Source organism: Oncorhynchus keta, chromosome 20 (assembly GCF_023373465.1).
Source record: "Oncorhynchus keta strain PuntledgeMale-10-30-2019 chromosome 20, Oket_V2, whole genome shotgun sequence".
Taxonomy (NCBI): Eukaryota; Metazoa; Chordata; class Actinopteri; order Salmoniformes; family Salmonidae; genus Oncorhynchus; species Oncorhynchus keta.
Window position 1 is genome coordinate 28,872,280 of NC_068440.1, and position 144,179 is coordinate 29,016,458.

The 144,179-nt window shown below is 45.7% G+C and overlaps 2 protein-coding genes and 1 long non-coding RNA gene across 4 annotated transcripts; 2 read left to right on the forward strand and 1 right to left on the reverse strand.

Annotated features, from left to right (window-relative positions):
- Positions 1-12,652: 12,652 nt before the first annotated feature.
- Positions 12,653-13,480, forward strand: LOC127910119 (uncharacterized). The gene is made up of 3 exons (XR_008073975.1): positions 12,653-12,774; positions 12,816-13,061; positions 13,185-13,480. It is a non-coding gene; the product is annotated as an uncharacterized LOC127910119 (long non-coding RNA).
- A 200-nt stretch (positions 13,481-13,680) lies between these two features.
- On the forward strand, positions 13,681-15,592 carry LOC118372216 (lens fiber membrane intrinsic protein-like). The gene is made up of 4 exons (XM_035758010.2): positions 13,681-13,870; positions 14,375-14,524; positions 14,736-14,870; positions 15,171-15,592. Exons 1-4 carry the CDS (start codon positions 13,696-13,698, stop codon positions 15,233-15,235), a joined length of 525 nt encoding a protein of 174 aa, XP_035613903.1. The 5' UTR covers positions 13,681-13,695; the 3' UTR covers positions 15,236-15,592.
- A 13,203-nt stretch (positions 15,593-28,795) lies between these two features.
- tinagl1 (tubulointerstitial nephritis antigen-like 1) lies at positions 28,796-91,451 on the reverse strand. Of its 2 annotated transcripts, none has more exons than XM_052472566.1 (12): positions 91,238-91,451; positions 77,025-77,335; positions 70,371-70,437; positions 56,800-56,892; positions 56,085-56,199; positions 47,669-47,795; positions 47,185-47,335; positions 46,853-47,039; positions 44,239-44,284; positions 39,002-39,125; positions 32,143-32,188; positions 28,796-31,831 (listed from the first exon to the last, which is right to left on the reverse strand). In XM_052472566.1, the coding sequence occupies exons 2-12, from the start codon at positions 77,326-77,328 to the stop codon at positions 31,664-31,666; spliced, it is 1,428 nt and encodes a 475-aa protein (XP_052328526.1). In that variant the 5' UTR covers positions 77,329-77,335; positions 91,238-91,451; the 3' UTR covers positions 28,796-31,663. The 2 variants fall into 2 exon arrangements, with proteins under 2 accessions (XP_052328526.1, XP_052328527.1); XM_052472567.1 differs by lacking the exon at positions 91,238-91,451 and adding an exon at positions 91,064-91,205.
- Between the last annotated feature and the right edge of the window lie 52,728 nt (positions 91,452-144,179).

Consider the following 144,179-nt stretch of genomic DNA (forward strand, 5'->3'; position numbering starts at 1 on the left):
GTTGTAAACGTCTATTCCGTGACAATGTGTGTTTATTATATTTGGAGCACATGTTCATATATGTTAACAGGTCTCATTTTAACACTCAGCTACAGTTGAAGTCAGAAGTTTACATATACTTAGATTGGGAGTCATTAAAACTTGTTTTTCAACCACTCCACAAATGTTTTGTTAACAAACTATAGTTTTGGCACAAGTGCATGGCACAAGTGCATGACACAAGTGCATGACACAAGTCATTTTTCCAACTATTGTTTACAGACAGATTATTTCAGTTATATTTCACTGTATCACAATTCCAGTGTGTCAGAAGTTTACATACACTAAGTAGACTGAGCCTTTAAGCCTTTAAGCTTGGAAAATTGCAGAAAATTATGTAATGGCTTTAGAAGCTTCTGATAGGCTAATTGACATCATGTGAGTCAATTGGAGGTGTACCTGTGGATGTATTTCAAGGCCTACCTTCAAACTCAGTGCCTCTTTGCTTGACATTGTGGGAAAATCTAAAGAAATCAGCCAAGACCTCAGAAAAAAATTGAATTGTAGACCTCCACAAGTCTGGTTCATCCTTGGGAGCAATTTCCAAATGCCTGAAGGTACCACGTTCATCTGTACAAACAATAGTACGCAAGTATAAACACCATGGGACCACACACCGTCATACCGCTCAGGAAGGAGACACGTTCTGTCTCCAAGAGATGAACGTACTTTGGTGCGAAAAGAGCAAAGGGACTATTTTTTTCCCCACCTTTATTTAACCAGGTAGGCTAGTTGAGAACACGTTCTAATTTGCAACTGCGACCTGGCCAAGATAAAGCAAAGCAGTGTGACACAGACAACAACACAGAGTTACACATGGAGTAAACAATAAACAAGCCAATGACACAGTAGAAAAAAGAAAGTCTATATACAGTGTGTGCAAAAGGCATGAGGAGGAAGGCAATAAATAGGCCATAGGAGCGAATAATTACAATTGAGCAGATTAACACTGGAGTCATAAATGAGCAGATGATGATGTGCAAATAGAGATACTGCTGTGCAAAAGAGCAGAAAAGTATGTTTTAAAAAAACAGTATGGGGATGAGGTAGGTAGATTGGGTGGGCTATTTACAGATGGACTATGTACAGCTGCAGCGATCGGGTTAGCTGCTCAGATAGTTGATGTTTAAAGTTGGCGAGGGAAATAAAAGTCTCCAACTTCAGCAATTTTTTTAAAATATTTTTTTATTTTTTTATTTATTTATTTATTTTGCAATTCGTTCCAGTCACTGGCAGCAGAGAACTGGAAGGAAAGGCGGCTAAATGAGGTGTTGGCTTTGGGGATGACCAGTGAGATATACCTGCTGGAACGTGTGCTACGGGTGGGTGTTGTTATCGTGACCAGTGAACTGAGATAAGGCGGAGCTTTACCTAGCATAGACTTATAGATGACCTGGAGCCAGTGGGTCTGGTGACGAATATGTAGCGAGGGCCAGCCGACTAGAGCATACAGGTCGCAGTGGTGGGTGGTATAAGGTGATTTGGTATCAAAAAGGATGGCATTATGATAGACTGCATCCAGTTTGCTGAGTAGTGTTGGAAGCTATTTTGTAGATGACATCGCCGAAGTCGAGGATCGGTCGGATAGTCAGTTTTACAAGGGTAAGTTTGGCGGCGTGAGTGAAGGAGGCTTTGTTGCGAAATAGAAAGCCGATTCTAGATTTGATTTAGGATTGGAGATGTTTAATATGAGTCTGGAAGGCAAGTTTACAGTCTAGCCAGACACCTAGGTATTTATAGTTGTCCACATATTCTAGGTCGGAACCGTCCAGGGTGGTGATGCTAGTCGGGCGGGCGGGTGTGGGCAGCGAACGGTTTAAAAGCATGCATTTGGTTTTACTAGCATTTAAGAGCAGTTGGAGGCCACGGAAGGAGTGTTGTATGGTATTTAAGCTTGTTTGGAGGTTAGTTAGTACAGTGTCCAAAAAAGGGCCAGAAGTATACAGAATGGTGTCGTCTGCGTAGAGGTGGATCAGGGAATCGCCCGCAGCAAGAGCGACATCATTGATATATACAGAGAAAATAGTTGGCCCAAGAATTTAACCCTGTGGTACCCCCATAGAGACGGCCAGAGGTCCGGACAACATGCCCTTTGATTTGTCACACTGAACTCTGTCTGCAAAGTAGTTGGTGAACCAGGCGAGGCAGTCATTAGAAAAACCAAGGCTATTGAGTCTGCCGATAAGAATACAGTGATTGACAGAGTCAAAAGCCTTGGCCAGGTCGATGAAGACGGCTGCACAGTAATGTCTTTTATCGATGGCGGTTATGATGTCGTTTAGTACCTTGAGCGTGGCTGAGGTGTATCCATGACCGGCTCGGAAGCCGGATTGCACAGCGGAGAAAGTACGGTGGGATTCGAAATGTTCAGTGATCTGTTTATTTACTTGGCTTTCGAAGACTTTAGAAAGGCAGGACAGGATGGATATAGGTCTGTAACAGTTTGGGTCTCAGGTGTCACCCCCTTTGAAGAGGGTGATGACCGCGGCAGCTTTCCAATCTTTAGGGATCTCGGACGATACGAAAGAGAGGTTGAACAGGCTGGTAATAGGGGTTGCAAAAATGGCGGCGGATAGTTTTAGAAAGAGAGGGTCCAGAATGTCTAGGCCAGCTGATTTGTACGGGTCCAGGTTTTGCAGCTCAAGCAGAACACCTGCTGTCTGGATTTGGGTGAAGGAGAAGCTGGGGAGGCTTGGGCGAGTAGCTGCAGGGGAGGCGGAGCCGTTGGCCGGGGTTGGTGTAGCCAGCAGGAGGAAGGCATGGCCAGCCGTTGAGAAATGCTTATTGACATTTTCGATTATCATGGATTTATCAGTGGTGACCGTGTCGCCTATCCTCGGTGCAGTGGGCAGCTCAGAGGAGGTGCTCTTGTTCTCCATGGACTTTAGTGTCCCAAAACTGTGAATTTCTGCTTGAAAAGCTAGCCTTTGCTTTCCTGACTGACTGCGTTTATTGGTTCCTGACTTCCCTGCATATCGTGGGGACTATTCGATGCTATTGCAGTCCACCACTGGATGTTTTTGTGCTGGTCAAGGGCAATCAGGTCTGGAGTGAACCAAGGGCTATATCTGTTCTTAGTTCTGCATTTTTTGAACGGGGCATGCTTATCTAAGATGGTGAGGAAATTACTTTTAAAGAATGACAAGGCATCCTCTACTGACGGGATGAGGTCAATATCATTCCAGGATAACCGGGCCAGGTCGATTAGAAAGGCCTGCTCACAGAAGTGTTTTAGGGAGCGTTTGACAGAGATGAGGGGTGGTCGTTTGACCGCGGACCCATAGCGGATACAGGCAATGAGGCAGTGATCGCTGAGATCCTGATTGAAAACAGCGGAGGTGTATTTGGAGGGCAAGTCAGGATAATGTCTATGAGGGTGCCCATGTTTACGAATTTAGGGATATACCCGGTGGGTTCCTTGATGATTTGTGTTGAGGTTGAGGGCATCTAGATTGTTCGACTGTCCCAGTTTAGGTCACCTAACAGAACGAACTCTGAAGCTAGATGGGGGGCAATCAATTCACAAATGGTGTCCAGGGCACAACTGGGAGCGGAGGGGGGTCGATAGTAAGCGGAAACAGTGTGAGACTTATTTCTGGAGAGGTTCAAATAAGAAGTTAAAACTGTTTGTGTATAGACCTGGAAAGTATGACAGAACATTGCAGGCTATCTCTGCAGTAGATTGCAACTCCTCCCCCTTTGGCAGTTCTATCTTGATGGAAAATGTTGTAGCTGGGTATGGAAATCTCAGAATTGAGATGGTGGCCTTCCTAAGCCAGGATTCAGACACGGCAAAGACATCAGGGTTGGCAGAGTGCGCTAAAGCAGAGTAAAACAAACTTAGGAAGGAGGCTTCTGATGTTGACATGCATGAAACCAAGGTGTAACTGACAAGTAACCTGTAAGTCTATGTTGTTTTTTGTTTGAATTGTTTACGTGTTCGCTATGCGGGGGAAATAAGACAAGCGGAACTACGTAGCTAACAACTGTTGTAATGGGGACAGTATTGTGGCAACACACCTTTGGAGGGAAGGCAATCCCGCGCTGTGTTAGCTAAGTTTTCATGTCATCAGGTGTAGTTCGTAAAAGTTTAAGCGTGTACGTTATGATGGTAACGTTATAATAATTAATGATGAAGTGTGAATTCATGCCAGGAATAATAAGTGTGAAGTTTGATTTCCTCCCTTCTGTAATAAGCAGCCAATGAGGTATTTTTCCTTTATTCATGTGTTTAATCTGATACTGTTATAGCTCCGGCTAAACTGCTTATGTATGTAAGCACTTCAGAGTTATACCAAGCTAATAAGTCACTCGTAAGATAAGAAGGTTGTAAGAGTGTGCTTAACTGTATTTTTCATTTACTTTATAGTTCTCACGGAAGGTGATAATTCTGATTAAAACTACAGAATAAAGCCGCCAGTTAAAATCAAGGAACGGTTGTGCTCGTGGTTACTGGAGGAAGCTACACAAGGTTTTTTCAATCACAGGAGTCAACAAATGAGGGAGCCTGGGGACACGAAGGGCCTGGGTTTACCTCCACATCACCCGAGGAACAGAGGAGGATTAGGATGAGGGTATGGCTAAAGGCTAGAAAAACTGGTCGCCGAGAGCGTTGGGGACAGAAAATAAAAGGAGCAGATTTCTGGGCGTGGTAGAATAGATTCAGGGCATAATGTGCAGACAGGGGTATGGTGGGGTGCGGGTACAGCGGGGGTAAGCCCAGGCACTGAGTGATGATAATCATCTCTGGATAAGCTGGTTATAATGGGTGAGGTCACCACATGTGTGGGAGGTGGGACAAAGCAGGTATCAGAGGTATAATGAGTGGAACTAGGGGCTCCATTGCAAACTAAAACAATGATAACTAACCTAAACAACAGTATACAAGTCATATTGCCATATGAGAGAGACATACAGCGAGGCATAAAGTAATCACAGGTGTTGATTTGGAGAGCTAACTAAGACAACAACGGGTGAAACAACAACAGCTAATCAGCTAAAACAACAACAAGTAAAATGGCGATGACTGGGCAGAGAGGGTCAGTTAACTACACACAGAGCCTGAGTTCGCGGCTGGGGCCGACAGATAAAAATAATAATAATCATTAAAAAATAAACCGAATGGAGTACCTTGTGAAGATGCTGGAGGAAACAGGTACAACAGTATCTATATCCACAGTAAAACGAGGCCAATATCGACATAACCTGAAAGGCCGCTCAGCAAGGAGGGAGCCACTGCTCCAAAACCGCCATAAAAAAACAGACTACGGCTTGCGACTGCACATTGGGACAAAGATCATACTTTTTGGAGAAATGTCCTCTGGTCTGATGAAACAGAAATTGAACTGTTTGGCCATAATGGCCATCGTTATGTTAGGAGGAAAAAGGGGGAGGATTGCAAGCCGAAGAACACCATCCCAACTTGAAGCACGGGGGTGGCAGCATCATGTTGTGTGTGGGGTGCTTTGCTGCAGGAGGGACTGATGCACTTCACAAAATAGATGGCATCATGAGGTAGGAAAATTATTTAGATATATTGAATCAACATCTCAAGACATCAGTCAGGGAGTTAAAGCTTGGTCGCAAATGGCTCTTCCAAATGGACAGTGACCACAAGCATACTTCCAAAGTTGTGGCACAATGTCTTAAGAACAACAAAGTCATGGTATTGGAGTGGCAATCACAAAATCCTGACCTCAATCCTATAGAAAATTTGTGGGCAGAACTGAAAGACTGTGTGCGAGCAAGGAGGCCTACAAACCTGACTCAGTTACATCAGCTCTGTCAGGAGGAATGGGCCAAAATTCACCTAACTTATTGTGGGAAGCTTGTGGAAGGCTACCCGAAACGTTTGAGCCAAGTTAAACAATTTAAAGGCAATGCTATCAAATACTAATTGAGTGTATGTACACTTCTGACCCACTGGGAATGTGATGAAAGAAATAAAAGCTGAAATAAATAATTCTCTCTGTCACGTTCTGACCTTTATTTCCTGTGTTTTGTATTTAGTTAGTATGGTCAGGGCGTGAGTTGGGTGGGCAGTCTATGTTTGTTTTTCTAGGTTTTGGGAATTTCTATGTTTCGGCCTAGTATGGTTCTCAATCAGAGGCAGGTGTCATTGGTTGTCTCTGATTGAGAATCATACTTAGGTAGCCTGGGTTTCACTGTGTGTTTGTGGGTGATTGTTCCTGTCTCTGTCTTTGCACCAGATAGGACTGTTTTGAGTTTTCACATTTCTTGTTTTTTTGTAGTCAGTTGTTCATGTGTACCTTAAAGCATTAAAAAGAACCATGGACAATTACCACGCCGCGTATTGAACGCCGCAGCCCGTCTGGTGTTCAACCTTCCCAAGTTCTCTCACGTCACCCCGCTCCTCCGCTCTCTCCACTGGCTTCCAGTTGAAGCTCGCATCCGCTACAAGACCATGGTGCTTGCCTACGGAGCTGTGAGGGGAACGGCACCTCAGTACCTCCAGGCTCTGATCAGGCCCTACACCCAAACAAGGGCACTGCGTTCATCCACCTCTGGCCTGCTCGCCTCCCTACCACTGAGGAAGTACAGTTCCCGCTCAGCCCAGTCAAAACTGTTCGCTGCTCTGGCTCCCCAATGGTGGAACACACTCCCTCACGACGCCAGGACAGCGGAGTCAATCACCACCTTCCGGAGACACCTGAAACCCCACCTCTTTAAGGAATACCTAGGATAGGATAAAGTAATCCTTCTCACCCCCCTCTTAAAAGATTTAGATGCACTATTGTAAAGTGGCTGTTCCACTGGATGTCATAAGGTGAATGCACCAATTTGTAAGTCGCTCTGGATAAGAGCGTCTGCTAAATGACTTAAATGTAAATTTAAATGTATTGGTCCTCTGATCCGTTTCGCCTCTCCTCTTCGGAAGAAGAGGAGGAAATTCATTACACTCTCTACTACTATTCTGACATTTCACATTCTTAAAATAAAGTGGTGATTCTAACTGACCTAAGACATGGAATATTTACTAGGATTAAATGTCAGGAATTGTGAAAAACTGAGTTTAAATGTATTTGGCTAAGGTGTATGTAAACCTCCGACTTCAACTGTACATACAAAATGAAAATTGCTCAAATTAGGTAATATTCACTTAGCATGTCTTTAGTCGTCAAGCTTTGATTCTCGTCGTTGTAACGTCGTTCTTCATTTGTCGAAAGAGAGTCGGACCGAAATGCAGTGTGGTGGTTACTCATGACTTTAATGGAAAAAGTGACACATGAAATAACTATACAAAATACAAAACAACAAAACCTAATTACAGCCTATATGGTGAAACTACACAGAGACGGGAACAATCACCCACGAAATACACAGTGAAACCCCGGCTACCTAAAAACGGTTCCCATTCAGAGACAACGAGAATCACCTCACTCTGATTGAGAACCGCCTCAGGCAGCCAAGTCTATACAACACCCCTACTCAGCCGCAATCCCAAATACTACAAACCCCACTACGAAAATACAATATACAGCTCGGGACTGAGGGGCAGCTCGAGACTGAGGGGCAGCCCAGAACTGAGGGGCAGCCCGGAACTGAGGGGCAGCACGGGACTGAGGGGCAGCCCGGGACTGAGGGGCAGCCCGGGACTGAGAGGAAGCCCAGTACTGAGATGAAGCTCAGGTAGGTAGTAGGCTCTGGTAGATCCTGGCTGGCTGGCGGATCTGGAAGATTCTGGTTGACTGGCAGATCTGGTAGAATCTGGTTGACTGGCAGATCTGGAAGATCATGGCTGACTGGCAGCTCTAGCTGCTCTATGCAGACTGGCAGATCTGGAAGAGACTGGTTGACTGGCAGATCTGGAAGAATCTGGTTGACTGGCAGATCTAGAAGATCATGGCTGACTGGCGGATCTAGCTGCTCTATGTAGGCTGACAGCTCCTTGCAAACTGACAGCTCTGACTGCTCCATGCAGGCTGACAGCACCCTGCAGACTGGCAGCTCCTTGCAGACTGACAACTCCTTGCAGACTGGCAGCTCTTTGCAGACTGGCAGCTCTGGCTGCTTTATGCAGGCTGACAGCTCTGGCTGCTTCATACAGACTGACAGCTCTGACTGCTCCATGCAGTCTGACAGCACCCTGCAGACTGGCAGCTCCTTGCAGACTGACAGCTCCTTGCAGACTGACAGCTCCTTGCAGACTGGCAGCTCTTTGCAGACTGACAGCTCTGGCTGCTTCATGCAGACTGACAGCTCTGGTTGCTTCATGCAGACTGACAGCACCTTGCAGACTGACAGCTCCCTGCAGACTGGCAGCTCAGGCTGCTCCAAACAGGCAGGAGGCTCCGGCAGCGCTGTAGAGGAGGAAGGCTCTGATAGCGCTGAACAGGCGGGAGACTCCGACAGCGCAGGAGGGAAGGAAGGCTCTGATAGCGCTGAACAGACAGGAGACTCCGACAGCGCAGGAGGGAAGGAAGGCTCTGGCTGTGCGGAACAGGCGAGGCGCACTGAAGGCCTGGTGCGTGGTGCTGGAACTGGTGATACTGGAGCGAGGACACACACAGGAAGCCTGGTGCAGGGAGCTGCTACCGGAGGACTGGTGTGTGGAGGTGGCTCTGGATAGACCAGACCGTGCAGGCGCACTGGAGCTCTTGAGCACCGAGCCTGCCCAACCTTACCTGGCTCGATGCCCACTCTAGCCCGGCCAATACGAAGGGCTGGTATGAACCGCACTGGGCTATGCACCCGCACTGGAAACACCGTGCACTCCATAGCATAACACAGTGTCTGCCCGGTCTCTCTAGCCCACCGGTAAGCACAGGGAGTTTGCGCAGGTCTCCTACCTGGCATAGCCATACCCCCTTTAAGCCCCCTCCCCAATAATTTTTTTGGGCTGCTTTTCGGGCTTCCATCCGAGTCGCTGTGCTGCCTCCTCATACCAGCGCCTCTCTGCTTTAGCCGCCTCTAGTTCCGATATTCTCCAGGCTGAGCCCAGGGTCCTTTTCCGTCTAATATCTCCTCCCAAGACCAGAAGTCCTTATATCGCTGCTCCTCACAATTAACAGGGAGAGTAGGCTCAGGTCTGACTCCTGACTCTGCTACTTTCTGGCCTGACCAAATATATAACGAAAACACAAAATACAAAGACCAAGGCGTGACAGTCGTCAAGCTTTGATTCTAGTCGTCAAGCTTTGATTTAGCTGTCAAGCTTTGGTTGTTTCTCATTTATTGTGTTTGCCATAGCATCATATAAAGTAGTTATAATGAGTGAGCACAACTGATCCTCAATATCAGCTCTGTAATTTACAGTTTGGACACACCTATTCATTCAAGGGCTTTTCTGAAGACATCAAAACTATGAAATAACACATATGGAATCATGTAGTAACCAAAAAAGTGTGAAACAAATAAAAATATATGTTATATTTGAGATTCTTCAAAGTAGCCACCCTTTGCCTTGATGACAGCTTTGGCTTTCTTTCAACTTGCGTCATGAGGTAGTCACCTGGAATGCATTTACATTGACAGGTTGCTTTGTTAAAAGTTAATTTGTGGAATTTATTTCCTTCTTATCAGTTGTGTTGTGACAAGGTAGGGGTGGTACAGAGAAGATATCCCTATTTGGTAAAATACCAAGTTCATATTATGGCAAGAACAGCTCAAATAAGCAAAGAAAAAATGACAGTGCATCATTACATTTCAAGAACTTTTAAAGTTTATTCAAGTGCAGTCGCAACAACCATCAATACCTATGACGAAACTGGCTCTCATGAGGACCGACACAGGAAAGGAAGACCCAGAGTTACCTCTGCTGCAGAGGATAAGTTAATTAGATTTACCAACCTTAGAAATTGCAGCCTAAATAAATGCTTCACAGAGTTCAAGTAACAGACACATCTCAACATCAACTGTTGAGAACAGGCCTTCATGGTCAAATTTCTGCAAGGAAACCATTCCTAAAGGACACTGATAAGAAGAAGAGACTTGCGTGGGCCAAGAAATACGAGCAATGGACATTAGACCAGTGGAAATCTGTCCTTTTGGTCTGATGAGTTAAAATCTGAAATCTTTGGTTCCAACCGCCCTGTTACTTTATGAGACGAAGAGTAGGTGAACGGAGGATGTGTGGTTCCCACCGTGAAGCATGGAGGAGGAGGTGTGATGGTGTGGGGGTACTTTGAAGGTGACGCTGTCTGTGATTTATTTAGAATTCAAGGCACACTTAACCAGCATGGCTACCACAGCATTCTGCAGCGATACGCCATCCAATCTGGTTTGCGCTTAATGGGAATATCATTTGTTTTCAACAGAACAATGACAAAACACCTCCAGGCTGTGTAAGGGCTATTTGACCAGGAAGGAGAGTGATGGAGTGCTGCATCAGATTACCTGGCCTCCACAATAACCCAACCTCAATCCAATTGAGATGGTTTGGGATGAGTTGGACTGCAGAGTGAATTAAAAGCAGCCAACAAGTACTCAGCATATTTGGGAACTCCTTCAAGACTGTTGGATATTCCAGGTGAATTCCAGGTGAAGTTGGTTGAGAGAATGCCAAGCGTGTGCAAAGCTGTCATCAAGACAAGGGTAGCTACTTTGAAGAATCTAAAATATATTTAGATTGGTTTAACACTTTTTTGGTTACTACATGATTCCATATGTGTTATTTCATAGTTTTGATGTATTCACAATTTTTCTACAATGTAGAAAATAGTAAAAATTAATAAAAACCCTGCAATGAGTAGTTGTGCCCAAACTTTTGACTGGTACTGTATATGATTTGAGATCATTGACACTCAGCGATTTGTACTTTGTCTTTTCGATTTTGTTGTCCACTGTCACCATGTCACACTTTTCCCCAGTGTCAGGACAAGTACTAAACTTATTCATGTTTCTATTGAAGTCTGCATCACAGTGTTTTGTCTTTGGCTATGCCGGATTAAGTGATATGACATGCTATTCTATAAAATAATTTCTCCGTAATTAATATTACCTGATTGAGCTAATCATGTAAATTTAATTAACTAGAGAGTCGGGCACCACAAAATAATATTTATAGAGCTATTATCTTCCGAATAAACTCTTAAAGACCTAGTAATATTTTACTTCAATAGCAGTCAATATTAATCGTCATCTTAATTCAGTCTCATCTGAAAGTGGTAAATTCTTTGTTATCTGCACGAACCCTGGCTCACAAGTTGAATCAGCTATGCAAAATTGCGTTTAATTATTTATTTACTAAATACCTAACTAATCACACAGAATTACACATACACATAATTAAATCATAACTTTATTACAAATGACGTCATAAAGGAAAACGTCCCTAGCGGGCAGAATAGATATGACAGCTTGTTACACAAAAGAAAAGGGTCTGGGTTTGAGTGAAAGAGCGGGAAGACTGAGGAAAAATGGGAAGAAGCTGTGCTATCGTAAATACAATATCTTATACATTCTAAATTACCACCCATTTGGAAAAGGAAAATACAATAAATATTTACTCTGAGCTGCGCTTCGGTAGGTTGGTGGTAGATGGGAGGCCGTGTTGCCCAAGAGTCCTTTGAAGATAGTCTCTGGTTGTCATTTGGATACGTTGTAGTAACGTCGTTGGGTGATAGACGGGATACTCTGTCTGTTCCTTCCTAGCCCACGTTTGTATCTGCTGTTGCTAACTCAACGGCTAGGAGGTATCACTTCTGTAGTGAATAAGAGTTCAAAGTTCATACCATTCGCAACCAAAGCTCACGCTGATGTTAGCTTCGTTCTGTAGTTATTATCTGAACCATTCTGACATCGGACCGTCGTCCTCATGTCCTCAGAACAGGAGGTTATATTGTCGTCAAGGGCTTATATAGGAAGGGAGAGGAGGGCGTGCTTGAAAAGTTTTATAGCCCATGTCCCTTCACAGGGGTGGGCCACTGATTGAGCAGAGCCCTATTTTATGAAAACCCAAATCTCACATTTCATATTCAAACATTTAAATTGAACAACAATTCCATGTGAATCCGATAACTCTGATGTGTAGACTTTCCACTGTTTAGTTTATGTCATCTTATCATTGATGAGAATGTCTCAGATGACAACCGAACTGACATCATATTCATTAATATGTTCCATTTGTTGGATTACCAGAATATAGTTAATTTCCCCCCACCTTCTGATGTTCCCAGAATCTCTATGTTATTCAAGGGTTTTGCAATTGTAACCTCAGTAGGGTAGAGAGAGGAAAAAGGGGGGGGGGTATTTTTGACTGTCAAAAACCTACCCCCCAGGCCAACGTCATGACAATAGCATGGAATAATGAGTGTGTGCTATAAAGATCATATCATACAGATACAGGTTTCTAACTCCCACATCTCCTCCCCAGTTTCAGTACAGGTGTGTCTAACTCCCACATCTCCTCCCCAGTATCAGTACAGGTGTGTCTAACTCCCACAAAAGTACAGGTGTGTCTAAATCTCATCCCCAGTTTATATTATTACTTATTATTACAATACAGGTGGAATCATCTCCTCCCCAGTTTCAGTACAGGTGTGTCTAACTCCCTCAAAGTATCAGTACAGGTGTGTCTAACTCCCACATCTCCTCCCCAGTATCAGTACAGGTGTGTCTAACTCCCACATCTCCTCCCCAGTATCAGTACAGGTGTGTCTAACTCCCTCATCTCCTCCCCAGTATCAGTACAGGTGTGTCTAACTCCCTCATCTCCTCCCCAGTATCAGTACAGGTGTGTCTAACTCCCTCATCTCCTCCCCAGTATCAGTACAGGTGTGTCTAACTCCCTCATCTCATCCCCAGTATCAGTACAGGTGTGTCTAACTCCCTCATCTCCTCCCCAGTATCAGTACAGGTGTGTCTAACTCCCTCATCTCCTCCCCAGTATCAGTACAGGTGTGTCTAACTCCCTCATCTCCTCCCCAGTATCAGTACAGGTGTGTCTAACTCCCTCATCTCCTCCCCAGTATCAGTACAGGTGTGTCTAACTCCCTCATCTCCTCCCCAGTATCAGTACAGGTGTGTCTAACTCCCTCATCTCCTCCCCAGTATCAGTACAGGTGTGTCTAACTCCCTCATCTCCTCCCCAGTATCAGCACAGGTGTGTCTAACTCCCTCATCTCCTCCCCAGTATCAGTACAGGTGTGTCTAACTCTCTCATCTCCTCCCCAGTATCAGTACAGGTGTGTCTAACTCCCTCATCTCCTCCCCAGTATCAGTACAGGTGTGTCTAACTCCCTCATCTCCTCCCCAGTATCAGTACAGGTGTGTCTAACTCCCTCATCTCCTCCCCAGTATCAGTACAGGTGTGTCTAACTCCCTCATCTCCTCCCCAGTATCAGTACAGGTGTGTCTAACTCCCTCATCTCCTCCCCAGTATCAGTACAGGTGTGTCTAACTCCCTCATCTCCTCCCCAGTATCAGTACAGGTGTGTCTAACTCCCTCATCTCCTCCCCAGTATCAGTACAGGTGTGTCTAACTCCCCCATCTCCTCCCCAGTATCAGTACAGGTGTGTCTAACTCCCCCATCTCCTCCCCAGTATCAGTACAGGTGTGTCTAACTCCCTCATCTCCTCCCCAATATCAGGAGCTATGAGGTGACCATTGCAAACTGAGTGTCCATCTGTCATATAATCCAGGTGTGTTTATCCAGTATCAGGTACCACGCAGCAGCCACAGCAGCATCTCTCAGGATGCATAGCTTCATGGGCGGGGGCCTATTCTGTGCCATGGTGGGGAACATCCTACTGGTGGTCTCAATGGCAACAGACTACTGGATGCAGTACCGCCTGTCAGGCAGCTTCGCCCACCAGGGCCTGTGGAGGTACTGCATGTCGGGCAAATGTTACATGCAGACGGACAGCATCGGTGAGACCACACACCATGGAGGGGTCAGGGGATGGAAGGATATAGATTATATACAGAGGGATAGCAATGACCACTTGATTTAAATTAGATATGTTAACCGTCTGACTTGGTCTGATGGAAGGGAAGGTCTTATATTTACTGCATCCATTCACTGGCAGAAACGTAATAAATGGTTGCTTTAGTTCAGGATAGAGACCTGTTGCTGAGAATGTCGGGCCAGTAATCAAAATGTTGCTGGTTAAAATCCCTGAGCCACTAGGTGAAAAATCTGTTGATGTGCCTGTGAGCAAGGCACTTAAACCTAGTTGCTCTGGATAAGAGAGTGTGCTAAATGTTCAAATGTTGACTTGAAAATGAGGAGAAATGTTACAAAAGGGTACCACCTAGTGTCTGGGCATGGCACTACAATACCATTCATTTTCACTCTTGGCTGGAAGAAGGAATGCATTTGACAAAGGCCTCTGTTTTGTCACCCTGCACACCTCTCTCACTGTTGCCCTCTAGCGTACTGGAATGCCACCCGGGCCTTAATGATCCTGTCCGGGATGTCGTGCTTCGCGGGCATCATTGCGGGCATCCTCTCCTTTGCCCACTTCTCCACCTTCGAGAGGTTCAACCGCTCCTTCGCTGCAGGGATCATGTTTTTCATCTCCAGTGAGTCTCATCACACACACACACACACACACACACACACACACACACACACACACACACACACACACACACACACACACACACACACACACACACACACACACACACACACACACACACACACACACACACACACACACACACACACACACACACACACACTAGTTTTGTGCAGTATTTTCACCTCTTATATCCCCCTTCCTTCTCCCAGCTTTATTTGTTCTGCTGGCGATGGCCATCTACACGGGTGTGACAGTGAACTTCCTGGGCAAGCGCTTCGGTGACTGGCGTTTCTCTTGGTCTTACATATTGGGCTGGGTGGCACTGCTCATGACCTTCTTTGCAGGTAAGAACTGACACACAGGATCAATCACAGTACTCAACCAACCCAGTCCAAAAACAATCAACCCTCAAGTCTCCCAGTGTTAGCAGATCTGAAGAGACCAGATTGTTAAAAGCAATATGGTGATGGTTTTTCCATAGCCTTCCAATGGTTTAGGGGAGCCTGGCTGCATCATATTGCTGACGCCTATCTGGATCCATCAGACCTGATTGAGGGATAGTGGCTGAAGGGGAGGGTATGTCTACAGCTGGATTCTGATGCAATGTCCATTGTCCATTAACCTGTACGTGCTCTGTGTTCCAGGGATATTTTACATGTGTGCCTACAGAATGCATGAATGTAGGAGAGGGGGCGGCCCTACACGCTAGAGAGAAAGACACAGCAAGATACACAAACTGTTTTTAAAAAGAGGACCATTTTACACTGAATGAATGACCATGTTTATCCAGAGGCCAACATATGACAGAAAGCCTTTGCGACTGCATGGGCCTCCATTCCCTGATGTTTCCAATGGATTTCCTGGATAAATAAAGGTTTGATTAAAAAAAATATGCAACAGCTTTCTGCCATTCACATGAAAGGAACATTTACGAGAATGATAATGCATTTATTTATAAAGTCAATATGACTCATTTCATTATCTATGTGCAGTTAACAGGAGAATATGTTTGAAAATGGCTGACATGGCAAGGGTTATGATATCTCCGTAGTGCCTTTTTCAAAAGCATATATGCAAGATGACAACAGGCTTTTTGTATATGCAAATGTGTTGTAGTTTTGATAAGGAATATGGGCAGCAATGCTGACTTTACAATTTCTCATATTTTCAATAAAGTTCCTCTCTAAATGTTTTGTTGCCTCTAAGTTGATCCTTAATGCAAGGTCCACCTTTCAATGGCTCATTTTCCTTATTTTAAAATCCCTTTGTGATGCACACAAAGATACCACAAGATGGCGGCACTAAACCAGTTTACATGAGCAGGGCTTTGCACATAGTGCTAGATGAGTTGCTTCTGTTGCCTGGGAAATCCCATAGCCAAAGCTACCGGATGATGGTGAAAGAGGACCACACCTTGCAACAAGTAAAGATTTGTCATACATTGTGGATATTATTTTCCTTGTCTATATCTACCACAATGAATCATGTTTTTACTCACCCAGAGGCGCAGAGTTAAAGAGTGGGCCCAAGGTGGCCCCAGACACAAGCTAAAACCTGAAACCTCCAGGACATATCAAGATGCTTTTTATAGTTGAGATTAAATTTATAAATTGCTTGGCTGGGCTGATGAGACAGTGGATTGCGCAGTCAGACGGAAAATAGTAAATTTACATTTTAACATCATAGAATTACCCTGTGGTAATACTGGAATAGGCACCAGCTGGAATGGGGTTTTAACCAATCAGCATTCAGGATTAGACCCACGTCAGCCACCTGTTGTATAATCTGTAATAATGAAAGTATTGCACAACCAAGTGGAAAACAATACATCAAGGTAAAGTCCAGAAGGTTTCTCAGGGGGTTCACTAGGGCTACATGAACTGGCATGATGTCAACAGTCTGACAGGAGATAAGAATCCCACACGCTGAGTGAAGCCAGTCACCTTTATTTCACAGCTTAGTTGTTTGTGATAAAGGGCTTCCCCCGAACCCCAGTCCTCGTCCTGTGGAAACTCCTATTGTCCTTTACGGCTGTTGACGTCTTCAAGAATATTTTTTGTTTAGCAGATCTACTGAAGGAACACAGGGGGGGCACAGACAATGAGAGAAGAATGGGCTAGAATGTGAGGAAGAACAGAATGTGATGGATAATTCCTGGACCACCAGGGTGGGGTGGCAACATGTTCTTTCCAATGCTGAGTCCATAATCACAGCTTCCTCCTCGACTGAGATATTTGGCAATTGTCATCATCTGGAAGGGAATGTAACAGTAAGCGTTGAGGTAATGGGTGATTGGGCTATTCCTGAACCACAAACCATGACAGAAATGTAAATACATAGTCGCCAAATGCATACCTCTGTCCAAATTTCCTTACTTGGTGCCTTTGGCATCCTTACTTGGCCCCCTTGGTCCACACAGTGTACTGTTCTGGACAGATGTATTCAATGCCAGTAACAGTGAATCTGGACAAGCAAATATGTAATGGGTGCCGCACTGAGAAATATTTTGCTTAAAGCTTACTTTTGTTAAATTATTTTTACTGCATCATGGATACCATAGCGTCTGTCGTTTCGGCTTAACATCCTTCTCAGTGTTAAGGTCTTCATAAAACCAATAACAGTGACAGCAAAACAGGTTGTCTGCAAACAGAGGGTACATTTGGGGATAGTTCTCCACCATCACGTTGTTCTAGAGAGTCACAAGTGGATGCTATCGGTACTCTTTGACGGTATTACACATAGATTTGTTTGTGTGACTGAATGTTTGTCTGGGATTCTCTACTTGCACATTCATCTTCTGCACATCTATTCACTCCAGTATTTAATTGGTATATTGTAATAACTTCCCCACCATTGCCTAATTATTCGCCTTACCTCCCTTATCTCACCCCATTTGCACACACTGTATATATACTTTTTTTCTACTGTATTATTGACTGTATGTTTGTTTATTCCATGTGTAACTCTGTGTTGTTGTATGTGTCGAACTGCTATGCTTTAGCTTGGCCAGGTCGCAGTTGTAAATGAGAACTTGTTCTCAACTAGCCTACCTGGTTAAATAAAAGTGAAATAAAATAAATCAATAAAAATGATGGTTTGAAGGTTGTTTGCCAACCTACTGATCAAATTCCTCTTCTTTTTGTAGGCTGAACTCACTCGCACGCACGCACGCAAGCTTGAACGATGAAGCGCACGCACACAAGCACGCACCCACCAAACACGCATGGCATGCACAGAGAACCATGAGGATGTTGGAAAGGCTATGGTGATGAGCTTTCCTCATACAGCAGCATCACAACTCAGTTAAAGTACTTACAAATAAGTAAATCAAAGTTATCATATAACCACTGTGGCAACACCAAAAAGTCATTTATTTGGGTTTCACAGTGATCAGTGATTTCACAATGATCAATCAATACATTCTCAGTCTGCAGTGGAAGAATGGATTACAGGGTCAAAAACCTTGGACATAACTCCAGGAAACTTTAGCAATAAAGGCATCACATGCCGTTAGAGACCAGCCTTTCGGTCAGTCTCTGTTTGAGATATGGCTAGTCAGGCCCAGGTCTCTGTTTGAGGTATGGCTAGTCAGGCCCAGGTCTCTGTTTGAGGTATGGCTAGTCAGGCCCAGGTCTCTGTTTGAGATATGGCTAGTCAGGCCCAGGTCTCTGTTTGAGATATGGCTAGTCAGGCCCAGGTCTCTGTTTGAGGTATGGCTAGTCAGGCCCAGGTCTCTGTTTGAGGTATGGCTAGTCAGGCCCAGGTCTCTGTTTGAGGTATGGCTAGTCAGGCCCAGGTCTCTGTTTGAGGTATGGCTAGTCAGGCCCAGGTCTCTGTTTGAGGTATGGCTAGTCAGGCCCAGGTCTCTGTTTGAGGTATGGCTAGTCAGGCCCAGGTCTCTGTTTGAGGTATGGCTAGTCAGGCCCAGGTCTCTGTTTGAGGTATGGCTAGTCAGGCCCAGGTCTCTGTTTGAGGTATGGCTAGTCAGGCCCAGGTCTCTGTTTGAGGTATGGCTAGTCATGCCCAGGTCTCTGTTTGAGGTATGGCTAGTCAGGCCCAGGTCTCTGTTTGAGATATGGCTAGTCAGGCCCAGGTCTCTGTTTGAGGTATGGCTAGTCAGGCCCAGGTCTCTGTTTGAGGTATGGCTAGTCAGGCCCAGGTCTCTGTTTGAGGTATGGCTAGTCAGGCCCAGGTCTCTGTTTGAGGTATGGCTAGTCAGGCCCAGGTCTCTGTTTGAGGTATGGCTAGTCATGCCCAGGTCTCTGTTTGAGGTATGGCTAGTCAGGCCCAGGTCTCTGTTTGAGATATGGCTAGTCAGGCCCAGGTCTCTGTTTGAGGTATGGCTAGTCAGGCCCAGGTCTCTGTTTGAGGTATGGCTCGTCAGGCCCAGGTCTCTGTTTGAGGTATGGCTCGTCAGGCCCAGGTCTCTGTTTGAGGTATGGCTAGTCAGGCCCAGGTCTCTGTTTGAGGTATGGCTAGTCAGGCCCAGGTCTCTGTTTGAGGTATGGCTCGTCAGGCCCAGGTCTCTGTTTGAGGTATGGCTAGTCAGGCCCAGGTCTCTGATTGAGGTATGGCTAGTCAGGCCCAGGTCTCTGTTTGAGGTATTGCTAGTCAGGCCCAGGTCTCTGTTTGAGGTATGGCTAGTCAGACTGGGCCGATGACACCTGGTTGTGTAGAAAGTCAAAGCAGTCCATAATCCTGATTGTGTAGACCTGCAATTATTATTATTATTTAATTATTATTCTCAGTTCAAAAGAAGAGATCCTCTTTCTCCAAATGAGGGTAAGCTATAGCTTCATAGACAGATGTTCAGACAGCGTGTATACACATGGTCACATATGGATGCAGCCAGGTCACCCGCAATATAAGTCCGTATTCGACGTCCATCCATGTTTGAGGACGTCTAGAGATAATGTGGAAACCGGTCACCACGGGCAACAGTTAGCGCTGTTACCTTCAAATAGGTTTTGGTTTTGCTAGGGTGTTGTGGATGGGTGTAAGCATCTGCCTCTGATTCCAAAGGTTGAAAGTTTGAATCCAGTGATAGAAAGTCATTTTTGTTTTAAGCCTATCCCAAACCCTCACCTTAAAAAACTTTTTTTCCCCCGCCTAAAATGACATACCCAAATCTAACTGCCTGTAGGATATGCATATTCTTGATTCCATTTGAAAGGAAAAACTTTGAAGTTTGTGGAAATGTGAAATTACTGTAGGAGACTATAACACATTAGATCTGGTAAAAGACAATACAAAGAAAAAAACATGTTTTTTTTTAGTTTTTAGTTTGTTCCATTATCTTTGAAATGCAAGAGAAAGACCACAATGTATTATTCAAGTTTAGGCACAATTTAGATTTTGGCCACTAGATGGTAGCAGTGTATGTGCAAAGTTTTAGACAATGAACCATTGCATTTCTGTTCAAAATGTTGTATCAAGTCTGCCCAAATGTGCCTGGTTTATTGATACATTTTCAATTGTGCACTCTCCTCAAACAATAGCATGGTATTATTTCACTGTAATAGCTACTGTAAATTGGACAGTGCAGTTAGATTAACAAGAATTTAAGCTTTCTCTCATATCAGATATAGCTATGTCCTGGGAAATTGTCTTGTTACTTACAACCTCATGCTAATCACATTAGCGCACGTTAGCTCAACTGTCCCGTGGGGGGAGGTCACCTATCCCGTAGAGGTTTTAACGATTCAGAGTTAATGCCTAAGACTTCGGTGTTAAGGCCTAAAGTTAACCCTAACCTTACAAATTCAGAGTTAATGCCTAAACTTAACCTTAAACACTTCAAAATGTGATATTTGTGAAACATGGATGAATGTCCAATTCTGACCTGAGACTGTGAGAGACATGTACAAGCAGGTACACACACAGGCATGCAAATACACACCAGCACACACACACACACACAAACACACACACACACACACACACACACACACACACACACACACACACACACACACACACACACACACACACACACACACACACACACACACACACACACACACACACACACACACAAACAACGTAACTGACTCTCACGCAAAGTATAAGAGTTCCACAACCCTCCTGTATTTTTGTCCCTGGATTGTGTCTGTCTGGTGGTGGAGAGAGCTGACACAGCACAGTCCTATACAAATTGTCTTGTCCCTCACTCGTCAGGTCCCATGGGCCTCTCTGTGCCCCCACCCATACCCCCACCCTTACCCCACTCTCCCCCAGTGTGGCCCCCTTCTTCCCAACAGAGGAGTACCAACAGCTCCCAAAACTAAATGCCTGCTGTCCTCTGACCATTTTCTCTCTCTGACTACACTTGTTTATGAATTATATTTCCAGACACTACTAGTTACTTTTTCTTTTGCATTTCTTTTTCTTTTGCAGACTGAAGAAACTCATTCATTTCTCAACACGCCCAAAATGTTGACATGGAGATTCATAATACTGTAACCAAACGTCACTTTACATATTGTAAGTTCAAAATAATAAATAACTAGACATTATCTCTTCGCCTAGTTGGATCTGGCCCGAGAATTTCATCAACATCGCAGGCAATGTTGTCATTAGCAAGACACCTTGGAAAGAAACGTCTTGAATGACAAATCCATCCTTGCATTGCTGCTACCTCCATCTGGTCACAGGCCTCCTCCATGGCTTGGATGAGGGGTACCTCAGCCTTGAGACGGAGATCATATACCTTCCTCCGCCATGCCGAGAAAAACTCTTCTATAGGGTTGAGGAATGGAGAGTATGGTGGAAGATATAGGACGGTGAAATGTGGATGTTGCTGAAACCAGTTCTGAACCAGAGCAGAGCGGTGGAAAGACACATTGTCCCAGACAACAATGTATTGCATATGATCGATTTGATTTGCTGCTGTTATGTTGTGCAATTGGTCCAAGAATGTAAGTATGAGTGCTGTGTTGTAAGGGCCCATATGGCCACGTTGCCCTGGGACATTGACTATAGCCCTGTGGCCAATGATGCTTCTTCCCCTCCTTCGTGTTCTCGTCAGGTTGAACCCAGCCTGCTGGATCTCCTCTCCATCCATTCGTAAAACTCTCTGAAAAACAGTGTCAGGCAAAATTGTGTAGTTCAGTGTAGATCTAGTATACATATTACAGTACAGTAAAAGATTATGAGACAGTATGCAAGATTACACTGCTAAAGTGAATACATACCTCTGCATAATAATGCCACAGTCGTTTCACCCTTTCGGAATTGCGCTCGAAAGGAACTCGATAAATTTGCTTCATTTGAATATGTTTTTTTTTTAGGATGCGTGCCAGTGTTGATGTTGAGACCTGATGGATATCATTGAAAATGGCGTGGTTATTGACAATGTTAGCTTGGAGCTGCTTGAGTGTTATAGCATTGTTGGCCAAAACCATGTTTACTATCTCCCTCTCTTGCTGTTCTGTGAACATAGGAGGCCTTCCCCCTTGTCGTCCCTGACCCTCAATCCTATGTAGAAAAAAAACAGTATACAATAGTACAGTAATTTCACAGGAAAAGGTAACAGAAGTGCTGATAGTGCATAGAATACAGTACTGTAAGCAGTTACTGAAACCGTGCAGATGTTTTTGATATGATGATATTTTTTACAATACCTATTTTCCAGTCTAAATGTTCTCATCATACTTGCCACTGTATATCGGCTTAGATTTGGCTGTACTCGCAGTCCAGCCTCCCTCAGCATCAGGCCGTGTTTGACACCGTGGTCAACCAGGGTTGCGCGGATCTCATTTGTCAGATTCAGTCCTCTTTGAGGACCTTCTTGTCTTCCTCTTCCTCCTCCTTCTCGTCCTCGTTCTCCTCCTCGTTCTCCTCGTCCTCCTCGTTCTCCTCGTCTTCATCCTCATCCTCCTCCTCGTTCTCCTCGTCGTCGTTCTCCTCGTCGTCGTCGTCCTCCTCCTCGTCTTACTCTTTCTCTGACTCTTTCCATTGTGCTTGAAGACCGATGAACTCACCTGCTGCTTTTTTATAGTGCTTATACACCTGATTGGTGTGTCTACAATTAAGCAAACGAGTGTTTGCACACCTGAATACTGTGTTGAAACAATCGGTTGGACGGTGTGGTAATTTGACAGTCAGTGCTTTGGTATTGCAAGTACGTGACTTCATGATAGATTTGTGTGTGTAATGTATGTTAAGTGTGTTTAGTGTTTTGCAAATCACTGTGTGTAGAGTTTTGCAACAAGTGTGAGGTTGACAATGTGCTTATAGTTGTGCAAATATGGGCTGATGTTTTGCTTCTTGAGTGTAAGGTTTTGCTAATAGTGTACTACTCTTCATTTGAGTGTGTAAGCAATCCAAAAAAACTGTAAGATACTTTATTGTGCCTCACAAGTGAAAACTATGGTGGTGTGAACTCAGGGCACACAATACACGAGACAGAGAGATAATAATAAACATTGCACAGAAAATATATAATTTACACATCTTGCCGCATCATAAATAAAGTATATGTATCACTGAATATGAAGTGATTCATTGACTTTGAATACACAGCTTCTGACAGGGGATCTGTACATGTTTTGAGGGTGTTTTTGAAGGACAGTCTGGTATTATAAGATGTTTGGTTGGTTGAGTGAGTGAGTGAGTGAGTGAGTGAGTGAGTGAGTGAGTGAGTGGTCTTCAATGTCAGAGTAATTGTACTAGCTGAATACCATCCAAAATGGATGACAGACAAAGCTCTTGTTGATGACCAAGATGTCATAACTCATTATTTGTCCATGGAGAGTGTGTTGTACCCCTTATCCACATTCATCTTTTCATTTTAGTATCCCACAAGGATCTTCTGTCGACGGATCTTGACACCTTTGGCAGACTAAACATGGAACCCAGTGAATCGCACTCAGGAGTCACTCAAACTGAAAAATAACAGTCTTGACTTGGATCCAGCATTGGACAAATTCCACCCCCTTTCTCTGCATGACTTGGATCCAATCGCCTGCTCCTCTCATCCCATTGATCCAGACAGGCTTATCTGTCTATCACTGGTTTATCCCTATAAGGACACAGCTGTCTGGATGACTGCATGGGAAAATGGATCCATCTGGTTAGCCAACAGTTTGACAATAACCTCATACAGTAGGCCTACTGGTCAAGGTAGTGCACTATAGGGAATATGGTGCCATTTGGGTCACAGCCCTAGTGTTTTCAGTGGTTAGGGGCTGTATCTTATAGACTAACGGGATAGTACTATAACATTATTTTCAAGGATAAACTGATTTGACTTGCTCCCGAGTGGCACAGCGGTCTAAGGCACTGTATCTCAGTGCTAGAGGCGTCACTACAGATACCCTGGTTCAATTCCAGGCTGTATCACAACCGGCCGTGATTGGGAGTCCCATAGGGTGGCGTACAATTGGCCCAGCGTGTTCCGGGTTTGCCGGTGTAGGCCATCATTGTAAATAAGAATTTGTGCTTAACTGACTTGCCGAGTTAAATAAAGGTTCAATAAAAAAATACATAAAAAATTGATAGGTTATATCTATGAACAGTTATGGTGGCTTATAACGGTATTGTAAAATCTAGAATAAATGCATAATGTGGAACACCTCCCAACTCAACTCATCAATATTTAGTCAAGTGGAAAGAAGAAATGAATGTACAACAACCTGTCATTGACTCCCCTCATCCCAACCTCCACCTCCCTTCTGTCATCCATTCTTTCCCCACTGTCATGCCTCGTGAACCCATGATGCACCTCATCCCAACCCTGGCCGCACCATCCTCCCTTAATTAAATCAAATGTATTTATAAAGCCATTTTTACATCAGCAGATGTCACAAAGTGCTTACACAGAAACCCAGCCTAAAACCCCAAACAGCAAGCAATGCAGATGTACGATGTACTGTAGAAGGACAGTGGCTATATAACGTCCGTCGTTGGAAGGAGACCAAAGTGCAGCGTGGTAAGTGTTCATGATTCTTTATTTACTCAGAACACAAAACAACAAAAGAATAACGAACGTCACGTTCTGCAGGCTTCACAGAGCTAACAAAAAACAAGATCCCACAAACATCAAAAGGAGAATGACAACTTATATGTGATCCCCAATCAGAGACAATGATAAACAGCCGCCTCTGATTGGGAACCACACTCACCCCGAAAGGGTGTGGGGTGGGGGGTGGGGAATCGTCGCTGAAACAGGTCTCACCGGACTGAGGAAATGTACTGGCAGCCTAGTGAGTGGAGCTGCCACAACACTTCCTGGCTGGATACCCACTCTAGCCCGGTGAGTGTGGAGAGCTGGCACCGGACGCACTGGGCTATGACGGCGCACTGGTGGCATAGTGCGTATAGCCAGCGCAGGACTATACTGGACCATGGAGGCGCACCGGAGGTCTGCTAGCACAACTCGTCCTGGCTGGATACCCCCCATAGTGCGGGGAGCTGGAACAGGCCGCACTGGGTTGTCCTGGCGAACTGGGGATACCGTGCGTAGAGCTGGTGCAGGATAACCTGGGCCGAAGAGACGCACCGGAGGTGGCTGAATGAGTGGCTGAATGCCCACTCTAGCACGGCAACTGCGGGGAGCTTGCAGAGAGCGCACCGGGCTGTGGCTGCTCACCGAAGGCATGGTGCGCAGAACCGGAAAACACGGTAAGCACGGGGAGTTGGCTCAGGTCTACAACCTGACTCCGCCAATCTCCCCATGTGCCCGCCCCCCAATTTTTGGGGGGGCTGCCTCTCATGCTTGCTTCGTTGCCGTGACTCCCTCGCTGCTTCCACCTGTTCCCATGGGAGGCGATCCCAGGATCTCTTCCCATGTCCAGGATCCTTTGCCGTCCAGGATGTCCTCCCATGTCCAGTCCTCCTGACCACGCTGTTTGGTCCGTTTGTGGTGGGATCTTCTGTATTTTTCCTTGTTGGAACATTGCTTACATTTTGAGTAAATTCAGATTATTACTCATACCTGTGTCCTGTGACTGACTCCGCGTACCTATGAAAGGCTATGAAAAACTCCCTAGAAAGGCAGGAACCTAGGAAGAAACCTAGAGAGGAACCAGACTCTGAGAGGTGACCAGTACTTCTGGCTGTGCCAGGTGGAGATTATAAGAGTACATGGCCATTAAGGCCAGATCGTTCTTCAAGATGTTCAAAAGTTCCCACAGTAGATGACCAGCAGAGTCATACTAATCCTCATTTGCACCGTTTGCAATTAAAGTAAAGATTCTGTAGACCGCATAGCTCACACAACACACAGCTATGTGATTCTGTAGACCGCATAGCTCACACAACACACAGCTATGTGATTCTGTAGACTGCATGGCTCACACAACACACAGCTATGTGATTCTGTAGACCGCATAGCTCACACAACACACAGCTATGTGATTCTGTAGACTGCATGGCTCACACAACACACAGCTATGTGATTCTGTAGACCGCATAGCTCACACAACACACAGCTATGTGATTCTGTAGACTGCATGGCTCACACAACACACAGCTATGTGATTCTGTAGACCGCATAGCTCACACAACACACAGCTATGTGATTCTGTAGACTGCATGGCTCACACAACACACAGCTATGTGATTCTGTAGACCGCATAGCTCACACAACACACAGCTATGTGATTCTGTAGACTGCATGGCTCACACAACACACAGCTATGTGATTATGTAGACTGCATAGCTCACACAACACACAGCTATGTGATTCTGTAGACCGCATGGCTCACACAACACACAGCTATGTGATTCTGTAGACCGCATGGCTCACACAACACACAGCTATGTGATTCTGTAGACTGCATGGCTCACACAACACACAGCTATGTGATTCTGTAGACCGCATGGCTCACACAACACACAGCTATGTGATTCTGTAGACCGCATGGCTCACACAACACACAGCTATGTGATTCTGTAGACCGCATGGCTCACACAACACACAGCTATGTGATTCTGTAGACTGCATGGCTCACACAACACACAGCTATGTCTGCTCTGCCTCCTATAGCCTACACTCGTAGAAAAAAACGTTATCTTGAACCTTAAAGGGTTCTTCGGCTGTCTCAATAGGAGAAGAACCCTTTTTGGTTCCAGTAAAGAACCCGTTTTTGTTCCAGGTAGAATTCTTTTGGATTCAGGTAGAACCTTTTTGGTTCCAGGTAGACCCAATCAAATCAAATCCAATTTCATTGGTCACATACACATGTGACCAAGCAGATGTTATTGCGAGTGTAGTGAAATGCTTGTGCTTCTAGTTCCGACAGTGCTGCAATATACTAACAAGTAATCTAACAATTCCACAACAACTACCAAATACACACAAATCTAAGTAAAGGGATAGAATAAGAATATGTACATATAAATATATGGATGAGCAATGACCGAGCGGCATAGCCAAGATGGTATAAAATACAGTACAGATGTCCAGGAGGAACAAGAGAACAATGATTTAGAAGAGATGGGATGAGTAATGTAAACATCATTATTAAGGTGGCAGTAATAAAATGACTAGTGATCCATTTGTTAGTGGCCAATGATTTCAAGTCTGTATGAAAGCAGCCTCTCTGTGTTAATGATGGCTGTTTAACAGTCTGATGGCCTTGAGATAGAAGCTATTTTTCAGTCTCTCGGTCCCAGCTTTGATTCACCTGTACTGACCTCGCCTTCTGGATGGTAGCGGGGTGAACAGGCAGTGGCTTGGGTGGTTGTTGTCCTTGATGACCTTGTTGGCCTTTCTGTGACATCGTGTGCTTTAGGCATCCTGGAGGGCAGGTATTTTGCCCTCAGTAATGCGTTGTGCAAACCCCACCACCCCCTGGAGAGCCCTGTGGTTGTGGGTGGTGCAGTTGCCGTATCTGGCGGTGATACAGCCCGACAAAATGCTCTCAATTGTGCATCTGTAAAGGTTTGTGAGGGTTTTAGGTGACAAGCCAAATTTCTTCAGCCTCCCGAGGTTGAAGAGGCGCTGTTTGCCTTCTTCACCACACTGTCTGTGTGGGTGGACCATTTCAGTTTGTCCGTGATGTGTACGCCGAAGAATTTAAAACTTTTTGCTAGCCAGCACCTCACCTAAACAGGTGTTCTACTCTGCTAGCCAGCACCTCACCTAAACAGGTGTTCTACTCTGCTAGCCAGCACCTCACCTACTAAACAGGTGTTCTACTCTGCTAGCCAGCACCTCGCCTAAACAGGTGTTCTACTCTGCTAGCCAGCACCTCGCCTAAACAGGTGTTCTACTCTGCTAGCCAGCACCTCTCCTAAACAGGTGTTCTACCCTGCTAGCCAGCACCTCGCCTAAACAGGTGTTCTACTCTGCTAGCCAGAACCTCGCCTAAACAGGTGTTCTACTCTGCTAGCCAGCACCTCGCCTAAACAGGTGTTCTATCCTGCTAGCCAGCACCTCGCCTAAACAGGTGTTCTACTCTGCTAGCCAGAACCTCGCCTAAACAGGTGTTCTACTCTGCTAGCCAGCACCTCGCCTAAACAGGTGTTCTACTCTGCTAGCCAGCACCTCGCCTAAACAGGTGTTCTACTCTGCTAGCCAGCACCTCGGCTAAACAGGTGTTCTACTCTGCTAGCCAGCACCTCGCCTAAACAGGTGTTCTACTCCGCTAGCCAGCACCTCGCCTAAACAGGTGTTCTACTCTGCTAGCCAGCACCTCGCCTAAACAGGTGTTCTATCCTGCTAGCCAGCACCTCGCCTAAACAGGTGTTCTACTCTGCTAGCCAGAACCTCGCCTAAACAGGTGTTCTACTCTGCTAGCCAGAACCTCGCCTAAACAGGTGTTCTACTCTGCTAGCCAGCACCTCGCCTAAACAGGTGTTCTACTCTGCTAGCCAGCACCTCTCCTAAACAGGTGTTCTACTCCGCTAGCCAGCACCTCTCCTAAACAGGTGTTCTACCCTGCTAGCCAGCACCTCGCCTAAACAAGTGTTCTACCCTGCTAGCCAGCACCTCGCCTAAACAGGTGTGAGTTTCTTTCGCCTCCAGATTCCCCAAAAGGGTTCTACCTCGAACAAAAAGGGTTCTCCTATGGGGACATCTGAAGAATCCTTTTGGAACCCTTATCTCTAACAGTGTACCCTTCCTCCACATTGAACATTGCTTGTCCATCTGAACCTGTCGGTAATTCTGCATCTCTATCCTTTTCTCATGAGGTGACGGTTGTGATGGGGGATTAAAACTGAGGCCTACTCGAAATGTACGAAATTGTGTACAGGATTTACATTAACAATGTGAAAACTGGAAGACATATTGGAAAGGTGGCACAGTTAATAAAAAGACAACTTCTGGGAAGGCAAGCAGTTTATTGTGAAGTGAGACTGCACAGTGTGAACTGATACATGATGTGGTCTCTAAAAGGACAGTTGCCACCCCTGGAAACTTAGACATTAAAACTCATGATAGGCACAGAAATAATAGATCTGAATTGGAGACAGTATAAAAAGAGCACCTAGAGCAACATTACATAAGGCAGTTATATCAGGTTATATCAGTATATCAGAACCTGTGTGATTACTGGCTTCATTTGAGGATTGAACTACCTACCTAACACTTCTTTGGAAATACACAACCTTTGAAATGTCTCAATGAGTCTGTAGGCCTACACATGCCTATTGCTGAATACTGAAGTGTTAGTGGCATGTTGCGTCTGAGAGATTTAGGCTATAAAGAAACAGCATTTAACAGACTTTGGCAGCTGAGTCCGACCTCCTCCTCTCCCTAGAGTCAGGCACTTTGATTTTGTGTGTGTTCACCTTCAGAAGGAGTAAGTGCACCACCCAAGCACTCTTCAAAGCAGCTGGTAAAGGGAGGGGAGAGTGTGTGTGTGAGACAACCACATCTCTCAAAGCAAGTAAGAAAATAGGAGTAAAATACAACAATATTTTCAGCATTATAGTAACACAGTGTACACGGAAGGAAACAGATTAGGATTATAATACACAAACCATGGGATATTTTCAACCAGAAGTCGAAAAACAGCACTTATTTCTTTAAGGCATTTGATCAACCAAGACGTTTCCATGTTGAAGCAACATCTGAAAATGACATGGTGGTGGCCATTTTACCTTCTTCAAAGAAATGACAACTCAGATACTTCAATCAATGCCTCGTTTTTTCCAAGATATGTTTTTGTCAACCAGCTGATTAATAAACGGAATGTCTACACTCTTAGAATTAGTGGTGACTCGAGGAACACTGGAGGTACTCAATGAATCCCTGGAGTTCCTCAATATTTGCACCTTAGGTTAGTTGAGGGGTTCTTGGAGGAACCTTTCATGTTTCAATGTAGCAAAGGGTTCCTGTCGGAACCCTAGACTGGAGGTGTGGCTTGGTAGGGGTGTGGCTTTCAGATTTTCTGTTGTATTTTCATCACATGTTAAGGTTGAACAATGACAGTTCTGTAGCTTCAATGAGGCTTACAGAGGTGTACGAGTTCCTCAAGAGCCTATGCAAATCCCAATTTTGGACCTTATGTCATCAGCAATGTTAATATTATTAATATTATATTAGAATATGTAATATGCATAAATATTCAAGGAAAATTGAAATTTGCATGATGAAACTTTACATGATGAACAGGAATGACATTTACTGTAATGGGTGTCCAAAAATAACTATCTGAAAGCCATACCTCCAATAAGATACACCTCCAATCTTCTGATAGGCTGCCACCTCTACAATATATTATTAAAAATGTTCAGAATTGAACCTCATTCATCACAAAAAGGTTCTGATGTGAACCTTTACACAGGGGTTCCTCAAATAATTTTTATAATTGGTTCTTTGGTTCTAAAGGTTCTTCCAGGCTCTGTTACTTCTAAGAGTGTATACTGTCTATTATGGGAGATTTATAAATGGTTGACCCACTAAAATTATTCTTACAGAAACATTATGTTCAAGCAGTTGGAATCAGTCAAGAGCTGTCATGGTCATGAGACTGAAGTTGATTTGATATCATTGGAAGATTGACACCATCTCTTCCATAACCAGACAGGTTATGTGGTACTGAACATTTCCAGAGCTTGCTGAGAATCCATCCTGTACTATACACTTAGTATAGTCTAGGATTGTACTAAAAAGAAAAGTGTTTTTTGGTAAATGAGGGGAAATAAATTATTGGTCAAAAGGACAGTTCACTAAACTCAATCCCACCTACCACCAAGCCTTAGACCAGCACCCTTTCCAGTGTAAAATTCTGCTAGAAAACATTTTGGGGAATGTGTAGAGAGATGCGTGGCTACTGCAACTGCAGATCTGCTGACAGTAATAGGAATACATTAATCAATGATATAGCTAGCATGATTAAGAGTTAGGTCCTCAGTGATAACACTAACTAAACTGTAACACAAGTGGATTGTTAGTTTATCTCTGGTGCTTGTGTCATCTAACATTCTATCTCTCTGGTTCTCACTATCCCAATCTGTCCGTAAGGGGTTGGCTTCCAGAGAGAGAGAGTGAAAGAGAGAGAGAGAGTTCAGATCAAGCCAGTCCTTTCATCATCATAGCAGTGGAAATGGAGACTTCTGAACAGAAGCAGGAAGTAAACAGTCGATCCCAGGCCAAAGCCAAGGAGTCTGGGAAGTGTGGTCTTTGGGATAGTGAGTCCTGAGGTGATTATTGCGGTGTCCTGAAGCCGGGGAGGCTGTATGGAGGAGCCCCTCTAAGCCTGCAGGCCGTGAGTTTGTTTTGATGCCATAAACCTTGAGTTATGTTGGGGGTGGCTGGAGTTTCAATACCTACAGTGTTGGGTAAGGGGATATGGGTGTAAGGGGTAAGAGTAGTGGTTCTTGGGGTAGTTTGTTCCTCCAAGGGTCAGAGTGTGAACTCCAGGATTCTGGTTGTGTTGCTCCCCCAGAGTTTAGTACAGGGCTGGTTGAGTTGCACCCCGAGGGTAGGAAGGGGAAGTGGGTAGGGGGTGAAGGGTAGGGGGTCTGGGGCTGGTTGTGCTGATTCCCCAGGGTAGGACGGGGAAGAGGGTTCGGGATGAAAGGTAGGGGCTCTGGGGATGCTGAGGGGAAGTGGGTAGGGGGTGAAGGGTGAAGGGTAGGGGTCTGGGGCTGGTTGTGCTGCTCCCCCAGGGTAGGAAGGGGTAGAGGGTTCGGGATGAAAGGAAGGGGCTCTGGGGATGCTGAGTTCCTGGAGTGCCTGTCTCTACTTGCGTCGGCGATGTTGGTGGTGATGGTGGCTTTGCATGTCTTCCATGGTGACCCTACCCCACACGCCGATCACGAACGCCTCGATCTCACACTCATTCTCTCCACGAGCGATACGGAAGTAGCCGTTCTCCCCCCAGTTCTTCCCCCAGGAGTTGGCAGCAATCTGGGAAAAGTCATTAGAAAGAGTGGCATGGGTTAGAATGTGGATATAGTAGAGAGAGACCACAGGAGGCTGATGAGGGGAGGACGGTTCATAACAATGGCTGAAACAGAGGAAATGGAATGGCAACAAACACATGAAAAACATGATTTTGATACGGTTCCCTGAATCGGCTTTGGCCATTACCACAAGCCTGTCCTCCCTAATTAAGGTGCTACCAACCTCCTGTGGTAGATACATAAGATATTTACACAAATAAGAGACAACAAATAGAAAAATATGTGATGAGTAATGTGATAGGAGACATTACTTACCCAGTACTTCTTAGTTGTCCTATCATAGTTCCTCTCTTCTCCCCACCTGGAACAGAACACGCAGACGAATTACTGACATGATTGTTTTAAACTAAAGGGAATACATTATTATGAACTTCAGAGGTTTCTTCATTTTTCACAGGAAGTAAAAATAATCTGATAATTATTCTGTTGTGAATTGGGTTGTTTTTAACCTTTTACAAGTAGCTTTTTAAATATATCCCACGCCCACATAGGAATGTGCACACCTGAGAGTGTTTTGACACAACTGACAAAATTTGAGTAAGAGCTATAAGTATAGGTAGAGATGCGGAGTACAAAACATCTTTCATCTCTTAACAGCATCCTGAAAACAAGACGTTATTTATGACCATGGCTAAGGAAGACCAAAGCGATTATACTACCCAAACACACACACACACAATCTACCCTGCATCCCACATCATTCAGATTCCTCAGCAGCAGACAGAATTCCCCCCTCTGCCACTTCCCCCCTCACAGCTCAGGAAACAGGAAGGAGAGGGATGGCCAGTGAGGAAGTGGTCACCGCCTGACTCCTGTCATCTCACAGACAACAACAACATTGCTGAAGGTTGAGTGAGGCTCTAATAAATACACCTTACTCCTGTAGAGGTCTCTCTGTCTCTCCTGGCCAATGCCCATAAATTCCCATCATCCTTAGCTTCTGGTCCTATCTGGCAGTTGCCCCCAGTCGGACTTGACCAAGCGTCTCTGCGTCTTAGACCGACTTTCCCTGCCCCCTCCCTTGCTCCAGTTCTATTCCCATCCTGTTTGTGAACACCAGTTCCTAGGGCCCCTAGGAGCCTCATATTTTATAAGGGAATAGGAATGCTGGGAAAGCGAGGTGGTGTTTTCAGTTGTTGCCAACTCGGTAGCCTGCCACCAAAACATTGGCGAATAATGTTTTATTACTTGACTCTGGTTTGGAAAAAGAGTTCAAGGGTCATCATGCTCTGAAAAAGCAAATACAAACAGCTGTACAAACATCACAACCACATCTGAAATAGAGAGACTGGAGGTTGCCTGACAACTCAGACTGGATTTAATTCCGCAATCGCTACATACATTCAGTTTGAGACTGCCATCCTAGAAGCCATTTCTGCTGACACCAAAGTGAGGGACGTTGTCCCCCACGCAGTTTTAACCACTTGTGTTCAGGCTCTGGCCCAACCCATCGGTTTCTAGGACCAATCAGAACAGTTAGAATGGGAGAAGTTGTCGGGGAGGAGATCAAATTCAGACTCACGGTGGAGAAGAAATGTTAGTGGGCGTGGAGTTTGGCCGGAGCGATGTGGATGAATAGCCAGGCAAGGCAGGATGTGGGTTTTGGGAGGCCAAACTGCGTGTGTGTGGGTGCGTTTGCGTGTGTGCGTTTCTGCATGCGTGTGTGTGTGCGCACATGTGTGCATTTGCATGTGTGTGTGTACTTGTGTGTATACGGGCTGAGTCAGAGAGCCAGACAGAATTGGACCACTACGGAGCCCTTATCTCCCCCAGTTAGTGTTGTTCCCCCTGGACAATGAGGGACATACCAGTCCTCCCCCACCTTACCCCTGACCTCCTCTATGGGCCTGATCCCCTCTCTGTCCAGTACAGTTGGGATCAACACACCAGACAATTCCCTTTCCACCAGAGTGGACCTCAATGCCCTAAACACAAACTTTCCCAGGCCCTTGGCTTAATAGAACGCACTGCAGCGGGATTTTGCTTGTAAAAACATCAAAGCTTGTGACAGTCAGGCTCTACGCACCCTGTCCTGACCCCCCTTCTTCCCCCCCAACCCGTCCCCAAATCCATACCCTCAGTACCCACCGAGCCTCGCGTTCGTAGCCCGAACCGCAGTGTCAGCAGAGGTTGGATGCAAAGGGAAGTTGAGCTTCAACCATCATCCTCATCATCATCGTCAGTAGAGCATGCTGCTCAGACTACACAACAGCAGCGTTTTAGGACAGACCAGACAGGACAGACCGACCAGACAGGACAGACCATACTCCAGCAGTGTTCCAGGACAGACCGACCAGACAGGACAGACCATACTCCAGCAGTGTTCCAGGACAGACCGACCAGACAGGACAGACCATACTCCAGCAGTGTTCCAGGACAGACCAGAGCTAGAGTACACCCCAAATGGCACCATGTTCCCTATACAGAGCACTTATTTTGAGCTGAGCACTATGGGCCTTGGTGAAAGTAGTGCACTATAAAGAGAATAGGGCACCATTTGGGAATCAGATTTAAGCAATTGATCTTGATAGACAGAGACTCTAGACCAGAGTTCCCTAACTTACTTTTTTATATATATATTTTTTTATTGTTGGAAATCAGCTCCAAATGATTCTGTTCCCAAGTATTCCCACGCATAATAGAGAGACACGTGATTGCAGGGAAACTTCTATCAACATGTTAAATGTGCAACCAGAGGGGAAAAAAACAAATCTAGATCACCTGTACTTCCCACACAGAGACAAAGCTCTCCCTCGCCCTCCATTTGGCAAATCTGACCACAACTCTATCCTCCTGATTCCTGCTTACAAGCAAAAATTAAAGCAGGAAGCACCAGTGACTCAGTCTATAAAAAAAGTAGTCAGATGAAGCAGATGCTAAACTACAGGACTGTTTTGCTATCACAGACTGGAACATGTTCCAGGATTCTTCCGATGGCATTGAGGAATACACCACATCAGTCACTGGCTTTATCAATAAGTGCATCGAGGACATCATCCCCACAGTGACTGTACGTACATACCCCAACCAGAAGCCATGGATTACAGGCAACATCCGCATCGAGCTAAAGGGTAGAGCTGTCGCTTCAAGGTGCGGGACTCGGAAGCTTACAAGAAATCCTGCTATGCTCTGCGACAAACCATCAAACAGGCAAAGAGTCAATACAGGGCTAAGATTGAATCCTACTACACCGGCTCTGACGCTCGTCTTATCTATCAGGGCTTGCAAACTATTACAGACTACAAAGGGAAGCACAGCCGCGAGCTGCCCAGTGGCACGAGCCTACCAGACAAGCTAAATAATTTCTATGCTCACTTCGAGGAGAGCAACACTGAGGCATGCATTAGAGCATCAGCTGTTCCGGATGACTGTGTGATCACCCTCTCCGTAGCCGACATGAGTAAGACCTTTAAACAGGTCAACATACACAAGGCCGTGGGGCCAGACGGATTACCAGGATGTGTGCTCCGGGCATGTACTGACCAACTGGCAGGTGTCCCTGATTGAGTCTGTAATACCAACATGTTTCAAGCAGACCACCATAGTCCCTGTGCCCAAGAACACAAAGGAAGCCTGCCTAAATGACTACAGACCCGTAGCACTCACATCCGTAGCCATAAAGTGCTTTGAAAGGTTGGTATTGGCTCACATCAACACCATTATCCCAGACACCCTAGACCCACTCCAATTTTCATACCGCCCAAACAGATCCACAGATGATGCAATCGTATTGCACTCCACAATGCCCTTTCCCACCTGGAAAAAAGGAACACTTAAGTGAGAATGCTGTTCATTGACTACGGCTCAGCGTTCAACACCATAGTACCCTCAAAGCTCATCACTAAGCTAAGGATCCTGGGACTAAACACCTCCCTCTGCAACTGGATCCTGGACTTCCTGACGGGCCGCCCCCAGGTGGTAAGGGTAGGTTGCAACACATTTGCAACGCTGATCCTCAACACTGGAGCTCCCCAGGGGTGCATGCTCAGTGCCCTCCTGTACTCCCTGTTCATCCATGACTGCATGGCCAGGCACGACTCCAACACCATCATTAAGTTTACAGACGACTACAGTGGTAGGCCTGAGCACAGACAACAACAAGACTATAGGGAGGAGGTCAGAGACCTGGCCGGGTGGTGCCAGAATAACAACCTATCCCTCAACGTAACCAAGACTAAGGAGATGATTGTGGACTACAGGAAAAGGAGGACCGAGCACGCCCCCATTCTCATCGACGGGGCTGTAGTGGAGCAGGTTGAGAGATTCAAGTTCCTTGGTGTCCACATCAACATCACACTAGAATGGTCCAAAAACAGCAAGACCGTCGTGAAGAGGTTATGACTAAGCCTATTCCCCCCCCAGGAAACTAAAAGATTTGGCATGGGTCTTGAGATCCTCAAAAGGTTCTACAGCTGCAACATTGAGAGCATTCCGACTGGTTGCATCACTGCCTGGTACGGCAATTGCTCGGCTTCTGACTGCAAGGCACGACAGAGGGTAGTGGGCTAAACTGCCTGCCATCCAGGACCTCTACACCAGGCGGTGTCAGAGGAAGGCCCTAAAATTTGTCAAAGACCCCAGCCACCCCAGTCATAGAATGTTCTCTCTGCTACCACATGGCAAGCGGTACCGGAGTGCCAAGTCCAGGACAAAAAGGCTTCTCAACAGTTTTTACCCACAAGCCATAAGACTCCTGAACAGGTAATCAAATGTCTACCTGGACTATTTGCATTGTGTGCCCCCCCAACAACCCCCCCAAACCCCTCTTTTTACGCTGCTGCTACTCTATGTATATCATATATGCATAGTCATTTTAACTATACATTCATGTACATAGTACCTCAATTGGGCCGACCAACCAGTGCTCCCGAACATTGGCTAACCGGGCTATCTGCATTGTGTCCCGCCACCCACCACCCGCCAACCCCTCTTTTACACTACTGCTACTCTCCTGGTTCATCATATATGCATAGTCACTTTAACCATATCTACATGTACATACTACCTCAATCAGCCTGAATAACCGATGTCTGTATGTAGCCTCGCTACTTTTATAGCCTCACTACTTTTATATCCTGTCTTTTTACTGTTGTTTTATTTCTTTACTTACCTATTGTTCTCCTAGTACCTTTTTTGCACTATTGGTTAGAGCCTGTAAGGAAGCATTTCACTGGAAGATCTAAACCTGTTGTATTCGGTGCACGTGACAAATAAACTTTGATTTGTATACAAATGATAGTAAGGTTTGAAACTGCTATGTTTTAGTCAGACATTATATATGTTTGGTCTTTTTGTGGTCAATTTGCAGTCTATAAATGATTTGTAATTATGTTCCTCCCACCCGACCATCCGCTCAAGAAACAAAATCAGCATGCTGCCCGAATCTAGATCATCTGCTGCATTTATAACATCCATGTGAAATACATACTCACAAACAACCAAGCAAACAGAGCACTCACTTGTTGTCAGAGACAAACCAGGTAAATAAAGTCTTCAGACATGGCTATGAATTATACCACAAAAATGCAGGTAGAAATACACACAGACAAATACACACATTACTAAAAGTTAAATGACACAATATCACATGGAGACCCAAACAAAGGCAGCAGGACGGGGCAAGAAGTGGATCCCCATCCTCTGTTTTTCTTGATCAATGGCCGATCAGATAAGAGTTCGAGAAACTGCCTCCATGACGGCTCTCAGCGGCTCTGCTCAGAGCTCCTTTTTATTCAACTGACAGCATTGTTCAAGCCAAAGACAACAAACCCTCCAACTCCAGTTTTTATTATGTGGCTTTAGCATTGCACAATGCTGGAGCACACACACACACACACACACACACACACACACACACACACACACACACACACACACACACACACACACACACACACACACACACACACACACACACACACACACACACACACACACACACACACACACACACACACACACACACACACACCAAAAATTCCACCGGTAGCTAACAGACTCAGATGGTGATAATTTCCGATAGGAAAGTATAGCATGTCATTGACATTTAAAAACCAGCTGGAGAAAAACACATCAAATGTCTCTTTACAAGAGGAAAGTGTGTTCATAACACATGCCTTTCCTCATTCTAGTCATAAGGGTTGTAATGCCTAGAATAGACAGCCCAGACAAACAGTAGAAAACAAACACCTGGTCACTCAGACTAAACTATGATGTAAGTATTTGGTCGGGATGGGGTGTTGGGGGTAAAATGTGGGGGAGGGGAGATTAAGAGAATACTGTCTGGGAGGAAATGTGAGCTCTTCATAGAAGTTGCCCTTAGGCACAGATCTAGGATCAACTTATCATCCCCAAAACCTAACCTAATCTATTAACCTCCAAACATCAACATTGACCTTAGATCCGTGTCTAGGGACTAGTTCATTCTACTCCCAGAGGGAGACAGAGGGGTGGGGTGACAGGGGCGTGACGAGAGGGGTGGGGAGGTGATCCAGGTGTGTAGTGTCTGCCTGCATTTTTGTGGTCTCCGTAGTAACTAAGGCGCTTGTCTGGGGAATAGAGGACTGGAGCCAAGGTGTGTCTCCGACAGAAGGAGCGACAGACAGAACGGGAGGGAGACTCTCTTTGTCACACTGGGGAACATAACACACCTGTGGTAGCATGCAGTCTGGGACTGTATACATGAAGATGCTTTCATCATTTGATAACTTGGAAAATGCAAACAAGTACACTAAGGTTTGCTATTGTTGGTAGACTTAGGCCGGAATTCAATGCAAGGTGAATTATAGCACAGTGCACTGTAACAGACTGTAAAGGTAATTTACACGTCAGCTGCAATGTCACCTGTATAGTGTGCTGCACTATAATCCACCTTGTATTGAATCCCTGCCTTAGATATGAATTATGGAACATTTGATAAGATATATTGAATGCATTTAGCCTACAATAACATTTGAGGAAGGTGAAGACTGAACACAAGATATCCACAGTAATACCACCCTTTTCTTCCCATACTGCCTCCCACATACTGACTGCCGAATGAAATGTAATCACAGAGCAACGGATAGAAGACAACACAAAGCTATAACAGACGGCAGATGATTGACAGCCTTACCCTGTGATCCTGACGGAGTGTGTGTTGTGTTTGCGGTAGTGTGGCGGTTTGGTGAAGCTGACTTCTGTGTGTTTATAGATCCCACTCTTATAGACGAAGAAGTCCTCATGGACCTCCAGGATGGCTGCAGGATACACAGGAAGAAAAACACAAGCTATATGAACTGGAAACACAGAAACACACTTTATACAGGCAGACAAATCTATAGCTTCAAGGATGGTTACAAAAGGACCAACCAAAGGCCCTTAGTTCATTCTTCAATATTGTTTGAAAACATAGCTATAATCAACTTTACTATTAACCCATATTAGGTAAAGAAAGCATCACTGTAGTTCAGAGGTAACCATGGCCTGGTTTCCCAAAACCATCTTAAGGCTAAGGTAATCGTTCAAAGCTTTTTCCCAAAACCATCGTTACTAAAGTTGCGCTTTAAACCGCTTGTTATTTATGGACTGCCTCAGACCACTCATTAAACAGCTAATTACTTCGTTAGATGTGGGGTTTTTTCTCTACGCCACATTATACACAGAAGATCTCTGCTAAACATAGAATCAAGATGTTTATCTGTCTCTCTGTGACCGCCAATAACTTTACAATGAAGTTGACTACAAATTAGAGCTGGGACGATGAATCGAAAATGATTGACACCGACCATGCCGATCATTATCGCAGGCATTTTGCTGATATCGTTTATTATGATAAGTAGCCTATACTAGAGAAATGTGAAGTTTGAAATTAAAGAAGTTTGCTAATATTGGTGATTGGCTACAATCATCAATCTAGTAGTAGTAGTTGAAAGGATAATTGAAAAAACTATTGTGCACATTAATGTTGTACACTGATCGTTTTATTTATGATTATTGCATTGTTTTAGGCAATTTATTGCAGCAAGCATTTTTTTCCCATATAGCACAGCTGTACTACAAATATAAAGTTGCCAATTACAGCCTTATTGTAGCAGCTCTCGGTGGTGGTAGGAAGAGTAGAACTAAGCGCAGCGTGGAAAGTGTTCATGATTCTTTTATTCAAGAAACACTCAAACAAAATAACAAAAGCGAAAACGGAAGCGTACAGGCTAAGACACTAAACAGAAAACAAGATCCCACAGCCTAATGGTGGGAAAAGGGCTGCCTAAGTATGATCCCAATCAGAGACAACGATAGACTCTGATTAGGAACCACATTCGCCAAAAAACAAAGACACAGAAAACATAGAATTTCCCATCTGAGTCACACCCTGACCTAACCAAACATAGAGAATAATAAGGATCTCTAAGGTCAGGGCGTGAAACTTATTCTAAAATGGATTGAAAAACATATATACAGTACCAGTCAAAAGTTTGGGAACACCTATTCATTCAATGGTTTTTCTTTATTCTTTTTACTATTTTCTACATTGTAGAATAATAGTGAAGACATCAAAACTATGAAATAACACATATGGAATCATGTAGTAACCAGAAAAGTGTTAAATAAATCAAAATATATTTCATATTTGAGATTCTTCAAAGTAGCCAGCCTTTGCCTTAATGACAGCTTTGCACACTCTTGGCATTCTCTCAACCAACTTCATAAGGTAGTCTCCTGGAATGCATTTCAATTAACAGGTGTGTCTTGTTAAAAGTAAATGTGTGGAATTTCTTTCCTTCTAAATGCGTTTGAGCCAATCAGTTGTGTTGTGACATGGTAGGGGTTGTACACAGAAGATAGCCCTATTTGGTAAAATACCAAGCCAACAGCTGAAATAAGCAAAGAGAAATGAAACTCCATTACTTTAAGACATGAAGGTCAGTAAATCTGGAATATTTCATGAACTTCAAAAGTTTCTTCAAGTTCAGTCGCAAAAACCATGAAGTGCTACGATGAAACTGGCTCTCATGAGGACCGACACAGGAAAGGAAGACCCAGAGTTACCTCTGCTGTTGCAGATAAGTTCATTAGAGTTACCAGCCTCAGAAATTGCAGCCCAAATAAATGCTTCACAGAGTTCAAGTAACAGACACATCTCAACATCAACTGTTTAGAGGAGACTGTGTGAATCAGGCCTTCATGGTCGAATTGCTGCAAAGACACCACTACTAAAGGACACCAATAATAAGAAGAGAGTTGGTTGGGCCAAGAAACACAAGCAATGGACTTTAGAACAGTGGAAATCTGTCCTTTGGTCTGATGAGTCCAAATTTGAGATCTTTGGTTCCAACCGCTGTGTCTGAGACGCAGAGTAGGTGAACGGATGATCTCCGCATGTGTATTTCCCACCGTGAAGCATGGAGGAGGAGGTGTGATGATGTGAGGTGCTTTCCTGGTGAGACTGTCTGTGATATATTTCTAATTCAAGGCACACTTAACCAGCATGGCTACCACAGAATTCTGCAGCAATATGGCATCCCATCTGGTTTGCGCTTAGTAGAATATAATTTGTTTTCAACAGGACAATGACCCAACACAACTCATTTAAGGGCTATTTGACCAAGAAGTAGAGTGATGGAGTGCTGCATCAGATGACCTGGCCTCCACAATCACAAGACCTTGACCCAATTGAGATGGTTTGGAATGAGTTGGACCGCAGAGTGAATACAAAGCAGCCAACAAGTACTCAACATATGTGGGAACTCCTTCAAGACTGTTGGATAAGCATTCCAGGTGAAGCTGGTTGATATAATGGCAAGAGTGTGCAAAGCTGTAATCAAGGTCATCTCTGGTCTGATGAAACCAAGGTTGAACTCTTTGGCCTTAATGCCAAGCGTCACGTCTGGAGGAAACCTGGCACCATCCCTACAGTGAAGCATGGTGCTGTGGGTACAGGGACTGGGAGACTAGTCAGGATCGAGGAAAAGATGAATGGAGCAAAGTACAGAGAGATATAATATTTCTGTTTTTTATTTTTAATACATTTGCAAAACAATCTAAAGACCTGTTTATGCTTTGTCATTATGGGGTATTGTGTGTAGATTGATGAGGAAAAAAACAATTTAATCAAGAATGGAATAAGGCTGTAGCGTAACAAAATGTGGAAAAAGACAAGGGTACTGAATTCTTCCCGAATGCACTGTATATCATTAAATATATTGAAATAAATGTAATGTTCAATTGAGTTCTCTTTTGCAAATTGTAGGCTACAGTCTGTAATTTTGCTTAAATATATTTAATGATGTGTAACTACGTGTGCAATTTTTTGCCAAATCCTGATTTAGTGCATTATCATAGGGTAAGCATTGGAATAAGCCACCGCAATATTTGAAGTCGTAGGTGATATCTCTCTAGGACAGTAGCTCTCCAACCCTGTTCCTGGAGAGCTACTGTCCTGTCAGTTTTCACCCCAACCCTATTCTATCACACTGTTTGATACACTGAATCAGGTTAGTTGCGACTGGGGTTGGAGTGATAACCTACAGGAGGGTAGATCTCCAGGAACAGGGTTGGAGAACCCTGCTCCAGGAGCTGATCTGTCATCAGTATTGCGGAATAATTCTAATGTTAAGGTAAGATTTGAAAGGAGAAAGCTGATCTGAGAGCAGCGCTTCCTTTCTTTAGCTCTTATCAGCATTGACACATGCCTTCCCAAATGCACTGTATATTATTAAATATGTTGAAATAAATGTTATGTTCAATTGAGTTCTCTTCTGCAAATTGTATGCTACTGTCTGTAATTTTGCTTAAATTCAACAAGGCACTTAGGGAACTTTCTCTCTGCGTGGTGTTTTGGGAAAAGTGTGATATAAATCTCCAGCCGTTGAAGGGACGATGCGTCGTAAGCCGAAGTTCCATCGCGATCGGGAAACCAGGCCTTGGACACCTTAAACATCAGGAAAAATGTTTCTATGCTGAATGTTCAACCATATTGTAGCGAACAGTGGGGCAAGGACGTGAACCTGGGGAAATAATATCCTGACTTCTTCTGAGGACAATTTGCAATTTCCCCCTGAGTAGAACACACCCAAACATCAGAGTACAATTGTAGTGTCGGGACTCTCTGATCTGGTGCACTGGAAACCCATTAGAGCTGAACTCCCTGTGACTTTCTCACTAGAAACTCCACTGGGAAAAACAATCTGGAACTCTCGCTGAGTAATTCCCACATTTGGAGGACTACCTGTTCTTACTAGGTTACCGTTCTCTTGTTCTCTTACTGCCAATAAACAAGGACACACACTCCTATGGCAAAGGCAACAACAGAAATTGAAGGAAAAAAGAAAGGACAAGTTGTCAGCAGGCCAATGTTTCAGTCCTGCTGTTTGCAACAATTACATCAAGGCTGGAACAGGCCCAGGCTACCTCTGTACAACCACACGTACACACATACACGTGCATGCAAACACATTCACTCGCACACACATAAAGGTATACAGTGTACTAACACTCACACAGTCTACATTCCAAATCAAATCAAATTTATTTATATAGCCCTTCGTACATCAGCTGATATCTCAAAGTGCTGTACAGAAACCCAGCCTAAAACCCCAAACAGCAAACAATGCAGGTGTAAAAGCACGTCTATTTGTCATTCTCTATGTCTCTCTTCCTTTCAATCTCACTTTCTATGCATTTCACTCTCTCCATCCAAACTTCTGAGGAATTTTTAATTGTTTCGGACAACCGTGTATAATGAATAGCATCAGGAACACCAGTTGTAACCCCTGGCTAGGTGACCCAGATCAAATTGAGTCTGAGGTCACAGACATCAGACAATATCACAGTTCTTTCAAAGGTCAAATTCCCTACCTGAGGCCTCACCTTGTTACACTTGATACTTTTCACTGCTTGTGAGAGGCAGTGTGAAACGTGTGTTAAGAACTTCTCTCTGTTCTACAAAGAGAGAGGGAGCTCAGACATGTCTGTTTGTGAATACTAGCAGATGCTTGGTGATGTTAACTATTTTCAGCCAGGTGTTTTCCAGGTGACACATTTGTGTCCAAAGTAATTGTATCTTAGGACATTGTCTACAAATCATCAGTCCAACAATGTCCAACAATGGCATGATAAACCAGAGTTATAGCCAAACATCTGATACACATCCTCTCATACCCAATTTTTCTCCTTAAGCAGAAGCCAAGGCTGTCTTGCCCATTTGTATTCATTCAGAAAACCAAGAGATGGCTTTGAGCACTACAGCATACACAGCATACACAGCATACACAGCATACACATATGGTTCCAGTATCTCATAATTGTACAGTTGCCGATGGCAATTGCATACACGCACACACACAGTAAGTCATCATCACTAGACCATCCTACCTTGCACTGGGCCGTTATCCATAATCTCCTTCATGATCTCCTTCTCCTGTGAAGAAGCGAGAGATAGACAGAGCTGTGATTAGATGAAAGGAAAGAGATGGCCAGAGCTGTGATTAGATGAAAGGAAAGAGATGGCCAGAGCTGTGATTAGATGAAAGGAAAGAGATGGCCAGAGCTGTGATTAGATGAAAGGAAAGAGATGGCCAGAGCTGTGATTAGATGAAAGGAAAGAGATGGCCAGAGCTGTGATTAGATGAAAGGAAAGAGATGGCCAGAGCTGTGATTAGATGAAAGGAAAGAGATGGACAGAACTGTGATTAGATGAAAGGAAAGAGATGGACAGAACTGTGATTAGATGAAAGGAAAGAGATGGCCAGAGCTGTGATTAGATGAAAGGAAAGAGATGGCCAGAGCTGTGATTAGATGAAAGGAAAGAGATGGCCAGAGCTGTGATTAGATGAAAGGAAAAAGATGGCCAGAGCTGTGATTAGATGAAAGGAAAGAGATGGCCAGAGCTGTGATTAGATGAAAGGAAAGAGATGGCCAGAGCTGTGATTAGATGAAAGGAAAGAGATGGCCAGAACTGTGATTAGATGAAAGGAAAGAGATGGCCAGAGCTGTGATTAGATGAAAGGAAAGAGATGGCCAGAGCTGTGATTAGATGAAAGGAAAGAGATGGCCAGAGCTGTGATTAGATGAAAGGACAGAGATGGCCAGAGCTGTGATTAGATGAAAGGAAAGACATGGACAGAAATGTGATTAGATGAAAGGAAAGAGATGGACAGAACTGTGATTAGATGAAAGGAAAGAGATGGACAGAACTGTGATTAGATGAAAGGAAAGAGATGGACAGATCTGTGATTAGATGAAAGGAAAGAGATGGACAGATCTGTGATTAGATGAAAGGAAAGAGATGGACAGAGCTGTGATTAGATGAAAGGAAAGAGATGGACAGAGCTGTGATTAGATGAAAGGAAAGAGATGGACAGAACTGTGATTAGATGAAAGGAAAGAGATGGACAGAACTGTGATTAGATGAAAGGAAAGAGATGGACAGAACTGTGATTAGATGAAAGGAAAGAGATGGACAGAACTGTGATTAGATGAAAGGAAAGAGATGGACAGAACTGTGATTAGATGAAAGGAAAGAGATGGACAGAACTGTGATTAGATGAAAGGAAAGAGATGGACAGAACTGTGATTAGATGAAAGGAAAGAGATGGACAGAGCTGTGATTAGATGAAAGGAAAGAGATGGACAGATCTGTGATTAGATGAAAGGAAAGAGATGGACAGATCTGTGATTAGATGAAAGGAAAGAGATGGACAGATCTGTGATTAGATGAAAGGAAAGAGATGGACAGATCTGTGATTAGATGAAAGGAAAGAGATGGACAGATCTGTGATTAGATGAAAGGAAAGAGATGGACAGATCTGTGATTAGATGAAAGGAAAGAGATGGACAGATCTGTGATTAGATGAAAGGAAAGAGATGGACAGAGCTGTGATTAGATGAAAGGAAAGAGATGGACAGAGCTGTGATTAGATGAAAGGAAAGAGATGGACAGAGCTGTGATTAGATGAAAGGAAAGAGATGGACAGAGCTGTGATTAGATGAAAGGAAAGAGATAGACAGAGCTGTGATTAGATGAAAGGAAAGAGATGGACAGAGCTGTGATTAGATGAAAGGACAGAGATGGACAGACAGTGGAGTGAATATCAACATAAATCTGTAGATAATACAGTACATCTCTCGGTGACTTGAGAGGTTATAGAGACAGATATATATGCTGTAATGATTTCCAACATTAGGCATAATTTAGAATGATTGATGGTGAGAGGTAATAAACCACAGGTAGGCTGTAGCTCAGTGAGTCTTGATTAGGATATCGAACAAGTGGGTGCATGTGGGTTCTCTAAGTGCACGTGTACTCTGGAAACAGTTAGGCTACCTCCTTAATGACACCCTATTCACTACATAGTGCACTACTTTTGACGAGGGTCCACAGGGTAGTGTACTATGTAGGGAATAGGGTGCTATTTGGGACACAGACTTAATGTAACAGATACGGGCTTTCCAGTTGATCTACTGTAGCTCACTCCAGTAACATTCCCTGCTGCTACCCACTCCGTCTCTGATCAGTTGAGAAAACTGGCGTGTTCAAGTGTAAACCGGAAAATAGGCCCTACAGGTGAGTGATGTTGAGGGCTGATGTTGCCCAGAAGTTATCTAACTTTAACCTACCATTTAATATCTACACTACTCTCTCTCTCTCTTTCTGACACATGGAAATGGAAAGGCCTGCATCACAAGGAATTCATTTATGAGTGAGCAAACGGAGAATTCTGTACTTTCTCGATGGTAGAGAAAACACATTAAGACAAATACGTGAGAGAGATTATGGGCTAATGTAACGTGAGGAATTCAGCCATCTGTGTACAGAGCTCATGCAACGTACTTTACCATGTTTATGGAGGATTACAGTGTATGTTTTGCAAGTGGTGATAAACTGATGTCAGAGGTACACATCCCGTGGAGAGGTGTAGGACAGGAGATGTTTTGATGGTGGTAATAGTGTGTGTGTGCGTGCGTGTGAGTGAGTGTGTGTACATACGTTTGATGAGAGCCTGTAGGGAGGTGTAGACTGGTAGATGTCATTGTGGTAGGTGTGTGTGCTGGGGCAGCGTGCAGTAGCCTGCCTCTTCCCTCTGCCCACAGAGCGACTCTGCATCATACAGCGGCCCACCTCTGCTGTCGTCTGCTGGGGAGCAGAGAACGGGTAGCACTCCTCTGTCACCACACTAAGAGAGAGAGCGAGAGAGATGGAGATGGATAGATGATGAGAGATAGAGACATAGCGTATTCAATAAATCATTAACTTAAACTGACCCTTCATTTTAACATAAGGAAATATTGTGCCTGGTGTCATAGTGAAATATGTCCTACCCTCTGCGTCTCAGGTACCACCAGGCTCCGTCGATACGTCCTCCAGCACAGCCCCCTTGGTTGCGCGTGTCACAGGAAATTAGGTTCTGGGGCGACAGCTGAGGGGTCATGTGACCCATCGACTGGATGGAGATTCGATCCGATGCCACTGCTGAGCAATGCAAAGTGAGATAGAAAGAAAGAGTGTGTTTTTTTTTATCTGTGAAATGTCCTAAGAGATGATCTGTGGGAATGAGATGGAACTTCAAATAAGTCATTTTATGACCAGTATTTTGCAATATTGCTACATTTTCTTTACCCACATTTACCAGTATTTTACCAAAATTCCAGTAATTCACCAAAATACCAGCGTTTTACCATTATTCTGCTAGTATATTACCAGCCTTTGGCCAGTATTTTATCAGTACTTTGTCAATATTTTGCCTGTCTTTACTTGCATTTTGCCAGTATTCTGCCAGTATTTAACTAGCATGTAGTGCCTCACCTGCAGTGGAGAAGGCCCAGGAGGCAGCGCAGTTGCCCTGGTCCAGAGGTTCATGGATCTTTCCAGGCCACTTCTCTTCGGCATTAAAATACTGAGGCAGACGGTCATTCTGAGTATCCATATTCATCTGAGCATGGGGATAGCGAGGAGGAGGAATTAGCTAATGTGCAGTTTCAATCCTGTTTAAATGTAATTGACCACCTTGATATTTTATTTGGAAGTATACAAATACAATTTATTATTACTCCCAAAAACCTACAGTAGGTGTTCCAGCGGCCAGACGGCAAGAGACTGACAAACCAACAACAAGAGGAGGCTGACAAACCAACAACAAGAGGAGGCTGGCTCCTATGGAGCCATATGGGGCCCTATGAGCCCTATGGAGCCCTACGGAGCCCTATAGAGCCCTATAGGCCCTGGTCAAAATTAGAGTACTATACAGTGCCTTGCGAAAGTATTCGGCCCCCTTGAACTTTGCGACCTTTTGCCACATTTCAGGCTTCAAACATAAAGATATAAAACTGTCTTTTTTTGTGAAGAATCAACGGCAAGTGGGACACATTCATGAAGTGGAACGCCATTTATTGGATATTTCAAACTTTTTTTAAATTGGGCGTGCAAAATTATTCAGCCCCCTTAAGTTAATACTTTGTAGCGATTACAGCTGTAAGACGCTTGGGGTATGTCTATCAGTTTTGCACATCGAGAGACTGACATTTTTTCCCATTCCTCCTTGCAAAACAGCTCGAGCTCAGTGAGGTTGGATGGAGAGCATTTATGAACAGCAGTTTTCAGTTCTTTCCACAGATTCTCGATTGGATTCAGGTCTGGACTTTGACTTGGCCATTCTAACACCTGGATATGTTTATTTTTGAACCATTCCATTGTAGATTTTGCTTTATGTTTTGGATCATTGTCTTGTTGGAAGACAAATCTCCGTCCCAGTCTCAGGTCTTTTGCAGACTCAATTAGGTTCTTCCAGAATGGTCCTGTATTTGGCTCCATCCATCTTCCCATCCATTTTAACCATCTTCCCTGTCCCTGCTGAAGTAAAGCAGGCCCAAACCATGATGCCACCACCATGTTTGACAGTGGGGATAGGGTGTTCAGGGTGATGAGCTGTGTTGCTTTTACGCCAAACATAACGTTTTGCATTAAAAAAAGTTACATTTTGGTTTCATCTGACCAGAGCACCTTCTTCCACATGTTTGGTGTGTCTCCCAGGTGGCTTGTGGCAAACTTTAAACGGCACTTTTTATGGTTATCTTTAAGAAATGGCTTTCTTCTTGCCACTCTTCCATAAAGGCCAGATTTGTGCAATATACGACTGATTGTTGTCCTATGGACAGTCTCCCACCTCAGCTGTAGATCTCTGCAGTTAATCCAGAGTGATCATGGGCCTCTTGGCTGCATCTCTGATCAGTCTTCTCCTTGTATGAGCGGAAGGTTTAGAGGGACGGCCAGGTCTTGGTAGATTTGCAGTGGTCTGATACTCCTTCCATTTCAATATTATCGCTTGCACAGTGCTCCTTGGGATGTTTAAAGCGTGGGAAATCTTTTTGTATCCAAATCCGGCTTTAAACTTCTTCACAACAGTATCTCGGACCTGCCTGGTGTGTTCCTTGTTCTTCATGATGCTCTCTGCGCTTTTAACGGACCTCTGAGACTATCACAGTGCAGGTGCATTTATACGGAGACTTGATTACACACAGGTGGATTGTATTATCATCATTAGTCATTTAGGTCAACATTGGATCATTCAGAGAGCCTCACTGAACTTCTGGAGAGAGTTTGCTGCACTGAAAGTAAAGAGGCTGAATAATTTTGCACGCCCAATTTTTCAGTTTTTGATTCATTAAAAAAGTTTGAAATATCCAATAAATGTCGTTCCACTTTATGATTGTGTCCCACTTGTTGTTGATTCTTCACAAAAATATACAGTTTTATATCTTTATGTTTGAAGCCTGAAATGTGGCAAAAGGTCGCAAAGTTCAAGGGGGCCGAATACTTTTGCAAGGCACTGTATGGGACGGAAACAGGCCAGGTATGGAGGTGGGAGGCATGCTTAACTCTGCAGGTAAAGTTGAAGTCGGAAGTTTACATACACCTTAGCCAAATACATTTCAACTCAGTTTCACAATTCCTGACAGGTAAAATGAGTAAAAATATCCCTGTCTTAGGTCAGTTAGGATCACCACTTATTTTAAGAATGTGAAATATCAGAATAATAGTAGAGAGAATGATTTATTTCAGCTTTTATTTCTTTCATCACATTCCAAGTGGGTCAGAAGTTTACATACACTCAATGAGTATTTGTTAGCATTGCCTTTAAATGGTTTAACTTGGGTCAAACTTGTCGGGCAGCCTTCCACAAGCTTCCCACAATAAGTTGAGTGAATATTGGCCCATTCCTCCTGACAGAGCTGGTGTAACTAAGTCAGATTTGTAGGCCTCCTTGTTCGCACATCCTGTTTCAGTTCTTCCCACACATTTTCTATAGGATTGAGGTCAGAGCTTTGTGATGCCAACTCCAATACATTGACTTTGTTGACCGTAAGCCATTTTGACACAACTTTGCTTGCAAGATTGCTTGTGGTCATTGTCCATTTGGAAGACCCATTTGCGACCAAGCTTTAACTTCCTGACTGATGTCTTGAGATGTTTGCTTCAATATATCCACATAATTTTCCTCCCTCATGATGCCACCTATTTTGTGAAGTGCACCAGTCCCTCCTGCAGCAAAGCACCCCCACAACATGATGCTGCCACCCTGTGCTTCACGGTTGGGATGGTGTTCTTCGGGTTGCAAGCCTCTCCTTTTTCCTCCAAACATAATGATGGTCATTATGGCCAAACAGTTATATTTTTATTTCATCAGACCAGAGGACAGTTCTCTAAAAAGTACAATCTTTGTCCCAATGTGCAGTTGCAAACCATAGTCTGGCTTTGTTTGTGGCGGTTTTGAAGCAGTGGCTTCTTCTTTGCTGAGCGACCTTTCAGTTTATATCAACATAGGGCTCGTTTTACTGTGGATATAGATACTTTTGTACCTGTTTCCTCCAGCATCTTCACAGAGTCCTTTGCTGTTGTTCTGGGATTTTCGCACCGAAGTATGTTCTTTTCTAATAGTCAGAATGCGTCTCCTTCTTGAGCGGTATGGCGGCTGCGTGGTCCCATGGTGTTTATACTTGCGTACTACTGTTTGTACAGATGAACGTGGTACCTTCAGTCATTTGGAAATTGCTCCCAAGGATGAACCAGACTTGTGAAGGTCTACAATTTTTTGTAGAGGTCTGATTTCTTTTGATTTTCCCATGATGTCAAGCAAAGAGGCATTGAGTTTGAAGGTAGCCTTTAAATACATCCACAGGTACGGCTCCAATAGACTCAAACGATGTCAATTAGCCTATCAGAAACTTCTAAAGCCATGACATCATTTTCTGGAATTTTCCAAGCAGTTTAAAGGCACAGTCAACTTAGTGTATGTAAACTTCTGACCCACTGGAATTGTAATACAGTCAATTATAAGTGAAATTATCTGTCTGTAAACAATTGTTGGAAAAATTACTTGTGTCATGCACAAGGTAGATGTCCTAACCGACTTGCCAAAACTAGTTTGTTAACAAGAAATGTGTGGAGTGGTTGAAAAACGAGTTTAATGACTTCAACCTAAGTGTATGTAAACTTCCGACTTCAACTGTATGTAGCATTAGAGCATTATGCATTGAACTCTAGCTCTGTTTAGACAAACCACACCTGCTGGTACGGCCTAACATTCCTCCTGTTAATATCTCAACTATTCTCCCCAGACAACCACCTGATAGAAAATCTACAAATGTGTGTGTGTGTGTGTGTGTGTGTGTGTGTGTGTGTGTGTGTGTGTGTGTGTGTGTGTGTGTGTGTGTGTGTGTGTGTGTGTGTGTGTGTGTGTGTGTGTGTGTGTGTGTGTGTGTGTGTGTGTGTGCAAACGCTGTAGGTCAGAGTCCAAACCATACCTCGTAGTCACTCATGACCCAGCTTGGAGGTGAGAGCACGGTACTGATGTGTTTAGTGATAAGAGGTATAAGAAATTGGAGACAATTCTGCCTGTGCATGTGTGTGTGGCTGCAACCCCCCAGGCCTCAGTTAGGACTGGGCCTGTCCATTACCCAGTAGAAAGACTGTTAGACATGCGGGGACTCAGCTGGAAGACAGACGGAACAGACCGAGAGATTTATGAATAAGCTCTCCTGCTTAAATCTGTCTCCAGGTACAGGTAGGGGCATGTTGGGAGGAGAGGGACAGGTGGATGAGGGAGTGGTGGGTTGGAGAGAATAGAGTTGAAGGGAGGAGGGGGTCGGGGAATGGGGGGTTGGAGAGAATAGCGTTGGACGGAGGAAGGGGTGGGGGAGTGGTGGGTTGGAGAGAGTGTACTTGAATGGAGGAGGGGTGGGGGAGTGGTGGGTTGGAGAGAATAGAGTTGAAGGGAGGAGGGGGTGGGGAAGTGGGGGGTTGGAGAGAGTGGATTGAAGGGAGGAGGGGGTGGGGGAGTTTGGTCTGGAGGATGTAGGGTGGTAGAGGTGCGGGATAGGGATTGGGAAGGGTAGCACGGAGAGCAGAGAGTCAGTCTGTTGTGTTGTCTAAAAGAAGATGACCCTACCCCATCCTCCACCTCTATCCTCTACCCCATCCTCCACCTCTATCCTCTACCCCATCCTCTCCACCTCTATCCTCTACCCCATCCTCCACCTCTATCCTCTACCCCATCCTCTCCACCTCTATCCTCTACCCCATCCTCCACCTCTATCCTCTATTCTCTACCCCAACCTCCACCTATATCCTCTACCCCATCCTCCACCTCTATCCTCTAACCCACATATGTCAGAGTCAAGGCCCGCGGGCCACATCCGGCCCGCGAGAAGGTTTTTTACGGCCCCTGGGATGATCTTGATTTATTATTAGAACCGGCCCGCAGACCGCAGCAAGCCGGCAGCCCGCAGATCTTTTACACGCACCAATACTACATTTCCCACAATGCAACGGTGACGCACCGAGCAGTAGGCTGCTTCATTTCAATATTTATTGGCACAGCAGTTGTCAGCATCACAGTAAAATTAACTTTCAGATACCCATCAAAAATGGCAAAACGGAAGGTGGACACTGAGAACCGGGGTTTCAAACAAGGTGGGAGTCGGAGTATTTGTTCACGGAGGTAGCTGGAAAACCTGTGTGTCTTCTGTGTGGAGAAAGTGTGGCGGTACTGAAAGAGTATAATCTGAGACGACATTATGAAACGAAACACGCGGACAAAAACAAGAATATGGACATGGAACAAAGGCTACAAAAGGCAGAGGAATTAAAACGAGGCCTCAAATCTCGACAGGCTCTGTTCAAAAAAGCCAAATCACAAGGCCAGGCTGCTGTCAAGGCCAGTTTTATTTTGGCAGAAGAGATCGCTAAATCAGCCCGGCCATTTACGGAGGGGGATTTCATCAAAACTGCATGATTAAAGTTTGTGACGAAGTTTGCCCAGAAAAAGGCAACTCTTTTTAAATGTGAGTCTGAGCAGAAACACCATTGCCGAGAGAGTAGACCAGTTGTCCATCAATCTAAAAGAGCAGCTTGTGAAAAAGGGAAAAGATTTCATTGCATATTCCTTGGCTGTGGATGAGAGCACCGACATTTCTGACATTGCCCAGTTGTCAATTTTCATCCGCGGAGTGGACTCCAGCCTAAGCGTGACAGAGGAGTTTTTGGCTTTACGTCCTATGCATGGCACAACTACGGGCATGATTTGTATGAAGAGGTGTCAAGATGTGTAAATGAGATGGAGCTGCCTTGGGAAAAAACTCGTGGGTTTGACAACCGACGGAGCACCTGCGATGTGTGGACACAGGAGCGGACTGGTGGCGAAGATACGGGAAAAGATGCAAGAGGAAAACGCGACAGGTGAGCTGACAGCTTATCATTGTATCATACACCAGGAAGCGTTGTGCGGTAAAGCCTTGAAAATGGAGCATGTAATGAGCATCATCACGCGCACAGTTAACTTTATCAGAGCCAAAGGTTTGAATCACCGCCAGTTCAAGGCATTTCTGACGGAGTTAGAAACGGAGCATGGTGATTTGCCTTATCACACAGAGGTGCGATGGCTAAGCCAGGGAAAGGTGCTTCAAAGATGTTTCGAGCTTCGTGAGGAGATTTGTCTGTTCTTGGACAGCAAAGGGAAAGACACAACACAACTCCGAGACGAAATGTTTCTGTGTGAAATGGCTTTTCTGTGTGACATTACGAGTCATCTGAATGCAATGAACTTGCAGCTGCAGGGTCGGGATCGTGTCATCTCTGATATGTACAGTACAGTGAAGGCATTTAAAACCAAACTGACTCTGTGGGAGACGCAGATGCGGAAAGAAAATTTGAGCCACTTTCCCAGCTGCCAGACCATGAAAGAGAAGCTCTCTACCAGTGCGTTCCCGAGCGCACAGTTGGCTGATAAAATAGGTATGCTTGCCGCTGACTTTCGACGCCGATTTGCTGACTTTGAAGCACAAAAAGCAGGTTGGAACTGCTCGGTAACCCATTTGCTGTTGACGTGGAAAGCTCACCACCAAACCTCCAAATGGAGTTGATTGACCTCCAATGCAATGATGCACTGAGGGCAAAATATGCGGCAGTGGGTGCTGCGGAGTTCGCCCGTTTCCTCCCCGACACAATGCCCCAGCTGCGCATCCAGGCTGCTCAAACGTTGTCTATGTTTGGCAGCACATACCTGTGTGAACAACTGTTTTCTTTGATGAACTTGAACAAAACATCACACAGAAGTCGACTTACTGCTGAACACCTCCACTCAATTCTGAGGATTTCCTCAGCTCAGAGCCTTACCCCGAACATTGATGAACTTGTGGAAAAGATGGGACACCACCAAGTATCACCCTCAACCTCAAACAAGTGAACATTACTGTGCAATCACATATTTAGAGTTTTTACTCAGTTCAAGTTTAAAAGTTAAAGTTTAATATTTGTTTTCACTGCATGTTACTTCTCCTTAAACAAAGTGTTGTTTTTGATTAATAGATTTTTGCACTTTATTTTATTGTATTTCAATCCAATTATATTTTAAAAATATTTCAGTTGAGTGGATGATAGAAAATTGCTATTATTGTTTTTTTCTTTGAAGTAAATTTAGCCCACTTTTGCTAAAATAGAAAATATAGGCTACTGATGGTGCCTTGAATACCGGTTTCTTTCATTTAATGTTCATGTTATGGGGATTTTTATATAAAGGAAATTTGTCTTTTGTGTCTGTTGAAAATTAAAGATTACTGACAGAGCCATAAGAAAATATTGCTTTATTTATCTGATCATATTGGAATATATTTGTTAGGTTTTCAGTAGGTTCAATTAGGTTCACTAGACTATATGCGTCATTTAAAAATTTTTCAATGAACATTCGAACAGTCCGGCCCTCGGCTTGTAGCTAAATTTTTTATTTGGCCCTCCGTCCATTTGACTTTGACACCCCTGCTCTAACCCAACCTCTCCACCTCTATCCTCTACCCCATCCTCCACGTCTATCCTCTACCCCATCCTCCACCTCTATCCTCTACCCCATCCTCTCCACCTCTATCCTCTACCCCATCCTCCACCTCTATCCTCTATTCTCTACCCCAACCTCCACCTATATCCTCTACCCCGTCCTCTCCACCTCTATCCTCTACCCCATCCTCCACCTCTATCCTCTACCCCATCCTCCACCTCTATCCTCTACCCCATCCTCCACCTCTATCCTCTACCCCATCCTCCACCTCTATCCTCTACCCCAACCTCTCCACCTCTATCCTCTACCCCATCCTCCACCTTTATCCTCCCAAGCCCCTCTGTGATGATTTGATTGGCTCTTACATAATCTGTCTGGTTAGAATGTAAACAGAGTTAAAGACAACACATAGCAGAGGGGAGGCTTCCAAGATCCAGACAGACAAAGAATTATCAACAGATCAATACCAGACTCCGCCTGGTAGTCATAGCTGGTAATGATACAGGCCATGAAAGTAGAATCTTTAAATAAAATGTTATATCATAGGTCCCTTTTGATGCATATATCTTTTTATTACACCAACTGATCTTTGGAAGATTCTTCTCAGGTTTACATAGGTAATTTTCTGAGAGCGACGTGCTTTGATAAAGTGAAAAACAGACTGTACTGTCCCTCACTCTGAATGTGAGGCCGCGACACCATGTCTGCATCCCAATTGGCTGTCTACTCGCTACGTACAGTAGTGTGCTCTATGGTCCCTTACATGGGCCCTCATCAAAAGTAGTCACTTTATAGGGAATAGGGTGCCATGGCATTGGAGATCCATTCCATGAATCACCCAGCCTCAACCTGCTCCCTATCCCACCCTTGCCCTACCCAGCAGACAGGACTTCTCACCTGCATCTCGTTCATGCTCATGATGGTCCTGGAGGGCCTCTGTGTCCCCAGGCGATACCTCAGGCCCTCGTCCAGAGACATGCCATAGAACTGGCTGTAGTTTGCTGCCCGCCAGCTAGGGAGAGAGAGGAAAGTCAGGACAGTGAGTGTAAAATATGTGTGTATGTGTGTTTGCGTGTGTTTTTAAAAGTTCTTCAGGATTGGTGGATCCCCTGCGGGACGGTTGAGCTAACGTAGGCTAATGCGATTAGCATGAGGTTGTAAGTAACAAGAACATTTCCCAGGACATAGATATATCTAATATTGGCAGAAAGCTTAAATTATGTCCAATTTACAGTAGCTATTACTGTCACGACCGTCGTAAGAAGCGGACCAAAGCGCAGCATGATCTGAATACATGTTCTACATTTAATGAAGAAAGAACACTAAAACAAACTTACAAAACAACAAAGATGATGGTAAAAAAATAATACAAAACAAAGGTTGTTTTTTTCTTTGTATTATCTTTAACCAGATCAAATGTGTTATATTCTCCTACATTCCTTTCACATTTCCACAAACTTCAAAGTGTTTCCTTTCAAATGGTACCAAGAATATGCACATCCTTGCTTTAAGGGCCTGAGCTACAGGCAGTTAGATTTGGGTACGTCATTTTAGGAGAAAATTGAAAAAAGGGTCCGATCCTTAAGAGTTTTTTTTTTTTAAGTGCCCTTACCCAAAGTTTCCTCTGTTGACAGCCTGGATCATATCATTCTCTATCAGACAGGCATGCTGCTCACACTCCCAACGGCCAGTTGTTCCACACGTGCTGTAGGAGGTAGAGAAGGGGAGGGGGAGAAGAGCAGAGAGAGAGGAGAGAGGGGCAGATAAAGAGGGGGAAGATGAATGAAGAGAGCAGCACAGAGAGGGTACAAGAGCTCAAGTTAGAATGGACAGGGGTCAGAACTCAGAACACTGCTTTAGATTCATAGATAATGGTGCCACATTTTATTCATTATAATAATTGGAAGTCTACTACTGTACTGCACAGACTGTAGTTCAAGTGATTGATGTAATTTACTGTACAAAAGCACAACTGACCGTTGTCCACTGTTGTGAAGTAATGAGGCTGAATTAACGGAAGGAACAAGGAAAGCCAACAGTCAATATAGAGAGAACATTTAAAAATAAAACATGTATAAGAAGCTACACTGTATAGCCTAATTCCCAGGGAGAGACTGAACAAGATGAACACGGGACTTGGCAAAGGGAGAGGGAAAAGAGAGAGCGAGAGGAGAGAGAATGAAGGCATGAAGAAGGGGCCTTTTAAGGCAACAGATCACAGAAAAATGTCAATTTTTAGTCCTAAGGAACCAGGGGGGAGTGAATACTAACCGGTCTGATGGGTGGGATAAGTAGATATTGAAACATGACCGCATAAAATGTTTTGTGATCCACTGAAAGAGAGCATTTCTACTGTCTGTGCTGTGCTGAGTCACTGCGGGGAGGGAGGTGTGTGTGCCATGGCCACCTGAAACAACTAGTAGCTGGACAAATACACATACAGTACAGTACAGTCATAGGCCAAAATCACACATTATCCCCTAGTGCACTCCTTTTGATCAGGGTCTATTAGGTTACGGTCAAAAGTAGTGTACTATGTAGGGCATGTGGTGCCATTTGGGACACAGACATGAAGTCTGATAGGCCGACTGTACAACATACTGAAAGGAAGAGAGTGGGATGTAGATATACATTACCATGGTAACAACTCCTTAAACCAGCTTTATCTAATATGTTTAGGGTCTGACACCCATAGACTTGCCATAAACATTCACACTAGCTCATGATTCCTAATAGCAATCTATGTGTTCACAATGAGTTGCAGTGCATACTCACACAGGTGGTTCATATACAGTACTATCTAAAGAAAAATGATGAGGATGACTTAACTTCTTACCTTATCATTATCTTAAGATAATACTAACCCTATCTCTGGTGCTATCTAGAACGTAAAAGGGTTCTTCGGCTGTCCCAAATGGGGGAACCCTTTGTAGAACCCTTTTTGGTTCCAGGTAGAACCCTTTCCACAGAGGGGTATTAGAAAGAGGTTTCCAGGTGTCTGTGTATTAGAAAGAGGTTTCCAGGTGTTTGTGTATTAGAAAGAGGTTTCCAGGTGTCTGTGTATTAAAAAGAGGTTTCCAGGTGTTTATGTATTAGAAAGAGGTTTCCAGGTGTCTGTGTATTAGAAAGAGGTTTCCAGGTGTCTGTGTATTAGAAAGAGGTTTCCAGGTGTTTGTGTATTAGAAAGAGGTTTCCAGGTGTCTGTGTATTAGAAAGAGGTTTCCAGGTGTTTGTGTATTAGAAAGAGGTTTCCAGGTGTCTGTGTATTAGAAAGAGGTTTCCGGGTGTCTGTGTATTAGAAAGAGGTTTCCAGGTGTCTGTGTATTAGAAAGAGGTTTCCAGGTGTTTGTGTATTAGAAAGAGGTTTCCAGGTGTCTGTGTATTAGAAAGAGGTTTCCGGGTGTCTGTGTATTAGAAAGAGGTTTCCAGGTGGCTGTGTATTAGAAAGAGGTTTCCAGGTGTCTGTGTATTAGAAAGAGGTTTCTGGGTGTCTGTGTATTAGAAAGAGGTTTCCAGGTGTTTGTGTATTAGAAAGAGGTTTCCAGGTGTCTGTGTGTTAGAAAGAGCTTTCCAGGTGTCTGTGTATTAGAAAGAGATTTCCGGGTGTCTGTGTATACGAAATAGGTTTCCAGGTGGCTGTACTAGAAAGAGTTTCTAGGTGTCTGTGTGTTAGAAATTGTTTCAAGTGTCTGTGTGTTAGAAAGTGGTTCCAAGTGTATTGACATGTTAGAGAGATGTTGTCCAGGTGTATTGACATTTTAGACAGATGTTGTCCAGGTGTATTGACATGTTAGACAGATGTTGTCCAGGTGTATTGACATGTGAGACAGATGTTGTCCAGGTGTATTGACATGTTAGAGAGATGTTGTCCAGGTGTATTGACATGTTAGACAGATGTTGTCCAGGTGTATTGACATGTTAGAGAGATGTTGTCCAGGTGTATTGACATGTTAGAGAGATGTTGTCCAGGTGTATTGACATGTTAGACAGATGTTGCCCAGGTGTATTGACATGTTAGACAGATGTTGCCCAGGTGTATTGACATGTTAGACAGATGTTGTCCAGGTGTATTGACATGTTAGAGAGATGTTGTCCAGGTGTATTGACATGTTAGACAGATGTTGTCCAGGTGTATTGACATGTTAGAGAGATGTTGTCCAGGTGTATTGACATGTTAGACAGATGTTGTCCAGGTGTATTGACATGTTAGACAGATGTTGTCCAGGTGTATTGACATGTTAGACAGATGTTTTCCAGGTGTATTGACATGTTAGAGAGATGTTGTCCAGGTGTATTGACATGTTAGACAGATGTTGTCCAGGTGTATTGACATGTTAGAGAGATGTTGTCCAGGTGTATTGACATGTTAGACAGATGTTGCCCAGGTGTATTGACATGTTAGACAGATGTTGCCCAGGTGTATTGACATGTTAGAGAGATGTTGTCCAGGTGTATTGACATGTTAGAGAGATGTTGTCCAGGTGTATTGACATGTTAGACAGATGTTGTCCAGGTGTATTGACATGTTAGAGAGATGTTGTCCAGGTGTATTGACATGTTAGACAGATGTTGTCCAGGTGTATTGACATGTTAGACAGATGTTGTCCAGGTGTATTGACATGTTAGACAGATGTTTTCCAGGTGTATTGACATGTTAGACAGATGTTGTCCAGGTGTATTGACATGTTAGACAGATGTTGTCCAGGTGTATTGACATGTTGGACAGGTGTTGTCCAGGTGTATTGACATGTTAGACAGATGTTGTCCAGGTGTATTGACATGTTAGACAGATGTTGTCCAGGTGTATTGACATGTTAGATAGATGTTGTTCAGGTGTATTGACATGTTGGACAGGTGTTGTCCAGGTGTATTGACATGTTAGAAAGATGTTGTCCAGGTGTATTGACATGTTAGACAGATGTTGTCCAGGTGTATTGACATGTTAGAGAGATGTTGTCCAGGTGTATTGACATGTCAGATAGATGTTGTCCAGGTGTATTGACATGTTAGAGAGATGTTGTCCAGGTGTATTGACATGTTAGATAGATGTTGTCCAGGTGTATTGACATGTTAGAGAGATGTTGTCCAGGTGTATTGACATGTTAGAGAGATGTTGTCCAGGTGTATTGACATGTTAGACAGATGTTGTCCAGGTGTATTGACATGTTAGAGAGATGTTGTCCAGGTGTATTGACATGTTAGATAGATGTTGTCCAGGTGTATTGACATGTTAGACAGATGTTGTCCAGGTGTATTGACATGTTAGACAGATGTTGTCCAGGTGTATTGACATGTTAGACAGATGTTGTTCAGGTGTATTGACATGTTAGACAGATGTTGTCCAGGTGTATTGACATGTGAGACAGATGTTGTCCAGGTGTATTGACATTTTAGAGAGATGTTCAGGTGTATTGACATGTTAGACAGATGTTGTCCAGGTGTATTGACATTTTAGAGAGACGTTGTCCAGGTGTATTGACATGTGAGACAGATGTTGTCCAGGCGTATTGACATTTTAGAGAGACGTTGTCCAGGTGTATTGCCATGTTAGACAGATGTTGTCCAGGTGTATTGACATGTTAGAGAGATGTTGTCCAGGTGTATTAACATGTTAGACAGATGTTGTCCAGGTGTATTGATATGTTAGAGAGACGTTGTCCAGGTGTATTGACATTTTAGAGAGATGTCCAGGTGTATTGATATGTTAGATAGATGTTGTCCAGGTTTATTGACATGTTAGACAGATGTTCAGGTGTATTGACATGTTAGACAGATGTTCAGGTGTATTGACATGTTAGACAGATGTTCAGGTGTATTGACATGTTAGATAGATGTTGTCCAGGTGTATTGACATGTTAGAGAGATGTTGTCCAGGTGTATTGACATGTTAGACAGATGTTGTCCAGGTGTATTGACATGTTAGACAGATGTTGTCCAGGTGTATTGACATGTTAGACAGATGTTGCCCAGGTGTATTGACATGTTAGAGAGATGTTGTCCAGGTGTATTGACATGTTAGACAGATGTTGTCCAGGTGTATTGACATGTTAGACAGATGTTGTCCAGGTGTATTGACATGTTAGACAGATGTTGTCCAGGTGTATTGACATGTTAGACAGATGTTGTCCAGGTGTATTGACATGTTAGACAGATGTTGTCCAGGTGTATTGACATGTTAGACAGATGTTGTCCAGGTGTATTGACATGTTAGAGAGATGTTGTCCAGGTGTATTGACATGTTAGAGAGATGTTGTCCAGGTGTATTGACATGTTAGAGAGATGTTGTCCAGGTGTATTGACATGTTAGAGAGATGTTGTCCAGGTGTATTGACATGTTAGACAGATGTTGTCCAGGTGTATTGACATGTTAGACAGATGTTGCCCAGGTGTATTGACATGTTAGAGAGATGTTGTCCAGGTGTATTGACATGTTAGAGAGATGTTGTCCAGGTGTATTGACATGTTAGAGAGATGTTGTCCAGGTGTATTGACATGTTAGAGAGATGTTGTCCAGGTGTATTGACATGTTAGACAGATGTTGTCCAGGTGTATTGACATGTTAGACAGATGTTGTCCAGGTGTATTGACATGTTAGACAGATGTTGTCCAGGTGTATTGACATGTTAGACAGATGTTGTCCAGGTGTATTGACATGTTAGACAGATGTTGTCCAGGTGTATTGACATGTTAGACAGATGTTGTCCAGGTGTATTGACATGTTAGACAGATGTTGCCCAGGTGTATTGACATGTTAGAGAGATGTTGTCCAGGTGTATTGACATGTTAGACAGATGTTGCCCAGATTTATTGACATGTTAGACAGATGTTGCCCAGGTGTATTGACATGTTAGACAGATGTTGCCCAGGTGTATTGACATGTTAGACAGATGTTGCCCAGATGTATTGACATGTTAGACAGATGTTGTCCAGCTGTATTGACATGTTAGACAGATGTTGCCCAGGTGTATTAACATGTTAGACAGATGTTGCCCAGATGTATTGACATGTTAGACAGATGTTGCCCAGGTGTATTGACATGTTAGACAGATGTTGCCCAGGTGTATTGACATGTTAGATAGATGTTGTCCAGGTGTATTAACATGTTAGACAGATGTTGTTCAGGTGTATTGACATGTTAGACAGATGCTGCCCAGATGTATTGACATGTTAGACAGATGTTGTCCAGGTGTATTGACATGTTAGATAGATGTTGTCCAGGTGTATTAACATGTTAGACAGATGTTGTCCAGGTGTATTGACATGTTAGACAGATGTTGTCCAGGTGTATTGACATGTTAGACAGATGTTGCCCAGATGTATTGGCATGTTAGACAGATGTTGTCCAGGTGTATTGACATGTTAGACAGATGTTGTCCAGGTGTATTGACATGTTAGAGAGATGTTGTCCAGGTGTATTGACATGTTAGACAGATGTTGTCCAGGTGTATTGACATGTTAGACAGATGTTGCCCAGGTGTATTGACATGTTAGACAGATGTTGCCCAGGTGTATTGACATGTTAGACAGATGTTGTCCAGGTGTATTGACATGTTAGACAGATGTTGCCCAGGTGTATTGACATGTTAGACAGATGTTGCCCAGGTGTATTGGCATGTTAGACAGATGTTGTCCAGGTGTATTGACATGTTAGACAGATGTTGCCCAGGTGTATTGACATGTTAGACAGATGTTGCCCAGGTGTATTGACATGTTAGACAGATGTTGCCCAGGTGTATTGACATGTTAGACAGATGTTGCCCAGGTGTATTGACATGTTAGAGAGATGTTGTCCAGGTGTATTGACATGTTAGAGAGATGTTGTCCAGGTGTATTGACATGTTAGAGAGATGTTGTCCAGGTGTATTGACATGTTAGACAGATGTTGCCCAGGTGTATTGACATGTTAGAGAGATGTTGTCCAGGTGTATTGACATGTTAGAGAGATGTTGTCCAGGTGTATTGACATGTTAGACAGATGTTGTCCAGGTGTATTGACATGTTAGAGAGATGTTGTCCAGGTGTATTGACATGTTAGACAGATGTTGTCCAGGTGTATTGACATGTTAGACAGATGTTGTCCAGGTGTATTGACATGTTAGAGAGATGTTGTCCAGGTGTATTGACATGTTAGACAGATGTTGTCCAGGTGTATTGACATGTTAGACAGATGTTGTCCAGGTGTATTGACATGTTAGACAGATGTTGTCCAGGTGTATTGACATGTTAGACAGATGTTGTCCAGGTGTATTGACATGTTAGAGAGATGTTGTCCAGGTGTATTGACATGTTAGAGAGATGTTGTCCAGGTGTATTGACATGTTAGAGAGATGTTGTCCAGGTGTATTGACATGTTAGACAGATGTTGTCCAGGTGTATTGACATGTTAGAGAGATGTTGTCCAGGTGTATTGACATGTTAGACAGATGTTGTCCAGGTGTATTGACATGTTAGAGAGATGTTGTCCAGGTGTATTGACATGTTAGACAGATGTTGTCCAGGTGTATTGACATGTTAGAGAGATGTTGTCCAGGTGTATTGACATGTTAGAGAGATGTTGTCCAGGTGTATTGACATGTTAGACAGATGTTGTCCAGGTGTATTGACATGTTAGAGAGATGTTGTCCAGGTGTATTGACATGTTAGACAGATGTTGTCCAGGTGTATTGACATGTTAGACAGATGTTGTCCAGGTGTATTGACATGTTAGAGAGATGTTGTCCAGGTGTATTGACATGTTAGAGAGATGTTGTCCAGGTGTATTGACATGTTAGACAGATGTTGTCCAGGTGTATTGACATGTTAGAGAGATGTTGTCCAGGTGTATTGACATGTTAGACAGATGTTGTCCAGGTGTATTGCCATGTTAGACAGATGGTGTCCAGGTGTATTGACATGTTAGACAGATGTTGCCCAGGTGTATTGACATGTTAGATAGATGTTGCCCAGGTGTATTGACATGTTAGATAGATGTTGTCCAGGTGTATTGACATGTTAGACAGATGTTGTCCAGGTGTATTGACATGTTAGACAGATGTTGTCCAGGTGTATTGACATGTTAGACAGATGTTGTCCAGGTGTATTGACATGTTAGATAGATGTTGTCCAGGTGTATTGACATGTTAGAGAGATGTTGTCCAGGTGTATTGACATGTTAGAGAGATGTTGTCCAGGTGTATTGACATGTTAGACAGATGTTGTCCAGGTGTATTGACATGTTAGAGAGATGTTGTCCAGGTGTATTGACATGTTAGACAGATGTTGACCAGGTGTATTGACATGTTGTCCAGGTGTATTGACATGTTAGACAGATGTTGTCCAGGTGTATTGACATGTTAGAGAGATGTTGTCCAGGTGTATTGACATGTTAGAGAGATGTTGTCCAGGTGTATTGACATGTTAGATAGATGTTGTCCAGGTGTATTGACATGTTAGAGAGATGTTGTCCAGGTGTATTGACATGTTAGACAGATGTTGTCCAGGTGTATTGACATGTTAGAGAGATGTTGTCCAGGTGTATTGACATGTTAGACAGATGTTGTCCAGGTGTATTGACATGTTAGAGAGATGTTGTCCAGGTGTATTGACATGTTAGACAGATGTTGTCCAGGTGTATTGTCATGTTAGACAGATGTTGCCCAGGTGTATTGACATGTTAGACAGATGTTGCCCAGGTGTATTGACATGTTAGACAGATGTTGTCCAGGTGTATTGACATGTTAGACAGATGTTGTCCAGGTGTATTGACATGTTAGACAGATGTTGCCCAGGTGTATTGACATGTTAGACAGATGTTGTCCAGGTGTATTGACATGTTAGATAGATGTTGTCCAGGTGTATTGACATGTTAGACAGATGTTGTCCAGGTGTATTGACATGTTAGACAGATGTTGTCCAGGTGTATTGACATGTTAGAGAGATGTTGCCCAGGTGTATTGACATGTTAGAGAGATGTTGTCCAGGTGTATTGTCATGTTAGACAGATGTTGTCCAGGTGTATTGACATGTTAGACAGATGGTGTCCAGGTGTATTGACATGTTAGACAGATGGTGTCCAGGTGTATTGACATGTTAGACAGATGTTGTCCAGGTGTATTGACATCTTAGACAGATGTTGCCCAGGTGTATTGGCATGTTAGACAGATATTGTCCAGGCGTATTGACATGTTAGAGAGATGTTGTCCAGGTGTATTGACATGTTAGACAGATGTTGCCCAGGTGTATTGACATGTTAGAGAGATGTTGTCCAGGTGTATTGACTTGTTAGACAGATGTTGCCCAGGTTTATTGGCATGTTCGACAGATGTTGCCCAGTTGTATTGGCATGTCAGTGAGATGTTGCCCAGGTGTATTAGCATGTCAGAGAGATGTTGCCCAGGTGTATTGGCATGTCAGAGAGATGTTGCCCAGTTGTATTGGCATGTCAGCGAGATGTTGCCCAGGTGTATTGGCATGTCAGCGAGATGTTGCCCGGGTTTATTGGCATGTCAGTTGGTAGAGCATGGCGCTTGTTACGCCAGGGTAGTGGGTTCGATTCCCGGGACCACCCATACGTAGAATGTATGCACACATGACTGTAAGTCGCTTTGGATAAAAGCGTCAGCTAAATGGCATATATTATTATTATTATTATTATGTTGCCCAGGTGTATTGGCATGTCAGTGAGATGTTGCTCAGATGTATTAGCATGTTAGATCTCACACTGCATGTTGTATCACAGACTAACCAACAGTTATTCTGTAATCAGTAGAACATAAGTGAATTACAGTGGGTGTAAAGTTTTGTGGGGTATCTGTACTTTACTTTACTACTGATATTTTTGACTACTTTTACTTCACTTCATTCATAAATAACTTTTTACTCAATACATTTTCCCTGACATACAAAAGTTCTCATTACATTTTGAATGCTTAGCAGGACAGGAAAATTGTCTAATTCACACACTTATCAAGAGAACATCATTGGTAATCCCTACTGCCTCTGATCTGGCAGACTCACTAAACACACACGCTTTGTTTGTACATTATTTGTTGAACTGTGCCCCTGGCTGTCCGTAAATGAAAAAAAAAGAAAAGAAAATTGTGTCGTCTGATTTACTTAATATAAGAAATGTTTAATGATTTATACTTCTACTTTTGATACTTAAGTACATTTCAAAGCAAATACTTTTAGTAGTACTATAGAAGTATAGTAGTAATATAATAGTATAGACGTGTAGTTGTACTTTAGTAGTAAAGAAGCATAGTAGTAGTATAGTACTATATAGGTAAATTAGTACTATAATATTATAGAAGCATAGTAGTACTATAGTAGTATAGAAGCATAGTAGTACTATAGCAGTATAGAAGCACAGTAGTATTATAGTACTATAGAAGTATAGTAGTAATAGAATAGAAGTGTAGTAGTACTATAGTACTATAGTAGAATAGTAGTAGTAGTATAAGCATAGTAGCACTATAGTTGTATAGTACTATAGTAGTATAGAAGAATAGAAATACTATAGTACTGTAAAAGTACAGTAGGACTATAGTAGTAAATAAGTGTAGTAGTACTATAGTAGTATAGAAGTACAGTAGTACTATAGCAGTATATAAGTATACTAGTACAGTAGTACTATAGTGCTATAGAAGTATAGTAGTATAGTAGTATAGAATAATAGTTGTACAATAGTACTCTAGAATAATAGTAGTACTATTGTAGTATAGTACCACTATAGTAGTATAGAAGTATAGTAGTACTACAGTAGTATGGAAGTGTAGTAGTACTATAGTAGTTAGTATTAGTTAGCATTAGTACTATATCAGTATAGAAGTATAGCAGTACTATAGTATTATAGAAGTACAGTAGTACTATAATAGTATAAAAGTATAGTAGGACTATAGTAGTATAGAAGTATATTAGTAATATACACTACCATTCAAAAGTAGTACACAACGCTGTGTACTACTCCCTTCACAGAACAACGCAAATGGGAACTAACCAGAATAGAAAGAGGAGTGGGAGGTCCCGGTGCACAACCGAGCAAGAAGACAAGTACATTAGAGTGTCAGTTTAAGAAACAGATGCCTCACAAGTCCTCAACAGGCAGCTTTATTAAATAGTACCGCAAAACACCCGTCTCAACATGAAGAGTGAAGAGGCGACTCCGGGATGCTGGCCTTCGAGGCAGAGTTCCTCTGTCCAGTGTCTGTGTTCTTTTGCCCGTCTTAAACTTTTCTTTTTATTGGCCAGTCTGAGATATGGCTTTTTCTTTGCAACTCTGCCTAGAAGGCCAGCATCCCGGAGTTGCCTCTTCACTGTTGACGTTGAGACTGGTGTTTTGCGGGTACTATTTAATGAAGCTGCCAGTTGAGGATAATAGTTAGAGTTAGAATAGTAGAATACACAAGGTGCAATTTAGAAATGTGGTTGTGCACCAGCAGTTTTTCTCCTGTCAGTCACTGATAGTCAGTCAATTAGCCCATGTCAGCAATACCCTTTTAGATTGCTAAGTTAGCTGACTGCTACACTATATAAATGTCACGTGTGCTCCCTCTCCGGCCTCTAGGTCACCAGGCTGCTCGTTATGGCGCACATCTGTCACCATCGTTATGCACACCTGCTCGTCATCACACTCACCTGGACTCCATCACTTCCCTGATTACCTTCCCTATATATGTCACACCCTTTGGTTCCTTCCCCAGGCGTTATTGTGTCTGTGCATTGTTTGTGTCTCTTATTTTGTGTTTATTTATTAAAACACACTGCCTGAACTTGCTTCACCACTCTCAGCGCACATCATTACAGAATAACGCCTCACCGAAGGGAAGGATCAGGGAGTGTTTACATGTTTTTTTCGGTGGGAATGATGTCGGGTCCGGGAGCTCCTACAGGCTTCCCTGCTACTGCCGATTTGTCAGGCTCTCATGCCTCAGCCGGATTGCCAGGCTCCCCTGCCTCAGCTGGCTCGTCGGGCTTTCATGCCTTCGCCAGATCGCCAGGCTCCCCTGCTTCCACCGACTCGCCCCGCCCCGCCCCAGCCGGCAACAGGTTCCAGCACATCAGCAGTCCACTGGTCCACTCCTGATCCCCGGGATTATCTCTTTGGTTGGTGTCTTGTGGGTGGAGCCGAAAGTGCCAGGAAGGGGGTACCGTCACGTATGCTCTCTCCGGCACTCTAGGTCGCCATGCTCCCGCATCTCAGCCAGACTGACAGGTTTCCCGCACTTAGGTAGAGGTGACCGGTCCTCTCCTGATCCCCAGGATCGTAATTTTGGTCGGCATCCTGCGGCTGGAGCCGTGCGCCAGGGAGGGGGTACTGTCACATGTGCTCCCTCACCGGCCTCTAGGTCAACAGGCTGACATGCGTGTCATCAGACTCATCTGGACTCCATCACTTCCCCGATTACCTTCCCTATACATGTCACACCCTTTGGTTCTTTCCCCAGGCTTTATTGTTTCTGTTCCTGTGTCATGTCTGTGCGTTGTTCATGTCTCTTATTTTGTATTATGTTGTGTTTATTTATTAAAACACTCACTCCCTGAACTTGCTTCCCTACTCTCAGCGCACTTCGTTACACTGAACTTGTTATATCATGGTCGAATTACCAGTGCCCCCCGCTGGGTTAACGAAGCCCTAGCTGGGATGATATTGTAGCTTAGCCTGTGTGTAAGTTAACTAAGCCCTAGCTGGGATGATATTGTAGCTTAGTCTGTGTGTAAGTTAACTAAGCCCTAGTTGGGATGATATTGTAGCTTAGTCTGTGTGTAAGTTAACTAAGCCCTAGCTGGGATGATATTGTAGTTTAGCCTGTGTGTAAGTTAACTAAGCCCTGGCTGGGATGATTTTGTAGCTTAGCCTGTGTATAAGTTAACTAAGCCCTAGCTGGGATGTGACTGCAGTTTAGCCTGTGTATAAGTTAACTAAGCCCTAGCTGGGATGTGATTGCAGTTTAGCCTGTGTATAAGTTAACTAAGCCCTAGCTGGGATGTGACTGCAGTTTAGCCTGTGTGTAAGTTAACTAAGCCCTAGCTGGGATGTGACTGCAGTTTAGCCTGTGTATAAGTTAACTAAGCTCTAGCTGGGATGTGACTGCAGTTTAGCCTGTGTATAAGTTAACTAAGCCCTAGCTGGGATGTGACTGCAGTTTAGCCTGTGTATAAGTTAACTAAGCCCTAGCTGGGATGTGACTGCAGTTTAGCCTGTGTGACCTGGCTGCTCTATCCCCCACAAGGCCCACTGTTGCTCAATGTTTCGAATGTTTACCCATTTTGCTCAATGTTGCCTAATGTTGCCCAATGCTAAGTGTTGTATTGTAGTGTGATGTGATAACATTTCTTGCCGTTGCTTGTCTAATACTGCTTCGATAAAGGAGATAGCTAGCTACAATAACCCAAATGAATGGACAGGGGTCCCAAGTATATGTAGAAGAGTTATGAATGAGACAGCATCACGAGAAGAGCCCCCAAAACTCTCCATGGAAAACGTGGGTCTGTCTGTGGTAAAACCAGAAATGTCATGTCATCAGAGCAAAGTGTATGAAGGACTAATCACTGTTAGGACAGAAGAGATGTAAAGAAGGAAATGAGAGGGGATAAAGAGGAGGATATGAAGGAGTGATAAAGGTACATAGAGAGGAAAAAGAGAAAGCTGCAGTGGTGGAATAAGTACCCAACTGTCATACTTGAGTAAAAGTAAAGATTCCTTAATAGGAAATGACTCAAGTAAAAGTAACCCAGTAAAATACTACTTGAGAGTCTAAAAGTATTTGGTTTCAAATATACTTAAGTATCAAAGTAAAACTAATTCCTTATATTAAGCAAACCAGACGGCACCATTTTCTTGTTTTTTATTTATTTACGGATAGCCAGGGGCACTCTCCAACACTCAGACATCATTCACAAACAAAGCAAGTGTTTAGTGAGTCCACCAGATTAGAGGCAGTAGGGATGACCAGGGATGTTCTCTTGATAACTGTGTGAATTAGACAATTTTCCTGTCCTGCTAAGCATTCAAAATGTAACCAAGTACCTTTTGGTGTCAGGGAAAATGTATGTAGTAAAAAGTACATTCTTTTTTGGTAGAAAAGTAGTAACGTAAAAGTGAAAGTTGCCAAAAATATAAATAGTAAAGTACAGATACCCAGACACACCTTTCCGGTATGTTTACTTAAGTACTACACCACTAGAAAGTGATTAGACACTTACCATAAGTTGCAGTTCTCTTTGTAAGTCTGTCCTGAGAGGAATTTGTGTCCGTTTCTTTCACAGGTGCCTGAAATGAAACAAAAGGAGGAAATTCAATAAGATGTTGCCATCAGATAGGATCACACCAATGATTCCTTTGATCCTGTTGTGGTGGAAGATCTGAGAGGATGACTTAAAGAATCACACTTCCATTTATACATTGCACACGACACACTACATACTACAGACACACACTACACACTACGGACATGCATTACACACAACAGACACACACAACAGACACACATTCTACACTCCACACTACACACCCCACACTAGATACTACAGACACACACTACACACTCCACACTACAGACACACACTACACACTACAGACACACACTACAAGCTACACACTACACACTACAGGCACACACTACACTACAGACACACACTACACGACAGACACACACTCCATACTACAGACACACTCCACACTACAGACACACACTGCACACTACAGACACACACTGCACACTACACACTCCATACTACAGACACACTCTACACTACACACTACATGCACTCCACACTACACACACTACAGTCACACTCTACACTACACACTACATGAACTCCACACTACACACACTACAGACACACACTACACTAAATCAAATCAAATTTTATTTGTCAAATACACATGGTTAGCAGATGTTAATGCGAATGTAGCGAAATGCTTGTGCTTCTAGTTCCGACAATGCAGTAATAACCAACGAATAATCTAACCTATCAATTTCACAACTACTACCTTATACACACAAGTGTAAAGGGATGAAGGAAAAATACATGAATGAGTGATGGACAGAACGGCATAGGCAAGATGCAGTAGATGGTATCAGTACAGTATATACATATGAGATGAGTAATGTAGGGTATGTTAACATATAAACGTGGCATTGTTTAAAGTGGCTAGTGATACATTTTTTACATCAATTTTTCCATTATTAAAGTGGCTGGAGTTGAGTCAGTATGTTGGTAGTCTGATGGCCTTGAGATAGAAGCTGTTTTTCAGTCTCTCGGTCCCTGCTTTGATGCACCTGTACTGACCTCGCCTTCTGGATGATAGCGGGGTGAACAGGCAGTGGCTCGGGTGGTTGTTGTCCTTGATGATCTTTATGGCCTTCCTGTAACATCGGGTGGAGTAGGTGTCCTGGAGGGCAGGTAGTTTGCCCCCGGTGATGCGTTGTGCAGACCTCACTACCCTCTGGAGAGCCTTACGGTTGTGGGCAGAGCAGTTGCCGTACCAGGCGGTGATACAGCCCGACAGGATCCTCTCGATTGTGCATCTGTAAAAGTTTGTGAGTGTTTTTGGTGACAAGCCAAATTTCTTCATCCTCCTGACGTTGAAGAGGCGCTGCTGCACCTTCTTCACGATGCTGTCTGTGTGAGTGGACCAATTCAGTTTGTCTGTGATGTGTACGCCGACGAACTTACTACCCTCTCCACTACTGTTCCATCGATGTGGATAGGGGGGTGCTCCCTCTGCTGTTTCCTGAAGTCTACGATCATCTCCTTTGTTTTGTTGACGTTGAGTGTGAGGTTATTTTCCTGACACCACACTCTGAGGGTCCTCACCTCCTCCCTGTAGGACGTCTCGTCGTTGTTGGTAATCAAACCTACCACTGTAGTGTCGTCTGCAAACTTGATGATTGAGTCGGAGGCGTGCATGGCCACGCAGTCATGGGTGAACAGGGAGTACAGGAGAGGGCTCAGAACACACCCTTGTGGGGCCCCCGTGTTGAGGATCAGCGGGGTGGAGATGTTGTTACCTACCCTCACCACCTAGGGGCGGCCTGTCAGGAAGTCTAGTACCCAGTTGCACAGGGCGGGGTCGAGACCCAGGGTCTTGAGCTTAATGACGAGTTTGGAGGGTACTATGGTGTTAAATGCTGAGCTGTAGTCGATGAACAGCCTTCTCACATAGGTATTCCTCTTGTCCAGATGGGTTGGGGCAGTGTGCAGCGTGGTTGCGATTGAGTCGTCTGTGGACCTATTGGGGCGGTAAGCAAATTGGAGTGGGGTCTAGGGTGTCAGGTAGGGTGGAGGTGATATCCTTGACTAGTCTCTCAAAGCACTTCATGATGACGGAAGTGAGTGCTACGGGGCGGTAGTCGTTTAGCTCAGTTACCTTAGCTTTCTTGGGAACAGGAACGATGGTGGCCCTCTTGAAGCAAGTGGGGACAGCAGACTGAGACAAGGATTGATTGAATATGTCCGTAAACACACCAGCCAGCTGGTCTGCGCATGCTCTGAGGACGCGGTTAACACGTTTAAATGTTTTACTCACGTCGGCTGCAGTGAAGGAGAGTCCGCAGGTTTTGGTAGTGGGCCGTGTTAGCAGGTTTTGGTAGCGCACTGTATTGTCCTCAAAGCGAGCAAAGAAGTTGCTTAGTCTGTCTGGGAGCAAGACATCCTGGTCCGCGACGGGGCTGGTTTTCTTTTTGTAATCCATGATTGACTGTAGACACTGCCACATACCCCTTGTGTCTGAGCCATTGAATTGCGACTCTACTTTGTCTCTATACTGACACTTAGCTTGTTTAATTGCCTTGTGGAGGGAATAGCTACACTGTTTGTATTCGGTCATGTTTCCGGTCACCTTGCGCTGGTTAAAAGCAGTTGTTCACGCTCTCAGTTTTGCGTGAATGCTGCCATCAATCCACGGTTTCTGGTTTGGGAATGTTTTAATAGTTTCTGTGGGTACGACATCGCCAATGCACTTGCTAATAAACTCGCTCACCGAATCAGTAAATTCGTCATTGTTGTTGTATGACGCAATGAGGAACATATCCCAATCCACATGATAGAAGCAATCTTGATGCGTGAAATCAGATTGGTCGGACCAGCATTGAACAAACCTGAGTGCGGGAGCTTCCCATTTTAGTCTCAGTCAATAGGCAGGTAGCAACAAAATGGAGTCGTGGTCAGCATTTCCGAAAGGAGGGCCTTATATGCGTCTCTGAAGTTAGAATAACAATGATCCAGGGTTTTACCAGCCCTGGTAGCACAATCGATATGCTGACACACACTCCACACTACAGACACACACTCTACACTACACATTACAGGCACTCCACACTACAGACACACACTCAATAGTACACACGACACAGTCCAGACACACACTACACACTACAGACCCCCAGCCTCTAGTGAGAGACTTAACAGTAACACCCTGATGTGAGGTGTATAGTAATGTGTAGGGTCTGGGAACCCTGAGCTTCAGTAATCTCCTGTTGGAATGTCCTGTTGGCTCTTGGCCTGTGTTTCCCAGAATTTCAGGTCCCCATTATGCCTTAATGAGCTTAATTACATATACACACACACACACACACACACACACACACACACACACACACACACACACACACACACACACACACACACACACACACACACACACACACACACACACACACACACACACACACACACACACACACACACACACACACACACACACACACAGTTGAAGTCAGAAGTTTACATGCACCTTAGCCTAATACATTTCAACTCAGTTTTTCACAATTCCTGGCATTTAATCCAAGTAAATATTCCCTGTTTTAGGTCAGTTACGATCACCATTTTATTTTAAGAATGTGAAATGTTAGAATAATAGTAGAGAGAATGATTTATTTCAGCTTTTATTTCTTTCATCACATTCCCAGCGGGTCAGGAGTTTACATACACTCAATTAGTATTTAGTAGCATTGACTTTAAATTGTTTAACTTGGGTCAAACGTTTCGGGTAGCCTTCCACAAGCTTCCCACAATAAATTGGGTGGATTTTGGCCCATTCCTCCTGACAGAGCTGGTGTAACTGAGTCAGGTTTGTAGGCCTCCTTGTTCGCAAAGGTTTTTTCAGTTCTGCACAAAAATGTTCTATAGGATTGAGGTCATGGCTTTGTGATGGACACTCCAATACCATGCCTTTGTTGTCCTTAAGCCATTTTGCCACAACTTTGGAAGTATGCTTGTAGTCATTGTCCCTTTGGAAGACGCATTTGTGACCAAGCTTTAACTTCCTGACTGATGTCTTGAGATGTTGCTTCAATATATCCACATAATTTTCCTGCGTCACGAGGCCATCTATTTTGTGAAGTGCATCAGTCCCTCCTGCAGCAAAGCACCCCCACAACATGATGCTGCCACCCCTGTGCTTCATGGTTTGGATGGTGTTCTTCGGCTTGCAAGCCTCCCCCTTATCCTCCTAACATAACGATGGTCATTTTTCCAAACAGTTCTATTCTTGTTTCATCAGACCAGAGGACATTTCTCCAAAAAGTACGATCTTTGTCACAATGTGCAGATGCAAACTGTAATCTGTCTTTTTTTATGGGGGTTTTGGAGCCGTGATTTCTTCCTTGCTGAGCGGCCTTTCAGGTTATGTCGATATAGGACTCATTTTACTGTGGATATAGATACTTTTGTACCTGTTTCCTCCAGCATCTTCACAGGGTCCTTTGCTGTTGTTCTGGGATTGATTTGCATTTTTTACACCAAAGTACGTTCATCTCTAGGAGACAGAATACGTCTCCTTCCTGAGCGGTATGACGGCTGCGTGGTTCCATGGTGTTTATACTTGCATGCCATTGTTTGTCCAGGTGAACATGGTACCTTCAGGTGTTTGGAAATTGCTCCCAAGAATGAACCAGACTTGTGGAGGTCTACAATTTTTTTCTGAGGTCTTGGCTGATTTCTTTTGATTTTCTCATGATGTCAAGCAAAGAGGCACTGAGTTTGAAGGTAGGCCTTGAAATACATCCACAGGTACACCTCCAATTTACTCAAATGATGTCAGTTAGCCTACCAGAAGCTTCTAAAGCCATGATGTAATTTTCTGAAATTTTCCAAGCTGTTTAAAGGCACTGTCAACTTAGTGTATGTAAACTTCTGACACACTGGAATTGTGATAGAGTGCATTATAAGTTAAATAATCTGTCTGTAAACAATTGTTGGAAAATTACTTGTGTCATGCACAAAGTAGATGTCCTAACCGACTTGCCAAAACTATAGTTTCTTAAAAAGTAATTTGTGGATTGGTTGAAAAACGAGTTTGAATGACTCCAACCTAAGTGTATGTAAACTTCCGACTTCAATTGTATGTGTGTGTGCGCGTGAGTGCTGGTGTGTGTGTATGAACATGCCCCATGTTGTCTAGTGAGCACATACCTGCCTCGACCTCTCCCAGCCTCCTGTCCCATTTCCGTCACCTATCGCTCCCTCCCTCTGCATAGCATACATTCTTTCTCCTGACCTCCATTCATATATCCTTCCCTCCCTGGCCTCCCCCCTCCCCTGTCTCAGACTAATAAGAAGACCACTGTTCCTGGTCTATTCTCAGGTACGGCCCTGCTACCACCTCTGCAACAACTAGCAGGGATATACTATATGTATGTGGAGCATAATAACCAGTGTGCTTATTCATATTTCACAGGCCAATGTGACCTCCTACCTAGAGCGTTATTGAATTGTAAACCAACTGTGAGAACTGAACAAACAACTTTGTCAGTGCACATAAGATTAGCAGTTGGTTTTTGCCATTCATTCATTAGTCCCATAGTAGCCACTCAGTGTGGGTTCTGTCAGTGGGGCTAGGATTAGGGTAGGGCCTGTCAGTAGGGCTAGGGTTAGGGTAGGGCCTGTCAGTGGGGCTAGGGATAGGATGGGGCCTGTCAGTGGGGCTAGGGTTAGGATGGGGCCTGTCAGTGGGGCTAGTGTTAGGATGGGGCCTGTCAGTGGGGCTAGGGTTAGGATGGGGCCTGTCAGTAGGGCTAGGGTTAGGGTGGGGCCTGTCAGTGGGGCTAGGGTTAGGATGGGGCCTGTCAGTGGGGCTAGGGTTAGGATGGGGCCTGTCAGTGGGGCTAGGGTTAGGGTGGGGCCTGTCAGTGGGGCTAGGGTTAGGGTAGGGCCTGTCAGTGGGGCTAGGGTTAGGATGGGGCCTGTCAGTGGGGCTAGGGTTAGGATGGGGCCTGTCAGTGGGGCTAGGGTTAGGATGGGGCCTGTCAGTGGGGCTAGGGTTAGGATGGGGCCTGTCGGTGGGGCTAGTTTAGGGTAGGGTCTGTCAGTGGGGCTAGGGTTAGGGTAGGGCCTGTCAGTGGGGCTGGGATTAGGATGGGGCCTGTCGTTGGGGCTAGGGTTCGGATGGGGCCTGTCAGTGGGGATAGGTTAGGTTAGGGTAGGGCCTGTCAGTGGGGCTAGGGTTAGGGTAGGGCCTGTCAGTGGGGCTAGGGTTAGGATGGGCCTGTCAGTGGGGCTAGGGTTAGGGTGGGGCCTGTCGTTGGGGCTAGGGTTAGGATGGGGCCTGTCAGTGGAGCTAGGGTTAGGATGGGGCCTGTCAGTGGGGCTAGGGTTAGGATGGGGCCTGTCAGTGGGGCTAGGGTTAGGATGGGGCCTGGATGGTGCTTATGCCTTTGGCTACTGTACATTTTTCCCACTGTACTGGGCCTTTCTTTCTTAATCCTAAAAATCAGGCCCACACACACGCAAACATACACACACACACACCCACCCTCTACACACACACACACACACACACACACACACACACACACACACACACACACACACACACACACACACACACACACACACACACACTCTCTATCTTACCAATGAAAGGGGGTGAGATGCCCAGACAGTGGCCCCAGAAGTCAGGGCAGCAGTCTGAGATGGTTCGGTTACAGAACAGGTCACAGTAACAGATGGTGTCCAGGTAGGGTACGGTACACTGATCCTCACGACCCGGGCAGCAGCCACCCCGCTGCTCGCAGTACGACCCAAACGGGTCCCTGATGCCCCCCATGTGCAGCGGGCTCATCAGCTCCCTCTTCGTCCTCCTGGATGTGCCTCTTGCCGCCATGCTCTCCACCGCCACCAGGAGGAGCACCACTGCTAATGACGCTAGAAGCTTCATTATCACCCTGACAGAAGCGAAAAAGAAGAACATCTGTTAGGATGCAGAAGTACTTCTGTAGAAAATCATAACCGTAGGATAATATAGTCTTAACCTAACAGTAATGGATTATTTTGGAAGAGATTAACAAAACCATGTGTTTATATATATATATTTTTTTTTATGTGTTATAGGTCTAGTCTAACCTAGCCTAACACAGTAGGAGAATATTCTAAATCAACAGTAACCCCTAAAGTCACCCTCAGTGGGTCATTTAACAGCTGGAGAGAGTGCTTAGGAAGACTGGAGGAGGAGGAGGATGAGGAGCAGGAGGAGGAGGAGGAAGAGGAGAAGCAAGAGCAGGAGGAGGAGGAGCAAGAGGCCTGAGTTGTATGCCTACTTGGCAACGTTTCCATTCACATGGTCACAGTGGGCTTTGAGTGGACTCTGGCAGCAAGACCAAAATATCAACCGACCCATGTGATAACACACAGGTTAATCTGGTCCTTTTATTAAACAATCTACTCACAACCTTCAACTGGGCCATATAGTGTATCTAAAACATCAACTAACTGTGATAGCTTACAATAACATATTTGATTTGATTTAAAGGGTGAACCTACTGTGAGCAACAGATGATTGAAGTACTGAATTTCTTTAATCCTCTCCCTGTGTTTAATTAGATGTTTGTTGAATACGCCTGTCATGTGGGTATAGATTATTTCAGAAGAACTCATAAGAATAGTAACATAGCACCTTTGTATGTCAAACGTGTTTATTATCAACAAGTATGGAACATAATCACTTTGTAAACTATGTAGCTTTGACATGAGTTAAAATGTCAAGCGACCTCTCGACATTGCCCTAAAAATGCTACTACTTTTCAAATTAAATCTATAGCACACAAAGAATGTGATAGTTCAATTTGGACAATGCACATCTATACTTACACGTGTGCATGATGGATAGAACGGCTAAGTAAAGCTACGAAGATTAAACTGCCCTATATTGTAATTGTATTTCATTTGCTTCAAGTCAGAGACAATGTTACACTGTGTCCCCAATTACATCCTTTTCCATATAAAATGCACTACATTTGACAAGGGCCTGTAGGTCAAAAGTAGTGCACTATATTATAGGGACTCGTGTGCCGTTTGGGATGCACTCTTTAAGTGGTAAAGACATGGCTCTCTGGAGTCTCATTGCATAAAACGTTGACGGATGCAGCCACACTAAAATAGCACTGAATGCTATACTTGACTGTTTATCTAAAGGGACATGTCATCAGGGCACAGTCAGAAACGAGGGGCATGACATTATTATCAACACCGTAGTATAATGTTATCATGTCGGCACGGAAACAGACAAACTTCCTGCTATCTGTCAGAGCTAATCTGTCACACTTCAGGAAATGTCCCAAAGAGCATGCTTCACTCTCTATCCTGTCTTACAGACCATATGAGCTCCAAAAGTATTTATGGATAGTCCTGAAAGAATCGTGAATAATGATGAGTGAAAAAGTTACAGACACAAATACAATACCCCCAAGACATGCTAACCTCTCACCATTACAATAACAGAGGAGTTGAGCATTTTGGGGGGGTATAATATTTACAGTTGAAGTTGGAAGTTTACATACACTTAGGTTGGAGTCATTAAAACTAGTTTTTCAACCACTCCACAAATGTCTTGTTAACGAGCTATAGTTTTGGCAAGTCGGTTAGGACATCTTCTTTGTACATGATACAAATAATTTGTCCAACAATTGTTTACAAACAGGTTATTTCACTCATGATGCACTGTATCACAATTCCAGTGTGTCAGAAGTTTACACACACTAAGTTGACTGTGCCTTTAAACAGCTTAGAAATGTCCAGAAAATTGTGTCATGACTTTAGAAGCTTCTGATAGGCTAATTTACACAATTTGAGTCAATTGGAGGTGTACCTGTGGATGTATTTCAAGGCCTACCTTCAAACTCAGTGCCTCTTTGCTTGACATCATGGAAAAATCTAAAGAAATCAGCCAAGACCTCAGAAAAAAATTGTAGACCTCCACAAGTCTGGTTCATCCTTGGGAGCAATTTCCAAATGCCTAAAGGTACCACGTTCATCTGTACAAACAATGGTACACAAGTATAAACACCATGGGACCACGCAGCCGTCATACCGCTCAGGAAGGAGACGCGTTCTGTCTCCTAGAGATGAACGTACTTTGGTGCGAAAAGTGCAAATCAATCCCAGAACAACAGCAAAGGACGCTGGAGGAAACGGGTACAAAGTATCTATATCCACAGTAAAACGAGTCCTATATAAACATAACCTGAAAGGCCGCTCAGCAAGGAAGAAGCCATTTGCTCCAAAACCCCCATAAAAAAGTCAGACTACGGTCTGCAACTGCACATTGGGACAAAGATCGTACTTTTTGGAGAAATGTCCTCTGGTCTGATGAAACAAGAATATAACTGTTTGGCCATAATGGCCATCATTATGTTGTGGTGGTTCTTTGCTGCAGGAGCGATTGGTGCACTTCACAAAATAGATGACATCATGAGGCAGGAAAATTATGTGGTTATATTGATGCAACATCTCAAGACATCAGTCAGGAAGTTAAAGCTTTGTCGCAAATGGGTTTTTCAAAAGGACATTGACCCCAAGTATACTTCCAAAGTTGTGGCAAAATGGCTTAAGGACAACAAAGTCAAGGTATTGGAGTGGCCATCACAAAGCCCTGACCTCAGTCCCATAGAACATTTGTGGGCAGAACTGAAAAAGCGTGTGCGAGCAAGGAGGCCTACAAACCTGACTCAGTTACACCAGCTCTGTCAGGAGGAATGGGCCAAAATTCACCCAACTTATTGTGGGAAGCTTGTGGAAGGCTACCAAAACAATTTAAAGGCAATGCTACCAAATTCTAATTGAGTGTATGTTAACTTCTGACCCACTGGGAATGTGATGAAGGAAATAAGAGCTGAAATAAATCATTCTCTCTACTGGCTGTGCAGAGAGTGACAGTGAGATGTGGGAGTTCAGCCAAGGAACTGGGGCTAATCAGGGATAACACACACACACACACACACACATCAACAACAACTGCTGGGTTATTAAGGAGTGGTCAAGATTCTCTCCATGTCCATGTGGATGTGTTCCAGAATCCTCTGGGGTTTTTGTTGGAGAGCCAGACACACCAACATTATAAACTGGGTGGTTCGAGCCCTGAATGCTGATTGGCTGACAGTATATACTGCAGGTATGACAAAACATTTATTTTTACTGCTCTAATTACATTGGTAGCCTGTTTATAATAGCAATAAGGCACCTCTGGGTTTGTGGTATATAGACAATATTTCACGGCTAAGGGCTGTATCCAGGGACTCCGAGTTGCATCGTACTTAAGAATATCCCTTAGCCGTGGTATATTGGCAATATACCACCCCCCCCCGTGCCTTTTTGCTTAATTATACATGTGTTTGTGACTGAGTTGTGTGTGCCCATGTATGTGTGTCTCTGTCTTTCATATGCATTGTACTGTATATTTTGATAAACATGATCTGCCATAGCCATATAAACAGTGAGTTGCAAATGTGTGTATGTGTGTGTGTCTTGTTGGTGATGGTCTTGATGGTAGTTGGTGAGGGTGTTGATGGTGGTTGGTGATGGTGTTGATGGTGGTTGGTGATGGTGTTGATGGTGGTTGGTGAGGGTGTTGATGGTGGTTGGTGATGGTCTTGATGGTAGTTGGTGAGGGTGTTGATGGTGGTTGGGGATGGTGTTGATGTTGAGGAGTGACGGATTCCATCCTAGCTGGAGGGGTGCTCTCATCTTATCTATGAATATAGACAGGGCTCTAACTCCTCTAGCTCCACAGTGAGATCCAGGTCAGGCAGCAGGCTGTTAGCCAGCCTGCCAGCTTAGTGGAGTCTGCCACTAGCACAGTCAGTGTAGTCAGCTCAGCTATCCCCATTGAGACCTTGTGCCTTGATCTCGGTTGGACAAAACTGAACATGGCGGTGTTCGCCTTCGCAATCTCACCTCCATTCCTGTCATTATTGAAAGAGATTGTGATATATCACATTTCAAAATAGGGCTACTTAGTGTTAGATCCCTCACCTCCAAGGTAGTTAAACTCAATGAACTAGTCACTGATCATAGTCTCAATGTGATTGGCCTGACTGAAACATGGCTTAAGCCTGATGATTTTACTATGTTAAATTAGGCCTCACCTCCTGGTTACACTAGTGACCACATTCCCCGCGCATCCCACAAGGGCGGAGATGTTGATGACATCTACGATAGCAAATTTCTATTTACCAAAAAAGATTACTGCGTTTTCATAATTTGAGCTTCTAGTGATGAAATCTATGCAGCCTACTCAATCACTTTTTATAGCTACTGTTTACAGGCCTCCTGGGCCATATACAGCATTCCTCACTGAGTTCCCTGAATTCCTATCGGACATTGTAGTTATGGCAGATAATATTCTAATTTTGGGTGACTTTAATATTCACATGGAAAAGTCCATAAACCCACTCCAAAAGGCTTTCGAAGCCATCTTCGACTCAGTGGGTTTTGTCCAACATGTCTCTGGACCTACTCACTGCCACAGTCAGACTCTGGACCTAGTTTTGTCCCGTGGAATAAATATTGTGGATCTTAATGTTTTTCCTCATAATCCTGGACTATCGGACCACCATTTTATTATGTTTGCAATCGCAACAAACAATCTGCTCAGACCCCAACCAAGGACCATCAAAAGCCGTGCTATATTATTGGACAACCAAAAGATTCCTAGATGCCCTTCCAGACTCCCTCCACCTACCCAAGGAAGTCAGAGTACAAAAATTGGTTAGCCACCTAACTGAGGAACTAAATTTAACCTTGCGTAATACCCGAGATGCAGATGCACCCCCAAAAACAAAAAAACATTTGTCATAAAAAAACTAACTCTCTGGTATTCAGAAAATCAGACCAAGGCTCCGTCCTCGTGCTCCTAAGACCTTAGTGCTGCTTTGATACCATCGATCACCACATTCTTTTGGAGAGATTGGAAACCCAAATTGGTCTACACAGACAAGTTCTGGCCTGGATTAGATCTTATCTGTCGAAAAGATATCAGTTTGTCTTAGTGGATTGTTTGTCATCTGACAAATCAAATGTACATTTCGGTGTTCCTCGAGGTTCCGTTTTAGGACCACTATGGTTTTCACTAAATATTTGACCTCCTGGTGATCAAATTCTGAACCATAATGTTAACTTTCACTGCTATGCTGATGACACACAGCTGTACATTTTGATGAAACATATGGGGAAGTCCCAAAATTGCCCTCCCTGGAAGCCTGTGTTTCAGACATAAGGAAGTGGATGGCGGCAAATATTTTACTTTTAAACTCGGACAAAACAGAGATGCTAGTTCTAGTTTCCAAGAAACAAAGAGATCTTCGTTACGCTGGACCCCGATCTCTCTTTTGACGAACATATCAAGACTGTTTCAAGGATAGCTTTTTTTAATCTACGTAACATTGCAAAAATCTGAAACCTTCTGTCCAAAACTGATGCAAAAAATGAATCCATGCTTTTGTCACTTCTAGATTAGACTACTGCAATGCTCTACTTTCCGGCTACGCAGATAAAGCACTAAATAAACTTCAGTTAGTGCTAAACACGGCTGCTAGAATCTTGACTAGAACCAAAAAGTGTGATCATATTATTCCAGTGCTAGCCTCTCTACACTGGTATCTCTGTCTCGACCTTTAAGTCTTTATTGAAGACTCATCTCTTCAGTAAATCCTATGATTGAGTGTAGTCTGGCCCAGGTGTATTAAGTTGAATGGAAAGGCACTGGAGCGACAAACCGCCCTTGCTGTCTCTGCCTGGCCGGTTCCCCTCTCCCCTGGGATTCTCAGCCTCTAACCCTATTACGGGGGCTGAGTCACTGGCTTACTGGTACTCTTCCATGCCGTCCCTAGGAGGGGTGCGTCACTTGAGTGGGTTGAGTCACTAACGTGATCTTCCTGCCCGGGTTGGCACCCCCCTTGGGTTCGTGCCGTGGGGAGATCTTAGTGGGCTATACTCTGCCTTGTCTCGGGGTAGTAAGTTGGTGGTTTGAAGATATCCCTCTACTGGTGAGGGGGCTGTGCTTTGGAAAAGTTGACTGACCTGTTGCACCCTCTACAACCACTGTGATTACTATTATTTGACCCTGCTGGTCATCTATGAACGTTTGAACATTTTAGCCATGCGCTGTTATAATCTCCACCCAGCACAGCCAGAAGAGGACTGGCATACCCCTCAGAGCCTGGTTCCTCTTAAGGTTTCTTCCTAGGTTCCTGCCTTTCTCGGGAGTTTTTCCTAGCCACCGTGCTTCTACATCTGCATTGCTTGCTGTTTGGGGTTTTAGGCTGGGTTTCTGTATAGCACTTTGTGACATCGGCTGATGTAAGAAGGGCTTTATAAATACATTTGATTTGATGGTGGTTGGGGATGGTGGTGGTGATGGTTGATGATGGTGTTGATGGTACTGGTGATGGTGTCTATGGCAGTTGGTGGTTGATGACAGTGTTGATGGTAGTTGGTGATGATGGTTGATGATGGTATTGATGGTGGTGGTGGTGGTGTTGATGGTTGTTGATGATGGTGTTGATGGTAGTTGGTGATGGTGTTGATGGTTGTTTATGATGTGTTGATGTTACTGGTGATGGTATTGATGGTCGTTGGTGATGGTGTTGATGGTGTTTGGTGATAATGTTGGTGATGGTGTTGATGGTGGTTGGTGACGCTGTTGATGGTGGTTGGTGATGGTGTTGATGGTAGTTGGTGATGGTGTTGATGGTGGTGGTGATGGTGTTGATGGGAGTGGTGATGGCGTTGATGGTGGTTGGTGATTTGTTGATGGTAGTTGTTGATGGTAGTGGTGATGGTGTTGATGGTAGTGGTGATGGTGTTGATGGTAGTAGTGATGGTGTTGATGGTGGTTGTTGATGGTAGTGGTGATGGTGTTGATGGTAGTGGTGTTGGTGTTGATGGTAGTGGTGATGGTGTTGATGGTGATGGTGTTGATGATAGTGGCGATGGTGTTGATGGTAGTTGGTGATGGTGTTGATGGTAGTGGCGATGGTGTTGATGGTAGTTGGTGATGGTGTTGATGGGAGTGGTGATGGTGTTGATGGTGGTTGGTGATGGTGTTGATGGTGGTTGGTGATGGAGTTGATGGTAGTTGGTGATGGTGTTGATGGTAGTTGGTGATGGTGTTGATGGTAGTTGGTGATGGTGTTGATGGTGGTTGGTGATGGTGTTGATGGTAGTTGGTGATGGTGTTGATGGTAGTTGGTGATGGTGTTGATGGTAGTGGTGATGGTGTTGATGGTAGTTGGTGATGGTGTTGATGGTGGTTGGTGATGGTGTTGATGGTGGTTGGTGATGGAGTTGATGGTAGTTGGTGATGGTGTTGATGGTAGTGGTGACGGTGTTGATGGGAGTGGTGATGGCGTTGATGGTGGTTGGTGATGGTGTTGATGGTAGTTGTTGATGGTAGTGATGATGGTGTTGATGGTAGTGGTGATGGTGTTGATGGTAGTTGGTGATGGTGTTGATGGTAGTAGTGATGGTGTTGATGGTAGTTGGTGATGGTGGTTGTGGATGGTGGTTGGTGGCTGGTGATGGTGGTTGGTGATGGTGATAGTGTTGATGGGGGTTGGTGGTGGTGTTGTTGGTAGTTGGTGATGGTGTTGAGGGTAGTGGTGATGGTGTTGATGGTGGTGTTGATGGTAGTTGGTGATGATGTTGATGGTAGTTGGTGATGGTGTTGATGGGAGTGGTGATGGCATTGATGGTGGTTGGTGATGGTGTTGATGGTAGTGATGATGGTGTTGATGGTAGTGGTGATGGTAGTGGTGATGGTGTTGATGGTAGTTGGTGATGATGTTGATGGTAGTTGGTGATGGTGTTGATGGGAGTGGTGATGGCGTTGATGGTGGTTGGTGATGGTGTTGATGGTAGTTGATGGTAGTGGTGATGGTAGTTGGTGATGGTGTTGATGGTAGTTGTGGATGGTGGTTGGTGGCTGGTGATGGTGGTTGGTGATGGTGTTGATGGTAGTTGTGGAGGGTAGTGGTGATAGTGTTGATGGTAGTGGTGATGGTGTTGATGGTGGTTGGTGGTGGTGTTGATGGTAGTGGTGATGAGGTTGATGGTGGTTGGTGGTGGTGTTGTTGGTAGTTGGTGATGGTGTTGAGGGTAGTGGTGATGGTGTTGATGGTGGTGTTGATGGTAGTTGGTGATGATGTTGATGGTAGTTGGTGATGGTGTTGATGGGAGTGGTGATGGCGTTGATGGTGGTTGGTGATGGTGTTTTTGAAAAGAAGGTCGACGACATCCGATCCTCGTTTGCTAAGTCAAACGACACCGCTGGTTCTGCTCACACTGCCCTACCCTATGCTCTGACCTCTTTCTCCCCTCTCTCTCCAGATGAAATCTCGCGTCTTGTGACGGCCGGCCGCCCAACAACCTGCCCGCTTGACCCTATCCCCTCCTCTCTTCTCCAGACCATTTCCGGAGACCTTCTCCCTTACCTCACCTCGCTCATCAACTCATCCCTGACCGCTGGCTACGTCCCTTCCGTCTTCAAGAGAGCGAGAGTTGCACCCCTTCTGAAAAAACCTACACTCGATCCCTCCGATGTCAACAACTACAGACCAGTATCCCTTCTCTCTTTTCTCTCCAAAACTCTTGAGCGTGCCGTCCTTGGCCAGCTCTACCGCTATCTCTCTCAGAATGACCTTCTTGATCCTAATCAGTCAGGTTTCAAGACTAGTCATTCAACTGAGACTGCTCTTCTCTGTATCACGGAGGCGCTCCGCACTGCTAAAGCTAACTCTCTCTCCTCTGCTCTCATCCTTCTAGACCTATCGGCTGCCTTCGATACTGTGAACCATCAGATCCTCCTCTCCACCCTCTCCGAGTTGGGCATCTCCGGCGCGGCCCACGCTTGGATTGCGTCCTACCTGACAGGTCGCTCCTACCAGGTGGCGTGGCGAGAATCTGTCTCCTCACCACGCGCTCTCACCACTGGTGTCCCCCAGGGCTCTGTTCTAGGCCTCTCTCTTATTCTCGCTATACACCAAGTCACTTGGCTCTGTCATAACCTCACATGGTCTCTCCTATCATTGCTATGCAGACGACACACAATTAATCTTCTCCTTTCCCCCTTCTGATGACCAGGTGGCGAATCGCATCTCTGCATGTCTGGCAGACATATCAGTGTGGATGACGGATCACCACCTCAAGCTGAACCTCAGCAAGACGGAGCTCCTCTTCCTCCCGGGGAAGGACTGCCCGTTCCATGATCTCGCCATCACGGTTGACAACTCCATTGTGTCCTCCTCCCAGAGCGCTAAGAACCTTGGCGTGATCCTGGACAACACCCTGTCGTTCTCAACTAACATCAAGGCGGTGTCCCGTTCCTGTAGGTTCATGCTCTACAACATCCGCAGAGTACGACCCTGCCTCACACAGGAAGCGGCGCAGGTCCTAATCCAGGCACTTGTCATCTCCCGTCTTGATTACTGCAACTCACTGTTGGCTGGGCTCCCTGCCTGTGCCATTAAACCCCTACAACTCATCCAGAACGCCGCAGCCCGTCTGGTGTTCAACCTTCCCAAGTTCTCTCACGTCACCCCGCTCCTCCGCTCTCTCCACTGGCTTCCAGTTGAAGCTCGCATCCGCTACAAGACCATGGTGCTTGCCTACGGAGCTGTGAGGGGAACGGCACCTCAGTACCTCCAGGCTCTGATCAGGCCCTACACCCAAACAAGGGCACTGCGTTCATCCACCTCTGGCCTGCTCGCCTCCCTACCACTGAGGAAGTACAGTTCCCGCTCAGCCCAGTCAAAACTGTTCGCTGCTCTGGCCCCCCAATGGTGGAACAAACTCCCTCACGACGCCAGGACAGCGGAGTCAATCACCACCTTCCGGAGACACCTGAAACCCCACCTCTTCAAGGAATACCTAGGATAGGGTAAGTAATCCTTCTCACCCCCCTAAAAAGATTTAGATGCACTATTGTAAAGTGGCTGTTCCACTGGATGTCATAAGGTGTATGCACCAATTTGTAAGTCGCTCTGGATAAGAGCGTCTGCTAAATGACTTAAATGTAAATGTAAATGTTGATGGTAGTTTTTGATGGTAGTGATGATGGTGTTGATGGTAGTGGTGATGGTAGTGGTGATGGTGTTGATGGTAGTTGGTGATGATGTTGATGGTAGTTGGTGATGGCGTTGATGGTGGTTGTTGATGGTGTTGATGGTAGTTGATGGTAGTGGTGATGGTAGTTGGTGATGGTGGTAGTTGTTGAGGGTAGTGGTGATAGTGTTGATGGTAGTGGTGATGGTGTTGATGGTGGTTGGTGGTGGTGTTGATGGTAGTGGTGATGAGGTTGATGGTGGTTGGTGGTGGTGTTGTTGGTAGTTGGTGATGAGGGTAGTGGTGATGGTGTTGATGGTGGTTGGTGGTGGTGTTGAGGGTAGTGGTGATGGTGTTGATGGTGGTGGTGTTGAGGGTAGTGGTGATGGTGTTGATGGTGATGATGTTGATGGTAGTTGGTGATGGTGTTGATGGGAGTGGTGATGGCGTTGATGGTGGTTGATGATGGTGTTGATGGTAGTTGTTGAGGGTAGTGGTGATAGTGCTGATGGTAGTGGTGATGGTGTTGATGGTGGTTGGTGGTGGTGTTGTTGGTAGTTGGTGATGGTGTTGAGGGTAGTGGTGATGGTGTTGATGGTGGTTGGTGGTGGTGTTGATGGTAGTTGGTGATGGTTATTGGTGATGGTGTTGATGGTGGTTGTGGATGGTGGTTGGTGGCTGGTGATGGTGGTTGGTGATGGTGTTGATGGTAGTTGTTGAGGGTAGTGGTGATAGTGCTGATGGTAGTGGTGATGGTGTTGATGGTGGTTGGTGGTGGTGTTGTTGGTAGTTGGTGATGGTGTTGAGGGTAGTGGTGATGGTGTTGATGGTGGTTGGTGGTGGTGTTGATGGTAGTTGGTGATGGTTATTGGTGATGGTGTTGATGGTGGTTGTGGATGGTGGTTGGTGATGGTGATTGGTGATGGTATTGATGGTAGTTGTGGAGTGTAGTGGTGATGGTGTTGCTGGTAGTAGTGATGGTGTTGATGGTGGTTGGTGGTGGTGTTGATGGTAGTTGGTGATGGTTATTGGTGATGGTGTTGATGGTGGTTGGTGATGGTGGTTGGTGATTGGTGCTGTTTTTTTTATTTTTTATTTTTACCTGGGAACAGTGGGTTAACTGCCTGTTCAGGGGCAGAACGACCTTGTCAGCTCGGGGGTTTGAACTCGCAACCTTCCGGTTACTAGTCCAACGCTCTAACTAGGCTAACCACTAGGCTACGCTGCCGCCCCGGCATTGATGGTAGTTGTGGAGTGTAGTGGTGATGGTGTTGATGGTAGTAGTGATGATGTTGATGGTGGTTGGTGGTGGTGTTGATGGTAGTGGTGATGGTGGTTGGTGATGGTGTTGATGGAAGTTGGTGATGGTGTGGATGGTAGTGGTGATGGTTTTGATGGTAGTGGTGATGGTGTTGATGGTGGTGGTGATGGTTGTTGTGGATTGTGGTTGTGGATGGTGGTTGGTGATGGTGGTTGGTGATGGTGGTTGGTGATGGTGATTGGTGATGGTATTGATGGTAGTTGTGGAGTGTAGTGGTGATGGTGTTGATGGTAGTAGTGATGGTGTTGATGGTAGTGGTGATGGTGGTTGGTGATGGTGTTGATGGTAGTTGGTGATGGTGTGGATGGTAGTGGTGATGGTTTTGATGGTAGTGGTGATGGTGTTGATGGTGGTGGTGATGGTTGTTGTGGATTGTGGTTGGTGATGGTGGTTGCTGATGGTGGTTGGTAATGGTGTGTGTGTGCACCAGCTAAAGTCACAGTTATGCAGCAAACTGCAACAGTAAAGACATACCCACCATCACCAACCACTATCACCACTACCATCAACACCGTCATCAACCACCATCACCAACCACCATCACCAACCACCATCAACACCATAATCAACCACCATCACCAACCACAATCCACATCAACCATCACCAACCACCAACAACACCATCACCAACTACCATCAACCACCATCAATACCATCACCAATAAACATCACCATCACCAACCACAATCCACATCAACCATCACCAACCACCAACAACACCATCACCAACTACCATCAACCACCATCAATACCATCACCAATAAACATCACCATCACCAACCACCATCACCAACTACCATCAACCACCATACATCACCATCACCAACCACCATCACCAACCACCATCACCAACCACCATCAACACCATAATCAACCACCATCATCCACAATCAACCACCATCACCAACTCCCATCAACACCATCACCAACAACACCATCACCAACTCCCATCGACACCATCACCAACCACCAACAACACCATCACCAACTACCATCAACCACCATCAATACCATCACCAATAAACATCACCATCACCAATCACCAACAACCATCAACACCATCACCAACTACCATCAAAACCATCACCAACTACACACACACACACACACACACACACACACACACACACACACACACACACACACACACACAAGCACACACAGACAAACCATCAGCCCCATCACAATCACCACCACCATCTTTCACCATCAACAAATCACAGGTCAACTCTATGTACTGTAAATGGACATGTGACCAGAATGGCCGTATCAAAGGGCAAATTATATCACGTTTTCCCTACATGATCTGTTAGAAACAGACCAAGTCTGAGAGGAGAAGAGGCGGTCTGAGGCAAAAGGCAAAAATATATATATATATTTTAAAGGAAAACAGCCTGTATGGTGCAAATACAGCAAATACTGTCCATCATTGATTAAGCCAAGTAAACCTAATGATCAGTAAACCTAATGATCAGTAAACCTATTGATCAGTAAACCTAATAATCAGTAAACCTAATGATCAGTAAACCTAATGATCAGTAAACCTATTGATCAGTAAACCTAATGATCAGTAAACCTAATGATCAGTAAACCTATTGATCAGTAAACATATTTATCAGCAAACCTATCGATCAGTAAACCGATTGATCAGTAAACCCATTGATCAGTAAATATATGTCCACTGAGGTCTTACTTGCTAATCAAACTTTCCTTTTGTAGACGACAGCTTTGTCTTGTGTATCTAATCCCTGTGAATATGACATGGTCTGCTGGGTCCAGTCTGGTTCCAGTCTGGCACGGGAGCGCCTCAGACATACAGAATGGCACAGTGCTGTAGTACTGTGGACAGCTATAGCCTTGCTGCTTCCCCCCCAGCACAAAAAAAAATTAACTGGTTCCTCTTCATAAGCAAGCCATCAATGTCAATGCCACTGCGCTCAGAGACACAGTCCAAAGACAAAGTTAACAGTAATCATAGTATGTAGGATACATAACAATCTGTACACGACACTTTCAGACATTTTTATGGCACTTTCATGGCACATATTCAAATCTCATATGTTAGTATTATATGTGGGTTACATTACTGTTGTCATGTCCGTCTGACCAATCCACACCATGAAACAAACTATCCACAGAATCGGATTATGAAACCTGTACATAACTGAACCAAAATGCTTGTTACAGATACACTATCATAGAACTAGCATAGCAAGGAAATCCAACTAGTTTTAAACATACAATTTATTTAGTGGTTTACCGTCAAAAGTACTTCCAAACAGCCATCCAAGCCAAGTGTAAATTTGTCCAAAACAATAGATTATGACCTGAAACCTGCACCTGCCTGATCTGGCACAGAACGAGAGAGAGGATCAGAGGGAGTTAGAAAAGAGGTACGTAACAGGGTAATGAGTTCAATTAAAGGTATTCTTACCTTCTACGTGTGTTCTGGGAAATATCTCTCCCTCTTGCTGTTTGTAATCCAATGGAAAAACACAGTCCTGTGAAAGCTGATATTCTTTCCTGCTGCTCTCTCCTCTCAGTAACTCATTCACCTGGTAGAGAAAGTCTGTGCTCTCTTTCTCTCACTCTCTCTCGCTCTTCTTTCACAACTGCACTACATAGTCAGCCTGAGCCACAGAGTTCTATGTACAGCCACTAAGAAAGAACAAGCCACTCCACTCCACCCCTCCCCCTTCACCCTCTCCCTCTCTCCACCCCACCCCCTTCTCCCTCTCCCTCTCTAGCTCTCTCCACCCCACCCCCTTCACTCTCTCTCTCTCTCTCTCTCTCTCTCTCTCTCTCTCTCTCTCTCTCTCTCTCTCTCTCTCTCTCTCTCTCTCTCTCTCTCTCTCTTTCAATTCAATTCAATTCAAGGGGCTCTATTGGCATGGGAAACATGTGTTAACATTGCCAAAGCAAGTGAGGTAGATAATATACGAAAGTGAAATAAACAATACAAATTTACAGTAAACATTACACATACAGAAGTTTCAAAACAATAAAGACATTACAAATGTCATATTATATATATATATATATACAGTGTTGTAACAATGTACAAATGGTTCAAGTACACAAGGGAAAATAAATACACATAAATATGGGTTGTCTCTCTCTCTCTCTCTGCCCTATCACCATAGTATGTGCTTTATCTCTCTCTCTCTCTCTCTCTCTCTCTCTCTCTCTCTCTCTCTCTCTCTCTCTCTCTCTCTCTCTCTCTCTCTCTGCCCTATCACCATAGTATGTGCTTTATCTCTCGCTCTCCTCTCTCTCTCTGCCCTATCACCCTGTCTCCTCCTTAGTATATACCAATTAAGTTGGCTTTATTGGCATGGGAATCATTGGCCAAACCAAGTGGAATAGATAAAAACACAAGTGAAATGAACAGTAAACATTACACTCACAAAAGTTTCAAAATAATAGAGACTCAAAACACCATAATTGTGTAGTAAAACCATGAAAGTAGTGTGCCAAAGCTGAGATATAGAGTTTAAACGGTGTTCGAATGTAAACCCAATGTACAGTGCCTTGCGAAAGTATTCGGCCCCCTTGAACTTTGCGACCTTTTGCCACATTTCAGGTTTCAAACATAAAGCTGTATTTTTTTGTGAAGAATCAACAACAAGTGGGACACAATCATGAAGTGGAACGACATTTATTGGATATTTCAAACTTTTTTAACAAATCAAAAACTGAAAAATTGGGCGTGCAAAATTATTCAGCCCCCTTAAGTTAATACTTTGTAGCGCCACATTTTGCTGCGATTACAGCTGTAAGTCGCTTGGGGTATGTCTCTATCAGTTTTGCACATCGAGAGACTGAAATTTTTTCCCATTCCTCCTTGCAAAACAGCTCGAGCTCAGTGAGGTTGGATGGAGAGCATTTGTGAACAGCAGTTTTCAGTTCTTTCCACAGATTCTCGATTGGATTCAGGTCTGGACTTTGACTTGGCCATTCTAACACCTGGATATGTTTATATTTGAACCATTCCATTGTAGATTTTGCTTTATGTTTTGGATCATTGTCTTGTTGGAAGACAAATCTCCGTCCCAGTCTCAGGTCTTTTGCAGACTCCATCAGGTTTTCTTCCAGAATGGTCCTGTATTTGGCTCCATCCATCTTCCCATCAATATTAACCATCTTCCCTGTCCCTGATGAAGAAAAGCAGGCCCAAACCATGATGCTGCCACCACCATGTTTGACAGTGGGGATGGTGTGTTCAGGGTGATGAGCTGTGTTGCTTTTACGCCAAACATAACGTTTTGCATTGTTGCCAAAAAGTTCAATTTTGGTTTCATCTGACCAGAGCACCTTCTTCCACATGTTTGGTGTGTCTCCCAGGTGGCTTGTGGCAAACTTTAAACGACACTTTTTATGGATATCTTTAAGAAATTGCTTTCTTCTTGCCACCCTTCCATAAAGGCCAGATTTGTGCAATATACAACTGATTGTTGTCCTATGGACAGAGTCTCCCACCTCAGCTGTAGATCTCTGCAGTTAATCCAGAGTGATCATGGGCCTCTTGGCTGCATCTCTGATCAGTCTTCTCCTTGTATGAGCTGAAAGTTTAGAGGGACGGCCAGGTCTTGGTAGATTTGCAGTGGTCTGATACTCCTTCCATTTCAATATTATCACTTGCACAGTGCTCCTTGGGATGTTTAAAGCTTGGGAAATCTTTTTGTATCCAAACTTCTTCACAACAGTATCTTGGACCTGCCTGGTGTGTTCCTTGTTCTTCATGATGCTCTCTGCGCTTTTAACGGACCTCTGAGACTATCACAGTGCAGGTGCATTTATACGGAGACTTGATTACACATAGGTGGATTGTATTTATCATCATTAGTCATTTAGGTCAACATTGGATCATTCAGAGATCCTCACTGAACTTCTGGAGAGAGTTTGCTGCACTGAAAGTAAAGGGGCTGAATCATTTTGCACGCCCAATTTTTCAGTTTTTGATTAGTTAAAAAAGTTTGAAATATCCAATAAATGTTGTTCCACTTCATGATTGTGTCCCACTTGTTGTTGATTTTTCACAAAAAAATACAGTTTTATATCTTTATGTTTGAAGCCTGAAATGTGGCAAAAGGTCGCAAAGTTCAGGGTGGCCGAATACTTTCGCAAGGCACTGTAAGTGTTCTGATACACTGAATTTATTTCAAAACAGAACGGAAGTACTCTGAAACACCCAAAGTGTCCCTGTTGCCTCCTCAACCGCCCCCGTGGCCTCTTATGAGCGGTGACCCTCGCCGCCGACCTCCTACTGGGGACCCTAGCCATGGGTCTAGAATGGTCCTTCTGTAGCTCAGTTGGTAGAGCATGGCGCTTGTAACGCCAGGGTAGTGGGTTCGATCCCCGGGACCACCCATACGTAGAATGTATGCACACATGACTGTAAGTCGCTTTGGATAAAAGCGTCTGCTAAATGGCGTATATTATTATTATATTATTATTATATTATTATATTATTATATATTATTATATTATTATATTAGAATGGACGGGAGATTCCGGCAGCGCCGGACAGGTGGGAGACTCCGTCAGCTCCGGAGTGAAGGGCGATCCTGGCATCGCCTGGCTGACTGACGGCTCTGGCGGCACTTGGCTGACTGACGGCTCTGGTGGCTATTGGCTGACTGATGGCTCTGGTGGCTCCTGGCTGGCTGACGGCTCTGGAAGCTCCTGGCTGGCTGACGGATCTGGCGGCACTTGGCTGACTGACGGCTCTGGTGGCTATTGACTGACTGACGGCTCTGGTGGCTCCTGGCTGGCTGACGGCTCTGGCGGCTCCTGGCTGGCTGACGGATCTGGCGGCTCCTGGCTGGCTGATGGCTCTGGCGGCTCCTGGCTGACTGGCGTTCTGGCGGCTCCTGGCTGACTGGCGTTCTGGCGGCTCCTGGCTGACTGGCGGCTCTGGCGGCTCCTGGCTGACTGGCGGCTCCTGGCTGACTGGCGGCTCTGGCGGCTCCTGGCTGACTGGCGGCTCTGGCGGCTCCTGGCTGACTGGCGGCTCCTGGCTGACGGGAGACTCTGGCGGCTCAGGACAGACGGGAGACTCTGGCGGCTCAGGACAGACGGGAGACTCTGGCGGCTCAGGACAGACGGGAGACTCTGGCGGCTCAGGACAGACGGGAGACTCTGATAGTGCTGGGCAGGAGGAAGGCTCTGGCAGCGCTGGACAGGTGGGAGCACCTGTAGGGAGAAGACGGAGAGACAGCCTGGTGCGGGGGGCTTCCACCGGAGGGCTGGTGCGTGGAGGTGGCACTGGATAGACCGGACCGTGCAGGCGCACTGGAACTCTTGAGCACCGAGCCTGCCCAACCTTACCTGGTTGAATGCTCCCCGTAGCCAGGCCAGTGTGGTGAGGTGGAATAGCCCGCACTGGGCTGTGCTGGCAAACCGGGGACACCATGCGTAAGGCTGGTGCCATGTACGCCGGCCCAAGGAGACGCACTGGAGACCAGCTGCGTAGAGCCGGCTTCATGGCACCTGGCTCGAATCCCACTCTAGCCCGGCCGATACGAGGAGCTGGAATTTACCGCACCGGGCTATGCACACGCACCGGGGACACCGTGCGCTCCACCGCATAATATGGTGCCTGCCCGGTCCCTCTCGCTCTCCGGTAAGCACGGGAAGTTGGCGCAGGTCTCCTACCTGAACTCGCCACACTCCCCGTGTGCATCCCCCAAGAAATATTTGGGGCTGCCTCTCGGGCTTCCAGTCGTGCTGCCGAGCTAGCTCCTCATAATGCCGCCTCTCGGCTTTCGCTGCCTCCAGCTCTGCCTTGGGGCGGCGATATTCACCCGGCTGTGCCCAGGGTCCCTTGCCGTCCAGAATCTCCTCCCAAGTCCATCTCTCCAGGTATCGCTGCGTCTCCTGCTGCTGCTGCCTGTTGCCACGCTGCTTGGTCCTTGGTTGGTGGTGTTTCTGTAACGGCATTCCTCCTCCTCTTCTGAAGAGGAGTAGAGAGAAGGATCGGAGGACCAATGCACAGCGTGGTAAGTGTTGATAACGTTTATTTTACTGAACACTATGAAATGCAAAACAATAAACGTGAACATGAACGAAACCAAAACAGTACCGTGTGGCAACAAACACTCATGTGGAAACAAACACCCACAACTCAAAAGTGAAACCCAGGCTACCTAAGTACGATTCTCAATCAGAGACAACTAATGACACTTGCCTCTGATTGAGACCTTACTAGGCTGAACTCAAAACCCCAACATAGAAAAACACACATAGACTTCCCACCCCAACTCACGCCCTGACCATACTAAATAAAGACAAAACAAAGGAAATAAAGGCCAGAACGTGACAACACTTGTTGGTGTTTCAGTGCATGTAGAAAGTAACATCCAAACACAAAATGTTTTGGCAAATTGTGTCTCATATAATCAAATGTTTTTACATTTCAAATGGTTTATATCATAAATCCTGATTGATTATGAATATTGAAAGAATTTGTCAATATTTTGAATAACATTTTAAAGAAGACACTAGGAATTAAATAGTTTCCTAGGGTAGACTTTGGCACTAATTATAGTCTACAGTTACCAGGAAACTGTGAGAATATAAATAACGTTACAATCAAAATGCTTCGGGGTATGTAAGTTATAGCAGAGGGAACTGGTATAAAGTGAGCCCTCACCAGTGGTATACATGTGAGAAGGTGGATGTGCACCCAGTTCTCCTGCTTGTGAAAACACTGCTTTAGCCCACTCAGCCAGTCTTCCTGGAGAAAACAGTTCTCCAGCTCATGGTGTCCAATTCAGACTTTAGATAAGTAGACAAAACAATAACTCAATAAAAAAATGGACCACTTTAAATCAACTTATTTACCTCAAGTCTGAATAGAGCCAAGGAGAAGTTTTTTGGGGTGAAAATCCACCTTTATTTTTTCATACCTTCATATCAGAAAACAAATGTTTAGAAGCAAAATATGAACTTGAAACATTATGATTCTGTAGTGTTCAGCATTCCCCAGTCTGAGACATGGAGGGAGGGCATTCGTGGGCTGTTGTGCCCTCTAGCAAATCTACTGTCAAGTATAAAAACATGCAAGGTTTCGGGCACCTCCCTAGTATTCGGGTTTTTCACAGGTTTTTCACGAGTTAGGTGAGAGCACGCCACTTTCTCAGATGATACTCAAAACAAAAGTATGCATCAATGAAAACAATTGTACACAATTGTATCACATTGAAGAAGGAAACAGAAGAGGAATTCACTCAATAAGAACATTTGTTTTGTGTAGCATTTTGGCCGCTAATGCGAATAGTCCAAGTAAAACAGCCATTTTGATTCATTGATCAGTTTTCTTGATGCTACATGTAGCTGGTAATTGACACATAATTGTTTGCACCTTTCACACTTTTTTTTGTGCAAATTAAGGCCTGCTTTTCAGTTAATACTGCTGGCTCATTTGCCTACAGGCTTCATGAGTTTTATCTACTGTTTGATGTGTAGCCCACATGCTATATGCTACACTACAGTGCATTCGGAAACTATACAGACCCCTTGACTTTTTCCATATTTTGTTACAGCCTTATTCTAAAATGGATTAAATAAAAAAAATCCTTATCTATCTACACACAATATCTCATAATGACAAAGCGAACGCAGGTTTTTGGAAATGTTTGCAAATGTATAAAACACTTAAAACAGAAATGCATTATTTACATAAGTATTCAGACCCTTTGCTATGACACTCAAAATTGAGCTCAGGTGTATCCAGTTTCCATTGATCATCCTTGAGATGTTTCTACAACTTAATTGGAGTCAGCTGTGGTAAATTCAACTGATTGGACATGACTTGGAAAGGCACACGCCATAAGGTCCCAGAGTTGACAATGCATGGTCAAAGGAATTGTCCGTAGAGCTCTGAGACAGGATTGTGATGAGGCACAGATCTGGGGAAGGGTACCAAATGATTTCTGCAGCATTGAAGGTCCCAAAGAACACAGTGGCCTCCATCATTCTTAAATGGAAGAAGTTTGTAACCACCAAGACTCTTCCCAGAGCTGGCTACCCGGCCAAACTGAGCAATCGGGGGAGAAGGGCCTTTGTCAGGGAGGTGACCAAAAACCCGATGGTCACTCTGACAAAGCTCTAGAGTTCCTCTGTGGAGATGAGAGAATCTTCCAGAAGGACAACCATCTCTGATGCACTCCACCAATCAGGACTTTATGGTGGAGTGGCCAGATGGAAGCCACTCCTCTGTGAAAGGCACATGACAGCCCGCTTGGAGTTTGCCAAAAGGCACCTAAAGACTCTCATACCATGAGTAACAAGATTCTCTGGTCTGATGAAACCAAGATTGAACTCTTTGGCCTGAATGCCAAGCGTCACGTCTGGAGGAAACCTGGCACCATCCCTACGGTGAAGCACGGTGGTGGCAGCCTCAGGCAGTGGGGATTTTTTTGTTACAGAAAGATACGTGATGAAAACCTGCTCCAGAGAGCTCAGGTCCTCAGACGGGGTCGAAGGTTAACCTACCAACAGGACAATGACCCTAAGCACACAGCCAAGACAACGCAGGAGTGGCCTCGGGGCAAGTCTCTGAATGTCCTTGAGTGGCCCAGCCAGAACCCGGACGTGAACCCGATCGAACATCTCTGGAGAGACCTGAAAATAGCTATGTAGCAACGCTCCCCATCCAACCTGACAGAACTTGATAGGATCTGCAGAGAAGAATGGGAGAAACTACCCAAATACAGGTGTGCCAAGCTTGTAGCGTCATACCCAAGAAGACTCAAGTCTGTAATTGCTGCCAAAGGTGCTTCAACAAAGTACTGAGTAAAGGGTCTGAATACTTTTGTAAATGTTTTTTTTTTGTTTTTATTATTATTTTTTTTTCGAAAACATTTCTAAAAACCAGTTTTTGCTTTGTCATTGTGGGGTATTGTATGTAGATTGATTAGGACATTAGAACATTTTTTAAATCAATTTTTGAATAAGGGGTAAGCACAGTAAGAGCAGGGAATAAACAATAAGAGGAGAGACTCCCATTTACAGTATTTGGAAACTCGAGAATAAGGGATCTAATTCTGCACTAGAAAGGACTCAAAACACCATCATAGTGTTTTAAAACTTTTAAGGCTCCCAGTCTCTGGCAAGGTGTTGAACAACTCTTGATTATTATGTGGTGTTACAACACACCATGTCATGTTTCAGAACACCTCTGTGTGAATGTTTCAGAACATGTTAAATCTGTCCTAATACCCTCACAACCATGTGTTTCAATACACCAACACAGTCAAGGTTTCGTCTCCTTTAAGTTGGTGGCAGCTCAGTTGCCACTAGTTTTAGTGTCACAGAGCATTTCATTTTTTCAGTGTGTCTATGTACAGCGTGTAGCAACGTGTACATAGTTGAAGTATGAAAGGGAAAATAAATAGACAGATAAATATAGTTTGTATTTACAATGGTGTTTGTGCTTCACTGGTTTCTCTCTCTCTCTCTCCTACCTCAAGATTATCTCTTCTTCATATCTCCTATCAGATTTGACGATGAATAAAAATGGAATGCAGTTCCTACTCTAACACCATCATGCCTCTCCTATGAGGCAGCTCCAAATCTAGTATTGAGTAAACCTAAACAAGTTATTTTCAAAAACAACTGCTGTTTTTTTCAAAAGCAAACTGCCATGGAGGTCTTCCTTTCTATTCGGTCCATGTGATTTAGCTTTCTTAGCTTGTGATGTAAGCAGTCATCCACTTGTTTCATGTTCGCAAAGTTATCACCTACCTACCCCCTAGTGGTCACTACTAGAACAACTTCAACAGGGGTGCTTTGAAAAGACTCACCTGTACTGTGGTTAGCAAAGCTAGTGAACAACTTATGATCGCTCAAATGACAAAGGAAGGACATTAAACAAACCTTTGCTACAATATGTCCACCATCTACATTATTTTGTTTAGTTTTCTTCCCCATAGAATTTCCTAGACACCTTCAATTGTCGCCCTAAAACAACAGTGCTCCAAAATCTGGATGGAGCAGAGGTCTGTCAGTGAAGACGATATTGGAGGTACAAAGGATACAAAGGATTAGCCAGAGAGGGGGGGTCTTCTCCATACACACATATGTGCCCTAGTAGCCCCCCAGTGTGACCAATCAATACTGTTAAGACACAATCAATACAACACACGACATGGGGAGAGGGGGCAGGGGGCAGGGGGCTAGGGCGAGGGGGAAAGAGGAGCAGGTGGAGAGGTCTATCCCCAAAATCACTCAAAGAGCCTTCACACATGCGATCACAATTGAAAGAGGCAGTGCAGTGGAAGTAGCATTCATAGAAAGGTAAACTGATAAGAGATTGATCTCCTTTTATGTTGAAACTGCTATTTCAACACAAGTTTTCAAACCCACTTATCTAAATAAACACACGCTACTAGATAGCATTTATGCACATCCTACACATACATACTTCACATACTTCAGATTCATAAGCGATTGATAAAGGTCCTTGGAAGTCCACTGTCCAGTCAACTATGGCAAATGTTACATTTTCAACCTCTACACCAGGCGGTTACAAAAAGGCTTCTCAACAGTTTTTACCCCCAAGCCATAAGACTCCTGAACAGGTAATCAAATGGCTACCAGGACTATCTGCATTACGCTGCTGCTACACATTCATGTACATATGTACATAGTACCTCATTTGGCCCGACCAACCAGTGCTCCCGCACATTGACTAACCGGGCTATCTGCATTGTGTCTCAACACCCACCACCCGCCAACCCTTCTTCACGCTACTGCTACTCTCTGTTCATCAAATATGCATAGTCACTTTAACCATATCTACATGTACATACTACCTCAATCAGCCTGACTAACCGGTGTCTGTTGTTTTATAGCTTCGCTACTTTTATAGCCTCTACTGTATATAGCCTGTCTTTTTACTGTTGTTTTATTTCTTTACTTACCTATTGTTCACCTAATACCTTTTTTGCACTATTGGTTAGAGGCTGTAAATAAGCATTTCACTGTAAGGTCTACACCTGTTTTATTTGGCGCACGTGACAAATAAACTTTGATTTGATCAATATGTCAGTCATCAGGGGTGTAATTAATAATCTCCATATCAGGAGTTGTTTTGTTTCCAGTAAACACTGATTCATGCACAGTCACATCTTACACATTTCTCTATAATATGAGGTTGCTGTGAGTCATCAGTGCAGTACAATACAGTAGTGACACTCCTTCACCAGTACAGACACAGGACAGTGATTGTAGCCACATGCGTGAGTGGGGGCCCAGTGGGCCCCGAGGAGCCTCTCTACGATAACCTCCCCCGAATTAGGCCCTGAATCAGGGGATGAAGTCACAACTGGTGTGTGGGATTTAAAAACAAAATACCGGTCAGCGGAGGCGCCAAGGATGAATCACTGAATGCAAACACAAGAGCAGTGGTGAAGAGGAAGCTATATGTTTCGTAAGAGTCTCATAAGTGTGTGTGTGTGTGTGTGTGTGTGTGTGTGTGTGTGTGTGTGTGTGTGTGTGTGTGTGTGTGTGTGTGTGTGTGTGTGTGTGTGTGTGTGTGTGTGTGTGTGTGTGTGTGTGTGTGTGTGTGTGTATGTGTGTGAGGCTGGGCCTGGTCTATAATGACTCCGGGCTGAGCCAGGTCCTCCAGATGCTCATGAGGGCAGTTCGTGAAAGTAGGCATTACTGTGGGGGCCAGGGCCACTAGCGCACATGGCAACAGTAGAGGGTCTATAAACACATTGGACCAACAAACACACATACACACACACGCACACACACTGTGCATTCACACACACACACACACACACACACACACACACACACACACACACACACACACACACACACACACGCACGCACGCACGCACGCACGCACACACACACACACACACACACAACACAACACACATTCCTCCTGAACGAGAACAATCCTGGTCTTTCTCCCCCTGGGATGGGAACAGTGCTCCGCAAGGGGAATCCTCCCAGGCCTTGACACACCAATATCGGGAATTCCAGCTGGAGACTGGTATGTCAGTCTGGGAGTATGTTCTTATCCCATCCCACAGAGGAGTAAGGACCCGATGAATCCCAAATGGCACCCTATTCCAAGGAAAATATCAAATCTCAGGATGATATCTAATGTCAGGATGATATCTAATGCCAGGATGATATCTAATGTCAGGATAATATCTAATCCCATGATGATATCTAATCCCATGATGATATCTAATGTCAGGATGATATCTAATGCCAGGATGATATCTAATGTCAGGTTAATATCTAATGACAGGATGATATCTAATCCCATGATGATATCTAATCCCATGATGATATCTAATGTCAGGATGATATCTAATGCCAGGATAATATCTAATGTCAGGATGATATCTAATCCCATGATGATATCTAATGCCAGGATGATATCTAATGCCAGGATGATATCTAATCCCATGATGATATCTAATCCCATGATGATATCTAATGGCAGGATGATATCTAATGTCAGGATGATATCTAATGCCAGGATGATATCTAATGTCAGGATGATATCTAATGCCAGGATGATATCTAATGCCAGGATGATATCTAATCCCATTATGATATCTAATCCCATGATGATATCTAATGCCAGGATAATATCTAATGTCAGGATGATATCTAGTCCCATGATGATATCTAATGCCAGGATGATATCTAATGCCAGGATAATATCTAATGCCAGGATGATATCGAATGCCAGGATGATATCCAATGCCAGGATGGTATCTAAATGCCAGGATAATATCTAATGTCAGGATGATATCTAATCCCATGATGATATCTAATGCCAGGATGATATCTAATCCCATGATGATATCTAATCCCATGATGATATCTAATGGCAGGATGATATCTAATGTCAGGATGATATCTAATGTCAGGATGATATCTAATGCCAGGATGATATCTAATGTCAGGATGATATCTAATGCCAGGATGATATCTAATGTCAGGATGATATCTAATGCCAGGATGATATCTAATCCCATGATGATATCTAATGCCAGGATGATAACTAATCCCATGATGATATCTAATGCCAGGATAATATCTAATGTCAGGATGATATCTAGTCCCAGGATGATATCTAATGCCAGGATGATATCTAATCCCATGATGATATCTAATCCCATGATGATATCTAATGCCAGGATGATATCTAATCCCATTATGATATCTAATCCCATGATGATATCTAATGCCAGGATAATATGCAATGTCAGGATGATATCTAATGTCAGGATGATATCTAATCCCATGATGATATCTAATCCCATGATGATATCTAATGCCAGGATAATATCTAATGTCAGGATGATATCTAATCCCATGATGATATCTAATCCCATGATGATATCTAATGCCAAAATGATATCTAATGCCAGGATGATATCTAATGCCAGGATGATATCTAATCCCATGATGATATCTAATCTCAGGATAATATCTAATGCCAGGATGATATCTAATGCCAGGATGATATCTAATCCCATGATGATATCTAATGTCAGGATAATATCTAATTCCAGGATGATATCTAATGCCAGGATGATATCTAATGCCAGGATAATATCTAATGCCAGGATGATATCTAATGCCAGGATGATATCTAATGCCAGGATGATATCTAATGCCAGGATGATATCTAATCCCATGATGATATCTAACGCCAGGAACATGGAGGAGAAGGACTGAGAATAGTAAACGAGACAGAGCGTGCCAAGAGCAGAGCATGTGGACATTACGGGACGGGGTGCTTCGAGATATTCCTGCAGAAACCTTGAGAGGAATTCTCTGGTGTTTTTCCAGTGATGACGAGAATCCCAGTGGCTTCCAGTTTATTGTACTGTTTGTGCTCTGTCTTGCAGATGGATAAACAACAGTGACCGTTTTGTTTTTGGGAACCCTGGTTGTTGGTGGAAACCGATAACCTTGGGGGAAGTGTACACCTAACACAAACAACATCACAATGTTGGACACACTGTCTATGAAACACAAGAACCCTCTGCTCTCTCCCTCTTTCTCTCTCACTCTTTATTTTTCTCTAACTACACCTTGCTTGAGAGCAGGCTGATGTTGTGGAGCCATTGAAAAACACCTTTATCACTCTGTCTCCCGCAAAAGGCAGATAGTGAGGGTGTCAGAGATAGTAGGGTGTAAGAGATAGTGCAGGTGTCAGAGATCGTAGGGGTGTCAGAGCTGGTGAGGGTGTCAGAGATAGTAGGCGTGTTAGAGATAGTGAGGGTGTCAGATATAGTCGGTGTATCAGAGATAGCGAGGTTGTCAGAGATAGTGAGGGTGTCAGAGATAGTAGGGGTGTCAGAGAAAGTGAGGGTGTCAGAGTAGTAGGGGTGCCAGAGATAGTAGGGTGTCAGAGATAGTAGGGTGTCAGAGATAGTAGGGGTGTCAGAGAAAGTGAGGGTGTCAGAGTAGTAGGGGTGCCAGAGATAGTAGGGTGTCAGAGATAGTAGGGTGTCAGAAAAGTGAGGTTGTCAGAGATAGTAGGGGTGTCAGATATAGTGAGGGTGTCAGAGGTAGTGAGGGTGTTGTTATATGCTGTATGGGAAATAGGTGAGATTTTTACTTCACTGTTCTCCTCTCATTTATCTTAAATGTCAGAAGATGGAGACAGAACTTGGGCTCGACTCAAAACCGTTTTATAGAGTAATTGAAATGTGAAGGTCATTTCTGATTTAGCCGACATATGCAGTGTGTACGTGAATGCAGTCTCTGCAAATGCGGGAACATTATCTGTAAATTTCAGTCGCGCTATAACATGTAAATTCCGTGATGTGGATTGAATCGACCCTCTGATCGTTTAAAACCAGTACTTCAACTGATTTCTTTACTTTGCCCACTGACAAGAGAAAAGAACTCTCAGATAACTCAGAACACTCAAAGAACTCAGAACACTCTGAGAACTGTCTCAGAACACTCAGAGAACTCTCTCAGAACACTCAGGGAACTCTCAGAATACTCAGAGAACCCTTTCAGAACACTCATAGAACTGTCTCAGAACACTCATAGAACTGTCTCAGAACACTCATAGAACTGTCTCAGAACACTCATAGAACTGTCTCAGAACACTCATAGAACTGTCTCAGAACACTCATAGAACTGTCTCAGAACAGTCAAAGAACTCTTTCAGAACACTCGGAGAACTCTTTCAGAACACAGAGAACTCTCTCAGAACAGTCCTCTGAGGTCTCTGTCTGTTACCTTTGCCTCTCTCACATGTCTCATATGTCTGGCACACTATTCCCGATGATTGAGGAACCACATACTATTGGTTTCTTGATGACAGGAGTGGTGGCAAAGTGTGAATCATCCTCTGCTTTGCTAAAGAGAAAATGTCCCCTAGGTCAGCTGTATCTGTCTACATGAAACATGATTCAATGTGACACTGTCCTGACAAATGTTTAAAATACTTTCAAAAGATGACCTGTGGATGAAATAGTAATTACTGTATAACAACAAAAATGACAGTGATATTGTCCCAACCTGTAATGGCAAACAGGCCCAGTGCACACACTCCCTCAAGGTATGTTTGGGTCTGTCTGACTCTATTGTTCATCTCATTGTTCAGGGCTAAGACTCACGCTCTCCCCTCTCATCTCTCTCCCGTCACTTGGAACGGGAATGGGGGAACTCCAACACACACACACACACACACACACACACACACACACACACACACACACACACACACACACACACACACACACACACACACACACACACACACACACACACACACACACACACACGCACACATAGACACACAATGGGGATCACCACCTGCCCTGCTCCACCAGCATGTCCCACCCTTACCAATCAGACCCATTCAAGCGTAACTCATGCAACACTCAATATAGCTGTAATGTTCACAGTGGTGTGTATTCATACTTTTACTTTGACTTTTGATACTTAAGTATATTTTAACAATTACATTTACTTTTAATACCTAAGTATATTTTAAACCATATACTTTTAGACTTTTACTCAAGTAGTATTTTACTGGGTGACTTTCACTTTTACTTGAGTCATTTTCTATTAAGATATCTTCCTGCAAACTTACCAGTTTTCTTGGTGAAATGTTCTCATGATCGAATTGATAGTAATCTTTTCAGATTGGGGTGAACTAACCTAACTAATCAGCCTCTGCCATGGTACGGCCTCTGTTTACCACATGGTCAACGACGATGGCCCTGGCTTCATTAGACACAACAGATCCCTGCCGTCTGCCTCCCTATCTCTGATGTCCACCTCTTTAACGGAGCCCATTCCCACGTCTTTGACCTCTTGGACGGAGCCCATGCCCACCTCTTTGACCTCTTGGACGGAGCCCATGCCCACCTCTTTGACCTCTTTGACGGAGCCCATGCCCACCTCTCTGACCTTTTTGACGGAGCCCATGCCCACCTCTTTGAACCTTTTTGACGGAGCCCATGCCCACCTCTTTGACCTCTTTGACGGAGCCCATGCCCACCTCTCTGACCTCTTTGACGGAGCCCATGCCCACCTCTCTGACCTCTTTGACGGAGCCCATGCCCACCTCTCTGACCTCTTTGACGGAGCCCATGCCCACCTCTCTGACCTCTTTGACGGAGCCCATGCCCACCTCTCTGACCTCTTTGACGGAGCCCATGCCCACCTCTCTGACCTCTTTGACGGAGCCCATGCCCACCTCTCTGACCTCTTTGACGGAGCCCATGCCCACTTCTTTGACCTCTTTTGTCCACGAGCTCATTGATTTCTTCCTCTGTCTTGCTGTCCATCCTGCTCCATGTTGAAAGAAATTACAAGTGTTCACACTCCCCCTTTTATATGGTGACCAATTGTAGTTACCACTATGTAAAGTCAATTAGCAATAACCAGTAGTCATTATGTATGGTTATCAAGTATCATACATGTCATAAGATGTTTATACTTTACAGTAGTCATTATGTATGGTTATCAAGTATCATACATGTCATTAGATGTTTATAATTTACAGTAGTCATTATGTATGGTTATCAAGTATCATACATGTCATAAGATGTTTATACTTTACAGTAGTCATTATGTATGGTTATCATGTATCATACATGTCATTTAGATGTTTATAATTTACAGTAGTCATTATGTATGGTTATCAAGTATCATACATGTCATTTAGATGTTTATAATTTACAGTAGTCATTATGTATGGTTATCATGTATCATACATGTCATTAGATGTTTATAATTTACAGTAGTCATTATGTATGGTTATCATGTATCATACATGTCATTAGATGTTTATAATTTACAGTAGTCATTATGTATGGTTATCAAGTATCATACATGTCATTAGATGTTTATAATTTACAGTAGTCATTATGTATGGTTATCAAGTATCATACATGTCATTAGATGTTTATAATTTACAGTAGTCATTATGTATGGTTATCATGTATCATACATGTCATTAGATGTTTATAATTTACAGTAGTCATTATGTATGGTTATCAAGTATCATACATGTCATTTAGATGTTTATAATTTACAGTAGTCATTATGTATGGTTATCATGTATCATACATGTCATTAGATGTTTATAATTTACAGTAGTCATTATGTATGGTTATCAAGTATCATACATGTCATTTAGATGTTTATAATTTACAGTAGTCATTATGTATGGTTATCAAGTATCATACATGTCATTTAGATGTTTATAATTTACAGTAGTCATTATGTATGGTTATCATGTATCATACATGTCATTAGATGTTTATAATTTACAGTAGTCATTATGTATGGTTATCATGTATCATACATGTCATTTAGATGTTTATAATTTACAGTAGTCATTATGTATGGTTATCATGTATCATACATGTCATTAGATGTTTATAATTTACAGTAGTCATTATGTATGGTTATCAAGTATCATACATGTCATTAGATGTTTATAATTTACAGTAGTCATTATGTATGGTTATCATGTATCATACATGTCATTTAGATGTTTATAATTTACAGTAGTCATTATGTATGGTTATCATGTATCATACATGTTATTTAGATGTTTATAATTTACAGTAGTCATTATGTATGGTTATCATGTATCATACATGTCATTAGATGTTTATAATTTACAGTAGTCATTATGTATGGTTATCAAGTATCATACATGTCATTAGATGTTTATAATTTACAGTAGTCATTATGTATGGTTATCAAGTATCATACATGTCATTAGATGTTTATAATTTACAGTAGTCATTATGTATGGTTATCAAGTATCATACATGTCATTAGATGTTTATACTTTACAGTAGTCATTATGTATGGTTATCAAGTATCATACATGTCATTAGATGTTTATAATTTACAGTAGTCACTATGTATGGTTATCAAGTATCATACATGTCATTAGATGTTTATACTTTACAGTAGTCATTATGTATGGTTATCATGTATCATACATGTCATTAGATGTTTATAATTTACAGTAGTCATTATGTATGGTTATCAAGTATCATACATGTCCTTAGATGTTTATAATTTACAGTAGTCATTATGTATGGTTATCAAGTATTATACATGTCATTAGATGTTTATACTTTACAGTAGTCATTATGTATGGTTATCATGTATCATACATGTCATACGATGTTTATACTTTACAGTAGTCATTATGTATGGTTATCAAGTATCATACATGTCATAAGATGTTTATACTTTACAGTAGTCATTATGTATGGTTATCAAGTATCATACATGTCATTAGATGTTTATAATTTACAGTAGTCATTATGTATGGTTATCAAGTATCATACATGTCATTAGATGTTTATACTTTACAGTAGTCATTATGTATGGTTATCAAGTATCATACATGTCATTAGATGTTTATAATTTACAGTAGTCATTATGTATGGTTATCATGTATCATACATGTCATTAGATGTTTATAATTTACAGTAGTCATTATGTATGGTTATCAAGTATCATACATGTCATTTAGATGTTTATAATTTACAGTAGTCATTATGTATGGTTATCATGTATCATACATGTCATTAGATGTTTATAATTTACAGTAGTCATTATGTATGGTTATCAAGTATCATACATGTCATTTAGATGTTTATAATTTACAGTAGTCATTATGTATGGTTATCATGTATCATACATGTCATTAGATGTTTATAATTTACAGTAGTCATTATGTATGGTTATCATGTATCATACATGTCATTAGATGTTTATACTTTACAGTAGTCATTATGTATGGTTATCAAGTATCATACATGTCATTTAGATGTTTATACTTTACAGTAGTCATTATGTATGGTTATCATGTATCATACATGTCATTAGATGTTTATAATTTACAGTAGTCATTATGTATGGTTATCAAGTATCATACATGTCATTAGATGTTTATACTTTACAGTAGTCATTATGTATGGTTATCATGTATCATACATGTCATTTAGATGTTTATAATTTACAATAGTCATTATGTATGGTTATCATGTATCATACATGTCATTAGATGTTTATAATTTACAGTAGTCATTATGTATGGTTATCAAGTATCATACATGTCATTAGATGTTTATAATTTACAGTAGTCATTATGTATGGTTATCAAGTATCATACATGTCATTAGATGTTTATAATTTACAGTAGTCATTATGTATGGTTATCAAGTATCATACATGTCATTAGATGTTTATACTTTACAGTAGTCATTATGTATGGTTATCAAGTATCATACATGTCATTAGGTGTTTATAATTTACAGTAGTCATTATGTATGGTTATCAAGTATCATACATGTCATTAGATGTTTATACTTTACAGTAGTCATTATGTATGGTTATCATGTATCATACATGTCATACGATGTTTATACTTTACAGTAGTCATTATGTATGGTTATCATGTATCATACATGTCATTAGATGTTTATACTTTACAGTAGTCATTATGTATGGTTATCATGTATCATACATGTCATTAGATGTTTATAATTTACAGTAGTCATTATGTATGGTTATCAAGTATCATACATGTCATTTAGATGTTTATAATTTACAGTAGTCATTATGTATGGTTATCAAGTATCATACATGTCATTAGATGTTTATAATTTACAGTAGTCATTATGTATGGTTATCATGTATCATACATGTCATTTAGATGTTTATAATTTACAGTAGTCATTATGTATGGTTATCAAGTAGCATACATGTCATTTAGATGTTTATAATTTACAGTAGTCATTATGTATGGTTATCAAGTATCATACATGTCATTAGATGTTTATACTTTACAGTAGTCATTATGTATGGTTATCAAGTATCATACATGTCATTAGATGTTTATAATTTACAGTAGTCATTATGTATGGTTATCAAGTATCATACATGTCATTAGATGTTTATACTTTACAGTAGTCATTATGTATGGTTATCAAGTATCATACATGTCATTTAGATGTTTATAATTTACAGTAGTCATTATGTATGGTTATCAAGTATCATACATGTCATTAGATGTTTATAATTTACAGTAGTCATTATGTATGGTTATCAAGTATCATACATGTCATTAGATGTTTATACTTTACAGTAGTCATTATGTATGGTTATCATGTATCATACATGTCATTAGATGTTTATACTTTACAGTAGTCATTATGTATGGTTATCATGTATCATACATGTCATTAGATGTTTATACTTTACAGTAGTCATTATGTATGGTTATCATGTATCATACATGTCATTAGATGTTTATACTTTACAAACACACATTCTATTTCTGAAGTTCTCAAAATCCATATATAGTAGACAAACCAGTTTAAAATCTTTAGGTTAACCAAACGGTTAAGTGATTAACAATTAAGAACAGTTGATGGTAAAATGTATTTAAACAAATTAGAAGATAATCATATGAAAAGTATTGTGAGCATTGCATTGTGAAAGGCAATTACTTCATATGAAAGGTATTTCTTGATGAAACACGGATTAGGTTTGGTGAAAAAGTTACTGTGGGATTTTGTGTGTTGTACTTAGCTAATTGAAAACGAGCTTGAAGTAAAAATAAAAATACACTTTTTGATGATCTGTTTGAAGTTTTGTACTAAGAGTTGTGAAATCTTAGCACATACTTATGAAAGTAGGACCAAAACACTCCTATGTTTTGTGTAAGCAGTACAATACAGACTCATAGTACCAGGAAATATATTGTCTGGCGTGTAGAGACCTGCTGCTCGGTTGGCAATTCATTTACGTTAGATCACAGCACTCAGGCTTCAAGTCTCTGATTACACACAGTCTCTCTGGCATGCAGGTCCTTCACTTTGTTGTTGCACGTGTGAGTTTGTTTGTTTGTATGTGTATGTGGGTGTGCTTGCGTGCGTGCGGGTGTGTGCGTGTGTTGTAATGCTTTGTTGAAGCTGTGTGTGGGAGAGCACTCCTTATTGCCTTGGGTTTGACTGTGTTGCAATCAAACAACAATAATGGTCAGCCACAATAACCAAAGTGAATACAAACTGCACTGTCTACATCTTCTGTGACTACTGTAATGTATAGTTCTTTGAACGTGGGAAAAGCTCTACATAAATCCAATTGATTAAATACACCACATTGAGTCTTGAAGACAGATGGTTGGTTCCCTCTGGGGAGAGAAGGGATGTTTTAACTTACAGGGACAAAAAGGAAACTCCAATGATGACAGAACAGGAGAGGCTGTGATTCAGTGTGTCTACAGGGAAGGAAGAGGCCATGTCTCCTCACCGCTCCTCCCCCCTCCTCCATCCCCCTGTCCCCTGATGATGTCATTCTATCATCTTTGGGTGAGAGTTGAGAGAGGGGGTCTCAGGTGGCTCACCCTTCTCCTTCCTCCATCCCTCCCTCCACTCTTCCACTCCTTCCATCTCCATAGGGACTGACCCAGCCTTGGTGGTCCATCACACCATCGCTCAATACCTGTCATCTACTCATCCACCCATCCTCCCCTCACTGTAGCCCAAAACACCCCCCAGCCACTCCACTAGGCTCCTGACAGCATCCACATGTCGTCCCCCAGCTACTCCACTAGACTCCTGGGAGCATCCACATGTCACCCCCCAGCCACTCCACTAGACTCCTGACAGCATCCCCATGTCGTCCCCCAGCCACTCCACTAGACTCCTGACCGCATCCCCATGTCACCCCCCAGCCACTCCACTAGACTCCTGACAGCATCCCCATGTCATCCCCCAGCCACTTCACTAGACTCCTGACATCATCCCTATGTCATCACCATGTCGTCCCCCAGCAGCTCTACTAGACTCCAGAGATCATCCCCATGTCTTCACCATGTCATCCCCCAGCAGCTCTACTAGACTCCAGAGATCATCCCCATGTCATCCCCCAGCAGCTCTACTAGACTCCAGAGATCATCCCCATGTCATCCCCCAGCAGCTCTACTAGACTCCAGAGATCATCCCCATGTCATCACCATGTCGTCCCCCATATACACCTCTAGACTCCAGAGATCATCCCCATGTCATCACCATGTCGTCCCCCATCTACACCTCTAGACTCCAGAGATCATCTCCATGTCATCCCCCAGCAGCTCTACTAGACTCCAGAGATCATCCCCATGTCATCCCCCAGCAGCTCTACTAGACTCCAGAGATCATCCCCATGTCATCCCCCAGCAGCTCTACTATACTCCAGAGATCATCCCCATGTCATCACCATGTCGTCCCCCATCTACACCTCTAGACTCCAGAGATCATCCCCATGTCATCACCATGTCGTCCCCCATCTACACCTCTAGACTCCAGAGATCATCTCCATGTCATCCCCCAGCAGCTCTACTAGACTCCAGAGATCATCCCCATGTCTTCACCATGTCATCCCCCAGCATCTCTACTAGACTCCAGAGATCATCCCCATGTCATCCCCCTGCAGCTCTACTAGACTCCAGAGATCATCCCCATGTGTTCACCATGTCATCCCCCAGCAGCTCTACTAGACTCCAGAGATCATCCCCATGTCTTCACCATGTCATCCCCAGCAGCTCTACTAGACTCCAGAGATCATCCCCATGTCACCCCCTGCAGCTCTACTAGACTCCAGAGATCATCCCCATGTCATCCCCCAGCAGCTCTACTAGACTCCAGAGATCATCCCCATGTCTTCACCATGTCATCCCCCAGCAGCTCTACTAGACTCCAGAGATCATCCCCATGTCATCCCCTGCAGCTCTACTAGACTCCAGAGATCATCCCCATGTCTTCACCATGCCATCCCCCAGCAGCTCAACTAGACTCCAGAGATAATCCCCATGTCTTCACCATCTCGTCCCCCATCTACACCTCTAGACTCCAGAGATCATCCCCATGTCATCCCCCAGCAGCTCTACTAGACTCCAGAGATCATCCCCATGTCTTCACCATGTCATCCCCCAGCAGCTCTACTAGACTCCAGAGATCATCCCCATGTCATCCCCCTGCAGCTCTACTAGACTCCAGAGATCATCCCCATGTCTTCACCATGTCATCCCCCAGCAGCTCTACTAGACTCCAGAGATCATCCCCATGTCATCCCCTGCAGCTCTACTAGACTCCAGAGATCATCCCCATGTCTTCACCATGCCATCCCCCAGCAGCTCAACTAGACTCCAGAGATAATCCCCATGTCTTCACCATCTCGTCCCCCATCTACACCTCTAGACTCCAGAGATCATCCCCATGTCATCCCCCAGCAGCTCTACTAGACTCCAGAGATCATCCCCATGTCATCCCCCAGCAGCTCTACTAGACTCCAGAGATCATCCCCATGTCATCACCATGTCGTCCCCCATATACACCTCTAGACTCCAGAGATCATCCCCATGTCATCACCATGTCGTCCCCCATCTACACCTCTAGACTCCAGAGATCATCTCCATGTCATCCCCCAGCAGCTCTACTAGACTCCAGAGATCATCCCCATGTCATCCCCAGCAGCTCTACTAGACTCCAGAGATCATCCCCATGTCATCCCCAGCAGCTCTACTATACTCCAGAGATCATCCCCATGTCATCACCATGTCGTCCCCCATCTACACCTCTAGACTCCAGAGATCATCCCCATGTCATCACCATGTCGTCCCCCATCTACACCTCTAGACTCCAGAGATCATCTCCATGTCATCCCCCAGCAGCTCTACTAGACTCCAGAGATCATCCCCATGTCTTCACCATGTCATCCCCCAGCATCTCTACTAGACTCCAGAGATCATCCCCATGTCATCCCCCTGCAGCTCTACTAGACTCCAGAGATCATCCCCATGTGTTCACCATGTCATCCCCCAGCAGCTCTACTAGACTCCAGAGATCATCCCCATGTCTTCACCATGTCATCCCCCAGCAGCTCTACTAGACTCCAGAGATCATCCCCATGTCACCCCCCTGCAGCTCTACTAGACTCCAGAGATCATCCCCATGTCATCCCCCAGCAGCTCTACTAGACTCCAGAGATCATCCCCATGTCTTCACCATGTCATCCCCCAGCAGCTCTACTAGACTCCAGAGATCATCCCCATGTCATCCCCTGCAGCTCTACTAGACTCCAGAGATCATCCCCATGTCTTCACCATGCCATCCCCCAGCAGCTCAACTAGACTCCAGAGATAATCCCCATGTCTTCACCATCTCGTCCCCCATCTACACCTCTAGACTCCAGAGATCATCCCCATGTCATCCCCCAGCAGCTCTACTAGACTCCAGAGATCATCCCCATGTCTTCACCATGTCATCCCCCAGCAGCTCTACTAGACTCCAGAGATCATCCCCATGTCATCCCCCTGCAGCTCTACTAGACTCCAGAGATCATCCCCATGTCTTCACCATGTCATCCCCCAGCAGCTCTACTAGACTCCAGAGATCATCCCCATGTCATCCCCTGCAGCTCTACTAGACTCCAGAGATCATCCCCATGTCTTCACCATGCCATCCCCCAGCAGCTCAACTAGACTCCAGAGATAATCCCCATGTCTTCACCATCTCGTCCCCCATCTACACCTCTAGACTCCAGAGATCATCCCCATGTCATCCCCCAGCAGCTCTACTAGACTCCAGAGATCATCCCCATGTCTTCACCATGTCATCCCCCAGCAGCTCTACTAGACTCCAGAGATCATCCCCATGTCATCCCCCTGCAGCTCTACTAGACTCCAGAGATCATCCCCATGTCTTCACCATGTCATCCCCCAGCAGCTCTACTAGACTCCAGAGATCATCCCCATGTCTTCACAATGTCATCCCCCAGCAGCTCGACTAGACTCCAGAGATCATCTCCATGTCATCCCCCAGCAGCTCTACTAGACTCCAGAGATCATCCCCATGTCATCCCCCAGCAGCTCTACTAGTCCCCCAAGATCATCCCCATGTCATCCCCCAGCAGCTCTACTAGACTCCAGAGATCATCCCCATGTCATCACTCCCCCACTAGACTCCAGACAGCATCCCCATGTCATCCCCCAGCCCCCAGCCAGCTCCACTACTAGACTCCAGAGATCATCCCCATCCCCATGTCATCCCCAGTCCCTCTACTAGACTCCAGAGATCATCCCCATGTCATCCCCCAGCCACTACTAGACTCCAGAGATCATCCCCATGTCATCCCCATGTCATCCCCCAGCAGCTCTACTAGACTCCAGAGATCATCCCCATGTCTTCACCATGTCATCCCCCAGCAGCTCTACTAGACTCCAGAGATCATCTCCATGTCATCCCCCAGCAGCTCTACTAGACTCCAGAGATCATCCCCATGTCATCCCCCAGCAGCTCTACTAGACTCCAGAGATCATCCCCATGTCATCCCCCCAGCCACTAGACTCCAGAGATCATCCCCCCCATGTCATCCCCCTAGACTCCAGAGATCATCCCCATGTCATCACCATGTCATCCCCCATCTACACCTCTAGACTCCAGAGATCATCCCCATGTCATCCCCCAGCAGCTCTACTAGACTCCAGAGATCATCCCCATGTCATGTCATCCCCAGCAGCTCTACTAGACTCCAGAGATCATCCCCATGTCATCCCCAGCAGCTCTACTAGACTCCAGAGATCATCCCCATGTCATCCCCTGCAGCTCTACTAGACTCCAGAGATCATCCCCATGTGTTCACCATGTCATCCCCACCATGTCATCCCCCAGCAGCTCTACTAGACTCCAGAGATCATCCCCATGTCTTCACCATGTCATCCCCCAGCAGCTCTACTAGACTCCAGAGAGATCATCCCCATGTCTTCCCCATGTCTCCCCCAGCAGCTCTACTAGACTCCAGAGATCATCCCCATGTCATCCCCCAGCAGCTCTACTAGACTCCAGAGATCATCCCCATGTCTTCACCATGTCATCCCCCAGCAGCTCTACTAGACTCCAGAGATCATCCCCATGTCTTCACCATGTCGTCCCCATCTACACCTCTAGACTCCAGAGATCATCCCCATGTCATCCCCAGCAGCTCTACTAGACTCCAGAGATCATCCCCATGTCTTCACCATGTCATCCCCAGCAGCTCTACTAGACTCCAGAGATCATCCCCATGTCATCCCCTGCAGCTCTACTAGACTCCAGAGATCATCCCCATGTCTTCCCATGTCATCCCCCTGCAGCTCTACTAGACTCCAGAGATCATCCCCATGTCTTCACCATGTCATCCCCAGCAGCTCTACTAGACTCCAGAGATCATCCCCATGTCTTCACCATGTCATCCCCCAGCAGCTCTACTAGACTCCAGAGATCATCCCCATGTCATCAGCTCTACTAGACTCCAGAGATCATCATCCCCATGTCTCCCCCTGCAGCTCTACTAGACTCCAGAGATCATCCCCATGTCTTCACCATGTCATCCCCCAGCAGCTCTACTAGACTCCAGAGATCAGATGTCATCCCCTGCAGCTCTACTAGACTCCAGAGATCATCCCCATGTCATCCCCCAGCAGCTCTACTAGACTCCAGAGATCATCCCCATGTCATCACCATGTCATCCCCATGTCATCCCCCAGCAGCTCCACTAGACTCCAGAGATCATCCCCATGATCATCCCATGTCATCCCCATGTCATCCCCCAGCAGCTCTACTAGACTCCAGAGATCATCCCCATGTCTTCACCATGTCATCCCCAGCAGCTCCCCTAGACTCCAGAGATCATCCCCGTCTTCACCATGTATCTAGACTCCAGAGATCATCCCCATGTCATCCCCCAGCAGCTCTACTAGACTCCAGAGATCATCCCCATGTCATCCCCAGCAGCTCTACTAGACTCCAGAGATCATCCCCATGTCATCCCCCAGCAGCTCTACTAGACTCCAGAGATCATCCCCATGTCATCACCATGTCATCCCCATGTCATCCCCCAGCAGCTCTACTAGACTCCAGAGATCATCTCCATGTCATCATGTCATCCCCAGCAGCTCTACTAGACTCCAGAGATCATCCCCATGTCATCCCCCAGCAGCTCTACTAGACTCCAGAGATCATCCCCATGTCATCCCCCAGCATCTCTACTAGACTCCAGAGATCATCCCCATGTCATCACCATGTCGTCCCCCATATACACCTCTAGACTCCAGAGATCATCCCCATGTCATCACCATGTCGTCCCCCATCTACACCTCTAGACTCCAGAGATCATCTCCATGTCATCCCCCAGCAGCTCTACTAGACTCCAGAGATCATCCCCATGTCATCCCCCAACAGCTCTACTAGACTCCAGAGATCATCCCCATGTCATCCCCCAGCAGCTCTACTATACTCCAGAGATCATCCCCATGTCATCACCATGTCGTCCCCCATCTACACCTCTAGACTCCAGAGATCATCTCCATGTCATCCCCCAGCAGCTCTACTAGACTCCAGAGATCATCCCCATGTCTTCACCATGTCATCCCCCAGCAGCTCTACTAGACTCCAGAGATCATCCCCATGTCATCCCCCTGCAGCTCTACTAGACTCCAGAGATCATCCCCATGTCATCCCCATGTCATCCCCCAGCAGCTCTACTAGACTCCAGAGATCATCCCCATGTCTTCACAATGTCATCCCCCAGCAGCTCGACTAGACTCCAGAGATCATCTCCATGTCATCCCCCAGCAGCTCTACTAGACTCCAGAGATCATCCCCATGTCATCCCCCAGCAGCTCTACTAGACTCCAAAGATCATCCACATGTCATCCCCCAGCAGCTCTACTAGACTGCAGAGATCATCCCCATGTCATCCCCATGTCATCCCCCATCTACACCTCTAGACTCCAGAGATCATCCCCATGTCATCCCCCAGCAGCTCTACTAGACTCCAGAGATCATCCCCATGTCATCCCCCAGCAGCTCTACTAGACTCCAGAGATCATCCCCATGTCTTCACCATGTCATCCCCCAGCATCTCTACTAGACTCCAGAGATCATCCCCATGTCATCCCCCTGCAGCTCTACTAGACTCCAGAGATCATCCCCATGTGTTCACCATGTCATCCCCCAGCAGCTCTACTAGACTCCAGAGATCATCCCCATGTCTTCACCATGTCATCCCCCAGCAGCTCTACTAGACTCCAGAGATCATCCCCATGTCACCCCCCTGCAGCTCTACTAGACTCCAGAGATCATCCCCATGTCATCCCCCAGCAGCTCTACTAGACTCCAGAGATCATCCCCATGTCTTCACCATGTCATCCCCCAGCAGCTCAACTAGACTCCAGAGATCATCCCAATGTCTTCACCATGTCGTCCCCCATCTACACCTCTAGACTCCAGAGATCATCCCCATGTCATCCCCCAGCAGCTCTACTAGACTCCAGAGATCATCCCCATGTCTTCACCATGTCATCCCCCAGCAGCTCTACTAGACTCCAGAGATCATCCCCATGTCATCCCCTTGCAGCTCTACTAGACTCCAGAGATCACCCCCATGTCTTCACCATGTCATCCCCCTGCAGCTCTACTAGACTCCAGAGATCATCCCCATGTCTTCACCATGTCATCCCCCAGCAAATGAACTAGACTCCAGAGATCATCCCCATGTCTTCACCATGTCGTCCCCCATCTACACCTCTAGACTCCAGAGATCATCCCCATGTCATCCCCCAGCAGCTCTACTAGACTCCAGAGATCATCCCCATGTCATCCCCCTGCAGCTCTACTAAATTCCAGAGATCATCCCCATGTCTTCACCATGTCATCCCCCAGCAGCTCTACTAGACTCCAGAGATCATCGCCATGTCATCCCCCTGCAGCTCTACTAGACTCCAGAGATCATCCCCATGTCGTCCCCCAGCAGCTCTACTAGACTCCAGAGATCATCCCCATGTCATCACCATGTCATCCCCATGTCATCCCCCAGCAGCTCCACTAGACTCCAGAGATCATCCCCATGTCATCGCCATGTCATCCCCATGTCATCCCCCAGCAGCTCTACTAGACTCCAGAGATCATCCCCATGTCTTCACCATGTCATCCCCCAGCAGCTCGACTAGACTCCAGAGATCATCCCCATGTCATCCCCCAGCAGCTCTACTAGACTCCAAAGATCATCCACATGTCATCCCCCAGCAGCTCTACTAGACTCCAGAGATCATCCCCATGTCATCCCCCAGCAGCTCTACTAGACTCCAGAGATCATCCCCATGTCATCACCATGTCATCCCCATGTCATCCCCCAGCAGCTCTAATAGACTCGAGAGATAAATCGCCATGTCATCCCCATGTCATCCCCCAGCAGCTCTACTAGACTCCAGAGATCATCCCCATGTCATCACCATGTCATCCCCATGTCATCCCCCAGCAGCTCTAATAGACTCGAGAGATAAATCGCCATGTCATCCCCATGTCATCACCATGTCGTCCCCCATCTACACCTCTAGACTCCAGAGATCATCCCCATGTCATCCCTCAGCAGCTCTACTAGACTCCAGAGATCATCCCCATGTCTTCACCATGTCATCCCCCAGCAGCTCTACTAGACTCCAGATATCATCTCCATGTCATCCCCCTGCAGCTCTACTAGACTCCAGAGATCATCCCCATGTCTTCACCATGTCATCCCCCAGCAGCTCAACTAGACTCCAGAGATCATCCCAATGTCTTCACCATGTCGTCCCCATCTACACCTCTAGACTCCAGAGATCATCCCCATGTCATCCCCCAGCAGCTCTACTAGACTCCAGAGATCATCCCCATGTCTTCACCATGTCATCCCCCAGCAGCTCTACTAGACTCCAGAGATCATCCCCATGTCATCCCCTTGCAGCTCTACTAGACTCCAGAGATCATCCCCATGTCTTCACCATGTCATCCCCCTGCAGCTCTACTAGACTCCAGAGATCATCCCCATGTCTTCACCATGTCATCCCCAGCAAATGAACTAGACTCCAGAGATCATCCCCATGTCTTCACCATGTCGTCCCCCATCTACACCTCTAGACTCCAGAGATCATCCCCATGTCATCCCCAGCAGCTCTACTAGACTCCAGAGATCATCCCCATGTCATCCCCCTGCAGCTCTACTAAGATTCCAGAGATCATCCCCATGTCTTCACCATGTCATCCCCAGCAGCTCTACTAGACTCCAGAGATCATCCCCATGTCATCCCCCTGCAGCTCTACTAGACTCCAGAGATCATCCCCATGTCGTCCCCAGCAGCTCTACTAGACTCCAGAGATCATCCCCATGTCATCACCATGTCATCCCCATGTCATCCCCAGCAGCTCCACTAGACTCCAGAGATCATCCCCATGTCATCGCCATGTCATCCCCATGTCATCCCCAGCAGCTCTACTAGACTCCAGAGATCATCCCCATGTCTTCACCATGTCATCCCCAGCAGCTCGACTAGACTCCAGAGATCATCCCCATGTCATCCCCAGCAGCTCTACTAGACTCCAGAGATCATCCCCATGTCATCAGCTCTACTAGACCCAGAGATCCCCATGTCATCCCCATCTACACCTCTAGACTCCAGAGATAATCCCCATGTCATCGCCATATCATCCCCATGTCATCCCCAGCAGCTCTACTCAACCCCAGAGATCATCCCCATGTCTTCACCATGTCAACCCCAGCAGCTCTACAAGACTCAGAGATCATCCCCATGTCATCCCCCAGCAGCTCTACTAGACTCCAGAGATCATCCCCATGTCATCCACCAGCAGCTCTACTAGACTCCAGAGATCATCCCCATGTCTTCACCATGTCATCCCCCAGCAGCTCTACGAGACTCCAGAGATCATCCCCATGTCATCCCCCAGCAGCTCTACTAGACTCCAGAGATCATCCCCATGTCATCCCCCAGCAGCTCTACTAGACTCCAGAGATCATCCCCATGTCATCACCATGTCATCCCCATGTCATCCCCCAGCAGCTCTAATAGACTCGAGAGATAAATCGCCATGTCATCCCCATGTCATCCCCCAGCAGCTCTACTAGACTCCAGAGATCATCCCCATGTCTTCACCATGTCATCCCCCAGCAGCTCTACTAGACTCCAGAGATCATCCCCATGTCATCCCCCAGCAGCTCTACTAGACTCCAGAGATGATCCCCATGTCTTCACCATGTCATCCCCAGCAGCTCTACTAGACTCCAGAGATCATCCCCATGTCATCCCCTGCAGCTCTACTAGACTCCAGAGATCATCCCCATGTCTTCACCATGTCATCCCCAGCAGCTCTACTAGACTCCAGAGATCATCCCCATGTCATCCCCCTGCAGCTCTACTAGACTCCAGAGATCATCCCCATGTCATCCCCCAGCAGCTCTACTAGACTCCAGAGATCATCCCCATGTCATCACCATGTCATCCCCATGTCATCCCCCAGCAGCTCTACTAGACTCCAGAGATCATCCCCATGTCACCCCCAGCAGCTCTACGAGACTCCAGAGATCATCCCCATGTATTCACCATGTCATCCCCAGCAGCTCGACTAGACTCAGAGATCATCCCCATGTCATCCCCCAGAAGCTCTACTAGACTCCAGAGATCATCCCCATGTCATCCCCAGCAGCTCTACTAGACTCCAGAGATCATCCCATTTCATCCCCAGCAGCTCTACTAGACTCCAGAGATCATCCCCATGTCATCAACATGTCATCCCCATCTACCTCTAGACTCCAGAGATCATCCCCATGTCATCCCCCAGCAGCTCTACTAGACTCCAGAGATCCCCATGTCATCCCCATCTACACCTCTAGACTCCAGAGATCATCCCCATGTCATCGCCATGTCATCCCCATGTCATCCCCCAGCAGCTCTACTAGACTCCAGAGATCATCCCCATGTCATCAACATGTCATCCCCATCTACACCTCTAGACTCCAGAGATCATCCCATTTCATCCCCCAGCAGCTCTACTAGACTCCAGAGATCATCCCCATGTCATCAACATGTCATCCCCATCTCTCTAGACTCCAGAGATCATCCCATGTCATCCCCAGCAGCTCTATGACTCAGAGATCCCCATGTCATCCCCATCAGCTCTCTAGACTCCAGAGATCATCCCCATGTCATCCCCATGTCATCCCCCAGCAGCTCTACTAGACTCCAGAGATCATCCCCATGTCTTCACCATGTCATCCCCCAGCAGCTCTAATAGACTCAGAGATAAATCGCCATGTCATCCCCATGTCATCCCCAGCAGCTCTACTAGACTCCAGAGATCATCCCCATGTCATCCCCCAGCAGCTCTACTAGACTCCAGAGATCATCCCCATGTCTTCACCATGTCATCCCCAGCAGCTCGACTAGACTCCAGAGATCATCCCCATGTCATCCCCTGCAGCTCTACTAGACTCCAGAGATCATCCCCATGTCATCCCCCAGCAGCTCTACTAGACTCCAAAGATCATCCCATGTCATCCCCAGCAGCTCTACTAGACTCCAGAGATCATCCCCATGTCATCCCCCAGCAGCTCTACTAGACTCCAGAGATCATCCCCATGTCATCACCATGTCATCCCCATGTCATCCCCCAGCAGCTCTAATAGACTCAGAGATAAATCGCCATGTCATCCCCATGTCATCCCCCAGCAGCTCTACTAGACTCCAGAGATCATCCCCATATCTTCACCATGTCATCCCCCAGCAGCTCTACTAGACTCCAGAGATCATCCCCATGTCATCCCCAGCAGCTCTACTAGACTCCAGAGATCATCCCCATGTCACCCCCAGCAGCTCTACGAGACTCCAGAGATCATCCCCATGTATTCACCATGTCATCCCCAGCAGCTCGACTAGACTCCAGAGATCATCCCCATGTCATCCCCCAGAAGCTCTACTAGACTCCAGAGATCATCCCCATGTCATCCCCCAGCAGCTCTACTAGACTCCAGAGATCATCCACATTTCATCCCCCAGCAGCTCTACTAGACTCCAGAGATCATCCCCATGTCATCAACATGTCATCCCCCATCTACACCTCTAGACTCCAGAGATCATCCCCATGTCATCCCCAGCAGCGCAACTAGACTCAGAGATCCCCATGTCATCCCCATCTCACCTCTAGACTCCAGAGATCATCCCCTTGTCATCCCCATGTCATCCCCAGCAGCTCTACTAGACTCCAGAGATCATCCCCATGTCTTCACCATGTCATCCCCCAGCAGCTCTACTAGACTCCAGAGATCATCCCCATGTCATCACCATGTCGTCCCCCATCTACACCTCTAGACTCCAGATAACATCCCCATGTCATCACCATGTCGTCCCCCATCTACACCTCTAGACTCCAGAGATCATCCCCATGTCATCCCTCAGCAGCTCTACTAGACTCCAGAGATCATCCCCATGTCTTCACCATGTCATCCCCCAGCAGCTCTACTAGACTCCAGATATCATCCCCATGTCATCCCCCTGCAGCTCTACTAGACTCCAGAGATCATCCCCATGTCTTCACCATGTCATCCCCCAGCAGCTCAACTAGACTCCAGAGATCATCCCAATGTCTTCACCATGTCGTCCCCCATCTACACCTCTAGACTCCAGAGATCATCCCCATGTCATCCCCCAGCAGCTCTACTAGACTCCAGAGATCATCCCCATGTCTTCACCATGTCATCCCCCAGCAGCTCTACTAGACTCCAGAGATCATCCCCATGTCATCCCCCTGCAGCTCTACTAGACTCCAGAGATCATCCCCATGTCTTCACCATGTCATCCCCCAGCAGCTCTACTAGACTCCAGAGATCATCCCCATGTCATCCCCCTGCAGCTCTACTAGACTCCAGAGATCATCCCCATGTCATCCCCCAGCAGCTCTACTAGACTCCAGAGATCATCCCCATGTCTTCACCATGTCATCCCCCAGCAGCTCGACTAGACTCCAGAGATCATCCCCATGTCATCCCCCAGCAGCTCTACTAGACTCCAGAGATCATCCCCATGTCATCCCCCTGCAGCTCTACTAGACTCCAGAGATCATCCCCATGTCATCCCCCAGCAGCTCTACTAGACTCCAGAGATCATCCACATGTCATCCCCCAGCAGCTCTACTAGTCTCCAGAGATCATCCCCATGTCATCCCCCATCTACACCTCTAGACTCCAGAGATAATCCCCATGTCATCCCCCAGCAGCTCTACTAGACCCCAGAGATCATCCCCATGTCTTCACCATGTCAACCCCAGCAGCTCTACGAGACTCCAGAGATCATCCCCATGTCATCCAACAGCAGCTCTACTAGACTCCAGAGATCATCCCCATGTCTTCACCATGTCATCCCCCAGCAGCTCTACGAGACTCCAGAGATCATCCCCATGTCTTCACCATGTCAAACCCAGCAGCTCTACTAGACTCCAGAGATCATCCCCATGTCTTCACCATGTCAAACCCAGCAGCTCTACTAGACTCCAGAGATCATCCCCATGTCTTCACCATGTCATCCCCCAGCAGCTCTACTAGACTCCAGAGATCATCCCCATGTCTTCCCATGTCATCTACACCTCTAGACTCCAGAGATCATCCCCATGTCATCCCCCAGCAGCTCTACTAGACCCCAGAGATCATCCCCATGTCTTCACCATGTCATCCCCCAGCAGCTCTACGAGACTCCAGAGATCATCCCCATGTCATCCAACAGCAGCTCTACTAGACTCCAGAGATCATCCCCATGTCTTCACCATGTCATCCCCAGCAGCTCTACTAGACTCCAGAGATCATCCCCATGTCATCCCCCAGCAGCTCTACTAGACTCCAGAGATCATCCCCATGTCATCCCCAGCAGCTCTACTAGACTCCAGAGATCATCCCCATGTCATCACCATGTCATCCTCATGTCATCCCCAGCAGCTCTAATAGACTCCAGAGATCATCGCCATGTCATCCCCATGTCATCCCCCAGCAGCTCTACTAGACTCCAGAGATCATCCCCATGTCTTCACCATGTCATCCCCAGCAGCTCTACTAGACTCCAGAGATCATCCCCATGTCATCCCCCAGCAGCTCTACTAGACTCCAGAGATGATCCCCATGTCTTCACCATCATCCCCAGCAGCTCTACTAGACTCCAGAGATCATCCCCATGTCATCCCCCTGCAGCTCTACTAGACTCCAGAGATCATCCCCATGTCTTCACCATGTCCCCAGCAGCTCTACTAGACTCCAGAGATCATCCCCATGTCTTCACCATGTCATCCCCAGCAGCTCTACTAGACTCCAGAGATCATCCCCATGTCATCCCCATCTACACCTCTAGACTCCAGAGATAATCCCCATGTCATCCCCAGCAGCTCTACTAGACCCAGAGATCATCCCCATGTCATCACCATGTCAACCCCAGCAGCTCTACGAGACTCCAGAGATCATCCCCATGTCATCCCCAGCAGCTCTACTAGACTCCAGAGATCATCCCCATGTCATCCCCAGCAGCTCTACTAGACTCCAGAGATCATCCCCATGTCTTCACCATGTCATCCCCCAGCAGCTCTACTAGACTCCAGAGATCATCCCCATGTCATCCCCCAGCAGCTCTACTAGACTCCAGAGATCATCCCCATGTCATCCCCAGCAGCTCTACTAGACTCCAGAGATCATCCCCATGTCATCACCATGTCATCCCCATGTCATCCCCAGCAGCTCTAATAGACTCGAGAGATAAATCGCCATGTCATCCCCATGTCATCCCCCAGCAGCTCTACTAGACTCCAGAGATCATCCCCATGTCTTCACCATGTCATCCCCCAGCAGCTCTACTAGACTCCAGAGATCATCCCCATGTCATCCCCCAGCAGCTCTACTAGACTCCAGAGATCATCCCCATGTCTTCACCATGTCATCCCCCAGCAGCTCTACTAGACTCCAGAGATCATCCCCATGTCATCCCCCTGCAGCTCTACTAGACTCCAGAGATCATCCCCATGTCTTCACCATGTCATCCCCCAGCAGCTCTACTAGACTCCAGAGATCATCCCCATGTCTTCACCATGTCATCCCCCAGCAGCTCTACTAGACTCCAGAGATCATCCCCATGTCATCCCCCAGCAGCTCTACTAGACTCCAGAGATCATCCCCATGTCTTCACCATGTCAAACCCAGCAGCTCTACTAGACTCCAGAGATCATCCCCATGTCTTCACCATGTCATCCCCCAGCAGCTCTACTAGACTCCAGAGATCATCCCCATGTCTTCACCATGTCGTCCCACATCTACACCTCTAGACTCCAGAGATCATCCCCATGTCATCCCCCAGCAGCTCTACTAGACTCCAGAGATCATCCCCATGTCTTCACCATGTCATCCCCCAGCAGCTCTACTAGACTCAGAGATCATCCCCATGTCATCCCCTGCAGCTCTACTAGACTCCAGAGATCATCCCCATGTCTTCACCATGTCATCCCCAGCAGCTCTACTAGACTCCAGAGATCATCCCCATGTCATCCCCTGCAGCTCTACTAGACTCCAGAGATCATCCCCATGTCATCCCCCAGCAGCTCTACTAGACTCCAGAGATCATCCCCATGTCTTCACCATGTCATCCCCAGCAGCTCGACTAGACTCCAGAGATCATCCCCATGTCATCCCCAGCAGCTCTACTAGACTCAGAGATCATCCCCATGTCATCCCCCAGCAGCTCTACTAGACTCCAAAGATCATCCACATGTCATCCCCCAGCAGCTCTACTAGACTCCAGAGATCATCCCCATGTCATCCCCCAGCAGCTCTACTAGACTCCAGAGATCATCCCCATGTCATCCCCCAGCAGCTCTACTAGACTCCAAAGATCATCCACATGTCATCCCCCAGCAGCTCTACGAGACTCCAGAGATCATCCCCATGTCATCCCCCAGCAGCTCTACTAGACTCCAGAGATCATCCACATTTCTTCCCCCAGCAGCTCTACTAGACTCCAGAGATCATCCCCATGTCATCAACATGTCATCTCCCATCTACACCTCTAGACTCCAGAGATCATCCCCATGTCATCCCCCAGCAGCTCTACTAGACTCCAGAGATCCCCATGTCATCCCCCATCTACACCTCTAGACTCAGAGATCATCCCCATGTCATCGCCATGTCATCCCCATGTCATCCCCAGCAGCTCTACTAGACTCCAGAGATCATCCCCATGTCTTCACCATGTCAACCCCAGCAGCTCTACAAGACTCCAGAGATCATCCCCATGTCATCCCCAGCAGATCTACTAGACTCCAGAGATCATCCCCATGTCATCCCCAGCAGCTCTACTAGACTCCAGAGATCATCCCCATGTCTTCACCATGTCATCCCCAGCAGCTCTACGAGACTCCAGAGATCATCCCCATGTCATCCCCAGCAGCTCTACTAGACTCCAGAGATCATCCCCATGTCATCCCCAGCAGCTCTACTAGACTCCAGAGATCATCCCCATGTCATCATGTAATCCCCATGTCATCCCCGAGAGATAAATCGCCATGTCATCCCCATGTCATCCCCCAGCAGCTCTACTAGACTCCAGAGATCATCCCCATGTCTTCACCATGTCATCCCCCAGCAGCTCTACTAGACTCCAGAGATCATCCCCATGTCATCCCCCAGCAGCTCTACTAGACTCCAGAGATCATCCCCATATCTTCACCATGTCACCCCCCAGCAGCTCTACTAGACTCCAGAGATCATCCCCATGTCATCCCCCTGCAGCTCTACTAGACTCCGGAGATCATCCCCATGTCATCCCCCAGCAGCTCTACTAGACTCCAGAGATCATCCCCATGTCATCACCATGTCATCCCCATGTCATCCCTCAGCAGCTCTACTAGACTCCAGAGATCATCCCCATGTCACCCCCCAGCAGCTCTACGAGACTCCAGAGATCATCCCCATGTATTCACCATGTCATCCCCCAGCAGCTCGACTAGACTCCAAAGATCATCCCCATGTCATCCCCCAGCAGCTCTACTAGACTCCAGAGATCATCCCCATGTCATCCCCCAGCAGCTCTACTAGACTCAGAGATCATCCCCATGTCATCACCATGTAATCCCCATGTCATCCCCGAGAGATAAATCGCCATGTCATCCCCATGTCATCCCCAGCAGCTCTACTAGACTCCAGAGATTATCCCCATGTCTTCACCATGTCATCCCCAGCAGCTCTACTAGACTCCAGAGATCATCCCCATGTCATCCCCTGCAGCTCTACTAGACTCCAGAGATCATCCCCATGTCTTCACCATGTCATCCCCCAGCAGCTCTACTAGACTCCAGAGATCATCCCCATGTCATCACCATGTCATCCCCATGTCATCCCCCAGCAGCTCTACTAGACTCCAGAGATCATCCCCATGTCATCGCCATGTCATCCCCATCTCATCCCCCAGCAGCTCTACGAGACTCCAGAGATCATCCCCATGTCACCATGTTATCCCCCAGCAGCTCGACTAGACTCCAGAGATCATCCCCATGTCATCCCCAGAAGCTCTACTAGACTCCAGAGATCATCCCCATGTCATCCCCAGCAGCTCTACTAGACTCCAGAGATCATCCACATTTCATCCACCAGCAGCTCTACTAGACTCCAGAGATCATCCCCATGTCATCAACATGTCATCCCCATCTACAACTCTAGACTCCAGAGATCATCCCCATGTCATCCCTCAGCTGCTCTACTAGACTCCAGAGATGATCCCCATGTCTTCACCATGTCATCCCCAGCAGCTCTACTAGACTCCAGAGATCATCCCCATGTCATCCCCTGCAGCTCTACTAGACTCCAGAGATCATCCCCATGTCTTCACCATGTCATCCCCCAGCAGCTCTACTAGACTCCAGAGATCATCCCCATGTCATCAACATGTCATCCCCCATCTACAACTCTAGACTCCAGAGATCATCCCCATGTCATCCCTCAGCTGCTCTACTAGACTCCAGAGATCCCCATGTCATCCCCCATCTACACCTCTAGACTCCAGAGATCATCCCCATGTCATCGCCACGTCATCCCCATGTCATCCCCCAGCAGCTTTACTAGACTCCAGAGATCATCCCCATGTCTTCACCATGTCATCCCCCAGCAGCTCTACTAGACTCCAGAGATCATCCCCATGTCATCACCATGTCGTCCCCCATCTACACCTCTAGACTCCAGAGATCATCCCCATGTCATCCCCCAGCAGCTCTACTAGACTCCAGATATCATCCCCATGTCATCCCCCTGCAGCTCTACTAGACTCCAGAGATCATCCCCATGTCTTCACCATGTCGTCCCCCATCTACACCTCTAGACTCCAGAGATCATCCCCATGTCTTCACCATGTCATCCCCCAGCAGCTCTACTAGACTCCAGAGATCATCCCCATGTCATCCCCCAGCAGCTCTACTAGACTCCAGAGATCATCCCCATGTCATCCCCCTGCAGCTCTACTAGACTCCAGAGATCATCCCCATGTCATCACCATGTCGTCCCCATCTACACCTCTAGACTCAGATATCATCCCCATGTCATCACCATGTCGTCCCCATCTACACCTCTAGACTCCAGAGATCATCCCCATGTCATCCCCAGCAGCTCTACTAGACTCCAGATATCATCCACATGTCATCCCCAGCAGCTCTACTAGACTCCAGAGATCATCCCCATGTCATCCCCCATCTACACCTCTAGACTCCAGAGATAATCCCCATGTAATCCCCAGCAGCTCTACTAGACTCCAGAGACCCCCATGTCATCCCCATCTACACCTCTAGACCAGAGCTCATCCCCATGTCATCGCCATGTCATCCCCATATCATCCCCCAGCAGCTCTACTAGACTCCAGAGATCATCCCCATGTCATCGCCATGTCATCCCCATGTCATCCCCCAGCAGCTCTACTAGACTCCAGAGATCATCCCCATGTCTTCCCATGTCATCCCCAGCAGCTCGACTAGACTCCAGAGATCATCCCCATGTCATCGCCATGTCATCCCCATGTCATCCCCAGCAGCTCTACTAGACTCCAGAGATCATCCCCATGTCTTCACCATGTCATCCCCCAGCAGCTCTACTAGACTCCAGAGATCATCCCCATGTCATCACCATGTCGTCCCCCATCTAGACCTCTAGACTCCAGATATCATCCCCATGTCATCACCCCCCATCTACACCTCTAGACTCCAGAGATCATCCCCATGTCATCCCCCAGCAGCTCTACTAGACTCCAGATATCATCCACATGTCATCCCCCAGCAGCTCTACTAGACTCCAGAGATCATCCCCATGTCATCCCCCATCTACACCTCTAGACTCCAGAGATCATCCCCATGTCATCCCCCAGCAGCTCTACTAGACTCCAGATATCATCCCCATGTCATCCCCCTGCAGCTCTACTAGACTCCAGAGATCATCCCCATGTCTTCACCATGTCGTCCCCCATCTACACCTCTAGACTCCAGAGATCATCCCCATGTCTTCACCATGTCATCCCCCAGCAGCTCGACTAGACTCCAGAGATCATCCCCATGTCATCGCCATGTCATCCCCATGTCATCCCCCAGCAGCTCTACTAGACTCCAGAGATCATCCCCATGTCTTCACCATGTCATCCCCCAGCAGCTCTACTAGACTCCAGAGATCATCCCCATGTCATCACCATGTCGTCCCCCATCTACACCTCTAGACTCCAGATATCATCCCCATGTCATCACCATGTCGTCCCCCATCTACACCTCTAGACTCCAGAGATCATCCCCATGTCATCCCCCAGCAGCTCTACTAGACTCCAGATATCATCCACATGTCATCCCCCAGCAGCTCTACTAGACTCCAGAGATCATCCCCATGTCATCCCCCATCTACACCTCTAGACTCCAGAGATAATCCCCATGTAATCCCCCAGCAGCTCTACTAGACTCCAGAGACCCCCATGTCATCCCCCATCTACACCTCTAGACTCCAGAGCTCATCCCCATGTCATCGCCATGTCATCCCCATATCATCCCCCAGCAGCTCTACTAGACTCCAGAGATCATCCCCATGTCATCGCCATGTCATCCCCATGTCATCCCCCAGCAGCTCTACTAGACTCCAGAGATCATCCCCATGTCTTCACCATGTCATCCCCCAGCAGCTCGACTAGACTCCAGAGATCATCCCCATGTCATCGCCATGTCATCCCCATGTCATCCCCCAGCAGCTCTACTAGACTCCAGAGATCATCCCCATGTCTTCACCATGTCATCCCCCAGCAGCTCTACTAGACTCCAGAGATCATCCCCATGTCATCACCATGTCGTCCCCCATCTACACCTCTAGACTCCAGATATCATCCCCATGTCATCACCATGTCGTCCCCCATCTACACCTCTAGACTCCAGAGATCATCCCCATGTCATCCCCCAGCAGCTCTACTAGACTCCAGATATCATCCACATGTCATCCCCCAGCAGCTCTACTAGACTCCAGAGATCATCCCCATGTCATCCCCCATCTACACCTCTAGACTCCAGAGATAATCCCCATGTCATCCCCCAGCAGCTCTACTAGACTCCAGAGATCCCCATGTCATCCCCATCTACACCTCTAGACTCCAGAGCTCATCCCCATGTCATCGCCATGTCATCCCCATATCATCCCCAGCAGATCTACTAGACTCCAGAGATCATCCCCATGTCATCCCCAGCAGCTCTACTAGACTCAGAGATCATCCCCATGTCTTCACCATGTCATCCCCAGCAGCTCGACTAGACTCCAGAGATCATCCCCATGTCATCCCCCAGCAGCTCTACTAGACTCAGAGATCATCCCCATGTCATCCCCTGCAGCTCTACTAGACTCCAGAGATCATCCCCATGTCATCAGCTCTACTAGACTCAAAGATCATCCCATGTCATCCCCAGCAGCTCTACTAGACTCCAGAGATCATCCCCATGTCATCATCTCACCTCTAGACTCCAGAGATAATCCCCATGTCATCCCCAGCAGCTCTACTAGACTCCAGAGATCATCCCCATGTCTTCACCATGTCAACCCCAGCAGCTCTACTAGACTCCAGAGATCATCCCCATGTCATCCCCCATCAGCTCTACTAGACTCCAGAGATCATCCCCATGTCATCCAACAGCAGCTCTACTAGACTCCAGAGATCATCCCCATGTCTTCACCATGTCATCCCCAGCAGCTCTACGAGACTCCAGAGATCATCCCCATGTCATCCCCCAGCAGCTCTACTAGACTCCAGAGATCATCCCCATGTCATCCCCCAGCAGCTCTACTAGACTCCAGAGATCATCCCCATGTCTTCACCATGTCATCCCCCAGCAGCTCTACTAGACTCCAGAGATCATCCCCATGTCATCCCCCAGCAGCTCTACTAGACTCCAGAGATGATCCCCATGTCTTCACCATGTCATCCCCCAGCAGCTCTACTAGACTCCAGAGATCATCCCCATGTCATCCCCCTGCAGCTCTACTAGACTCCAGAGATCATCCCCATGTCTTCCCATGTCAACCCCAGCAGCTCTACTAGACTCCAGAGATCATCCCCATGTCTTCACCATGTCATCCCCAGCAGCTCTACTAGACTCCAGAGATCATCCCCATGTCATCCCCATCTACACCTCTAGACTCTAGAGATAATCCCCATGTCATCCCCAGCAGCTCTACTAGACCCCAGAGATCATCCCCATGTCTTCACCATGTCAACCCCAGCAGCTCTACTAGACTCCAGAGATCATCCCCATGTCATTCAGCTCTACTAGACTCCAGAGATCATCCCCATGTCATCCAACAGCAGCTCTACTAGACTCCAGAGATCATCCCCATGTCTTCACCATGTCATCCCCAGCAGCTCTACTAGACTCCAGAGATCATCCCCATGTCATCCCCAGCAGCTCTACTAGACTCCAGAGATCATCCCCATGTCATCCCCCAGCAGCTCTACTAGACTCCAGAGATCATCCCCATGTCATCACCATCGAGAGTCATCCCCATGTCATCCCCCAGCAGCTCTACTAGACTCCAGAGATCATCCCCATGTCATCCCCATGTCATCCCCCAGCAGCTCTACTAGACTCCAGAGATCATCCTTCACCATGTCATCCCCCAGCAGCTCTACTAGACTCCAGAGATCATCCCCATGTCATCCCCAGCAGCTCTACTAGACTCCAGAGATCATCCCCATGTCATCCCCTGCAGCTCTACTAGACTCCAGAGATCATCCCCATGTCTTCACCATGTCCCCCAGCAGCTCTACTAGACTCCAGAGATCATCCCCATGTCTTCACCATGTCATCCCCCAGCAGCTCTACTAGACTCCAGAGATCATCCCCATGTCATCCCCAGCAGCTCTACTGAGACTCCAGAGATCATCCCCATGTCTTCATCCCCCAGCAGCTCTACTAGACTCCAGAGATCATCCCCATGTCTTCACCATGTCATCCCCAGCAGCTCTACTAGACTCCAGAGATCATCCCCATGTCTTCACCATGTCATCCCCACATCTACACCTCTAGACTCCAGAGATCATCCCCATGTCATCCCCCAGCAGCTCTACTAGACTCCAGAGATCATCCCCATGTCTTCACCATGTCATCCCCAGCAGCTCTACTAGACTCCAGAGATCATCCCATGTCATCCCCCTGCAGCTCTACTAGACTCCAGAGATCATCCCCATGTCTTCACCATGTCATCCCCAGCAGCTCTACTAGACTCCAGAGATCATCCCCATGTCATCCCCTGCAGCTCTACTAGACTCCAGAGATCATCCCCATGTCATCCCCAGCAGCTCTACTAGACTCCAGAGATCATCCCCATGTCTTCACCATGTCATCCCCCAGCAGCTCGACTAGACTCCAGAGATCATCCCCATGTCATCCCCAGCAGCTCTACTAGACTCCAGAGATCATCCCCATGTCATCCCCAGCAGCTCTACTAGACCAAAGATCATCATGTCATCCCCAGCAGCTCTACTAGACTCCAGAGATCATCCCCATGTCATCCCCAATCTAGCTCTCTAGACTCCAGAGATCATCCCCATGTCATCGCCATGTCATCCCCATGTCATCCCCCAGCAGCTCTACTAGACCCCAGAGATCATCCCCATGTCTTCACCATGTCAACCCCAGCAGCTCTACAAGACTCCAGAGATCATCCCCATGTCATCCCCCAGAAAATCTACTAGACTCCAGAGATCATCCCCATGTCATCCCCCTGCAGCTCTACTAGACTCCAGAGATCATCCCCATGTCTTCACCATGTCATCCCCCAGCAGCTCTACTAGACTCCAGAGATCATCCCCATGTCATCCCCCAGCAGCTCTACTAGACTCCAGAGATCATCCACATTTCATCCACCAGCAGCTCTACTAGACTCCAGAGATCATCCCCATGTCATCAACATGTCATCCCCATCTACACCTCTAGACTCCAGAGATCATCCCCATGTCATCCCCAGCAGCTCTACTAGACTCCAGAGATCCCCATGTCATCCCCCATCTACACCTCTAGACTCCAGAGATCATCCCCATGTCATCGCCATGTCATCCCCATGTCATCCCCAGCAGCTCTACTAGACTCCAGAGATCATCCCCATGTCTTCACCATGTCATCCCCCAGCAGCTCTACTAGACTCCAGAGATCATCCCCATGTCATCCCCCAGCAGCTCTACTAGACTCCAGAGATCATCCCCATGTCTTCACCATGTCATCCCCAGCAGCTCTAGACTCCAGAGATCATCCCCATGTCATCAGCTCTCTAGACTCCAGAGATCATCCCCATGTCATCCCCAGCAGCTCTACTAGACTCCAGAGATCATCCCCATGTCTTCACCATGTCATCCCCAGCAGCTCTACTAGACCCAGAGATCATCCCCATGTCAGCTCTACTAGACTCCAGAGATCATCCCCATATCTTCACCATGTCACCCCCCAGCAGCTCTACTAGACTCCAGAGATCATCCCCATGTCATCCCCCTGCAGCTCTACTAGACTCCAGAGATCATCCCCATGTCATCCCCCAGCAGCTCTACTAGACTCCAGAGATCATCCCCATGTCATCACCATGTCATCCCCATGTCATCCCTCAGCAGCTCTACTAGACTCCAGAGATCATCCCCATGTCACCCCCCAGCAGCTCTACGAGACTCCAGAGATCATCCCCATGTATTCACCATGTCATCCCCCAGCAGCTCGACTAGACTCCAAAGATCATCCCCATGTCATCCCCCAGCAGCTCTACTAGACTCCAGAGATCATCCCCATGTCATCCCCAGCAGCTCTACTAGACTCCAGAGATCATCCCCATGTCATCACCATGTAATCCCCATGTCATCCCCGAGAGATAAATCGCCATGTCATCCCCATGTCATCCCCAGCAGCTCTACTAGACTCCAGAGATTATCCCCATGTCTTCACCATGTCATCCCCCAGCAGCTCTACTAGACTCCAGAGATCATCCCCATGTCATCCCCTGCAGCTCTACTAGACTCCAGAGATCATCCCCATGTCTTCACCATGTCATCCCCAGCAGCTCTACTAGACTCCAGAGATCATCCCCATGTCATCGCCATGTCATCCCCATGTCATCCCCAGCAGCTCTACGAGACTCCAGAGATCATCCCCATGTATTCACCATGTTATCCCCAGCAGCTCGACTAGACTCCAGAGATCATCCCCATGTCATCCCCCAGAAGCTCTACTAGACTCCAGAGATCATCCCCATGTCATCCCCAGCAGCTCTACTAGACTCCAGAGATCATCCACATTTCATCCACCAGCAGCTCTACTAGACTCAGAGATCATCCCCATGTCATCAACATGTCATCCCCATCTACAACTCTAGACTCCAGAGATCATCCCCATGTCATCCCTCAGCTGCTCTACTAGACTCCAGAGATGATCCCCATGTCTTCACCATGTCATCCCCAGCAGCTCTACTAGACTCCAGAGATCATCCCCATGTCATCCCCTGCAGCTCTACTAGACTCCAGAGATCATCCCCATGTCTTCACCATGTCATCCCCCAGCAGCTCTACTAGACTCCAGAGATCATCCCCATGTCATCGCCATGTCATCCCCATCTCATCCCCCAGCAGCTCTACGAGACTCCAGAGATCATCCCCATGTATTCACCATGTTATCCCCCAGCAGCTCGACTAGACTCCAGAGATCATCCCCATGTCATCCCCCAGAAGCTCTACTAGACTCCAGAGATCATCCCCATGTCATCCCCCAGCAGCTCTACTAGACTCCAGAGATCATCCACATTTCATCCACCAGCAGCTCTACTAGACTCCAGAGATCATCCCCATGTCATCAACATGTCATCCCCCATCTACAACTCTAGACTCCAGAGATCATCCCCATGTCATCCCTCAGCTGCTCTACTAGACTCCAGAGATGATCCCCATGTCTTCACCATGTCATCCCCCAGCAGCTCTACTAGACTCCAGAGATCATCCCCATGTCATCCCCCTGCAGCTCTACTAGACTCCAGAGATCATCCCCATGTCTTCACCATGTCATCCCCCAGCAGCTCTACTAGACTCCAGAGATCATCCCCATGTCATCAACATGTCATCCCCCATCTACAACTCTAGACTCCAGAGATCATCCCCATGTCATCCCTCAGCTGCTCTACTAGACTCCAGAGATCCCCATGTCATCCCCCATCTACACCTCTAGACTCCAGAGATCATCCCCATGTCATCGCCACGTCATCCCCATGTCATCCCCCAGCAGCTTTACTAGACTCCAGAGATCATCCCCATGTCTTCACCATGTCATCCCCAGCAGCTCTACTAGACTCCAGAGATCATCCCCATGTCATCACCATGTCGTCCCCCCATCTACACCTCTAGACTCCAGAGATCATCCCCATGTCATCCCCAGCAGCTCTACTAGACTCCAGATATCATCCCCATGTCATCCCCTGCAGCTCTACTAGACTCCAGAGATCATCCCCATGTCTTCACCATGTCGTCCCCGAACTACACCTCTAGACTCCAGAGATCATCCCCATATCTTCACCATGTCACCCCCAGCAGCTCTACTAGACTCCAGAGATCATCCCCATGTCATCCCCTGCAGCTCTACTAGACTCCGGAGATCATCCCCATGTCATCCCCAGCAGCTCTACTAGACTCCAGAGATCATCCCCATGTCATCACCATGTCATCCCCATGTCATCCCTCAGCAGCTCTACTAGACTCCAGAGATCATCCCCATGTCACCCCCCAGCAGCTCTACGAGACTCCAGAGATCATCCCCATGTATTCACCATGTCATCCCCCAGCAGCTCGACTAGACTCCAAAGATCATCCCCATGTCATCCCCCAGCAGCTCTACTAGACTCCAGAGATCATCCCCATGTCATCCCCCAGCAGCTCTACTAGACTCCAGAGATCATCCCCATGTCATCACCATGTAATCCCCATGTCACTCGAGAGATAAATCGCCATGTCATCCCCATGTCATCCCCAGCAGCTCTACTAGACTCCAGAGATTATCCCCATGTCTTCACCATGTCATCCCCCAGCAGCTCTACTAGACTCCAGAGATCATCCCCATGTCATCCCCATGCAGCTCTACTAGACTCCAGAGATCATCCCCATGTCTTCACCATGTCATCCCCCTGCAGCTCTACTAGACTCCAGAGATCATCCCCATGTCATCACCATGTCATCCCCATGTCATCCCCCAGCAGCTCTACTAGACTCCAGAGATCATCCCCATGTCATCGCCATGTCATCCCCATCTCATCCCCCAGCAGCTCTACGAGACTCCAGAGATCATCCCCATGTATTCACCATGTTATCCCCCAGCAGCTCGACTAGACTCCAGAGATCATCCCCATGTCATCCCCCAGAAGCTCTACTAGACTCCAGAGATCATCCCCATGTCATCCCCAGCAGCTCTACTAGACTCCAGAGATCATCCACATTTCATCCACCAGCAGCTCTACTAGACTCCAGAGATCATCCCCATGTCATCAACATGTCATCCCCATCTACAACTCTAGACTCCAGAGATCATCCCCATGTCATCCCTCAGCTGCTCTACTAGACTCCAGAGATGATCCCCATGTCTTCACCATGTCATCCCCAGCAGCTCTACTAGACTCCAGAGATCATCCCCATGTCATCCCCTGCAGCTCTACTAGACTCCAGAGATCATCCCCATGTCTTCACCATGTCATCCCCAGCAGCTCTACTAGACTCCAGAGATCATCCCCATGTCATCGCCATGTCATCCCCATCTCATCCCCCAGCAGCTCTACGAGACTCCAGAGATCATCCCCATGTATTCACCATGTTATCCCCAGCAGCTCGACTAGACTCCAGAGATCATCCCCATGTCATCCCCAGAAGCTCTACTAGACTCCAGAGATCATCCCCATGTCATCCCCAGCAGCTCTACTAGACTCCAGAGATCATCCACATTTCATCCACCAGCAGCTCTACTAGACTCCAGAGATCATCCCCATGTCATCAACATGTCATCCCCATCTACAACTCTAGACTCCAGAGATCATCCCCATGTCATCCCTCAGCTGCTCTACTAGACTCCAGAGATGATCCCCATGTCTTCACCATGTCATCCCCAGCAGCTCTACTAGACTCCAGAGATCATCCCCATGTCATCCCCTGCAGCTCTACTAGACTCCAGAGATCATCCCCATGTCTTCACCATGTCATCCCCAGCAGCTCTACTAGACTCCAGAGATCATCCCCATGTCATCAACATGTCATCCCCCATCTACAACTCTAGACTCCAGAGATCATCCCCATGTCATCCCTCAGCAGCTCTACTAGACTCCAGAGATCCCCATGTCATCCCCATCTACACCTCTAGACTCCAGAGATCATCCCCATGTCATCGCCACGTCATCCCCATGTCATCCCCAGCAGCTTTACTAGACTCCAGAGATCATCCCCATGTCTTCACCATGTCATCCCCAGCAGCTCTACTAGACTCCAGAGATCATCCCCATGTCATCACCATGTCGTCCCCATCTACACCTCTAGACTCCAGAGATCATCCCCATGTCATCCCCCAGCAGCTCTACTAGACTCCAGATATCATCCCCATGTCATCCCCTGCAGCTCTACTAGACTCCAGAGATCATCCCCATGTCTTCACCATGTCTCCCCGAACTACACCTCTAGACTCCAGAGATCATCCCCATGTCTTCACCATGTCATCCCCAGCAGCTCGACTAGACTCCAGAGATCATCCCCATGTCATCGCCATGTCATCCCCATGTCATCCCCCAGCAGCTCTACTAGACTCCAGATATCATCCCCATGTCTTCACCATGTCATCCCCCAGCAGCTCTACTAGACTCCAGAGATCATCCCCATGTCATCACCATGTCGTCCCCCATCTACACCTCTAGACTCCAGATATCATCCCCATGTCATCACCATGTCGTCCCCCATCTACACCTCTAGACTCCAGAGATCATCCCCATGTCATCCCCAGCAGCTCTACTAGACTCCAGATATCATCCACATGTCATCCCCAGCAGCTCTACTAGACTCCAGAGATCATCCCCATGTCATCCCCCATCTACACCTCTAGACTCCAGAGATAATCCCCATGTCATCCCCAGCAGCTCTACTAGACTCCAGAGACCCCATGTCATCCCCATCTACACCTCTAGACTCCAGAGCTCATCCCCATGTCATCGCCATGTCATCCCCATATCATCCCCAGCAGCTCTACTAGACTCCAGAGATCATCCCCATGTCATCATGTCATCCCCATGTCATCCCCAGCAGCTCTACTAGACTCCAGAGATCATCCCCATGTCTTCACCATGTCATCCCCAGCAGCTCTACTAGACTCCAGAGATCATCCCCATGTCATCGCCATGTCATCCCCATGTCATCCCCAGCAGCTCTACTAGACTCCAGAGATCATCCCCATGTCTTCACCATGTCATCCCCCAGCAGCTCTACTAGACTCCAGAGATCATCCCCATGTCATCACCATGTCGTCCCCATCTCTAGACTCCAGATATCATCCCCATGTCATCACCATGTCGTCCCCCATCTACACCTCTAGACTCCAGAGATCATCCCCATGTCATCCCCAGCAGCTCTACTAGACTCCAGATATCATCCACATGTCATCCCCAGCAGCTCTACTAGACTCCAGAGATCATCCCCATGTCATCCCCCATCTACACCTCTAGACTCCAGAGATCATCCCCATGTCATCGCCATGTCATCCCCATGTCATCCCCAGCAGCTCTACTAGACTCCAGAGATCATCCCCATGTCATCCCCCAGCAGCTCTACTAGACTCCAGAGATCATCCACCATGTCATCCCCCAGCAGCCCTACTAGACTCCAGAGATCATCCCCATGTCTTCACCATGTCATCCCCCAGCAGCCCTACTAGAATCCAGAGATCCCCATGTCATCCCCCATCTACACCTCTAGACTCCAGAGATCATCTCTATGTCATCACCATGTCGTCCCCCATCTACACCTCTAGACTCCAGTGATCATCCCCATGTCATCCCCCAGCAGCTCTACTAGACTCCAGAGATCCCCATGTCATCCCCCATCTACACCTCTAGACTCCAGAGATCATCCCCATGTCATCCCCCAGCAGCTCTACTAGACTCCAGAGATCATCCCCATGTCATCCCCCTGCAGCTCTACTAGACTCCAGAGATCATCCCCATGTCTTCACCATGTCATCCCCGAGCAGCTCTACTAGACTCCAGAGATCATCCCCATGTCTTCACCATGTCGTCCCCCATCTACACCTCTAGACTCCAGAGATCATCCCCGTGTCATCCCCCAGCAGCTCTTCTAGACTCCAGAGATCATCCCCATGTCATCACCATGTCATCCCCATGTCATCCCCCAGCAGCTCTACTAGACTCCAGAGATCATCCCCATGTCATTGCCATGTCATCCCCATGTCATCCCCCAGCAGCTCTACTAGACTCCAGAGATCATCCCCATGTCTTCACCATGTCATCCCCAGCAGCTCTACTAGACTCCAGAGATCATCCCCATGTCATCCCATGTCATCCCCATCTACAACTCTAGACTCCAGAGATCATCCCCATGTCATCCCTCAGCTGCTCTACTAGACTCAGAGATCCCCATGTCATCCCCATCTACACCTCTAGACTCCAGAGATCATCCCCATGTCATCGCCACGTCATCCCCATGTCATCCCCAGCAGCTCTACTAGACTCCAGAGATCATCCCCATGTCTTCACCATGTCATCCCCAGCAGCTCTACTAGACTCCAGAGATCATCCCCATGTCATCACCATGTCATCCCCATCTACACCTCTAGACTCCAGAGATCATCCCCATGTCATCCCCCAGCAGCTCTACTAGACTCCAGATATCATCCCCATGTCATCCCCTGCAGCTCTACTAGACTCCACAGATCATCCCCATGTCTTCACCATGTCGTCCCCAGAACTACACCCCTAGACTCCAAAGATCATCCCCATGTCTTCACCATTTCATCCCCCAGCAGCTCGACTAGACTCCAGAAATAATCCCCATGTCATCGCCATGTCATCCCCATGTCTCCCCCAGCAGCTCTACTAGACTCCAGAGATCATCCCCATGTCTTCACCATGTCATCCCCCAGCAGCTCTACTAGACTCCAGAGATCATCCCCATGTCATCACCATGTGTCCCCATCTACACCTCTAGACTCCAGATATCATCCCCATGTCATCACCATGTCGTCCCCCATCTACACCTCTAGACTCCAGAGATCATCCCCATGTCATCCCCCAGCAGCTCTACTAGACTCCAGATATCATCCACATGTCATCCCCAGCAGCTCTACTAGACTCCAGAGATCATCCCCATGTCATCCCCATCTGCACCTCTAGACTCCAGAGATAATCCCCATGTCATCCCCCAGCAGCTCTACTAGACTCCAGAGACCCCCATGTCATCCCCCATCTACACCTCTAGACTCCAGAGCTCATCCCCATGTCATCGCCATGTCATCCCCATATCATCCCCCAGCAGCTCTACTAGACTCCAGAGATCATCCCCATGTCATCGCCATGTCATCCCCATGTCATCCCCCAGCAGCTCTACTAGACTCCAGAGATCATCCCCATGTCTTCACCATGTCATCCCCCAGCAGCTCGACTAGACTCCAGAGATCATCCCCATGTCATCGCCATGTCATCCCCATGTCATCCCCCAGCAGCTCTACTAGACTCCAGAGATCATCCCCATGTCTTCACCATGTCATCCCCCAGCAGCTCTACTAGACTCCAGAGATCATCCCCATGTCATCACCATGTCGTCCCCCATCTACACCTCTAGACTCCAGATATCATCCCCATGTCATCCCTCAGCTGCTCTACTAGACTCCAGAGATCCCCATGTCATCCCCCATCTACACCTCTAGACTCCAGAGCTCATCCCCATGTCATCGCCATGTCATCCCCATATCATCCCCCAGCAGCTCTACTAGACTCCAGAGATCATCCACATTTCTTCCCCCAGCAGCTCTACTAGACTCCAGAGATCATCCCCATGTCATCAACATGTCATCTCCCATCTACACCTCTAGACTCCAGAGATCATCCCCATGTCATCCCCCAGCAGCTCTACTAGACTCCAGAGATCCCCATGTCATCCCCCATCTACACCTCTAGACTCCAGAGATCATCCCCATGTCATCGCCATGTCATCCCCATGTCATCCCCCAGCAGCTCTACTAGACTCCAGAGATCATCCCCATGTCTTCACCATGTCAACCCCAGCAGCTCTACAAGACTCCAGAGATCATCCCCATGTCATCCCCCAGCAGATCTACTAGACTCCAGAGATCATCCCCATGTCATCCCCCAGCAGCTCTACTAGACTCCAGAGATCATCCCCATGTCTTCACCATGTCATCCCCCAGCAGCTCTACGAGACTCCAGAGATCATCCCCATGTCATCCCCCAGCAGCTCTACTAGACTCCAGAGATCATCCCCATGTCATCCCCCAGCAGCTCTACTAGACTCCAGAGATCATCCCCATGTCATCACCATGTAATCCCCATGTCATCCCCGAGAGATAAATCGCCATGTCATCCCCATGTCATCCCCCAGCAGCTCTACTAGACTCCAGAGATCATCCCCATGTCTTCACCATGTCATCCCCCAGCAGCTCTACTAGACTCCAGAGATCATCCCCATGTCATCCCCCAGCAGCTCTACTAGACTCCAGAGATCATCCCCATATCTTCACCATGTCACCCCCCAGCAGCTCTACTAGACTCCAGAGATCATCCCCATGTCATCCCCTGCAGCTCTACTAGACTCCAGAGATCATCCCCATGTCATCCCCCAGCAGCTCTACTAGACTCCAGAGATCATCCCCATGTCATCACCATGTCATCCCCATGTCATCCTCAGCAGCTCTACTAGACTCCAGAGATCATCCCCATGTCACCCCCCAGCAGCTCTACGAGACTCCAGAGATCATCCCCATGTATTCACCATGTCATCCCCCAGCAGCTCGACTAGACTCCAAAGATCATCCCCATGTCATCCCCCAGCAGCTCTACTAGACTCCAGAGATCATCCCCATGTCATCCCCCAGCAGCTCTACTAGACTCCAGAGATCATCCCCATGTCATCACCATGTAATCCCCATGTCATCCCCGAGAGATAAATCGCCATGTCATCCCCATGTCATCCCCCAGCAGCTCTACTAGACTCCAGAGATTATCCCCATGTCTTCACCATGTCATCCCCAGCAGCTCTACTAGACTCCAGAGATCATCCCCATGTCATCCCCTGCAGCTCTACTAGACTCAGAGATCATCCCCATGTCTTCACCATGTCATCCCCAGCAGCTCTACTAGACTCCAGAGATCATCCCCATGTCATCACCATGTCATCCCCATGTCATCCCCAGCAGCTCTACTAGACTCCAGAGATCATCCCCATG

What these genes read in the sequence shown, in the direction of transcription:
- LOC118372216 (XM_035758010.2), top strand. Translation starts at nt 13,696, where the DNA reads ATGCATAGCTTCATGGGCGGGGGCCTATTCTGTGCCATGGTGGGGAAC. An exon ending in CATGCAGACGGACAGCATCG is followed by an intron (nt 13,871 to 14,374) that starts GTGAGACCACAC and finishes GTTGCCCTCTAG; the next exon opens with CGTACTGGAATGCCACCCGG. An exon ending in GATCATGTTTTTCATCTCCA is followed by an intron (nt 14,525 to 14,735) that starts GTGAGTCTCATC and finishes TCCTTCTCCCAG; the next exon opens with CTTTATTTGTTCTGCTGGCG.
- tinagl1 (XM_052472566.1), bottom strand. Translation starts at nt 77,328, where the DNA reads ATGAAGCTTCTAGCGTCATTAGCAGTGGTGCTCCTCCTGGTGGCGGTG. An exon ending in GTCAACAGAGGAAACTTTGG is followed by an intron (nt 56,200 to 56,799) that starts GTAAGGGCACTT and finishes CTCTCTCCCTAG; the next exon opens with CTGGCGGGCAGCAAACTACA. An exon ending in GGATAACGGCCCAGTGCAAG is followed by an intron (nt 39,126 to 44,238) that starts GTAGGATGGTCT and finishes TGTATCCTGCAG; the next exon opens with CCATCCTGGAGGTCCATGAG.